A 136,014-nucleotide genomic window follows, 5' to 3' on the forward strand; every position below is an offset into this window, starting at 1 on the left:
AGAAATGTAAATAGGTAGACTTCTAAAATTCTGCTTTCCCAGATCCACCTGTGCAGCTTGGGATTGGGCAGCAGGGGAGGGGGAGTGCTCACGTGTGCAGGATGTGAGACACCACCTCAGTGCAGCTGTGGTCAGAATGCTGGGTTCAAACCCTCACCCCTCTCTTTACTACCCATGGGGCCTTGAACAAATCTTAACTTTACAAGTGCTGTTTCCTCATGGCTGAATTGTGGATAATTGCACTGGTCTCAGGCTGGTAGTGAAGACCGATAAGACATAGTGTGTGTTGCGCTCTTAGCACACTGCCTGGCCTACAGTGAGTGCCCACTAGTGTCTAGTAAACCAGCTCCTGAATTCTGGAGAAACTAAGTGGAACTTGGAGGCAAAAATCTTAGGAATCCCAAAAGCTGGTCAGAAGCTATAAGAGGATCTTTTAGAATGGGAGGGCGGGGAGAGGCTGGGGCAGGAAAGTCATCTTTGATTTGATGGGGGTGAGGTTTTAGCATCAGAAAACCAAGTTCTGGAAAGCTCACTAGATGGAATCGTTCTGTGCTTTCAGTAGTAAATTCCTTTTTACTTTCCTTTGGCTCTTGGTGAAACTCCTATGGGGAATGCTGCTCTGTCCCAGCTGTGCTAAGGCAAACAGAAGGAGGGGAGTCAGATGTGTGGCAGATGGCAACCAGGAGGGTGTGGGGAGAGGGGAGGCAGATGGCAGCAGGAATCCAGGTGAGGACACCCAGGCAGGGAAGATGGCATGGATGTACTGGGGCAGGAGCTCTCTGTCAGTCCCCCAGGGAGTTTCTCTCTAGTATCCTATTCTGCCACAATCTGGAGGGCTTGAGGTTTTGTCACCCAGTTCACTACCATCCTTCACATTTCCCACGAGGTCAACAATGCAGCCCATGAAAGAAACGATCCCCTGGATTACTTAGTATTGGATTTACTGTGGGGGTGCTGATGCCTTGACCACTTTTCACTGGCTGGAAATGAAAGGCACTCCCCACTGGCTTGTGGTTCCCTGTGGGAATTTCATTCTTCCTGGGGTCCTTCTCTCCTCCTCACACTCTCTCACACTCTGGAGCTTCTGAGGGAGGGAGGGAGCTTTTTGCCACCAAGAAGGAAAGTGGGGATGGAATGAGGGAGTCCAGGGTCTCAGAGCTAGAGGAGGGCATGCCAGGCCTTCCAGTTGAATCTTCTTTGCTGTTTCCCCCCTTAATCTTGCTTTGCCTTCCCTGAGCACACACCTGCTTCTGCACCTGCTCTGCTGAATCCACCTTTTCCCAGCTCAGGCTGCTTGGTTACCTAGCTGAGGACCCTGCAGAACCAGGGCCTCCATGTGAGTGGGCCCTGGGCACACCACTACAACTGCGCCTTGGAAGTTCAGTGGTGTACCTGCAGCTGAATGTCTGTTGCAGGGCTGACAGGGTGCTCAGGGCCAGAACCAGCTCTGCTGGAAGACGCTGGGCGATAGACTAGTTCATCAGTGTGTGACAATGTGGGGGTGGCTGTGCCTAGCCTGCATTGGCTGCTGGCCCAACACCACCCCACCCAGCCCCTCTACTGGGGCAAATACGTTTGGCTGCACACGAAGAGCTGTAGGATTGGCTATGTGCCGAACCAGGACGTGCTGCAGCTGTTGGCAGTGGCACTGGCCTCAGGCTACTGTGGCCTCAGTGGCCCTTCAGGTGACCTGAAAGTAGGTAAATGCATCAGCTGGGCATGGAGTTTGTGGATACCAGGGACCTCTGCAGCCAGGAGATCTTCCATCTCTTGCCTCCCAGCCAGGAACGGTAGGTATCCTACTATAATCTCTACTTCTGCTACCAGGCACTCAAGGTGAGCAGGCTAGCCTGGACAGGGCTCCACAGCCAGCACTGGACCCCTCCCCAGGTACCCTCTGAACAGACACTGTTTAAATTACAAACAACACACCACCAAGGTAACCTGCCCAAAGCCACCTAGCTATAACATGGAGGGCCTGGTTTCAAAATCAGATCTGACTCCGAAGTTCCTGCTCTTAACCAAAACTACCCCCTCTTCTTACCTCTCCAAGCAGCCCCCTCCCCTGCCTGCTTCTCTAGGCTCCACATCCCAACTCTTTCCCAAAAGGGGGGGTCATCTTTAAGTGACTTTCTGCTACCTGAATCCCCACTGTCACTCTGGTCTGCTGGTCTCCTTCCACTACACAAACCTGGGACTGGAACATGATGGAGTATCTGACCTACTGCCTCCGTGCCCTCGGACACTACTCCACCACCAGCCAGAGCTGGAGGCACCCTCTGCTGGGCCTCTTCCACCTCCCATTCCCTACCTGGCCAAGGCCATTCTCTGAACCACCTCTTCAAGAACAGACCAGCAGCTCACCCCCTAGACAAAATCACTTCCTCTTTAATCACTGTTGAAGAAGATTCACACCACCCACCTTGGAGGAGATGGGGGCACTCCCCCAGGCCCCTGCCCCTCTCCCCCACCAATTACCTGGTCCTTTGCAAAATATTTTAGCCAGGGAAAAAAAAAAGACCAGAAACCACTGACACAGACAGCCCAAGGACTGAGTGATTGAAGGAGGCAGGGCTGATCCAGGTAAGTCCACCCCACCACCCCTTTCTAGGGATGGAGTGGGGGCCTGGAAATCCCCCCAGCCATCTCACATCCTCTCAGCCCTGGCTGGGAGGGGTCATGGGGTTGAGGGATAGGTCTGGAGCTGCTCCAGTGGGAGGGAGGGGATGGACAGGAAGAATAGTTGGGGAGGGGTCCCATTGTAGGGGTGCCCCTACCCCAGATCACCAGGGGTGCTGCACAGTCACAGGTACGCAGTCACAGTCACAGACACAACCCGAGAGCACCCCCACCCCACCCCACCCTCTGCCCTCCCTTGGCTTTCCCTACCCTGAAATGCCCTCCCCAATCCCCTGCCCACCCTGCCCCCTTATTGGGGAACAAAGCAATAAATTACAAGGCTCCTCCCCAGTCCCTCTAAGTCTGCTCCTGCTCCATCCCTTTCCCTCCCAAGATAGTAGCGAGGAGGGACCCAGGCCTTTGGCTCCCCCAGCCCTTTAGCTTCCATCCATGGATGGGTGTTGGGGGACGTTCTGATTTCCACTCCTCATGGTCCCTTTCACGGAAAGGGTTGGGGACCCCCCTACCCCCATGGGCATCAGGGGTCCTGCCCCTCGCTGCCCTTCCCCCTTCACTGGGCAGTGAGATTAGCAATGGAAGGGGTGGGGTCCTCTGTATTGTCCCCGAGTCCCAGGTCTAGCCCTCCCACGTACTAGCCCCTCCCTCTGGCGTGGCGTTGCCCCAGGAGCCAGCCTGGGTGTGTGCTCCCGCCGCGGGATTGTCCAGCGCAGGCAGGACTGGGTCTTTCCCCTGCCCCAAGGAGGCGCAAGCCGGCACATCCCAGTGCCCAGGAGCAGGGGCTGGGGTGGCTGGTGCGTCCCAACCCGAGCCAATAGGCTCAGAGCACTCGAGTGTAAAAAGTGGGGAGCGGGAGTGTTGAGCTGGTCTCCAGGCCTCGCTGGGGAGAGCGAGGTGAGTTTGGGTCCTCTGGAAGGCGTGGGGCCTGTGCCCTCGTGGGGGGAAGGAGCGCTCCCGTGGGGCGGGGTGCGGACTGGGGAGGTGAGTAGGTGCATCTGTCCAGCGGTCCACCTGCGTGGTCGTGCCCCGCGCGCGTGGGACTCGGGTGTCTCTCCCGTTGGACAACTACACCAGCGCGACGGGGGCGTCGGCACGGCCCACGCTGGCGGCGCTGCTCCTGCGACGGGGGCTGGGCGTAGCGGTAACGCTAGGGGTGGTGGTCGCGCTGGGGGTGGTGGCGGTGCTGCCGCCCTCACCCGGGCAGCCATGCTGCAGAAGGATGTCGGCGCACAGCTGGCTTCCGGCCCGGCGGGCGTAGAACAGCGCGGTGTGGCCCTGCGCGTCGCGGGCGGACACGTCGGCTCCATACTAAAAGCACGGAAAAGGCCGCGTGACCGCCACGTCCCCCGCGGGCCACAGCCGCGCGTCGTCTCCCCAGATTTCCAGGCCCCCCTGTAGGCTCCCTCTGGGAACGTCAGCCCCCCTCACCCAGCGCCTGGCTGTGTCCGAGCTGGAGCCCTCATTGGTACCCCTCTGAGGTACCCCTTCCCCACCCCCGCTAACGTACCCACAGCAGCAGCTGTGTGATGACAACGTGAGCGAGCTCGGCCGCCAGGTGAAGTGCGGAGCGAAGCTGCGGGTCCTCTATGCTGACGTCCAGCGGGCCGTGTCGTGCATGGGCCAGAAGTAGGAGAACGGTGGCCACGTCCTGGGCCTGCACCGCGGCCCACAGCTGGCGGCCCAGCGGCTCCTCGGGAGTGTCCAGTGGCGCCAGGAAGAGCAACTGCTCGTACTTGGCTCGAATCCAGGACTCTCGCTCCTCCCTGAGGACCAGGAATCAAACGAGGGGCTCTAGGGACCCGCACAAAGACGTCTGCCCCTGCTCAGGGGACGCTCTCGGAGACCTCACGCCCCAAGCGCCCTCCTCTCCTAACACATACCGTGAAGAGTCCCGCGTGGGTTTGGCGCGGCCCCGCGTATCGTTCTCCCACACGCGGTTGGCCATGTCGTTGCCAATGGCAGTCAGCACCAGGGTCAGCTCCCGAGGCCAGTCGTCCAAATCCAGTGAGCGAACGCGGGACAGGTGGGTGCCCAGGTTCCGGTGGATGCCAGAACACTCGATGCAGATGAGTGCACCCAGGTTCAAGCTGGCCCACGTGGGGTCTGGGGACGAAGTGCAGGGGTCGTTTCCCCTCCAGGTAGCGTGGGTCCCCAGCATTGGCGAAATCCGGGGAACGAACTACACCCCGCCCGTAGCCCCTCCACTGCCCCCTTGCGCTCACTGGGGGCCCCGCAGTCCACGCAGATCGAATTCCCCTTGGCGTTTCGTATCGCCTGGATGGCCACGGCTTCGCTTTGGCTGTCTGTGCGGAGCTGCAAAAAGGGTTGGGGTTAGTATTGATTCCCCCTCCAAGCCCATCTCTGGACTCCTCCCGACCTCCCGACCTCCCGACCCATTACCTTGACCTTGCTGCTCTCACAGCACTGCAGACTAGCTAGGATCTGACTCTCGATGGCCTGGACCCAGGCGTCACGCTCCTCAAAGCTGGCTGCCTCAAAGTGCCACGTCTGACCAGTGCTGGACACGATCAGGAACTCGAAGTTTTCCTCTGGGTGGGGGGATGGGATGGGTCATGAAGAGGGCGTTCAAACAGGAGCCACCTTCCCCAAACCCTTCCTCCCTGATGTCCATCCCAAGCCCCTGGGACTGGGGCCGAGGGGTTGAGGAAGCAGAGGGTGGGGGAGAGCAGGAAGCCCAAGCACATGCAGGGGAAGGCAGGGGCACCCCCACCCTTCTGCACCCCAGCTGAGCGGCCCTCCCAGCTCCCCGCTTGTTACCTGCTTTATAAATATTTCTTAAACTACCAAAGGATTTTAGTTTCCACATTTTGCGCTTGGCTGGTTTCCCGAAGCGAAGGAGATAGAGATAGAATGGAGAGCAGAACAGAGAAAGAGACCAAGAGAGAAGGAGAAAAAGAGAGGCAGATGGAGAGATGGAGAGATATAGTGACAGAGAGTGCCAGAGACAAAGCAGGACAGACAGATGGGGAGAGAAAGCAGAAGTAAAGTCAGTGGCCCCGGAGCAGAGTAGAGCAGAAGCCAAGAGCCATGAGAGTAGGCAGATCTGGAACCTGGGTCTGAGCACCCGGCAGAGAGCAGGGGCGGTGGGAGCCAGTTATCATGATCAATGAGGACCCGGGTCTCTGGGAGGGGAAGGAATGATCAGGATCTGAGTGAATATGGGGAAAGGGGACAGCAGGTGTGTCACAGGCCATGGATGAGGGGGCCCAGGAGTTCAGGAGCAGTTCTGTGGTCAAGGGCTGTTGGGGAAGCTTGGCAATTGTGAAAAGAATTGGGAACGGGCTGGGTGGTCACCCAGTCCAGAAACTGAGGAGTCAATGCTGTCAGGTGTAAGTCACTGGGGTTATGGGGTTTCTGGTGCAGGAGTTGGGATGGTAATGGACTTGGGGCAGGAGCAGGAACTAGAGGGTCATTAGGAAAGGAAGCAGAAGCTACAGACTTATTGGGGTCACTGAGAATGAATGGGAGGCTGGGGAATACTGGAAGAAGAGGCATTGGCTGGGTAATGAAAGGATGGGGCCGGGGGGGTCTCTATCCATTTTTTCACTAAGTCATGTGCAAAGTGGCAATGAGAGTCAGGCACTCAGCTGAGGCATTTTCCTCCTTCTGCAGGAGACAGACCAGGGGTCTGGAGTTGGGGGTGAGGGACCAGAGTGGGAGTGGAACTGCCCACCAGGGTCTCACCTTCAGCCTGCCCAGCTGAGCCTTCAGTCTTGGATGGTGTTGTCAATTTTTTCCTCCTCTGCTTCTTCACCATGGGAGAAGGAGGGGGTTCCCGACTCAGGGGGCTCAGGTCTCCAGATGGGGTACAGTCTTAAGGAGGGAGACACAGCTGCCTCAGTTGCCCCTGCTACAGATTTCCTAATTTATCCATAGCCTGTCCCCTTCCCTGAATTAGCTGTGGTGTTTTAAGTCCCCCTCTTCAGCTGTCCCTCTCCAGGAGGCCCCCCTTGACCATTCCTGGGGAGGTGAGCAAATGAGTGGTTTAGAGTCAGACCTGCACTTAGATCCTGGCTCTGCCACTTACTGGCCTTGAGCCCTTGAGCAAGTCACTTAATCTTCTGAGCCTCAGTTGCTTCATCCCTAGAATGGGGATAGTAATCTTGACCTCAAAACGTTGTTGTGAGGATCAGTTGCCACAATGTTACTCACTATTTCAAAAAATACATACATTTCCAAACATTCCGAACACTGACAGCTATCTGCTAGGTGATGTTCTCAGTTTGTTTAAACCTCAAAGCAACCCTCTGAGGTAGAATCTATTGTTTCCATTTTATAGAGGAGAAAACTGAGTCATGGAGAGGTCAAGTAACTTGCCCAATGGCAAGCCAGCATTCAAGCACAGGTACTTTAGCTGTAGAAACCCCTTGTCTGGGCCATTATGATAAACACAATATGACTGAGCTTGGTGCCCGGCACCCAGTAGATGCTCAGTGTGTCCACTCGTGCACTGATTCCAGCCTCCAAGCTTCTACCCAAAGTCCATTTCCCACCCACATCCCATTAGGATCTGAAAGACAGTGGATGGAGGGTGGGTCTCCACTGACCAGTGCTGAGGGCTCGGGCCAAATTCCGGTCTGGCTTCAGCAGGTGCTTGGATGATTGGTCTGGTGGTGGCTGCAAGGAACTGGGGCTGGGGCTGGGGCTTGGGGTGGGGGTGGTGGCTTCTGCTGGAAAGGAAACAAAACCTTAGTGAGCTACTCTGTCTTTGGGCCCCACTCCTTATATGGCCGCTCTTTATCTCCCACCTTCCCACTTACTCAGCCTCAGACCTCACTTCTTATTTCCCCTCCTTTCCCCCCAGCCCTGGCCCCTCTCCTCCTTCCTTGTCATGAGCCCTACTCACCAGTACCTTCACCCATCTGGACAGTGCTCATGTCCTTGACCAGACCATTGATACTGGCTGAGGGACCAAAAGCAGAGATAGCCCTTGGGGGCCGCTTGCCCGGGACTTTGACCGTTGTCCGTAGTAAGTCCATTTCCTTGCCATGGGTACTGTGGATGTAATCCTGGAGGGGTACAGGAGTTGAGAATGTAGGGAAGGCTCAGGTCCTTCGTGATGCTGGGAAGCAGCCAATAGTATAGGCTAAAGATGGACTGCAGAGGGGCCCCTGACTGGGTTGGGATGAGCTTCTAGAAGATGGACCAATAGACTTGACGCAGCATCATTTTCTCCAGAAAGCAATCCCTGAATGGCAGGCCAGGAGGAAGTCCTTCTGACCCGCTAGATTGCAAGTTCCTGGGGAGATGAATTTGCTTTTCCATCCCCCACGGGACACGTGGTGGGTGCCTAACATGAGTTTGCTAAACTTAAGAGAACAGAAGTAGAGTTCCCCAGAAACTAGGTTCTGTTTGTCAGAGGCATAGACTGATAGAGCTAGAAGGGTGTCCAAGGCCAGCCAGTGTGGCCCAGCTAGTCTCTGCCACTCACGTTAATGCTGGGGTGGTAGAGTAGGAAGCCGTTACTGGACAGGGTCACATATTTCTTCTTCCATTCTTTGTTCAAGGAGTTGCCACTTCTCTTTAGTAGGAAGCTCTGGAGTATAGAAAGGGATACATGAGAGAGAAGCCTATTAAAACCAGCTGCCCCCAGCCTGCCCGCAGTCCCTGGACTACCCACCTGTTTGATGGGGATGGCTCGCCCACTCCCTGCTGCCTCTCCCCGGCTGTCCAAGCTCCGCTTCTCAGAGTCACTACCCCGCCGATTCTGGAATGGTTATTGGCCTCAGAGGATGGATAGAGGTATAGAGGAAGAACAGGGAAGACAGATGACAAAGAACCCAACAGAGGGATCTAGGGACCGGGGAGGATGGGCAAGTAACAGAGGACAGGAGGATAGGGGGTCAGCATGTCTAGTACCGCAAAAAGGCTGGTCCTGCGCTTGGCTGCCCGGTGCAGGGACCCTGGGGTGCTCAATCCAGCCACTGAAGCTGCCTCAGCTCGGAGCTCCCGGTGCCCAACATTGGGTGAGGACGGGAGGGAGGAAGAGTAGTCGCTAGTGTGGCCCCCATTACTAGCCTGGGCATGGATGGAGGAGTCAGCAGGACAGTTGAGATGCCCCCACCCCACCAAGCACAGTTACATCTAGTTATGAGAGAATTGGAGACATTTCTTGATCTTATTGCCATTTATTTGTATTATCATTAAAAATGAAACTTCTCACTAAGGTTGTCATGGTGCTCAGATTCTGCAAATGTTGACTTCACCAGTACTATGCCATACAGTTCTCATGAAACCTTGGGAGGTTTTGGAACTGCTCAAGGACATTGCAAATGATGTTTTCAAACCTGGTTGATTTCCAGTCCAATGCACTCTCTACAAATGGTGTCACTGCCATTCCCATTTGCCCTCCCCTCTCCCCCACCTCCTTGGGAACTCTGTGCCTGTCCTTGGGTCACCAGCTCCCCCTTTGCATCCTACCAGCCCTTCTGGGGACCCTGAGGCCCCAACTCACCTGCCCAGCCACTGGAGTGGAAGCAGCTGAGTGGCTTGGAGAGCTGGGCAGTGACTTGCAGGCAGCCAAAAGCTGTTGCTGTTTGCGCAAGGTCACTACTTTCTGGGCCACTGCGTGGAGGGGGAGGGAAAGGAAGCGTGAACAGGGTAGATACCCAAGACCACCATTCGGTGCCTAGCTTTGAGAAATACTCAAGAGATAATGTAGGCCCCAACTTCCTGCCACTGTCCTTTGTGCCACCTGTAGCCTCGTCAGCTCCTCCACCAGACCTTGTGGCTATTAAGCAAACCTTTGACCTCGCTGATCCCTCCTCCCTCCTATGCAGGCTAAATACCTGTCACTCACGGAGAGAGGCCTGGATGCCTGACCTCTAAGAATATCCTGGCCTCCAGGCCCCTGTTTTCCTCATATGCTGGGGATGACCACACTTACCCTCCTGGAACACCCGGTCCACATTGAGCCCATAGGTTGCACAAGTCTCGTAGTAGCTGCAGCGCTTCATATCTGCACACAGAGCCCTGGCTCGAGCATCCCCCACAACCCGGGGAGAGGAAGCACTGATCCTGTCTGAGGGGGTGGGAAAGGGCAGGATCAGCTGAGGGCCCCCTTCCCCCACCTTTCCTGGGTTCCTTTTCCTTGGGCTCCAGTCCCAGGCCCAGCACACTGGGGACAGGACACAAGAGAATGTCCCTCCTGAGAGATGGGAGTGCAGAAGCCAGCTCACATGCCCAGCTACAGTATGAGTAGGCTGAGGAAGCTGTGTGTGTGTGTGTGTGTGTGTGTGTGCGTGCATCTTCAAAAAATACTCTGGAGGTGAGGTTCCTGACAAGGTCTGAAATGGCTCAGACCTGCAGGGGACCATCACCTGTCCAATGAGTCCAATGAACAGTGAACTGAGTGGGAGAACACCCAGAGTGGGAACTGGGAAAAGGCTGACTGTCCATGTGTAACAAGTGGATTGTTTACTCTGCCACAAGAAACCAGGAAGCAAGTGACAGGTGGAAGCAGGAGCCGGCAGGATACGCATGCCAATGAGACCACCAGCTCTACACAGGTGGGCACTGGAAAAGCTTTCCTGGCTGTGGTGGAGTCTGAAAGCCTAGCAATCACTTATTGAGAACTAAAAGGTTTTCTGTCCTCTCTGTTTTCTCCATCATTTCAATTGTGTTTTCTCTCTGTTTTTAGAAAAGTCCCTTTGAAAGGTGTCAGCCTGACCCAGCTGTAGCAAGGAGTAGAAGAAAAAGGCTTTTTTATTTGCTCTCAGGCCTGTGGTTTTCTTTTTTCCCATAGTGGTGGCATTGGGAAATGGCAGTGTGAGAACACAAGGTAGGTGACCTCTCAAAGGGATGGACACTGCTACTATAGCTGTCACTTACTTCCTGGAGAGTCCGCTTTCCTCTGCTCAGACCTGGGGACATTGATTTTATGACTCCCTTTTTTGGAGACCAGGCTCCTTCCAGAGAGCTACTGGAATCCAGGTGGCCATTTCCATACCTGCCAAGCCCTCACCTATGTTGGGCAGTCCCGCAGGGCCACCCCAGAGACTCCCCTGAAGGCAATACTCCAGTCCCTCCTTACCTTGTGTCCCCACCAGTGCCAGCGCCAGGCTTCCTCGTCCCTCCCCCCGGAGGGAGCTCAGCTGCCCATGGAGACGGCTCACAGCCTGGAAACTATTCTCATCCTCCAGGCTGAAGACCAAGATCACAGCATCTGCCCAGCCTGAGAACTTGTGGGGGGTGGGCAGGGAGCAAAGAGAGGGTCAGACAAGACCACTCCTCTGGACGCTATCCTCAGGGGCACCTGGGAAACCAGAGCCCTCTCCCTTGGCCAGTGCCAACCCCAGCCAGCCTGCCTACCCTGTCGCCTCCACCCTCACCTTGGCATCAGGTGCCCCAGCTTCCTCACGGATCAGCACCAGATGAGTCTGTCCCTCCACCAACATCTCTTTCTTGTGCTGCTCACCTGTCCAGAAGGGTTGGATGTGGTAGTAAGTCAGAGGTCACAGGTCATCAAACCTCCCCCTGCTCCCTGAACTTTAGTTACTGTGGCCTCATCCTTCCCTCTGGTCTCCATACCTGCCTTGTCCTGGATCATACTGCCTAGTCATTGATCCTGGATCCCTGACCCCAATCCTTAGCTTACTATGGCTCCTGAGAACTCACTCTCTGTCTTCTCCAGCACCTGGTATGAACCCGTCAGGAATCGGTGGATAAGCGATGACTTCCCACTCCTGGCATCGCCCAGTACACCCTAAAGGCAAGGTTGTGGAGCAGAGATTGTGGGAATTAAGAGGAGGCAGGATGCTTGGGTCTGGACACTCCAGAGAATGCAAAGGGTGTGTCAGTGTTAAATCATCCAAGTAGGGTCCTACAGGGCCTGGATGATGGTTAGGAGAGAACATCCAGGAGGCTCTGGCCACGAGTGTGGTAAGAAATGATCCCAAGCTTGAAACAGACAGAAGGCTAAAGAAGGTCATTTTTGTGGTGTGCTGTGTTGTTCAGGAAACATACTGGATGCTGGGGGTGGGGTGAGAAATGGCACAGCTCTAGGCACTGATTGTAGAATTTTACCCAGTTCTAAGCAATAGAACATGAAGGGCTAAAGGGGAGATGCCAGAAATAAGGAGAATCCTGGAAGCAGATCATGGACAAACAGGAAAAAAGGAGACCAGAGAAGAAAAAGTTGTAAGGATGTATCAAGCTCTGGGAAGGTGCTATGAAGGTAGAACTTTGGGAGAACTGGAAAGCTGTGCCCCATTCTCACCCACACACAGAGAAGGGAAGAGGTGAAGAGGAGAGAGCTGAAAGTATGGTGGGTGCAAGGTCAGCTTTGTACAGGCAAGGAGACTAGATTACCTACCAGGCGCAGTTCAGGAATGGAGCGGCTCAAAGTCCATTCCTGGCTATTGACCACAGCCTCTGTAATGGGAAAGGAGTGTAAGACAGCATGCTCCCTGCCCAGGAGGATTCCCAGCTCTCAGCTACCCTTCCTCTTTTTGCAGTTTCCCTTAGCCCGCAGTACCCTGGCAGGACTGGGAGTTGTGCGGAAAAGCTAGGTCTGAGAGTGGTCCCCAGCCCTCCCATCCTAGTTGCTTTCCCCACAGCTGTTGCTGGCACTCCGTGGTTGCTTAGCAACAGAGCCAGCAAGACAAAAATATTTCAGTTGGCATCTTCCTTAAAGCACATCCCCAAACGTAGGTCCCTGCCCCAGACCCGGGGACCAGGGATCTGACAGTGGCAGGCTCTTCCCTCTGGAAGAACAGGAGGGTCTCCACCCCACCAGCTCTATTCCCAAGCAGATGATGGGAGGAGGGGCTGGGATATAGAAGGGAGTGGATCTTCCTCAGTCTCCATTTCAAGGGACAGAAACTGAGGTGAGGGATAGCCCTCCCCTTTTTCAAGGTCAAGGGCATGATGGCCCTGACCCCACCCACCCCCAGAGCCCAAGGAATGGAACTTGGATTTTCCTAGGCCTCCCTTTTCCATGCCCTCCCCACAAGCACCGTGCTAAAGAAACTGTGAGGAAGGGCTCCGTTCCCAGGACCACGGTAGCCACAGGTCCGGGGGTGGGCTCAGGGGGTGGGAAGAGAGGATGCTCCCTCCGCCCGACCGGCCCCCGCTCCTGACACTGGCCGGACGTTCCCGGGGCGCCGCAGCTGCAGGCGGGAACTCTGGGATCCGGAGCCATCTGCTCCCACCCGCTCCAGAGCCAAACCCGGGGGCCGCCCCCGCTCCCGGACCCGCCTCCCCTCCGGGGAGTGTGAACCGAACCAACAGTCCCTTGCCTCTCTCTTCCAAAAAAATAAGTAAAGACACCCCCACCTCCCAATCCCGGAAAAAACACTACCTTCTCCATAACCCTCCCAAGTCTCCGGAGTTAAGAATTGCCTTTGCAGCAGTTCCACCCCACTGAGTCACTCCTGGTCGGCCCCCTGAGGATTTCACTCGCTCTGGGAGCCGGGGTGGGCAATGGGGGAAATAAGGCTTCATATCCGCCCTCTCGCACTTCACATTCAAGTATCGAACACGTTCCAGCCCCCACGCACTCCCGAACTGCCTCCACTGCATGGAAAGACACACAGTCCCTCCCTGCTGCCTCACCAGCCTGCTCTGGCCTAGGGGAAGACCTGTTCCTGGCGAGGAGCTGCCTGCAAGTTCACTCTCATGCCACCTGCCCCAAGTGCTCAGGAGAAACTGAGGCTTCTTCGTTCCCCCCACCTTCAGTGTCCCTCTGGGCAAGGCACAGCCCTGTTTCCATGCTCCCAGAGTCCAGCTGAGACTGTAGGTGGGGGTCTAGAGCTTCCCTGGGGGCAATTTCCTACAGTCACTCTGACCAAGGGCATTATTTTCTCAGAAAGCTCTGAGGTTCTCTGAGTTCCTCTGAGATCAAGTCATCTCTCATCGCACAGCATAGCTACTCACCCCCTTCAGTACCTCTTATTCTTTGCCCTAGTCCACAGCAGAGGAGTGAGCCTGGTTCAACAGCCCACCCAAGAGAGAAGCTTCCCAAGTTTAGTCCTGCACATGCTCCCCTATCCCAAGCTGAGCATTCTAGGCCCCTGCCCCTCCCTGTTCTCAGGCCCTGGTCCTACTCACTAGGGGAGGCCCGGAGCTCTGCGCCCAGCAGCTCCCTGGACCCGCTGCCAGAAGACAGCCCATGAGGTCCAGGAGGAGGACCAGAGCCAGGAGGCCCCCCTGTGCTCTTGGTGAAGATGCCGCTGATAAACTTGAGCATCTTGCGATCTCGAGTGGATGCTCTGCCCCCCTCCCGGCCCCGTTTCAGCCCCGGAGCTGGAGGCTCCAGAGTGATTGGAGGTGCAGGCCCAGTGGGCTGCGCGGGGGCGGCAGTGACAGCAGCGGCTGAAGACGGGGTTACTGGAACCGTTAGCGGAGGAGGAGAGCCAGCAGGCTGTCCCGGGTGCAAGTCACTGTTGTCCAAGGTCTTACTCTTGCTTTTCCGAGGGGACAGCTTCCCTCGGGCTCCGGGCCCAGCTCCGGCCCCACCAGAGGTCATGGTTGTAGCTCCACCTGCCCCGGCAGCGGCTGCAGCGGCGGCAGAGGCTCCAGTACCGGCGCTGCTCTTTGACCCCTTGACCCTGGGCTTCCCCTCGCTTTCAGGCCATGACAGGCGGCTACCCGCGCCCTTGCCCCCGCCGGCTTTGGCGCCACTCGTGGTCACGGTCTTGCACGGCTTGGGAGCCGGCGGAGGAGGCGCCACCTTCAGCCTCCGGCTGCCGGTGCCAGGGTGCGGGGAGGACGAGCCGGGGACGCCGCCGCCCGCCCGGACTTCGGGTTCCGGGCCCCCCCAGCTCGGGCTACTGAGCAGGGGGCGCCGGGAGCAGGTGGGGGCACCTCCGGGCCTGGGGTCGGGGCTCAGCCCCCCGGAGAGCGTGGGCCCCGGAGGGGCGGCCCAGAGGGAGAGGCGGCGTCCGGGAGCGGGGGAGACCGGGCGGGCCGGACTGGCCGGAGCTGGGGACAGGGCGGGGGGCTCGGCGCCCCCGGCGCCCGCGCTGCTGGTGCTGATCCACAGCGCATCCTGCCGGTGGAAGAGACGCTCGTGCCGCTTCTTGCCCGGCTCCTCCGCGCCTCGCGGGCTGCCAGGATCCCCGGTCTCGGCGCCTCTGGTGCCGGGAGCGCCGGCTGCGGCCGCGGACGGAGACGGCGGCGGCGGCGGCACCGACTCGAGCTTCACCAGGGTCAGCGAGATGAGGTAGGTCGTTGTCCGGCGCTGAAGCGCGCCCGCGCCCCGGCTCATGGGGCCCCGAGACCCCCGAGCTGGGGAGGGGAGGGGGCTCCCCCGAACTGCCTCAGGGGGGCCCAGCCATGGGGCCGCCCTGCTCGCTGCCCCCAGCCCCCGGACCCCGCTGAGCCCCCAGCCCGGCTCCGCTGTCGCCGCCGCCTCCGCCGCCTCCGCTTGCGCCCCCCTCCCATCACACGGGGCGCCCCCTCCCCATGCTCCCCGCCCTGCGCCCCCACCCCGTTGGAGCCCCGGGACCTTGGTGCTGCTCCAGGGAGGCGCGCCGGACCGTGCACTCCGGCCTGGGTGGGGGCGCTGAGATGGGCGGGGGAGAGGTGGGAGAACAGTAGTGGGGGCAAATAGGGGAGAGGGAGGAAAAGGGACAGAAAAGAGGGACCCTAGGCTGGGGGAGAAGAGGAACCGGTGCGGGGGAGGCAGGGGCAGGAAATGGGGACTCAAGAGACAGGGGCGGCAGATGGGATCGGAGAGGGGGTCTTTAGGAGGGTGAGAAGCTAATGGGGCTGGTCGTGCGGGGGATTCGCAGGGGCGCGGGGAGGATGCTGGGGATGGAGATACAGGCACCGGTGGGGGAGGAAGGAGGGAAGCCGGAGTGGGTTGGAACCCACGGGTATGGGGTCTGAGAGGAAAGGGGCGTGAGATCCCGACGAAGGGTCCGGGGGCTCGCCAGGGCTCGGCTGGGTCCGGATGCGCGCTGTGTCCGGGCGCTCCCCTCACATTGAGGAGGAGGCGGCCCCTCGCCCCTCCATCCTATCTCCCCCCCACCTTCTCTTCACCAGCTCTGCTGTCTGCGAAGGCGGTGCAAAATCCTGGACTGGATTACCCTCCCAAATCCTGGTCTGGATTTCCTGGAACTTGGACTCACCTACTCCAGCAATTTAGCGCCCTCCCCTAGCACAGCACCGTTAGGGAGCACGACTGTTAGGAGAGACATTTAAGGACAAGGATAAAAATCATTCTATGGGTGGACAGTCGCAGAGAAAACGGAGCAAATTCGGGGTCATTGCCAATTCTGGGGAAGCTGAAGTGGAAAAGTGGGGAGCCCTGAAATCCATTTCCCAGGACCCCTTGCCTCCTCGAGGTACTTGCACATGTTCCTTTCCGCATGACCCAGCCCCCTCGCCCATCCGCCCCCACCACGCAGTACATTGATGGGGCCACGACTTGAGCCCGTGTCCCAAAGTGAACTTGAAAAGTGTTCCCTGGGCATGGGGACAAACATGGAACTTAGCAGGGTTGGGAGGAGGGGAGCAACTCAGGAGAGAGATCTCGGGGCTGGAGGAGCCCAGGTTGAAAAGTGAGTCAAAAGCTGCAGTTCAAGGTGGAAGCAGAAGGAAAAAGTCCACAGACTGACACCCCCCCATATCAAAATGCATCCAGTCTCCATAGCAACCGTAGCTCCAAGAGTGCCTTAAACACCAGCAGGGATAATCAGAGAGGAGGATCGCTGTGCACGGTGGGTGGGGGGACCCACTGGGGGATATGGGGTTAATGAAGGCCCCACCCTCACACCCGGATATCCACTTGTAGGGAATTTAGCACCCCTGAATAAAGATCCCCTCAGTTGAGGCAGAAGGGGTTGACCTCTTTTGGGTTCCCATTCAGTCTCCTGAGGTTTTTCAGGGCAGGCAGGGCTCTTTTGGAAGGTTAAAGAGGAGACAGAATGGAAAATGTCTGCTTTGTGTCCTCCACCCCTCTAGGGACCCTGGAGTTCAAGGAGTTCAAGGCTCACTATGGGGAGGGGTGGGGGTTGAAGGGCTAGGACAGTGGGGAACAGAGGCTGAGACCTAGCAGGGGGGCAGTGGAAGTGGGGGCAGGCCTCTCTGCAGCCTTGGAGACCTCTTCCTGGGATTCAGGGAGTCTCAACCTTCCCCTAATTTGGCGTCCCACCCTCCTGACGCATCCGAGACTATAATAAGTGCTGTCGTGGGCGGCTCTTAGAGGCAGGAGCCAGCAGCATGCTCGGCCTGGTAGGGGGTGAGGGTGGGGGGTGGAACCAGGATGCTGGATGCCCTTTGTTCTCCCTGAGACCTGTACCCAGTCCCTCAGAGGTCCTGTCCCTAGGTCAGCAGCTTCCGCACACACAGCTCGCCGCCTCCCTACAGCATCAGGATGACACCATCCCCAGGATAGGAGACCCTTCGCTCTTCAGGAGCCTTTTCTGAAAAGGGGCAAAAGGGCTTTGTTGATTCTGGCTTAATTTTCCTTCCTTCCTTTGATGGCCTCAGTTTTCCTTTATGTTAAGAGGGAACAGGATCCTGACTTTTAGGGAGGCAGAGGAAAAATCACTTATGCATGAAAATGAAGTCTTCTCAGAGATTTCGGCCTGCACCTCTCCTTACTCCCTCCTTCTCCAGAGCAAGCAGAACTTGCTACTCTACCTGGCCTAAATCTTTTCCCTCCCTTCTTTTTCTACAGAGGTGGGACTTGGAGTTCTTCCCTCATAGGCCCTAATGGGCCACTTCTCCTAGGTCTGCCTTTCCAACCACTAAGGTCATATATAGGAAAGGTGTCATTTGTCGTTTTTGACAAAGGGTAAGGGACAGGAGGTGAGAGGGGCACTAGCCTAAGAAAGGCAAAGGGTCAGTCAGACTGTTCCCTTAGGAACCCCTTCCCAAGTTATGCCTGGTGGCCTGTACCAGCAGAGAGGCCTGGCAGGAAGTATGCCTGGTGGAAGAACTGCATCTTGACAGCCTTCTGTACCACCCCACCACCTCCCCCAGATAGGCAGCTAAGAAGGGAAAGGCTGGAACAGACCAGGATATGGTGGTGGGCGGCTTCTCCCAGACACCTTTCATGGGCAAAGTAGCCAGCTTTTGTTAGCTCATTGTTGCCTCAGAGGTGAATGAGATGAGAGCGGGCGGGAGATGGCCTCTAGTTCCACCAGTTCCACCTGTACTTAGTGGCAGGGCCTTGTGGATAGAAAGAAGCTGTTTCTGGCAGGGCCCCACCACAGGATTGAAGGCTGGGGTGGGCAGGAGGATGTGGCGGATGATGTTGCCATGGCAGCACTTCCTCCCTGTGTTGTCATAGCTTGCTCTAATGGCACCAAGGAGGTAGAGCGGAAGGTGTGTGTGTAGGGGGGTGCACAGAAGAGACAGGAACAAGAACATGGGGAGGAGAGGGCACCAAGAAGAGTCCTGGAGACTTCTCTGCACTTCAGCTGTGCAGAGCATGCAGTATGAGTGTTAGTGTGTGCTAGGAGCCTGAGATTCTCTGTGTGGTATATTTCAGTGTGTGTGTGTGTGTGTTTCTCTACAGCTGGAGAACAAGAGGTCACTGATCCGTCATGGGGCCTGGGAACGAACACATTATCCAGTCCCAGAACCTCCTGCCCTAGACTGCTTCCCCACCCAGACTCCCCAGGCAGGATCCAAGTCCACCATGGGCCTGTCACAGCCTCTCCTAGCCATGCTCACCCTCTTCTCCATTGCCAAGGTCATTTCAGCACTGAGCTGTATTTTGATCCCCTGGGATAAGGACCAAAGTTGGAGGAAGAGGAAGAATAACACCTCTCATGTGTTTTTCCATCCTTTCCCAATGTTTTCTTCCCTCGAGTCCCAGCTCCATCTTGGGGACTAAGAAGTGGCTGGTTGGGAAGAGATGTATGACACGGCAAGCCCTTCCATGCCCTGCTGGTTCAGAGCTAACCCCGCTCTTACCTCGTACACTGTCCAGTGAGGCCTGGATACTGTCCCGAAGTTCAGGGTCGCCCACCCTCTCTGCCAGCTTCCTGAGGCGGCTTAGAGCCTGCTTGGCCACTTCATGTCGTCTGACTTCTGCTCTCACTGCAGCTATAGCCAACTGCCTCTGGGCATGCATTTTGCCCAGACTAGTCTCACCAGGCTAACAGCAACTTCTGGCCTCAAAGCCCATGGCTGCACGGTGCCCAAACACAAGAAGGCCCCTTCTGCTGTGCCCCAGGACTCCCCGTCCCTCCCCGCCCCTGCCCGCCCTTCCGTCTGTCGGCCTCACTTCCTGACTGGTGAGTTTCAAACCCACAGCCCGGGACAGCATTACCTTCTGCACCTTCCACCCCCTCTAGCGTTGGCCCATCAGCTCTGCCGGCCAGCCCCTGCTATGATTCCCCAGCCAGGTGGAGGGAGAGACCTTACCAAGCATCCTAGGGCCTCTTGTGGGAGGTGCCTAATTAAGATGGGTGTTGGTGCTGGGAGAATATGTTAAGCCAGTCCCAGGTGCAATCCCAAACTCTTGACCTACAGTTTGGTGTTCAGTCTCAGACTCTCACAGGACTCCACACATACTTTGTCTGTTACCCTTATAGCCCTGCATTATTTCAGTTTGCATTTGTACTCACCACTCACTCTACACATCCAAATGACTTACATACTTACTGTAAGAAAATAGTAATTTATCCTCCATTTGCCCCACGGTCCCAAGCACATAAGCCGGTGAGAATTACACCTGTGACTTGCCTGGGCTTACCCCGCCTTATCTCTAAACATCCCGACCCTCCCCCAAGGCAACAGGCTTCGCGGATCCGCCACAATAAAAGGCACCACGCAGCTGCCCTCTCTCTCTCTGCTGTCTCTCTCTGTCTCTCTCATTCTGCTGCTCTCTATCTGCTCTCTGTCCCGATGCTCCCTCTCCCTCTCCCTCTCCCTCTCTCTCTCTCCCCACCCCTGTCTGGGGCAGCCACTCTCTCCTTCAGATAATAAAATCTCTTGCGTGGGCCCGTGTCTCCTGAGTCATTCTGGGTAAGGAGGGTCGCGGCGAGATACCCTTTCATTGGTGCCGTGACTTCGGATGAGGCTCTCCCATTGACTTTGCTCTTCCTCCGGGAACCTGAGCTGCTCTGGGAACCCGCACTGCCCTATCCTCCTCCACAGGCTCACCGTCCACTTCCCCAGTCACTGGTCTTCTCGCCCAACACTGGCCTTCGATTTGGTGAGTCTCCCCTTCATGGTCGACTTAAATGTCCCTTTGGAACCTGGGAAGTGACCATTGAGTGTTCGGCACCCCCAAGGGCTCCTCTGGGACAGGGGCACCCCCAACCACGACTTTCAGAGTCACAGTTGATCCCCATAGTCGACCCTTCTCTGCCTCCCCATGGTGAGAATCCTCATCCACTGAGGCCCGGTCTCCCTTTACGTATCTAGTCTACTCGAAAACTCCTGGTACCAGGTACCAAGCCTCCCCGGTGTTTTTGCCTCGACCCCACAGTTAGAGGTGGTGACGACCCCCTTCTCCGCGACCTTCTCAATCGCTGAGGGACGCCTAAGCGACTTCTGAATGGTCTCGTTCTCACCATGGGATCTGGCTCCTCTGTTCCCGCAGATTCACCGCTAGGGTGCTTACTCAATAATGTAAAGCCCCTCCACCTCACTCCAGACCTCAAACCTGTTCACTACTGTAATGAGATCTGGCCACAATATCCCTTGGACAATCAGTCTAAATGGCCCCCCAATGGCTCTTTAAATCCTAAAATTCTCCGCAACTTATACAACTTCTGTGAGCGTACGGGCAAATGGAAAGAGATCCCATATATCCAGGCTTTCTCCTACCTCCGAACCAAGCTCTCTCTCTGTTTCCCCTGCAATCCTAAACACCTACTACTTGCCTTAAAGTCCACACCCCTAAGCTTTTTTCACGTTCCCAAATATCCTCAACTGCCTATAAAACTCCTAGACAATGCACCACCACGGGCTCTCTTGTCCCCTCCTGGCTCATGCCAGGAGCTCTGTCTGTCCTCTCACTGTATCATTACGTCTCAATCTGTATGTTTGTGTCTAAGTGTGTAAATGAAAAATATTTTTCCACCTCCGGATGGTATTAATAAAGATTGATTTAAAGACAAGTGCTTGTAAAAATTGGGCATTCTAAAATTTCCAGAAAATTCTAATAGAAGATATTAAGCATTAATGCTAATTTAAGTTGAACTGAATAGACATGTCCTTATGGTTATCAGCTGCCTAAGTTTTCCTAAAGTCATATAAGTTGATGGTATCTGTTAAATCTTTCAAAGAAAAAATGCTTAAAGTGAAGTGTAGCTTTGTCTAATGTGAGTAACTATTTAAGCAAGTGCCTTAAAACTTTTAACAGCTTCCCAAAATCAAATTTAAAAAGGTGCTTTTTACCTCTAGTTCACTCTGATGTGTTCCAGAGGGTCCCTGGAACATTTCAGAGGAATTTTTTCTCATTGAGGAAAATATTTGGCTAATTTGGCTTATTTACCTGCTTAATTACCTAGAAGGCACTGTCACAGGGAATGATGCTAAACTTTTTTGTGTTACAAAAATATCCAAATTTCCCTATGACAACTGTCTTACAGTAAGCTCTCATCAGATCTTTAACCATTGTCATTTGTAAGTCTTCTGTCATCTATACTCACTGTTTTATTACTCCTAAACTAGTAAAAAACTAGATTTCAGCAGAACAGGTATTTGTTACATAGGATTAAGTAAATTCGGAAGATGATTTGGTGGCTTTTTATTTCAAATGTTGTTGATAAAGTGTTTTAAGCTTTTTCTCTAAAACTGACAACAGTTTAGTAAATGACTGTCTTTGTAAGCAGAATTGAAACTTTATCTTTCTCTCTACCTGATCCCTCCAGAATTTAAAAACTCTCAGTGACTATTTTTATATTTCATGGCAGTATGTTTATTTGCATAAGTTCAATAAGAATCTGCTTTCCTTGTAAGAGGACTAATTAAAAACACTGGTTATAGTACCAAGGCTTTGACTGGAATGTCATACCTGAGAGACACATGTGTAAACTCAGATATGAACAGACAGCTTTAAGGAACTAAGATTGACTTTATAAAGCCAACAAAGCCCCTTAGAAGAACTGGCCTGGTACCTTGCTTACAGAGTTCCCAGCAGCCTTACCAGGTGAGTAAGGAAGGTCACTTCCTGGCAGGTGCAGGAACCTCAAGAAGAGAGGAATTCACCCAAATCTACAGGTACTGCAGGCACAAGCTGATGGCAAGTCTGGCTTGGCTTTCTGGCGTCAAGAAGCCCTTAAAAGTTCAATCTGAAATTCCTTGCAAAAAGTTCCAGCAAAGCACATTTAAAAGATCCCATGTAATCAATTACTCTTCTTGCTGCACTTATGCAAATAATCAAGCCAACTGTTAATTATTTTCTTAATCTGGATACTTCTAATAAAAATGAGAGTGATTTTAGAGAAAAATATTGTTTCAATAATGCTGTCTTATCTATACTAAATCCTAATACTAGTCATTGAGATGTAAACTCGATTCAACATTCTAGTTTCCCCATGATACCTGGCTATGATTCTCAATTAGACTCTTCATATTTCTAGTTCTTGTATTCAGCCATGCATTCTTAATCTTGTCAAGTTTGTCCTTCCAGAATGGAAAATCCAACTCCAGATGTTGCTACTTAACCTAATAACAATTTGTTCTATCTTGCCTAAAAGCCACAAAACTGCAAATAATAATAGAAATGAAACCCAAAATAGAAGTGCCAACCTTCCAAGGCCCTCTCAACTGGCCAGTGATGGAGACCCAGCTGCACCCTTTACTGCGCCCCCTCTCAGCATGAAGCAGCCAGAGTGGTCATCGCCCCTTTTCCCTAGCAGCAGCTAGAGTCTCTATCTGTAGAGGGGAGAATGAGACAGGGACCATAGGCTTAGACAGAATAAGGTGAGAGCTTCTGGAGAAAGCAAGGCAGGATATTTGCAGTCAGAGCAATGTAAAACTACATGCTAGGAACACCCCCCCTACTAAAACTATGTTGAACATTAAGCTCTAGAATCATTCTTCAGTGAGATCAGTTAATGTTCCCCAGACAAAGAGTAGCACATGTTTTATTATGCTAATCATTTGTAATCATGTATAAGATTTACTTTAGCATACTAAAAGGCCCAGGCCTATGTGCTGTCTTTCCTCCTTCAGATCTGAGGAGGTAATTTTGCAAACTGAGCAACTAACTTAGCATGCAGAACCAGCTGTAGATGGCATAGTAAAAGGCAGGATTCTTTAGCAAATAGACAATACCTCAGCCCACCTTGGGAGCTGGGCAGGCAGCCTTTTGATATGCTCCCAGACCAAGACGCCGGTATCCCAGAGAAAAATCAAGGCAGGAAATTCCTTATGTTAAGTTAATTTTTAATATTCAGAGACCACTTAACAAGTCCTTTCCCAAGGCTTTAGGGATAGTCCCCACCTTTCTAGACAGGCTCTAGCCCAAGACCTCAAATCCCTTACTCTCTCGAGCTCCACCCTTCTTCAATATGTAGATGATCTTCTCCTGTGCAGTCCCTCCCTACAAACCTCACAACAAGATACTATTCTCCTTTTAAACTTTCTCTCAGAACACAGCTAGCGAGTTTCACCCTCCAAAGTTCAGCTGTCTGCCGCTCAGGTCACATACCTGAGAGTTCAGCTCTCCCCTACAAGGCCATTACCATAGACAGGAAAAAACTTCTCCAAACCATGCCCGTTCCAAAGAACAAAGACACCATCCCTAACTCCCAAATGGCAAGGACCATACACAGTAATCCTTTCCACGCCAACTGCAGTTAAACTCCAGGGTCTTCCCCACTAGATACACAACTCCCACCTTAAGCCATTTGTCTCATCTTTTTCCCCTCCCACCAAATCTCCCACATGTTCCTACTCCACGCTGACGGGACCTCTTACTCTCCGCATTTCGCGCTGCTCATCTCCACTTCTACTCATCACTGAAGAAGTTTCTGCCAGCACAGAGTCCTAAGACCTCCCTTACAACCACCATGCGTCATGCTTCAGGATTATTAACCCTAGTCTCAACACTTACTCTCTCACCAGACCTATCTTCCCAGTGCCAGCCCTTTCCTCTCTTTCAGACTGTCCAAAAGATTGCACCATCAAGGATTCCCTTTGCCCTACAGGTTGCTTTGCTGCCTACACATATGTCCCCAAAAATGCGATTAATTCAGCCACCCTATGTAAACATAGCAATCAGCCCAAATGCAAAAAATTTCTAACCAAACCTTTAACCAGCTTATATTACAGGATTACCAACCCCTCTCCAAAGACGATCATCCTTATTGAACCTGGAACACACCATCGCCACTGCAGACCAAGGCTTATCTGAGGACCGCCCCCCATCAATACAAAAATGAACTTCATCGCCCCTAATCAGCAGGAAGCAGTTACTGAAAACTAACCTTCACCCCTTCCCAAATCCTCTACTACTTAGAAAACAGAAAAGGGAGGAATGTAAGAAAATAGTAATTTATCCTCCATTTGCCCCATGGTCCCAAGCACATAAGCCGGTGAGAATTACACCTGTGACTTGCCTGGGCTTACCCCGCCTTATCTCTAAACATCCCGACCCTCCCCCAAGGCAACAGGCTTCGCGGATCCGCCACAATAAAAGGCACCACGCAGCTGCCCTCTCTCACTCTGCTGTCTCTCTCTGTCTCTCTCTCCCTCTCTCTGTCTCTCTCACTCTGCTGCTCTCTCTCTCTCTGTCTCTCTGTCTCTCTGTCTCCCTCTCTCTCTCTGCTCTCTGCTCTCTCTGTCACGCTGCTCTCTCTGCTGCTCCCCCCCACCCCTCTCTCCCCACCCACCTCTGGGGCAGCCACTCTCTCCTTCAGATAATAAAGTCTCTTGCGTGGGCCCGTGTCTCCTGAGTCATTCTGGGTAAGGAGGGTCGCGGCGAGATACCCTTTCACTTACATCTTGCCATGTAACCCTTCCTCCATTGGCAACCCCACTGCAACCACCTCCTGCTAAAAGGGTGACTAGTCAGGGAGAACAGGTTATGGAAGAGGACAGTAACCTATAAGCAGACAAAACCACCGTCCTCCACTTTCAGTTACTTTCATAATAATTAACTTGTCTATAACACTTAATAGTTTACAGCACACTTTCATATATAGTATCACCACAGGCTTGAGGGGTAGGATTGTTATTCCTCTTCTGCAGAAAAGGAAACTGAAGCTCAGAGAGGCCAGTAAGAGGTGAAACAAAGATACAGATCTAGGTCTTCTGATGACAATTCTGACTATGCCACCCAACCAAGATGCTTGCCAACCAGTTCCCCTTATCCCTATTAGCATGGTCTTGATTTAGGACCTGAAAGAGAATAGGGTGTGGGAGGAGTTGAAGGACAGAAAGAAGATGCAGAGGATGAGGGGAAAGTGGTGGATAATTTAATCTCTTTGATTCAGGACTCAAATCTTTGTGGTCCCATCTAATGTCTCTCATCCTGCACATCTTGATATCAATTTGTGAAGGATAAAGGACTATAACTGTGGGAATATATGTCCATCTGAAGATAAGGGAGTTGGGGTTGGGATTACCCACTGAAACCTGTAAAACAGGCTGATAATAGTAGCACTTTCCTATGTGCCAGGTAGTGTCCCAAGCATTCTACATATAGTAACTCCTTCAATTCTCTTAACAGCCCAAGGAGTAGGTGTATTGTTATCTATCACCATTTTACAGATGAGGTAACAGGCATAGAAAGTTTATAAATAACTGGCCAAAGGTTACACAGTTGGTAAGTTGCAAAGTCGGAACCCATGCAGCCTGACTCTGGCAGTAAGACTGTACTGTTTACGCAACCATATAATTTAAGTACACACAAATTTAAATCATTCTGTGGGCTTGAAAGGAGGTTTTTAAATTTGTGTTCCTACTAAGACTGCTTTCTCTTGGAGGAAAGATGGATTATGCCTCCCCCCCCCCATGAAAAGGTGTGTGTCAAAGCGCCTATTCAATGTTTATTGATATTACATCGATCAACCACTATGCCCACTCCCAGAGTGAAAATGTGGAGACTCCTCCTTGCCCTCATATTTATTCATATTCCAGATCCCTCTGTCATGTTTTGCAAATCCTGGGTCAGGCATGTGCTCTGGAAAGGCTGAGAACAGCCACGTCTGCAACTTGTTGCTTTACCACATACAGTAACGCGCTGGTTGAATGCCGCTAGTTTTCACACTGAATTTCTGGTATATTCACACCCCATTAGGAGGGGATATGTACAGGAGTGTGCTAGTGGGCACACTTATAAACACGAGCGGATTCGCTGGGTGTCGCTGTGTCCTGGGCTCTCTGTGGCCGGGCTAAGCAGCTCAATACTTTGCTCCTCTGGGTGTTCCCCAAAATGACGCAATAACAAACAATGGCGTCATCGTGAGGTCACTGTGGGGCAAGGGGCGGAAAAGGGCGTTCCCTTGAGGAGAGACCTTCCCCCCGTCCTCAAAGCCGCGCCTTCTCTCTCTCTGCAGGAGTTTCTCCAGCGCCTCTTCCAGACTTCTTCCAGCTGTGACCTCGGAGAGCTCCGCTTTCAATCCGGGTTTCGAAGTTTAGGCTCTAGTTCCTATGAGAATCTCTGGAAACCCTGCCCCGATTTAAGTTTTATCCAATAAAGAACCTAGGGGCGGGGCTGGCAGGAGGGTAGGTGACGCAATGCAGGTTGATTGGCATTCAGATCATCGACGTACTGGATTAGCCCTGAGTTTCGCCAATCCTGAGGCAGGGGTGGGGCGGTGCAGGCGCAGAGGACTGAGTTTGGCTGGACTCGATTTAAAGAGACAGAAGCTGCCGGGGTCTAAGAAGACGGTCCCCAAGACCCTCCCCCCAAGTCCTTGGGACCACTTGGGTCCCCAAAGCTGGGGATATGGTTTGCGGCGGCTTTGCCTGCTCCAAGAATGCGCTGTGCGCGCTCAACGTAGTCTACATGGTGAGGTTTTGGAGGTGGGGAAAGCTTCAGGGAGGAAAAGCGAGTGGGGAGAATCTCTAGGGGACTTCCGGTGGGGAGAGGGGTGTACTGGGGGTTCCGGGAAGATTCCTGGGAACTTCCTGCGAAGAGGGAATTCCTGGGGACTTCCGTGGGAAGACAGGGGACTTCCGGCGATCGGAGGCTTTTTCGCCCCCCACCCTCCACCCCAAGGCGGGGGATGGGCAGAAAGGTGAACTTGTTTCTCCCAAAACATAAGTATGGATGAAGCTAAAGGTTTTATTTTCCTCTTCATAGACTCTACTGTCTATGCCATCCCCCACCGCCGTCCTAGCCATACTGACCTCCAGTGAGAGGAGCGCCCAAGGACGCTTCTGGTCTGGACAGCACCTTCTGCCTCTCATTCACACACGTCTTTGGCTGTTCTGCACGCTAGAATTATTTAAATGTATCCCGCTCTTTGTTTCCCGTAGCTGGTAGGCTTATTGCTCATTGGAGTGGCTGCTTGGGGTAAGGGCCTTGGTCTGGTGTCCAGCATCCACATCATCGGAGGAGTCATTGCTGTGGGAGTCTTCCTTCTTCTTATCGCAGTGGCTGGACTGGTGGGTGCTGTGAACCACCACCAAGTACTGTTATTCTTTGTATCCTGACTTGAAGTGATGGGGGCACTGGGGCTCTTGGGAGGACTGAGTTGGCTGGTTAGAAGTTTTAAGGGTAGACCTCAGGGATATTGGGGACCTGTCTCTTTGTCCTGCCTTCTTTGTGAAACAAGAGCTAATGGTTTGGTTTTCAAATGACACAGTTGTAGATGGTCTATAAATAGACGAGGTCAGACAATTACTCTAGGTGAAACATAAAAGAACCCAGGATTTTTTTCCTTAACTCTTCCTCAGTACATGATCATCCTTGGCTTGGTCTTCATCTTCCAGTTTGGAATATCTTGCTCATGTTTGGCTATTAACCGGAGCAAACAGGTAAGGTGATGCTCTCTTGAGTACTTTTTCATTGATCTCTCTGTAACTTCTCTCAGTCTGGTCCCAAAGATCATTCTTAGATCCACTACTTCCAGACTCTTGAACCATTTACCTCCTCTCGGATGTCTGGTTAATTTTCCATGAAGATGATCTAGGAGAACCTGAGGTGGATATTTATCATTCTATCTATGTAATTGTGCTACACCTTTGCTTCTAAAGAGATGTTGACTCCCTTTGCTCAAACAGGGAAATTAAGACACTTAAGCAGATCAGGATGTAGGGGGATTGTTAGCAGCACCAAGTAATTTCCCTCTGTGTTCTCCAGACAGATGTCATCAATGCTTCCTGGTGGGTCATGAGTAATAAGACCCGGGATGAACTGGAAAGAAGTTTTGATTGTTGTGGCTTGTTCAACCTCACAACCCTGTATCAACAAGATTATGCTTTCTGCACTGCAGTGAGTTGGCACAGGGGCTTGGTGGGTGCAGTAGGAAAACTGGGTAAGGACAATGCCCAAATTGGCAGATTTGAGTTTGAATGTGGTGGCTGTCTCTGGCAGCACTCTTGTACTGGGGCTGTGTGATAGTAGGGGAACAGAGGATGGATAGCAGCTAGATAATTAGCCAAATGAGATTTTAGTTGGTAAGCAAGTGATCAGAAGCTAGTAAATAATTTCTAGGTCCATTCACCATAGATATGGGGATAGGACAGCTTAGCAACTCTGCATCTTCCACTCAGATGCGTTTTATCCTTAGATATGCAAGAGCCGGAGCCCCACATGCCAGATGTGTGGAGAAAAGTTCCTTAAGCATTCAGATGAAGCCCTGAAAATCTTGGGGGGCGTCGGACTCTTCTTTAGTTTTACAGAGGTAACATTCTCCAGTTCCTTCCTAACACCCTTTCTCTTAAGTCTTAGCCCCAGTATTCAGAATTGGTACTTATCTCTTTCCTGTTGCTTTGACAGATCCTTGGTGTTTGGCTAGCTATGAGATTTCGCAATCAGAAGGATCCTCGAGCCAACCCCAGTGCCTTTCTGTAAGAGTTTGGCTCCTTCTGACTTCTCTCCTGCTCTAAGTTTTTTCTTCCTCCATTAGGGAAAACCTAGGGTCTGCAGCCTTTTTTGTTTGAGAAAAAGGAAAGGCCCTTTGCCACATCCCCTAAAGATGACTAAGCCAGTCATGGCTTGACATGTTCTGGTGGGAGCAAGGCTATAAGGAATAAAGAAGATCCTCCTCCCTCTCTCCCTAAGTGGATCTGCACAGCTCTTGGGAGTGCATGAAATGGGATGGGGTAAGAGTCATTCGTGGCTGTTTCCCTTCTTTTCCCCTCCATATGCTGGATCATTCCACATAACCTGGACTGGCTCTGTTAGAGCCAGGGAGAGAACCATCAAGAACTCTTTCTTCTAATAGGCAGTACCCAGTTTGGGGAAGTTCAGTGAATATAAAAAATAAAAGCCATTTAAACTCCATATTCAAAGAAGCAACTGAAGTGCCTTTTCTTCTCAGTGGAGGGGCCCCACTATGACCTAAGGGGAATCTAAGATACTGCAGGGAAGCTCCACTTTCCAAATAGTTTTTTCCAAATCCCCAAATAGGAAAGCTAATCAGAGTAAGAAACTTAAAAAAAAAAAAGACCGTATTTGTTTTGTTTTGTTTTTCCTGTATAAAAAAAGGATCCCAATATCAACGTAGGGAAGGAGAGAACAAGGGACATACCCCTTGATATAAGGAAATAGGGGTCAGGAAAAGGATAAGCCTCAAAGGAGGGATGGGAGGGGAATGTCATTAAGGCAGCAAAATATTCTCTGTAAAAAGTTGGAGGAGTCTCCACAGCCTCAGAGATGAAGGCAGAGCTCTCCTCAGTGTGAGGCTCATTGCTCAAGTGTTCAAAGAAAGGAAAATGACAGCTTCTCTTCTCTCAGTTCCGATGCAGCCATTCCAGCTCACTCTGGGTTACCTTCTGCCTTTTGTAGATAAGAGTGCTGCAGGGCTCGGAAGGCAGAGATTCGCTTGTGTGGGTTAAAAGTCAGCATCTCCTGAGAGGGGAGGCAAAGGTCAGAAAACTGTAAAGAAAAAAATGCAAAGACGACTTGTGCTCACCCCCAACAATCCTACAATGGGCTGTTTTCTACATCCCTCTTTGTGGATGGCTATTCACAGCACCAATAAAAGCTAGCCCATCCCCCAACCAAGTTTTAATAACTACGATGGTTTGGGGACTTTTTATGCTGCTCCGTCTTGCAACCCTATTTCACCCCATGCCCAAGACCAGTACCAGCAGCAGCTGTGCTCCAGACTCTTCCATCTCAGGAACTGCAGACTGCACTGGGCAGGGCCCTCTGGGGGAAAAGGCTCCTCGGGGTAGAGACACATCTCGGGGCCAGTCATCGTCTGGGGGCAGCCCGATCAGGCTGTGGGGAACAGCAGAACTCCGGTCAGGCTGGTCCTTCCTCAGGCCCTACCTCCAGGGACAGCCAGGTGCCATCTAGAGCTCAGCAGAAAGAGGACTCAGAATGCAAAATTCTTTTCCCCCTTGCTGGTCACTTACTCAAAGATTTTGCCTAACTGGTCAGCTTCAGAGTTTCCACAGAAGAGAGGCCTAAGGTGAGAAGAAATAAAAGGTAGCAGTCATTTAAAAAAATATGGCAGTGGAATGATTACTGTTGGTGGCTCAAAATAAAGGGAATGGAGCATAAAGGGATGTGAAGTTCCCAATTCCAGAACAACTTCTATGTACAGGTGATCAGAAGTACTCAAGTGAAAGCATGGGCAGGGTATGAATGTAGTTTATGAATGAGACAGATGGAAATGCAAGATAGTTCAGGATACTAGAGTCCCATACTTTCGACGAAACATCTCTGCAAAGATACAGCCAACACTCCACATGTCCACAGGTGTTGCATATGTAGACTGTAGAAGAACTTCTGGAGCACGGTACCATAGTGTAACAACCTAATAGGAATAAGAAGAGTGGGTAAGGGCTCTAGAGGTTACCATGAAACACGAATGCATGAATGAAATAATAAAACATGGCTTCTCAACTGCTATAGGCAACACTCCCTCACTGCCAGCAAGAACCCATTTTGGCTACCATCTTTCTACTGACCACAGGTGTAAGTGCCATCTGGTAGCTGTAGATTCTGGCCAGGCCAAAGTCAGCCAACTTGACTGTCCCACCACTTGTCACAAGAATGTTCTCTGGCTTCAAATCTCGGTGAACAATGCAGTTGGCATGAAGGAAATCCAGGCCTCTTAAAAACTGGCGCATCACATCCTGATTTGGAAGGGAGAGGTACAGAGGAACTGGAAATGAGGCATCATACCTGAAATCACAAGGTTCTACCACAAAGGTCTCAAGTGTCTGCCCATCCCACTCACCTTGATGGTCTCCACTGGCAAGCCTGGTGGGGGTGCCTTGTCCAGATACGTCCTTAGGTCTTGGTCCACATGCTCAAACACCAGGGTCACTTTGGTTTCCCGGTCAGTTCTGGCTGTGGCACAGACGTCCATCAATCTGGCCAGAACAAATAGTTACTGATCAATCTCCTTTTGTCCAACATTGCCTCCCCTTATTTCCTCAGGGTTCCACTAATCTCCAGCCCACCACTCCCCACCTATAGGTCATCTTTCCCCCTGTACTACCAACTTGCAACCCTCCACCTACTTCTTACCGAACAACATTGGGATGCTCAAAAGCCTCCAGCCGCCTCAGTAAGGCCACCTCACGAACTGTGCTGATTGGAAGGCCTCCTCCAGCACCTCCTCCATTGGGGACTCTCACGCTCTTGAGGGCCACGAAGTGGCCACTGTGGGGATCACGGGCCTTGTACACCGTCCCATAGGCACCAACACCAATTTCAGCCACTGGCTCATACCGAGGGGTAGCCATTCTCACAGCACAGGAGACCCTACAATCAGAGAGACTCCTACCACCGAAATTCCCTTCCAGAGTTGGTATGGTATGAGCCTGCAGCCACACACTGACTCCCACAAAAGACATCACAAAGGCACCACCACCAGCATCCTGTCCCCTCCCCGATCTTCCACGGCGCCGGCTCCTGAGTGACCTGATGACTCTGACCCCAACCCCTCCAATCATGTAAGGCCGTAGAATAAAAAAACGCATTTTCCTTTGGGAAAATCGCGCCCCTCATAAGAGAGGTGCCACGCGACACACCCCCTGCACCGAAGACCCTAAACCCAGTCCCTCAAATTACGTCTCCCTACGACCACAAAGAACATTACACCCTGCCCCACTTCCCGCCCTCGAGCGACCCCTCCATAACCAGCCCGCATAGGAAGCCGTGCAGGGAGAGAATGCTCCCCATTCCCAGGAAGAGGCTACACTTACTTCACCCCGTGCCGGGAGCCGCGGGGGCGGCCCGTTATCGGGGCCCCGGAGCCGGCTCCTGCAGCGCCGCCATACACTCGAGCTCAGTCCAGGCAGCTGGACGCTACGGGCCCGACCACAGACACAGGCCGCAGGCTAGAGCGGCCCCCTTACCCCCACCCTCACCATGTGACCAAGCTGCCAAAGAGGCGCGCGGAAACTGGGGGGGAGGAGCGAACGCCGGACGTTTGCTGCACGTGACCGGATGCTCATGCGCAGAGGAGCAGGCAGGAGCGACTTGCACGGGGAAGGGGGCGGAGAAGGGAGGGGAGGAGGCAACCACGTGATCTGTTGCTATCACACGTGACCGCTGAATTGCTCGGTGGAGCAGAGGTGTGGTTACGCGGCAGGGCACGTGACTATGTGTAGTACACTGGCGAGCCGGGCTACGGCGGTAAGGGGGGAGAGGGGGGAGTCCGATGCGGTGCCATGGCAACCTGGGCCACCCAGATGCCAACTCTGGGCTGCTGGCAGAACCTGAGCCCATCTCCAACTTCACCACACGTCTCTCACTCTATAGGCAGACGGGGGTGACGGGGGGCGGGAGGTAGTTCTGTTGCCTTTCTGTTCCACCGCCATCGGAAAACATTCTCATTTGTGTGTTTCATTCACTCATTCAAGAATTTTTATGAGAGCGTGTTTCCTGTGTGTATGTGGGGTTTTTTTGGTGTCTGTCACTAGCCCTTTAAAGTAGTGATGAGGATGAACAAGTGGGCCTTTATCAAGCTGAAAAGCCTCTGTATAGCAAAGGACACCATCAATAGAACAAAAGGCATCCTACAGTATGGAAGAATATATTCATAAATGACATATCCGATCAAGGATTGACATCCACAATACATAAAGAGCTCACACACCTCAACAAACAAAAAACAAATAATCCAATTAAAAAATGGGCGGAGGAGCTGAACAGACAGTTCTCTAAAGAAGAAATTCAGATGGCCAACAGGCACATGAAAAGATGCTCCACATCGCTAATTATCAGAGAAATGCAAATTAAAACCACAATGAGATATCACCTCACACCAGTTAGGATGGCCAACATCCAAAAGACAAACAACAACAAATGTTGGTGAGGATGTGGAGAAAGGGGAACCCTCCTACACTGCTGGTGGGAATGTAAATTAGTTCAACCTTTGTGGAAGGCAGTATGGAGGTTCCTCAAAAAACTCAAAATAGAAATACCATTTGACCCAGGAATTCCACTCCTAGGAATTTACCCTAAGAATGCAGGAGCCCAGTTTGAAAAAGACATATACACCCCTATGTTTATCGCAGTACTATTTACAATAGCCAAGAAATGGAAGCAACCTAAGTGTCCATCAGCAGATGAATGGATAAAGAAGATGTGGTACATATACACAATGGAATATTATTCAGTCACAGGAAGAAAACAAATCCTACCATTTGCCCCAACATGGATGGAGCTAGAGGGCATTATGCTCAGTGAAAAAGGCCAGGCCGAGAAAGATAAGTATCAAATTATTTCACTCATCTGTGGAGTATAAGAACAAAGAAAAAACTGAAAGAACAAAACAGCAGCAGACTCATAGAACCCAAGAATGGACTAATAGTTACTAAAGGGAAAGGGACTGGGGAGGATGGGTGGGAAAGGAGGGAGAAAGGGGCATCACGATTAGCACACAATGCAGGAGAGGCATGGGGAAGGCAGTACAACACAGAGAAGACAAGTAGTGATTCTATAGCATCTTACTACACTGATGGACAGTGACTGTAATGGGGTATGTGGTGGGGACTTGATAATGGGGGGAGTCTAGTAACCATAATGGTGCTCATATAATTGTACGTTAATGATACCCCCCCAAAAAGTAGTGATAAGGTTATCTGTAAAGATGTAGTCGACAGTGTGGTCGTATAAAATAAGGAGTAGACAATGCCCTTTGGAGGGCAAAACTATGATTAAAGGACTGAAAGGAGGCAGATTAATACAAGGTATTAACATAAGGTATTCCCAACTTCCACCCTTCCCCTGGAAATGTTAAGGCAGAGACTAGATGCCTTCTGGGAGAGAAGTTATTAATGAACTGGTGGGTGTCAGGAATACTTGACACCTAAGGTTCTTTCCAGCACTACGATGCTATGACATATGTATGTTTGTATATGTGTATATATAGGTGTATGACATTATATATATTGTAGATAGATAGATGTAGGAGTGTGCATGTGAAAGGAAATTACCACCACCACCACCCCAGACCACTGAATTGCATAAGAATGACTTGTGCCCTTCTGCAAACCGAGTGACTCCTTATTTGTGGTCATTGTGCATCCCTCTTTTCTCCCAGCACAAGCTTTCTCAACCCTTGGCCTTGCCCGGCCACAGACTTTTCCCAAATGGTTCCTGCTCATAGATGCCTAGGTAGACAACAGGCAGGTTTCTCTGGCTTCCCTTGTCTTACTGGCTCCAACTTCTTTATCTCCCAACCCTTTGGAGGGATGGGAGTAAGGCAGGGAATGGATCAGTGTCTCATTTGTGAGAAGTTGTCTAAAATCTGAAACCATTTTATTAATCTAGTTGCCACTCCTTCCATTCTCCTTAACTGGCCAAAGATGTAACAGTCCAGGCTTGAGATGAATATAAACCATGCTCCAGGGCAAAATGGAAAACATGTCAGTATAGATCCCCTCTCTTTGCATTCTAATAGTTTTAGCTCTTGGCCTGTGTTGGCAAGGGCATCTGGGACACTAGTAAGAAAAATCTCAAGGTCTGAACTGGCTAAGGGGCTTGTGAGGTGAATGTTTGTTTCATTGACTATTTTGCTAGGACCCACTGGTTTGTAAGCCTAGAAGCTTAAGTGTCTCTGAATGTGTCACACTTCCTTACTACACCAGCAGGGTCCACTTCAGCCTCATCTTCCACATAAGCCCACTACAGCTCACTGTTTTTAGAATAGAAGTTATCCTCTACGTTGGCTTGAGTTCCAGCTCCTTCTTCTGATTCATTCATTCTCCATCCAAAACATTTGAATAATTCCTAAGAGCCATCACTCCCTTAATCACTTTCTATTGAGGAGCCTTAGTTTGGCAGTCTGTCCCTGGTTCCATACCCTCTCTTCTCCTATTAATTACTCTTTTACTAATTAATTAAAATTTCCCAGTGTGTCTGACCCAATGGCTCCCTTGAAATCCCTTTTCCCAAAGCTTTGGAAAGGAAAGGTGAGAGAGGCTGTAAGTGTAAGGCAGAAATAATGTGATGAGGGGGTATAACTGGTTCTCAGGTCAAGGACTCCATAACAGCAAAGAGCTAACGTGTGTGTCTGTGTGGTTCACTTTAGTGTAGAGGTGGTGGGGCAGCAGAGTACCAGGAAAGGCACTCTTATCCTTTTAGCACTCCTGTCTCCTTTGCTCACTCACCTCCTTCACACATTACAATTGCACACTTCTGTTTCTCATGCAATCCGATTCGATCCCTTACACACTCATTTCTTTTCCACAGTTCCACCCGCGCACATTTTTCAGTCTTTTATATACGTGTTTATTGCTTGAGACCCTCTCTTGCTCATTCACCAACCTCGCACCTCCGAACCTTGCATAGGTCTTTCTTTGCACCCTTCAGTTTTTGCACAAGCCTCTCCCTCCCTGGTACACCTGCGTCTTTCACCACTTACCTTCTGTGCTCACCCGCTTACGCCTCCACCCGAACTCGCACACCTATTCTCCCAGTCGGTGCACCCTCCCCTTCCTTGGCCACTCCCCTCCTCGCCCCTCTCCCGAGCTTGCACACTCGCCCCCGCTTCGGGGGACACCTGCTTGTGCGAGGCGGGGATGCGCAGCCGCGGCCACTTCTCTCCCCCTCCCCGCCCCGCCCCTCCTTCCATCCTCACCGGCTCCCAGGCTCCCGCCCCGCCCGCCCGCCGCTCCGGGGGGGTCTCCGCCGCCGCCGCCGCCGCCGCCGCCGCCGCCGGAAGGAGCCGCCATTTGCCACCGCCGCGCGCAGGGGCCGAGCCGAGCCGAAGCCGGGAGCCGGGGCGCGACTGGGGCCGGGAGGACGGCGATGGGGGGTGGCCCCGCCGCCGGAGAACCGGGGCGCGTAAGGCCGGGGGCCCGGCCAGCTCCGGACCCGGACCCGCTGGGCGCGGCACCCTGAGACCCCCGCCCCCTTACCCGGCCATGGCTGCCCGCCCCGCCGCCCCTGGGCCGCCAGCCCTCTGGGCCCCGCAAGCCCCGGAGCCCCGGCGGCGGCGGCGGCAGTGAACGGCGCTCGCAGGCCTCGAAGACCCCGGCCGGCTCGGCTTGCCCACGCGCGCCCCCTTCCCGGCCTGTCCCCTCCCTTCCCCCCGCCGCCCGGGAGCCCCCTGGTACGCCGCCTCCCGCCCCTCCGGCGCCCGGACGATGCTCAAGTCTCGGCTCCGCATGTTCTTGAACGAGCTGAAGCTGCTGGTGCTGACTGGCGGGGGGCGGCCCCGGGCCGAGCCGCAGCCCCGGGGGGGCGGGGGAGGCGGCTGCGGCTGGGCCCCCTTCGCCGGCTGCTCGACCCGGGACGGCGACGGAGACGAGGAGGAATACTACGGGTCGGAGCCGCGGGCCCGGGGCCTGGCCGGCGACAAGGAGCCGCGGGCCGGACCCCCGCCTCCGCCCGCGCCGCCGCCGCCGCCGCCGCCCCCGGGCGCGCTGGACGCGCTGTCGCTCAGCAGCAGCCTGGACAGCGGGCTCCGAACCCCCCAGTGCCGAATCTGCTTCCAAGGCCCGGAGCAGGTCAGGCCTGAGCACCGGTTGGGGAGGGGAGCGGTGGGGGGCGCGCACCTGGGGCGCCCCGGGGCGGGGTCTGAGGAACCTGGGCGGGACTCGGACCCCGAGTGGGTGTAGGGCGAAGTGGGGGGCTAGCTGTAGACTCCCCGAATGCAGGTTGGGGTGGCCGGGGGTCAGGAGTCCCCAGAGAGGGGTGGGGCTTTCTCCTGGGAGGGCTTGAAATCCCTCTTGCACACTTCAATTTTTGTGCGACGGGGACAGCCTTTTTCTCCTGCTTCTCTCACCCCAGGGTTTCTGCAGGCTGAGGGGCCTATTCTCCCGAGAGGGACAGCGGGGAAAGTGCTTCTGTACCCACTTTGAGGGAGGGACCAGCTGATGCCCTTGCCTCATTCAGTATTTCTCTCCGTGGGGTACTTTTCTTCACTTCCCGTTCCACAACTTTCCACCTCATTCCAAAGAGTACTTTTTGCCTAAATGTTACAAAGATGTCCCTGGTTAGTGCCGGGGGGTGTCTTGTCATGAGAAATTATTCCCTGATTGAAGGGGGACGCCCTCCACTTCCACCCCTAGGATTTCTCCCCTTTTCTGGAAACTGAGGACGATAACCCATCCCTGTCGGCATCACATCTGGAAACTACTTTACAGTGATGGGGTAGGGGAGGACGGCATGGCTCAGACGGTCTGAGCCTCCTGTCCCTCCAGATCCTAAGGGGTAACCTTCCATTTGGGAAGCCTTAAACATCACTTTCCCCAAATTCTGGGAAAAGAGAAGACCCAATTTTCCCTACCCACCAATCCCTTTCCAATCCTCATCTCTTTTGGTCAGGGAAGTTTACCTTGATCTCTTTTTTATTTTCTGTTGAAGCCCTAGCCACTTGCCGTGTTTTGGGTGAAAGGCCAGGGCTTTTTTTAAAAACTGGAACAGTGACTGACCTGGAGAGGAGGTTTCTCTCTCCCTGAGTGGAGAGGAGTGGGGTCGGGTGGTATAGTTGACAGGGACCCTCCTCACTCTTCCTCCAGGGGGAGCTCCTGAGCCCCTGCCGCTGCGACGGTTCCGTGCGCTGTACGCACCAGCCCTGCCTCATCCGCTGGATCAGTGAGAGGGGCTCCTGGAGCTGTGAGCTCTGCTACTTCAAGTACCAGGTCCTGGCGATCAGCACCAAGAACCCACTGCAGGTGAGGTACAAGGAGAGAATTCTCCAACTGGGGCCCTCCAGGGAACCTACCTCATCCATTTACTGTTTCCTCAAAGTCACCCTCCTCACTAATTAATCTTCTGTCTGTCCATAAGTTCTCTCTCCCTTTATTTATTCACAAAGACACTTAACGGGTGCTACTTTTATTCCTGGCACTGTTCTAGGCACTAGGACACTAAAAAAGGAAACGCTGATAACGTTGATGATGGTAATAGCCAACATGTAGTGTTTTCTGTGTCAAGCTCTTGGCATGTATTAAATCTTTTAATCTACAGAATAATCCTGTTAGTTATGTATTATTCTCCTCATTTTAAAGATGAGGATATTAATTCACAAAGAGATTTAAAGACTTGCCCAAAGTTACTCAACTGATAAGTGATAGTGTTAGGATTTGGAATTCAAACCTTGGTGGTCTGGCTTCAGAATACTTGCCTGATCCTGCCTTTCTAACAGAAAAGACAAAGAGTCTCAAACAAGGTGAGAGGTGCCTCCTTCTAGGTTTGATAAGAGGACAGAGAAGACAGATTGTTAATCCTGCCTGAGGGGTTTCAGGAAGGTTCCTGGGGTATCCTTCTCAAAAGGGTACCCATTAACTGGCCCTCCATCTCTTTCTGTGACTTTTTGGGGTGCTTTCTCCCACACAGTGGCAGGCCATCTCTCTGACAGTCATCGAGAAGGTCCAGATTGCAGCCATAATTCTGGGCTCTCTCTTCCTCGTCGCCAGCATCTCCTGGCTCATCTGGTCCTCACTCAGTCCTTCAGCCAAGTGGCAACGGCAGGATCTGCTCTTTCAGATCTGCTACGGCATGTACGGCTTCATGGATGTCGTTTGTATAGGTGAGGACATCTATTTTCAGGGGTAGCAATTTTCTACCCCTGGGGGTCTTTAGGACTACGTTGGTATCTCTCCTTTCCCTGCTTCTTCCAGGCCCTTGGCAACCCTATGCCCCCACTCTGGAGAACTGCTTGCTTAAGTATCTCTGGCCTAAGTCTGGACAGCAGTTGACCCTGGAATTCTTATCCCTCTTGCTCAGGCCTCATCATCCACGAAGGCTCTTCTGTCTACCGTATCTTCAAGCGCTGGCAGGCAGTGAACCAGCAGTGGAAGGTCCTGAATTATGATAAGACCAAGGACATAGGAGGAGATGCAGGGGGAGGAATGGCAGGGAAGCCTGGCCCCAGGACCTCACGGACAGGCCCCCACTCTGGGGCAGCCAGCCGCCCCCCAGCTGCCCAGCGCATACGGACGCTCTTGCCTCAACGCTGTGGTTATACAATCCTCCACCTCCTAGGACAGCTGCGGCCACCAGATGCCCGTTCCAGTGCCCACTCTGGCCGTGAGGTTGTCATGAGAGTCACCACGGTGTGAATCCCACTCCAGGAGTGGGGATCTTGCATCAATGCATCGGCCACAGATAAGGTGTCATGCTGCTGGAGGTCCACCTGGACAAGGTGTTTGGGGCACAGTGCTCCCACCGCTGAGGCTCTCTGGGCAGCCTCAGGCTGGGGACATTGTCTGGCCTCTACTGCCCACTGGGTAGAGACACCTGGATGACATTCTAGCTCCTCACACTCATCCTGGGGCAGTCAGTGGGCAGGTGGGGAGAGCAGCTTTTCTTCCCTGGAGAACCGTCCTTACCTCAGCTCCTAGGGCCTCCAGCCCCAACCCCAGCTCCACCACAGTGACTTGGTGAAAGGGAACCAATGCCAGAAGAAAGGGGGGTTATAGACCCCCATTCCCCACCCCACGGCCACAGGGCAGCTGGCAATAAGACTAGTATACCTTGACCTCCCCGTTCCCTGCATGAGGGCGGGGAACCTCCCCCTGCTCCACCCCCCATTGCATGGGGGGAGGGGATAAAGAATCATTTATATGCACGTGGAGACTCCTTTCTCATCTGGGGTTTTTCTGGAAGGTGGGAGGTGTAGGGAGGTTTGTCTGCAGAAGTTGCAAATCCCAAATGCAGCAGTGGGTTCAGAGTTGGAGGTGTAACTCCCACTTGCTTGTGAATAATTCACATTGGCTGCTAGGTGGCAGTGCTCAGAGGTATCTAAGGGGTGTACCTGCCACCTTCGAGTTGTGTGATTTTAGAAAAAAAATCTCTGCTGTGGTTTTCCTGTCTACCTCATAGGGTTAGAATGAGGAGAAATGAGGGACAGGTTGAATGCCATTGCAGAGAAAATCAGTGATGGCATAAAAAGACTTCTAGGCTAGATGATGATCCATTTATTTTAAATAGTAGCTTAACAAATTCCAGAATGTGTTTTTCATCTGGAGTTGCACAGAACCTTGGAGATTTACATTGAGTGTCATAATAGCTATGGAAATATGAGGGAAATAGACATTGCAAATGTGAGGAATGGTAGTTATTTGCAGGAATGAGAGCTACTCCAGCCCCCTAAACATTAGGGGCTGGGGAAGGCTGAAGCTATCCTTCTTGCTCTGGGGATCTTGTAGATTCTATTAATCCTTCCCAGGGAATGTGCTCATTCAGAGACATGGCATGAAATGAATTGGACACATTTGGAGTGAAACAGATTCTCCCAATGTTGTGAGTCGCCAATGCCAGTTTAAACTACTCTTGGCATCTCAGGTTCACAGGTCTGATCCTGGTGTGTCCCAGCTTGGTGTTAACTGGAAGGTGTGCTTGGAGGCAGCAATGTAGAGGGCTTTATGGAGATCATTTTTGGGAAGGACTGGTTAAAATGTGGGTCATCCTGAAGCCTGGTCCCTTTCTCCTGAGGCTTTGGGACTGTATTATATGAATGATGGAACTATTCATCAGCAATTAAAATAATTACTTCATTCATTGCTAAAGTCAGATCCAGAGGCCTTTCCTATTATTGGTACTTCTCTCAGGGAAGGTTCTTCTCTCCCTCCTCCCTGGGGATGTTTTGAGGAAAATGCTTCTCTACTAAAGATCACATATCCTCATCTTGGAAATGGCTTTCCTCTATTCCTCTCCAAAAGAGGGTCTTGGCCGCTGTCCATGGTGCTGGCACCCGGCCATGCATGGGAATGTAGGAACCAAAGCTGATAATGAGTTTGAGTCTCCTGAGGTGTTGAAGTGTATCACTTCTAACCTCTGAGAGGATCAACGTGGCAAGGAGACTGGGGCTGAGCCCCTACCCTCCACATTCTCCACCTGGGAAGACAGAAGGGCCAGACTGTACAATTTGCTATGCACAGAATAGCTGGTAGGGACCAGGAGATAGCAAATCAGAGTGACTACTAGTACCATTCCTATAGATAGGGTTCAGGTAGGTATGACATGGGTGGGGTTTCCTGTGCCAAGTCTGGGGGTGCCCCATGATGTCCCCTTATGGAAGCTTAGACATACCCCAAGAACACAGGCACACACACACACAAACACCCTGTCTCCATTTCTACTTGTCATAAAATCAGGATGAGTGAGACAGTACAGTCCCTTCCCTTACAGCACCATTGGAGATCTTAGTATGGGGGTTGGGATTAGCAATCAGTATGATTTCTTCTCCTTCCCTTTTTCCAACTTGAGATTCTCATCCATAAAAGGGTCATGAGAACCACTGCCCTCAAGTGAGCAGTCCCATTGCCCAGTGAAAAGTATGGGTGTGCAGAATCCTCATCACTGATTGTAGAGGAAAGGGTTTTAGAGGAAGCTGGGCTTTATTCTCCCTCAAAGCTCAAATCTGCTAAAAATCAGGTCGTATAGGTTGAAGCTGAGCTTAGTGATGGGAAAGTGGAATTGGAGACTGAGAATACAATAGAGAAGTTGAGAGGAGGGTACCCAAACCTTGGGCTGCACAGGACCTTGGGTATACCCTGCCCCGCTGTAAGTCTTACACAGGTACGTCAGAGGGCCTGGTGGCTAACAGTGTCTTTGGTCAGGGTGCCATGTCTAGAGAAGGGAGTTGAGGTGGGAAGGAGGAGGAAGTGTGAAGTGAAATCTCTATCTATATTCAGCTAATTGGAATGGAGGAGAGCAGGAGGAAGGAGGGCAAGCCCTGACATGGGGAGGGTAATCTAGGTTACAGAGGAGCTGCGGGGAAGGTGCTGAGAGATTGATTTATATGGAAGATGAGTTAATCTGTATACACCACAGGGGGAGAACTGTGTCCAGTCTTTGGGGTGGAGGAGTGGGGCAGAGAGTGCTGACTCGGAAATAGGTTCCCTCTGCCCATCCCCTTCTCCTGCCTTTGTGCCCCAGGGCTTCTGGCCACCCCCACATTTGGCTTTCATCCCATCTGACTTCACTTCTCTACTTATATCCCTGTCTTTCTCTAAAGGGAATTACCCTGGAGCTACTTTTCAAGAAAGGGCAGAGTGGCCATCCTAGGATGTCCTTTGGTCCTGGCAGTCCAGGTTCCATAAGTATTTCTACCAGAGTCAGCCTCTCTGACCACCTCTGCAAATCCCTAGCTCTCCACCCCATTTTCACTGCCTAAACCTTGCTGTTGCTTTTCACCCCCACCCCCTTAATCTCTTACAGGGAGCCAGACTTGGCTGTTCCCAGTGCAGACAGAAACGTGTCTGGGTTTGTGACATAAACCGCTCTGCCAGTACCTAGACCTCCCATTGTTATGGGGGTTACTCCTAGGACCTGAGAAAGTGGAGGAGAAACCAAAGTGAGAGTCTTACCTCCAGGGCTTGTGGGAAGTAAGAATGGAAGAGAAGTCAAAAAGTCAAGGATGGAACATTTTATTCTTTTATTTTAAAACTGAATATTAAAAAATTTCAATATGTAAATAGAAGGCTTGTGGAAAGACAGGTCCAAAGATGTCTCTGCCTGGGAACCAAATGGTATGCAAGCCAATATAACAGCAACCAGAGAGCCAAGGAGAGTTTTAAAAAAATCATAAGCCAGGCAGGGGCAGACTCACCTTCCCAGGGGCAAGATAAGGAAGGAGAGAGTTAAAGAAAGTCTGGTAAGCTGCTTTACCCCTTTTGCCACAGGGTCCAGCCTCAATATGAGACTCTATAGCATGTCATCCAGTCAGGGGTAGGCCCTGACAGGATATAAAGGCCAAATAAAGCCTCATCCTTCCTTTCAGAGAGCTTACATCCAGGGGAACCAACCAGGTACAGCCCTGATGCACCACTGCTTGGCCAACAGCACCAGTGAGCACTGTGGAAGCCTCAAAGGGGCAGTGGTTGAATCCTGCCTTGACCACCGAGCATTATTAGTTAAAATCTGAGTTGGTCCTTAAAGGCTGCATATGATATGATCAGGAGAAGGGCCAAATAGGTGTTCTTGGTGTCAAGGGCATACTTCCACCTTAGGGCTGCCTCAAGCATTTTGCTATCGTCATTCTAACCACTTTGGTCAGATAGACGGCCCTCAGGGGGAATATTCATTTCTTGGTCCTGTGCCTAACAAGCTCGTATGATGAGAGAAAGGGTGATGATGACTGTCTCCTTCCATGGGACTATCTGTCCACAAACTGTAGATTGATGCTCTTCTCAGGTACCAGGACAGTCCGGGTCATGGGTCTGATTGGGGCAGAACCTGGCTCAGGTTGCACCTCAAAGTGGATCAAGATCTGGAAAAGGGGGGAAGAAGGCTACCATTACAGGGATCTACCATGGTGGGCTTGACTGATAAGGGCATTCTTAGTGTTAGGATGGTCAGTGTTGGAATGGCACCTGTGGTCAGTGGATGATTTCTTGGTTAATGAAGGTAAGGGATTATGGTAGGGAGAAAGTCCAAATACCCTCACCCACACTCTCCAGACCTATAACGGGATTGCCATATTTCAGAGGATTGGATTTACTAAGTCTTATGTTTTCCTATGCTTGTCAGAAGAGGTCATGATATTAGAGGGTTAGAGACTCTCCTGTCTGGGAAAGATATGTCTAGGTCACTCACCTGGGCCAAAGCCATTTGCAGCTCCAGCTCTGCCAAGCGTCTCCCCATGCAGCTGCGCTTGCCAAACCCGAAGGGAAGAGATGCAAATGGATGGGGGGCTGGGCCTTCCCTGAGCCAGCGTGCTGGATGAAAAGAATTTGGCTCTGGGAACTGGGCAGGGTCCCTTGAAGTAGCATAATGACAAAGTGTGACCAGCGTCTGGTGGGGGAGCAACACAAACTTGTCAATTTGGGCCCAGGAATGCAGGGAGGGACATGGAGAAGAGGATATGTGGACTGGGGCAATAGCAGACCCTGGTTGGTGATGGGGAAGTTTTCTAGGGCTACTTTTGGAATGCTTTCTTCACTGCCCCATTTTATCCTGTTAGAGGTATCAGGCCAATGGGAGAGTTTGAAGGGCTTTTGGGGTGTGTTTGAGAACAGAATTGGACCCAAGATAGTGATAGATGGCTTAGCAAAGGAGGCTTGTAGACTGTACTCACATTTTTGGGGATAATATAGTCTCCCACATGAATGTCTTTGTCTGGGACACGGGAATTTCCAGGTACCACAGGGTACAGTCTAGATTGTGAACACAAGAGGGTAACATCAAGGTGAGGCTGGGGGCTATAGCTCCCCTCTCCAGTCCCACCCACTTCCAAACCCTCTTGGCCAGGAGTAGAGTATTTCCTCTACTCTTTCTCCATGCTCCCATCCACTATCTGCTTCCTCAGGCCTGCCCCAGCTTTTCTCCAGTTCTCCTCTCCTGCCCCCTCACCTCAGCACTTCCCTGATCACAGCCTTCAGCAGGGGCAGCTGGGACAGAGCAGTGGCTGGGGGGTGGGCATCAGAGCCAGGGCCCAGGGCAGCTGTGATCTCAGAGTGGAGCGCTGTCTGGACTTCTGGGTGCCGAGAGAGTTCATATAGAGCCCAGGAGAGTGTGTTGGACACCTGAGGGGACAGGTTCAGAGGTGTTGAGAGTGGGGCAGAATATGAGGCAGAATGGTGCCCAGAAGGTGCTGAGCCAAGCTGGTCTAGAGGGCCGTTGTGGATTGCCTACAGCACCAAGGAGGCTTGACACTGAGGAGGCTAGGCTCTGACATGGGGCTTGACACCTGGAAGGGCAACCTTACTGTGTCCACTCCAGCCAGTAGCAGCTCTGTCACGTTCCCCAGGATGGATGGCGCAGGCAACTCTTCCCGCAACAAGAAGTAGGTCAGGTGAGCTCCAGATCCCATGTCCGCCTCAGGCTTTGCCTGACTGCTCAGGGCTACCTCAGTCTCTCGCTGCTCCACGTGCTGCTGGGCTGCGGGGAAGGAGGTACGGGATGCCTCACTAGCCCTGAACAGCTTTATGTTCCCCATTCCCACTTCACTTCCGGGCCTTACCAAATGCAAACATCTGGTCCCAGTCTCGGCAAAGGCGGTCCCAGGGTCCGGGCACGAGGCGGTGCAGCCAGTTGGGCATCGCCATGGTCAACAGCGTGGACACAAACACCGACCCCACCGCGCGGATAAAGGTCTCTGTGTCTGGGGGCACCTTGGACTCCAGGCAGCCCAGGCGCGAACCCAGCAGCACCGCCGCTATGCCTGCGCAAGAGAGGGCGCTGTCAGGGCTCCAGGAGCCCCGGCCGAGTGCCTCAGGCCAGCCCGTCTCGGGACTCACCTTCTAGACCAAACTTGTAAAACTCTCCCGCTACGTCCCGAACCAGAGTGGGAGGCCCAGAGCCCCGTCCCCGCTGACGTCGTAGTCGCCGAACAAGGTCACAGACCACGTTGTTCAGGGTCCCGGCATAGCGAGCGGCCGCTTGAGGGCGGAGGAGGAGCGGGGCCAGGAGGCTGCGGAGCCTCTGCCATTCTTCGCCTTCCCTACGGGGATGCGGGGATACAGGGATGCGGGGAGTGGCGTATTAGGGCAGATGAGGTGTGAGGAGGCGGCCGGACCTGGTTGGCTGCGGGGGAGAAGGGGCGCATCCGGCCGGCGTGGCCAGGAGTCGGATTGCGTTTGCTCTCTGGGGTACAGAAACCTGTCCCTGCCTGCGCCCGCCTTCCCTCCCCCTTCCTCGTTATTCATTTCCTGCGCTGGAGGGGTCTGGTTCCTGGGTAACCTGAGTCACAGAATTTTATATTTCGTCTAGATCCTGGTCCCTTAGCCCTTTCTGCCGGTTCCCAGCAGGTTTCTGCCTTCAAAAAATGAGGTGGGCAGGGGGCGAGGGCGGGGCGGGGCGCCATCTGAGTTTGAGCGAAACAGACTGGGTGGGGTGGAAACCCTGATCTGCCAGAAGGCTGGGGGAATCGGCCGACATCCCTCCACACCCCCATAGTGTCTCCGAACCCGCCACAAGAGAGGGATGCAGCGGGGCGTCCGGGCGTTGGGGCCAGAGGACTCACGCAGTGAGCAGCCCGCAAGCCAGGTGGCGTCGGCGACGGTGCTCGGCCCAGGGTGAGAAGCGGCAGCGCTCGGGCTGGGGACCTTCCTGTCTCAGCAACTGCTCGACGAGAGTAGGGGCCGCCACATACACAGTGCGCACCGTCCCGAAGCTGGCCAACCACACTGGTCCAAAGCGCGCGGCGCCCTGCACCTAGGAAAACGGGCTCAGCGGGCACTAGAGACTCGGGCCAGGGACTCCCAGCTTGGCCCATACCAACGCCAAGGGCGTTGGCTGGGCTTTTAAGGGGGAGCGTCTGTTCCTTCGCGAGTTCCCAGCTAGTGTGTGGCCCTGATGCTGCAAACCCCTTCTTCCCCTCACTTCCCATCCCTAGTAAGCTTGAGTGTGGGGACAAAAAGGAGTTTTGAGCAAAGCAGACATTCAGGATCTCTTTGGTCACCTGGGCCGAGCCCAAGTGGAGCAATTCCTAAAGGATCCTCACGTAGACTGTCCATCTCAAGCCTCGCTGAATGAACAGGAACGCCTGCAGCTCTAAACCCGACAAGGCCAGCGCACTGGGAGGCACCGCGCCTTCCCGCTACCCGCCGCCCTTGTCCGGGACCCACCCGGCTTTTTTGAGCGCACTCCTCCGCTGGGTGTTGGGATGGACTCCACGCCGGTGAAGCCACCGCCCCAATCCCAACTTGTCTTTTCCAGAATTCAGGAGCATCTGTTCTCACTGACCCTCCCTCCTACTTTCGGCACTAACTGTTCTTGCTGGTGTTGTCAAAGCCAGTTATCCCAGCATTTAGTCCCGGGAACAGCGTTCCCCTCTACCTGCAGCTCGTGTAGCCGCGACAGACCCCCCTTGCAGAAAAGTTCAGCGAGGAAGCCAGGCGTGGAGGGACCTGGGATGTCCGCCAAGCTCCGGGGCGCTGAACCGGACCCTCGGGAGCCCAATGAGGCCCCTAGCTCGGGAGCACAGCGGACGCGATGGAATACTCTTGAGGCTAGCCTGAGGGTCTGGGTCATGGTCTCCTTCAGAAAACCCGCGTAAGATGATAAACTGGAGTATCTTGCCGGCTTTTCTGAGTCTCTATATAATCCTTGGGCAAGACAGTGGTGACGCCCCCCTCCAAGCTCCTCAGCCAATCCCCTCTTCAGAGTGGTCCGAGGTGGGGATTAGCACTCAGGAATGGTAGGTGGGGCTGGAGCTGCCTCCGTGGCTCCCTTGGGTCTCAGGCTGCAATGACTCTCTCGGGAGGGGTGGCCTGCCTGTTTCTCTTCCTGGGCTGATACCCTAGTCCAGCAGCCTAAAGATCTCTTTCTGGGAAGGGCTAGTGAGACTTAGGAGACCAAGACAGAGTCAGCTGGTGTTCCCACCACTTCCCCAGGGAGTCAGCCCCTCTCAGGGCCAATCCTCAGGAATTCCCCATCCTTCAGCACCTTCGGAAAGGGAAGAGGCACAGCTGTAGCGGTCCCCATATTCTTGGCTCCATCTGGCTGCACCTTCTCTGTATGGGAGCAGAATTTTCCTACACTAGCACACTTCCCCCTCCCCCTGTACCTGACACTGGGCAGATGGTGGGTGGGTTGATAGGTTAAAATGGATGGCTTCAGGAGCCTTCATCTTTGTTCCTGGGAGTAAGGGGGTCCTATCCTTCCAGCCATGGGAATGTAGGGCTTAAGGAGCAGAAAGGAACTTTTTGAAAAATAGAAAAGTTCAGAGATTTCTCCTGGCTCCTAGATGAAGCAAGGTCTAATGAATGCTCTGAATCTCCAGCTGATTCAGTCCCCTTTGTGGCGCTTTCTAGTCAGCAGTCCTTTCTACTTTAAGCCTCAGAATCCTTCAGTCTGGCTCTCTGTTTCTGACTCCCCCACCCCACCCCCATTAGGCTCTGTGCCAGCCAGTCAGCTGCTATTCTTTAAGTTCTGGAATCGAAGGTCAACATGAAAAAGGAGAGGGTCTCCACCCTCAGTCCCTCCCAGGAATTCTCTAGAGACAGCAACAATAAAGGAAGCATAGATTCCCCAGGTCGTCATCCTCAAGGAGAAGGAGGGAGGATAGGAGGAAGCACGTGATTCATATTGTAGCCTTTCCTAAGAAATAGCAGCCACAAGCACGTGTGTATGCATACATGTTATCCCCACGGCAGTAAAGCAAACACAAGCACATAGGTGATTTGAGTCTAGCAGGCAGTTTAGACAGCCAGTGGAGGGAGAGCAAGACCCCACAGCCTTCCAAACATCCTTTCTGGTTCAAGGTCTTTTGACCTTCCCAGTCAGCTTCTTTTGCTATCAGTTGGTAGCAGAGGGCCAAGAAGTTGAGAGGAGTCAGGGGTAGCTGTGAACACCAGGGTTCTGCCCTGAACAGATCTCCAACTTCTTCAAGAGACTGTTGCCTCTCGACCCCAGGACTCTCAGCTGGGAAGGTCCAGGGGCCTGACCTTCTTTCCAGTCCCTGGAAGATCCAAGGGTCCACATAAGGCAAGGTAAGCAGTCAGTTGCCAGAAGGGATGGGATTGGGGGTCACTGCCTGGAGGGTGAGATCCTGTATTCTTCGGAAAATGGCTGGAAAATTCTTTCCTCCATTGCGTAGAACTTTCTTTCCCTCCTCAGTTGAGGTGCCCAGATGTCCCACAATGGGGTCGTCACTCTGGGAAAGAAAGGGTCCAGTAAGCCCTTGCCTACCTTTTGGACTGCCACTGGCCCCAAGATGTCCATCTCATCCTGCTGGCATGGAGCTGGGTTCAATGAATGCAGAACCACTCCGAAAAGGGCCTGTATCACCGCAATTTCCCTTAGGCCCCCACTTACCAGCTCCTCCAGAGGCACACGCTCAAACAGGGGGTGCCCTTCAAAATGGGTGCAAATCCAGTCATGTAGCTCCAGGACATCAGTTATGGTATATACCAGCCCCTGCATAGGCAAAATCACTCTGGACAGGGGCTGCATGCAATTGAGCAGCAGCATGATGGCAGTAGTGGTCTAAGTCCTAAATGCATCGCCATTGAATTCTTAGTGGAAGGTCCCTGAAAAGACCACTCACCCCACCCTCCTCCTTCCCACTCCTGACTCACTCCAATTCTCAGCACGTAGGCATATTCTGCTAGCAGTGTGGGACTGATGATTCGCCATTTGTGCTTCGTCCGCTTGAAATGTGGGTCAGGGAAGAGGAAGAACATCTTTGTCAGCTACGAGACAGACATGCACCGACAGGGCTATGAGAGCCTGGCCTCCATGCCCCACCCATCTACCAGATTAACCCACCAGCACCCCTCCCCACCTGGCCCTTGTAGAAGAAGTTAGGAAGGTGTTTCATGGCATTGCTACGGAGACAGGCGATGTTCTGGAAACCACCTCCAGGAGCTGCTCTTAGGGCCCGAATCCGGTCTTGTACATAGTCTGAGACTTTCACCCGGATCTCCAGACCCAGGATCAGCGTGTCTGGGAACAGTGGTGACAGTTCCACTGGACCAGAAATAGGAATAGAATCATCAACCTCATACTTGCAGGAAGTGCACAGGGTCAACAAAAGAATGGAAGCCTCAATCTCCAACTACCAAATTCAGGAATGGCAAACATGGACAGAGATACCTATATGAATGGTTCTATGATTGGGGAAATCGGAAAATTGTCACCAGGACTGGAAATGGGAGAGCCTGGGAAAACATGTCTATTTGCAAGTGTTTTGGAGTTTTCACAGTGTTTCCACACATTGTCTCATTTAGTCCGTATAACACTCTGTGGTAAATTGTGAAGATTAGGAAACTAAGGGTCAGAAATACCCAAGGTCACAGAACAAGAAGAGATAGAACTTGAACCAAGGTTGTCTGCCACCGAGTATTTTGGCCACACATTTCGTCTCTGTCACTGTTTCCTCTATGGGAAGATTTAAAAAATAGAGAAATGGCCTCGCATGCATGGCTGGGACAATGCAGAAAATATAGGAGAAACTGGAAAGCATGTAAGAGTGGGGCAGAAAGAATGTGTTCTGGTGAGTGGAGTAGCAGGGTTGGAATCCCTGAGAAAGCAGTTCAGGATCGCTGGCCACAGTGACTAATCTCTGACGCTTGTGCTGACCAGCTCACTGACCCGGCACCTGGCAGGTGATATGGCTCAAGTAGGGACTGGGCCCAGGAATGGGGCCAGACAACACAATCCAAATTCTAACAGGCATGTGAGGCAACCCCCTCCCTTCTCCAGGGCAAAGGCCAAGACCCAGAGTAGAGGGAAGGTGGAGGCTCTCCACACTGAAGCTACAGTATCAGCATCTGGTCCAAAGGGGAAAGGTCAACTATGGTCCCCACCAAACCTGCTAAGGTGGCAGAATCTAGGCATTGCCTCTCTTTGCCCCAGAAAAAGAGCCAGAGTGTTACCTAACAGGCCACCATAGCCACAGCCTATATCTGCAAACTCGACTTGGGCCTGAGCTCTCTTTTCTTTCTCATCCTTTGGGTCATCATGGCTCTGATTCTGAGTCAGTGGAGTGAAGAACTCTGGGTATAGCTCAGACCAATTCATCTCCTCTGGCTTCACAGGGCTATTGGAGAGAAGACATGAGAGAAACGAGTTGCTCATTGCAGAAGTGGTACTACGTGTGTGTGGGTGAATGGGTTAGAGTGGGAGGTAAATGGAAGGAGAGTTTCTTTAAAATTCTGTAACTGTGGACCCTGTGGCCTCTAGGAGACACAGTGGAAACCACCCTTAACCCCCAGTGTGAATCACAGGCCCATAATGAGGTCCATGATTGCTGACCTGCCCATTTTCATTGCTAAGATGCTGTGATTCTGGCCAGTAGCTCTGTTTTCTGGGGCAAAAGTTCCCCTTCTCCCAGAGACTGGCTGTCTAAGGCACTGGGAGCTTACTTTGTTTATGTACTCTGTGGGAAGAGGATGGAGTAAGGTGTGGCGGGATAGTGCATATTTTTTTATTATTAAATCCGACAAACGAAACCCAAAGATATTGTCTCCATCACTCTAGTCTCTGTAACTGTTTCTCTTCCCAGACTGGTACTGCTAGCCAGACCACGGCCAGAACGCCACGCCCCCTCCCAATCAGCCAACTCCGCCCTCGGCCAAATTGCCGTGACCCTCCCTCCCCCAAAACCCTAGTCATCGACCTGATCCTCTCCGGTTCTTCCTAAACGCTCCTAACCGTCCTAGCACCATGGCTTTTTCGGGTAGCTCCGAGCTGTTCTGGGAATTCCGCCTGCCTTTCCTCCCCCTACCCCCACGGCCCCGCCTTTCTCACTCACTAGCGCAGCGTATGGTCGGCCATCGGGTTGGAGTGGGCACGTTGCCGATAGTATCGCTTCTGGGGCTGCGCGGCCTGGGCTCCAGCCATGATCCCCAGTCCAGCAGGTTTTCTCCGCGGAGCCCACGTGGAGGCCGTGGCCCGAGGCGCACGGCAATGACGCAATCAAGCACGCTGTGAGCCCTGCCCCTTAAAGACACAAGAGTGCTTTGGGCTCTTGTGAGCGACGGCCCCTCCGCAGCGCTGATGTCCACCTGGGCTGGCAAGGCCAGACCTGGCACCGACCTTTTTCCTTAGCCCGGCCCGGGTTAACTGCCTGGTTGCAGGCATCTGTGCATCGGCAGAGGAGAGGGGTCCCGGGCCCCGCGTTCTACAGTGCAGTTAATGAATCCTCGCTCTCCTTCCCGCTCCCCAGGTCTTGCCCCAGTCGGCCCCGTCTGACCCGCGCAGTCCCGCGCGAGTCCGCTCGGGTGTGTGTATGGCGGGGGGGCGGGGGCAGCTCCTCAGTCCACCTTCAAGAATTGCACCTGGAGGTAGGAGGTCAAACCCGGGGAGGCGGGTCCCGGCGCGGCGGTGGAGCCCCGGCGATCTGCGGCCCAGGCCCTACCCCGCCTCCGCTCCGGGATCCGGGCGCGGGCCGCGGCTCCCGTGTTCTTTTGCCAGATGGCGGATTCCTGCCCCAGTCCTGAATTGGAGCCCGAGTCGGTGTTCCCGCGGGAGGTCAGGCTCTTCGCTGACTCCTACTCGGAGAAGAGCCGGTTCCGTTTCTGTGGGCACGTGCTGAGCATCACGCAGAACTTCGGGTGCCGCCTCGGGGTGGCGGCGCGCGTGTGGGAAGCGGTGAGGAGTGGGCGGCTCCGAGCGAGGGTCCCCGGGAAGGTCGGACCCCAACACTCTCCCATACAGAGCCACCCCGCGATAGTCTTTGTTCTCCTTTTTCTCCCATAGGGTCTGAGCCTGTGCAACTTTTTCGAAAGTCAACGTGTGGATTTCCGAGGCAAGAAAGTGATCGAACTGGGCGCGGGCACGGGCATCGTGGGGATCTTGGCAGCGCTGCAGGGTGCGTCAGCTTTGCGGCGGAGAGGGCAGGAGGGACAGGGACGTGGAGAAATTGTCCTTCCTGGGTCCTTAAGAGCAGGGAGTGGTTTGGGACCAGCCCAGTCCCTTCTTTTTAACAAAGTTTTTTTTTCTTTTTTGTTTTGACAGCGTCTGATTGGCTGTCAAAGCACCCAGGGTGGCTGATTTGGGGGCAGGAAATAAAAATCGGGCTGGCCTTAGTAGGTGTTTTTCCTATCTTTTGATCTTTGTGACTGCATGGTCAGTGCTGTCACTTACAATCTGCTTTGGACATGGTCTGTCAAAATGCATTTATGGGGGTACCCTGTAGGGGGAACAACCTGCAGGTATTAAACCAAATGAGTAAGCTTTATAACTATTATGAATGTATTTTATATTTTTGGGGTTTTGATTGCTTGGGAGAAATAAGCTTAGGCATTTCTGAGAATTAGGGTCGTTTTATGGGAAGTGGGGTAAGAATTAGGCACCATAGACTTGGGAAAAGAAATGGTAAGGAAAATTTGCTTCACTTTTGTTGAAAACCAAAAACTACAAAGGGAACAGTTTGTTAATTTATAATTTAATGGGGAGGACAAACCTCACACCAAAAACACTCATTTGGAAACAGGATGTCATCTCCCTGGGAATGCAAATTAACAAGTCTGCACTCATAGGGACCCAATGGGGTCACATTAAGGGACCCAGATGGAGGCATTCATTCTTCTATTCTGGTAACCAGTGTATATTTGGAGTTCCCCGTGGGGCAAAAATCATGCCAGGTATTGGGATACAACAATGAGTAAGACAGATTTCCTCTCTCCGTGGAGCTTGTAGTCTAGTGGGGAAGACGAGATGATCTGGCACCAGATCTATGTGAGGTAGGCACAGAGCCACGCTCTGGCCATAACTCCCTTGACTCCCTGGGAATCCATCAAGGAGAGAAGCTCTTTTAGATGAGGCAAACAGTGTGAACACAGCAGGTTCAGAGAGAAGGTAGGGAGCATCAACAGCAGTTGCCATGCAGGATGAATGGGTGAAAGGTGGGAAGTTATGCTAAAATGGGAGAAAAAGTATATAATATAGAAGGAAACACCTACATGCTTTTGCTCAAAGACTGCTTCTCCTCCTTTGTCCCAGTTCAACTGTCAAGTTAGAACTCTGGATGTCGTCTCATCCCTTAACCTCTCCCCTCACATCCCAACAATCAGCCAGTCCTGTGGTTCATATATCCTTAATATGTTCCCGATTCTCTACTCTTCTTTGCACCATCTCTAGTGCAGGCCACTGCCCTCCCTTCCCTGCTTTTTCGCGAGTGTCTTCAATCTTTCCTATGGGAAAGTTTGGCATGTCCAAACTAGATCTTATGATCTTCCTCCACCAAACCTTCCCCCCCACCAACCTCAGGCTTCTCCCATCTCAGTTAATCAAACCAACACCCACATGGTGGGAAACCTAGACATCACCTTTGACGCGTCCCTTTGTCTTACCCCCATATTCATTATTCAAGTACTGTTGATTTTATTCCCTAAAAAGTCTCTTGAATCCCCTCATGTTTTTCCACTAGTACTGATGGCTACCCAGCCCAGGCCACCACCATCACATGCCTGGACTACTACATTTAGTGAGACTTGTCTTCCTGCTCTGACTCCCTGTGGGCTCCTAGACCTCTGCCAACCACCCAGAAGTCCAAGTGGTCTTCCTTACGCAATTGTAACCCCCACCAACCCAAACTTCAAAGGCTTTTTGGTGCTCTTGGCATAGAACCTACACCCTTAGTATGGCCTCCAAGGCTCTGCCTCCCTCTCCCTGTCCTGTCCTCCTGTGCTGTTGACCTTCTGTCAGCAATTCAAGCCTCTCTTCACATTCCCTTCCTGAGAGCCTTCACACAGGCTGTACCCTGTGTCTGAAGTCCTGTAACACCTGGTGAATGTATATGCGTCTTTCAGTGCTCAGCTCAAACGTCACTTCCAAGGGAAGACCTTCTTGACCCTCCCACCCCCAGGCTAGCCTAGACCCTCCTAGTATGTGCGCAACTGCGTTGACTGGCTTCCCTTTAAATTTGCTGTCACTAACCTTCAGTGAGTTTTCATTACTGTTCCTTCATCCACTTATTCTTCTGTTTCTTACCTTCTTGCCCTTTAAACCTCCAAATGCCTCCTCCTCTATCTTCACCCTCAGCTGATGACTTTGTTTCCTATCTCAACTGATTGCCTTTATTTTCTCAGAAAATGTCCACACGTTCATATCTGCTCACCTAACTGTTTGTATGTGCTGCCTTCTCCTCTGTTACCATGGATAACACGCTGTGTGCCTAGCTAAGGTCAAACCCTCCACTTGTCATGAGACCCTAAATCTTCTCCTCTACTCAGACATTGTTCCAGCAACCTCCCTGCCCACTCCCAGTCTCTCCCACATTATCAGTTCTTTTCCTTTCTGGGTCATCCTGTGTGTGTGCGTGTGTGTGTGTACTCGTGCAATATGTGTATATATATATAAGTATGCATATAGACATGCTGTAATTTCTCCTATCTCAGGAAAAACTCTCGATCCTACATATTCTTACAGTTAACAGCCCATTTCTCTATTATGCTTTGCAACAAAACTCAAAAGTTCATCCTGTTTATAGTTCCTCTCTTCCTGTTCTTTCCTAAGTCCATTCCACACACACACCCCATGTGTCCTCCACTCCAGTTGCTCAAATCATGTGAGCATCATTTCCTAGCCTCCATCATTCACTGGCCTCCTTGAAACACTCCTTCCTCCTTGAAACACTTCCTTTGGTTTCCAGGGCACCATATTTCTGGTTTCTGCCCACTTCATTGCCACTCTTCTCCATCTTTTCATCTTCACAGCAGAAAATTTGAGTGCCTTAGGCCTCAGGAGCAGTCCTTTGAAGCCCCCTCCCTTTTTTGTCTGCACTCACTCCTGAACAATCCCATAGCCTTATAGCTTTAAATGCCCTTCCTATGCTGATGACTCTAGAACCCTGCCATTTCTATCTCCAGATTTGTTTGTGTCACTTCCTTCATATTCTGTATCTTCATGTGGTTGTCTGATGGACATCTCAAACTTAATATGTCCAGAAAGAAATTCATGGTCTTCCTGTGCAATCCTGTTCCACCTGCAGCCTTCCTCATCTAAATGAATGGCACTTCGGTCTTCTAGTTGGTCAGGCCAGACATCTTGGAGCCATCCTCAACTTCTCTCTCTAATACTTCATATCCAATCTGTCAGCAAACCGTGTCTACTCTACCTTCAAAATTCTTCAGGATCTGACTACTTATGGTTCAGACCATCGTCATCTCTCACCTCCGTCACTGCAGCCACCTCCTAACTAGTCTCCTTGCTTCTGACCTTGCCCCTCTGCAGCCTTTTCTCATCACAGCAGCCAGAGTGATCCTTTTAGAGCGTAAGTCAGTTTATGCCATTCTTCCATTTAAAATTCTCCAATAGCTTCCTATCTCACTCAGACTAAAAGCCATATTTCTCAGTCTCCTTAAAGGCTCTGGTGAGGATCCCCTTCTACATCTCCCTCATGCCCTCCGCTCTAGCCACTGGCCTCCCACCTGTTCACCAGACCTGCCAGGCACATTCCTGCCTCAAAGTCTTTGCTGTTGCTAGTCCCTCCTTTGGTACATTTTAGCCTGAGAGATCCCCATGGTTTGCTCCACCATTTCCTTCAGATCTTTGCCCAAACCACCTGCTCAGTGAGGCTTTCCTTAAGCACCCAATTTACATTACATTCCCTGTCCGGTCCCTCAAGCAGTTCTTATCCTCCCTCCCTGCTTCATTCTTCCTGTGGCACTTGTTGCCATCTGACACAGTGTATTTCATTTGTTTTGTTTGTGTTGTCTGGTTGTTGCCATTCGACTATAAGCCTACTGAGTAGAGAGAGTCTTGTCTAACTGGTTCATTGGTGTATTCTCAGCACCTGGCATATATGCACATAGTAAATATCAATGAATGAATAAATTCTTAGTACTTCGTGTTTCTGTAAGAGTCATGGTTATGATTCAGTAGTTCTGCAGTACCTGGTGTGTGTGTCTCTACCTCCATAATAAAAATTACAGAAGCTAAGGTTTTGTCTTGCTCACCACTCTACCTCAGAACTTAGTAGCTGCTGAATACATACATTTATTGCATGAATGAAGCTTTCTAAAGTGCTGATCTGATCATCTCCACCCTCTACTTCTACCCTTGAAACCTTGTGCCCTCAGGATCAAGCCTGGTTCTCCTGTCATGTCATAGTTATTCTCTCTTTACTGTCATGTCTTGACACCTTTCTCCTGTCTTCCACGTCCTCTAAGATCCAGCTTTCGTTGAATATGCCATGCTCTTTCACCACCAGCCCTTTGTACTTTCCGTTCTCAGCTTGGAAATCTCCATCTGACTAACTCCTTGTCCTTTAAGGCTCATCAGGGCCATGTCTTCTGGGAGGCTTCCCAGACCCAGGCTGGCTTGTGTCAGTACGTGGTGGATGTACAGCCCATCTCCCATTAGTCCTGCCCTGGCTTTTGCTGATAACTGATCATTGTATCTTGGGCAGAGAGGTTGAAGATTAGCTCAGAGAGAATGTTGATGCTGTAGAATGTAGAGTAATGAGAATGGCAGTGGATGAGATGGAGGTTAGGGCAACCAAAAGCCAAACTGTGGACTTTGGGTCATCAAGACATTGTCTTGTAGGTCCTGAGGTCTCTAGACCTTCTGGTCAGGAGCTGAGACCCCTTGGTTGGTCCCTCTGACTTGCATTTCTCCTCTTCCTCTCTCTCAGGAGGGGATGTTACCATCACTGACCTGCCCCTGGCCCTAGAGCAGATCCAGGGCAACGTCCAGGCCAATGTGCCAGCTGGAGGCCAGGCCCAGGTCCATGCCTTGTCCTGGGGGATTGACCAGCATGTTTTCCCTCGAGACTATGACCTGGTGCTGGGTGCTGATATCGTGTACCTGGAGCCCACCTTCCCACTGCTGCTGGGCACCCTCCAACACCTGTGTGGACCCAATGGCACCATATACCTGGCCTCCAAGATGAGAGAGGAGCACGGGACAGAGAGCTTCTTTCAGCACCTCCTGCCCCAGCATTTCCAACTGGAGCTGGCCCAGCGCGATGAAGATGAGAATGTCAACATCTATACGGCCAGGCACAGGGAACCAAGACCTGTTTGACATCACTCTTCTGTTCCTCTGAACCCCTTGTCCTAATGAAAGAACTGCCATCACTTCAAAGCCATAATGAGGATCAAAAAGTATGGATTCTCTTGCCTCTCTCTTTCTTCCTTCCCTCTTTGTTCCCTCAGGTACTCCTAGGAGGTGCCTGCTTGCTAGGAATCCTAGAGCTCTAACCACTAGGTTAGAGCACACAGGAAGTTCCTAGCTTCTGTGCTCAGAGGAGGAGGTTGGGAGGATACCTGGGATTTTTAGAGCGAGGGGAGGGTGTTAAATGGGATGTGAAGGCAGTGGCTGCAGAGAGGCTGTCACTGATCTCTTCCAGTCCTGTTGTCCTTTCATAGAGAAAGGATTTTTTTGTTTTGGTCAGATTCTGATAGAATTTTTTTAAAGGGAAAGAATGAGCATTAAGGATTTCTTTTGCATCTAAAGAAGTTGGGCTTTTGATGGGGCTGGGAAGGAGGAAGCCTCAGACCTCTCACTTATTGCTTCCAGAGACAGTCTGGTGGGACCGTGGCTCTAACTGGGTCAAGTCCTCCCAGCCCTGAAGCTGGGGAAAGGCAGCAGAGCTGTCCCTTGGACTGTAGCTTCTTAATTTTTTTCAGAGTTGGAGACCTGATCATTAAGTACTAGTTTCTTCTCATCTTTGCTTTTTTTTTTTAGGTTTCCAAGTCCTATCAACCCTTTCTTCCTCATTTGTTTTGCCTTCACCTCTTTTCTTTTCCCACTGTGGTACTGCTGGTTGGCACTGTCTGGGGCCACATATTACCTCTCAGCACTCCTGGCTTCCAGTCTCTCCTCTTCAAGACATTTTGCAAACTTGTCATTTTCCAGAATCAGCTCTGATTAGCTTCTGGTGCCTACAGAAGTAAGGATGAGTTCCCCTGTGTAGTATTTGGTCTACCCCATGGGATCCCCAAGTGCCCTTCCACTTCATTTTCTACTGATTTCCTACATGTATTGCAATGTCTGGCCAAATGACAAATGTCTATTCTTTGTTCCCCAAGTCCACATCAAGACTCCCTGACTTCTTCCTTCTTTTTGATGATTGCCTTACAGGAAGGGCTATTTCTACCTGTCAAAATCTTCATGACTCTTAGCCTCTTGAAAAAGCCTTTCCTGAGTCTCCTGTTTGGGTGTGGTTTTTTTTGTTTGCTCTAGACTCTTCAACTGTTTGTTCATCTTATGGCCCTTACCTTGTCTTGAGTGGTCATTTGTCTGCTCTCTATTTTCTCACCCTTAGGTTACCCTGGAGGCTAGGCCAGTGGTTTACTCCTCTCTAATCCCCGGAGGCCTAGCACAGTACCTGGCACACAGTAGGTGTTCAACAAATATTTTGCTCATTCAACAAATATTTACTAGGTTAGTTGGAGGGATCCACCCTACCTAGGTGACCTTGGCCAAATTTCTGAACCCACCCATCTGCCTCAGCAGTTTGTCATGAGTCATAATGGATAACGAATCTGAAAAGTGCAGTTGAAATAAAGAAACAAAGTGTTAATACGTGTCTTGTATTGTTAGTGATTGCAACTTTGTCTCATGGTTTACATTGCTTACCTGTGGGGGGTAACTGTCCTGTGCGATATAGGGGAGGTGAGTGTGCCCCTCCGGCCGGCAGATAGCGCCATCCTTGCTTGGCGCGTTCCGGTGGAGAGGTTTGGCCCTGTCACCGCGCCGTAGGCCGTGGCCTCCGCGGAGCGCCGGCCGGCGGCGTGTAGGACAGTCGGAGAGATGTCACTGCTTCGGTCGTTGCGCCTCTGCTTGGTCGCGCGGACCGGGAGCTGCCAGGTGAGAGGTCCCAGCCCGGCAGCGACTTGCCTTCCTCCCGTGCGCCTGGAACGCAACCTTCCCTTCTTCAAAGCCGCGTTCTACTTCTCCCCGGCCCCATCGCCGCCGCGATCCAGCCCCGTTGGCTGCCTCCCCCGCGCCCTGAGCGACACCTTCCCAAGAACGCCCTCTTAGCTCCCGAGCTCCTCATGCTTCCTGTTCTCATCCCTTTCTACTTACCCATGGCAGGCGGGGCCCCTTCGGCTCCAGGCGCCTCGGCGGTGGCACACATCTCACGCTGGGCTCGGCCTGACCTCGGCCTCTGGCAAGGAGCTCCTCATGAAGCTGCGGCGAAAAACGGGTTATTCCTTTGTAAACTGCAAGAAAGCTCTGGAGACTTGTGGCGGGGACCTCAAACAGGTGTGGGGGAGGAGGGAGTGGAAAGCAGGGCGGGGGGCTAGGGCCTCACCTCAGAATCGTAGGTAAGTGGCCCATAACAGCGGAGCCCTGGTTTAAATGACAGCCTCACTCTCTGAGTTGGAAGCAATTGACTCAGGACTTCAGGGTCTAACAATCCCTATTCCATGCAGGACTGCTGTGTTGTTTCCTGTTGCTTGGAGCGGAAAGGGCTTGTGTGAGCACTGGAGTCAGACCCACCAGGACTCAAACCGTGGTGCCCTCACACTAACCCTGTGATCTGGGACCTTACTTAAATTTAGAATGTTGTATTGTTCTTGTCTTTAAAATGAAAACACTACTATCTGCCCCATAGGGCTGTTATAAAGCCAGAACTTATCCAAAACACCAGGCACAATGCTTGGTATTCGGCATTTAGTGGTAGGCTGCCAGTATTTTCGTTTCTTTTATAGAATTGAGGGGAAGAATTAGGGAACCTGAACATATTTTAGAGCCCTGTTGAGTTCTCTAAGTTTTGTGGCTTTGTCATCTGCCCTTTTTCTTTTCAATTTATAGGCGGAGAGCTGGCTCCACAAGCAGGCCCAGGAGGAGGGCTGGAGCAAGGCTGCCAAGCTGAATGGGAGAAAGACTAAAGAAGGCCTGATTGGGCTGCTGAAGGAAAGAAACACAGCTGTGTTAGTAGAGGTTAGAATTCCAGACACCAGGAACAGCTGTCCCTTGGGTGTAAGGCTTTGTGATGGAGCCTTTGCATTCATAAAGAAGAGGTGTTTAAGAAGCATAAAAAGTAGTTGGAATTAAGCCCATGAGACCACAGTTATTAGTTATAGACTCATTGAAGTATAGAAATGCACAGGTGTGTTGATGAGAAAAGATCTAGCAGTCTAGAATATTATCCCCCACTTTGAAAGTTCTCGTTACATCACTGCACTTTTATGAAAGACCTACATTAGTATCTGTTTTCTCTAATCAAAAGAAATCTGAAGAGGATTTTTGCTTTAACAAAAAAACGATGAAAGGTGAAAAGAGCATTTAGCGTTTGTTTGCACTGAGCCATTACAGAGGCAGCTCAGCTCGCACTTGAGCAGGAAGAGGGGCCCTACCCAGCTCCTTCCCTGGAATCTGCATTCAGGATCAGAGCATCCAGCCACTAGAGCTTTGAACCATCTGCAAACATTTGTGCTTTATCTCAGTTTATTTTAGCAAGCTGTGTCCTAAAGTATCAGAAAAGCCAAGGAGAGGTTACTGTCTGTGTCTGAGAAAGCTCAAGAATTTTTCTGTTTAAATGAGTGGTAGTTGCTTTTCTTTACCCCATCGTAGCAAATGTAGTATTCATAGGAACGTTCTGCTTGCAGACAGCAGCAGATCTGTGTTCCTAAATGTGAGTCCAGTGTGGCTTACACCTTGTCACTGATTGTTTTCTGGAACAGATTTTAAAGCTAGGGATTATATTAATTAGTTGATGGATAATAAGTAACTGTTTTAGGGGAGGTTTAGGGGCCACAGTTGGTGAGGGATCAGATGTGGATTAGTTTAAAGTCAGAGCAGGAGATAAGCTAACAGCAAGAGTGGCTTGGAGAGAGGGGGCTGGAGAATGAGGTGACTGTGGCATGCAGCCATAGGCAGGTGGTAACTTTGTAGTAAGTCCTTGAGGATATTGTGGAACCACCTACTGAATATGTAGGTCATTGCTAACTCACTGGCACAGTAGGAATTACTTCTTTTAGCTTTGGGCCTCAAGCAAGGAGAGGAACAGTAGCTTTAAAATTCTAGGGCCATTTATTTCTGTTTTGTTAAATCTGCAGCTTATTTGATCAGTACCTTGGTTTACTGTCCAACCTTAAGGCACTTTTGGAAATTCTCAGTCAACAGCTTACACAGCAACATTAATTTGTGCCCACAGGTAAACTGTGAGACAGATTTTGTTTCCAGAAATCTAAAATTTCAGCAGTTGGTCCAGCAAGTTGCCCTTGGAACCATGTTACATTGTCAGCACCTAAAGGATCAACTCTCCACATACAGTAAAGTGAGTTTTGGAGTTTGTGTCATTTGTGAACCTCCCTACCCCCCACCAGGTCTTTGCTGTTCCTTCACACATTCTCATGCCCCACTCCATTACTCATGTGTCTGCCTAAATGTTATCTCTCTGCAGAGGATTACCCTTCCTCCTGAGCTCTATATTTTATTTTGTCTCATTAAGTCGTTTTTATCATAATGCTTATACATTTTCATTTATTTATATATGTCTGTTTTCTCCACTAGATAATATGCTCATGAGGCAGAAAATCTCTTTTCACTACTGTGTCTCTGGTGAAGAAGGAGTGGGCCCAGCACTTGGTTGGGGCTCATTAAGTCTGTGTTGAATGAATGAATAAATGCCAGTGGGGTAGAGTCCATCAGATCAGGTAGAGCTTTGAATTCAGAAATCTACAATGCCTGAGGAAGAGATTTCTAAACACAGGTATTGGAGAAGGCACAATTTTTTAGAATAAGCATATTCTTGTCCAAAGAAGGATTAAAGGAAGGAATTGTATTAGTTTGCTTTTGATTCATTCTATTTTCAAGGCACAAATGAACCAACTGCTCACAATTTTTTGTGTGTTTAGTGTCATCCTTTTTCTCCTCCTAGTTATCATTTCCTTGAGATCTCATGGTAAATGCTAATTATTACTGGCACTAAATAGTCATATTCTGTGGAAAAATATGTTGAAATTGTTTTGTAGAATTGTATTGAGTAGGTGAGCCACTTGCACTAGAAATTCTAATCTTGACTTTGCCAGTAACTATGTAACCCTGAGCTATTCACTTACTTTACTGTGCCTCTGTTTCATTATCTGTAAGAAACTTTGGTCCCTTTTAGCTTTATTTATTTTTTTCCACTTTGGTCTTTAATTTTTTGAAAGTTTTATTTTGAAAAAAATTCCAACTCATAGAAAAGTTTCTGATATTCTACAACAAATTATAGCGTACTTTTATCTAGATTCACCATTTGCTAACATTTTGCCTCATTTGCTTTATCACTTAAAAAATTTTTTTTTTAAATTTTGGTATCATTAATATAAAATCACATGGGCAACATTGTGGTTACTAGATTTCCCCCATTATCAAGTCCCCACCACATACCCCATTACAGTCACTGTCTATCAGCGTAGTAAGGTGCTATAGAGTCACTACCTGTCCTCTCTTCCTTGTGCCCACCCCCACGTTGTGTGCTGATTGTAATGCCCCTTATTCCCCTTCTCCCTCCCCAATCCCTTTCCCTTTGGTAACTGTTAGTCCATTCTTGGGTTCTGTGAGTCTGCTGCTGTTTTGTTCCTTCAGTTTTGCTTTGTTCTTATGCTTCACAGATGAGTGAAATCATTTGGTACTTGTCTTTCTCCATCTGGGTTATTTCACTGAGCATAATACCCTCTAGCTCCATCCATGTTGTTGCAAATGGTAGCATTTATTTTCTTCTTACGGCTGAATAATATTCCATTGTGTATATGTACCACCTCTTCTTTATCCTTTCATCTACTGATGGACACTTAGGTTGCTTCCATTTCTTGGCTATTGTACTTTATCACTTTTTATTACATGTTATTATCATCATTACTGTTTTTTTATCCTTTCGTGAGTACATTGCAGACATCAGGACTGTATCCCTTCAATATCTATACTACAGATGAGGACATTATCCTATATAACCACAGTACAGTAATCAAATAAAGGAAATTTAACATTAATATACAATATATATTTATGTTTTTCCAGCTAGCAATTTTTCTTTGGTCTAGGATACAGTCGAGAATTGTGTATTTTTACTTACTTGTTTTTCTTGAAGGATAGCTGATAGACAATATGATACTGGTTTCAAGTATACAACACAGTGATTCTTCAGGTACACTCACTATTAAATCCTACCCCCCAGAAATGTACTACAGTTAGTTGTCATGTCTGTTGAATCTCTTTCCTTTGTTCCTCATCCTTTCTTTGCCTTTAATTACATTGACATTTTTGAAGAGTACAGGATAATTTTATAGGATATCCTCCAATTTGAGTTTGTATGATGTTTCTTCCTAGAACATGGATTTTTGTAGGAATATTAAATAAAATACCCTGTATTTTTCTTAGAACATCACATCAGGAGCCACATGATAACTCTTGGTCCCATTATTGTGATACTAACTTTGATCTCTTAGTTAAGGTACTATCTACCAAGTTTCTGAACTGTAAAGTTACCATGTTCCTCTTGTAATTTAACAAGTAATCTGTATGGGAGATTCTTAGAGGTTGTGTGTAAACAACCAGTTCCTCAAAAAAGCTCTTGCCGAAAAGTTTTAGCCTCTCTTGATGACTCTTGTTGAGATCAGTTAATACCATGATAGTTACAATGATTATTTTTCTCTTATAATTTCTTGTACCTGTGTTAGTTTTATTATTAGGCATTCTACTTTCAGAAGGAGACTTCTCTCTTTATTTAGTGATTTAGCATTCACTCACTATAAGTCCCATATTCATTTGATGTTCAAGTTATCCCTGGACTTGGCTAGTGCAAGCCAAGCCTGTGCAGCGGGCTCCACTGTGCTCTTGCTATAGCCTCATTATTTTCTGAGCATTTCCTTCTTGGTATAACAAGATATTATGGGTTTATGTTATGCTTTCCTTGCGCCAACTGTGGAATCAGCCACTTTCCAAGGAGTCCTGATCCTTTTTAGTGGTGGAATGCTTTTTAGAGACCAAGATCTGGGAATTAGGTATGCTTATTGCAACTGAGATACCATTGCCGCTCTGCTTTTTCGACAGCTGCAAAGACAGGAAGAGGGAGGGTGACGGCAGGGGAGGGGAGAGAGGGAGTCTCTCAATAATTTGAATAGTACAGAACTGATTTTGTTCTTTTTCTATGTGCAATTAGGGCTTCTTGAATCCCTCCGAACTCTCTGAAATTCCAGCTGGGCCTGAGAGAGAAGGTTCTCTCAAAAATCAGTTGGTCTTAGCAATTGGTGAGTATTTGTAGGAATTCTGGAAACTGAAAATTAAGAACTGGCTCTCCTGATACCTTTGGTATTTCTCCAAATCTAGTTCAAGAATTATAAGCTCTTGTGCGTGCAAGGGTCAGATAATATGAATGTGACAAGTGGGTTGTGTATTAGATATTAGTGAGCAGTAGGCACCCTGAAAAGCTCCACTGCTGAAGGAAACCATTTTCCAGCTCTAGCCAGTTGTTAGTTTGGGGGAAATGGGGTCCCAGTGTCATCAACATTACTAAATTCCTTTAAAAGAATTGATATTTGTATGCAAAAAAACCTCAGTTTTTGTCTGTTTGCAACTAATTAAAATTAGTTTCAACATTCTTCAGGCATCTGGGCTGAGCAAACAAAACATGTCCTTAGGCAGAGATGACCTTTTGACTTACAGCTGACTACCTGTCTGTACACTGTGGGAGAAACAGTGTATCAGAGGGCATTTCACCATCTTTATAAAGGAACCCATGGATTTTTCAGAGCATGACATTTAGGAATTTGACTTTTAAACAAATCTGGTTCTGAATTTGTGAAGGTCCATTCTCTCAGAACCTTATCTGGATTATTGTGATGGGCCCAGTGGGGATTTTGCCTTTTTACGTGTGCTGGATGGGAGGGAAGTAGGGCTGGGGTTGGAGCTTGCTGGGAATTTACTGCTTATCTGACATTTCCAGTCAGGGCATCAATTCTGTTTTGTCAGGTTATCTTAAAGTATGTATGATGTTTCAGTGAGTCATGAATGAGAAACCAGGCAGACAGCTGTGTATGGGACTTATTAAGAAATTCTGGAAGAACTGGGAATTTTAGCCTTGTCAGTTTCTGGGAATTAACTCTGGAGTAGGGGCTTTGAGCTGCTTTTGAGATTCCTCTTGTTCTCGACACTCCCTTTCTGTGCCTTTTAGGAATAACCGTGGCTAATGCAGTATGTTTATCCATATTGCTTTGTTTATTCTCCTACACCTTGCTGTCTTTTGGCTTATTTGGACTTCTGTTAGAGTGGGGAACATCCTGAGAGAAAGGGGAAACCTGCAGTCCACTTCTCGTTCTTAAAAACAAGTCTGAAAATGTCATCTTTTTTTTTGGTGAGAGGAATTGAAACTGTTGGATGACAGGATTTTGGATTTTCTGGGGCTTTTAGTTGTGGACTTTTCCTGATACAATGGATACTCAGGAATTATCTGTGCCAGTTATGGTGGTGTTAGGGAGGAATGATGAAGTGGTGGGAAAAAGAAACCACTTGTTTTGGAGTCATAGCTGGGTTTTAATCCTGGCTCTGCTGTACACTAGCCATGTAACCTGGGGTGGACTGCTTCCCTCTCTAAGCCTGAGTTTGATATAGTAGTGATAGCCAGCATTTGAGCGCTCACTTTGTGCAATACTGTAATAAGGCTTTTACAGCTGAGGAAACCAAGACCTGATAAATTAGTAAGTGGGGTTATGCCATTAAATCAGTTGCCTAATGTCAGATAGCTGGTAAGAGGCAGAACTAAGAACGGAGTCCAGGGTCTGCGTGACACCGTAGTCTATGTTTTTTAATACCAGTGGGGCACATAATTGGTGCTCCATAAAAAGTCTCCCCATTCCCATCTTAGAGCATGTCCACAGTGTAAATGCAGAGGACTCTCTTCCAAGGTTGGCTGCCTGTGTGTATATTTTGGCACTACCATAGCCATCATATTCTGGAAGTATATTTTTGTTTTTGCTTTTTTGTAGGGAAACTGGGAGAAAACATGACTCTGAAACGAGCTGCATGGGTGAAGGTGCCAGATGGGTTCTACATTGGCTCTTATGTCCATGGAGCAGTGCACAGTCCCTTGCTCCACAACCTGGTGCTGGGGAAGTACGGGGCCCTTGTCATCTGCAAGACGTCTGAGCAGAAAGCAAACCTTGAAGACCTTGGCCGCCGCCTTGGGCAGCATGTGGTGGGCATGGCCCCCCGCTCTGTTGGCTCCTTGGACGATGAGCCTGGGGGAGAGGAGGAAACCAAGATGCTGTCCCAGCCATACTTGCTGGATCCTTCCATCACACTGGGGCAGTATGTGCAGCCCCGAGGGGTATCTGTAGTAGACTTTGTGCGGTTTGAATGTGGAGAAAGCGAAGAGGCAGCAGAGGCTGAATAAGTTCCAGAGACTTTTGGCCTAGGAGGAAATGTTTACTAACTCTGGACTTCATTACAAAAAGAAGTTATATTTCCTAAGCTTCTTTAAACCCAGACGTTTTTTTTTCTTTGTGTTTATAATGAAATTATATATTTCATGGGTAAAGTTATTCAATAAAATGGTTATCTAATGAACAGTGAATCTTCCCATGTCTGCCCCGTGCTGGGCTAGCCTTTTTGTGCTTCACTTTAGTGGCAGCAGGTGGGCCTTAGCAACGTGACCGACAGCTGTGCTGCTGCCCCTCAGCACTGGTTTATTAAAGTATCCCTGAATTTCTCACTCATTCTGTCTTATTTGTAGGACACAGAACTCTCTTCTCTGTTTTTACTTTGTGATGCTTTGAACAATGCTTCTATCCTGCAGCTTCCCCAGTTTCATCACTCCTGCCACATACATTCCTTTGGAATTGGTGACTCACACTTAGAGTGATCTGGAAAGTGTGGTTCATTTGTTGCTGTCTGCTCCATCCTTTGAAGGCTTTCTGCAGGGATGTACACACTGGCTCTGGCCTCACTACTGAAATCGGTAACACATGGCCCTGTTTCTCTGGATAATGGGGTGTGGATGGGTGGGGACTGAGGCTTCCTGGACAGCTGGAAGGCAGATTTTGGCATTCTTGTGCCAGAAACAGGAATCACAGTGGCCAGTTACCCATAGCTCACTCAGCAGTGCCCCTGTACTTGGTAGAACCGAGACTTTCCTCCCAGTGTAACAGAAAACATTTACCTTAACAGGCAGACCCAGAACACTGAAGAGAGCTCATTTGCTCACACAGGTATCTTTATTTGAAAAGTTAAAAATCTCTGGCACATACAGATCTGGCTACATATGCAAATAACTTAAGTGATTTGTGGGCTAAATAGGTTTTAGAAATACCGGTCTTAAAATTTAAAACAAACTTAGGTCCTTACCTCATTATTAATATACTTTAAACAGCTTTTTGGTTCTCTTTTGACTTCTCCAGATTCATGCAGTTTAGTGCTGTCTGCTGAGGCCACAAACATCAAAAAATGAGTAGTTAACATTTCAGGTATATAACAACGTAGGAATGCGGAAAATAGAGAACATGCCGTGATTTGCAGATCCTATTGTATCTGAATTAAATAGCTGGCTGTTAGGCAAAAACTTGCTGATAAATTTTTTCCTGATAATGGTACTTTCTGTACTCTTCTGTGTTCCTGCATAGGCATATGCCTTCTTGCCTTAGAAAAGCCCCTTTTCTTTCTTCATTTGGAGCTGTTTCCAGCCAGGCAGAGCAGCAAATTGCCCTCTTGTGATGCCAAACACAGAAACAAAGTCCTGTTCAGAGAGGTAATTCTAAGAGAGAAAACAGAGTTTCCAGTTAGAAGGAAGATGTGGCAACTATCAATGCCAGCAGAGGTGGGGGAATGGGGCCAGGAGAGGATCCTTGAGGGGGGAAATAGGATGACTTTCTCAGAAAGTCTGTAATGGACAAATTATTCCTCAGAGAGTTCTTCAGCTTGTGGAAGCCTGTGGAGGAAGCTGGATTTGTTGCTCTCATGGTCCCACCTGACACAAGGTTCTTGCCAGAAGAACAAGAAATGGGTTATATATTATGAATTGTAGACATTAAGTTTTGGCTGAATGGAGAACTAAATCAAGCTATGGTTTTCCTTGCTTTAAGTCCTTATCTACCATTTTTATCCAGACATTTCCAAAAGCAAGATCAGGTGGATCTTGTTGACAGCATGAAATTCTTGTAACATTTATTTATTGATGCTTAATAAATATTTTCTATCCAAGTACAATTACTAAGATAGGGCCTCTTTTCAAGAAAGTTGTAGTACAGATACTTAAAAGCTATCTAGATAAGATATTGTGGAAAATCCAGAGACCCTTCCCCAAATCAAATCCTTCAAGGGGAAAAGAAACCAATTCATTCAACATTAATATGTTAATTCATTCAACAAAAACTTAAGAAGGAGTGCCTGCTATTTGCCAGGGAGTGTTTTAGGTGCTGAAAATCTGGGAATATGATAGTGCACAAGACAGATGAAGTCTTTACTCTTAAGGATATTACTAGGGAGGTGAAAGATAAAGGGACTGGAGAGTGAGGGAAGTGTATTAGGGTGGTCAGGGAAGGCCTTCCTGGGCTGGTAACATTGTAGCTGAGACCTAACTAATGAGAAGGAACTAGCTGTGTGATGATCTGTGGAACTGTTTTCAGGCAGGAGCAATAGCAAGTGTGAAGGCTCATTGGCTGGAATGAGCATGTTCAAGACATAGAAAGGAGCCTCTGGCTGCAGGGTGTTAAGTATGTGAGGTAGAGGCACATGAGGTGAAATCAGAGAGGTGGGCAGGGGCCATATTATGCAGGCCTTTGGGGGCCATGGAAAGAACTCTAGATTCTGTTCTAAGTGCAGTGGGAAGCCATTCAAGGTGTTTTAAATAGAACAGCATCGTCTGTTTTAAAAGCCTATTGGCTGCTATGCGGGAAACAGATTGTAGGGACAGTTGGCAACCAGTTGGGAGACTGATGCAGGAGTTCACGTGGCTGGGCCAGACTGGCAGCAGCGAGGTGGAGAGCAGAGAGAGCTAGCTGCTGGACGAATGTGGGAAGCGTGAAGGAAGACTCAAGAAGGAGCCCTGAGGTTTAGATCTGGGCCACTGGGTAGTTCAAATGTCTGCTGAGTGCCCACGATGCTTCAGAATGTCCCAGGCCACATACTGAGGAAGAGCGGGTGCTTTATTTACGGACAGGGGGCTCCACTCATGTCAGATGTGGTTCCTTTAGCCACCCACCTCTTTTTTGGCAGGGTCCACATCCTCAGGCAGCTCCTGATTCTGATTTTTCAACAGAACTTCTATAGAGTAATATTTTGGCTCAGGATTTAGGGAGAAGGTTGCGTTCTTTATGTCCTAGGTAAGATAAGAATGTGAACACAAGATAAAAGACTGTTCAGGGTCTGTGCAGTCGAAGTTCTGCATGTATAATGTTGGACATTGTAACTTACACCACTTCACCTTTTGTGCTCATCTTTTAGAACAATGGTCCCCAAATCTGGCTGTATGTCAGAATCATCTGGGAATCTAAAATACTCAGATTTGGGGGTCCTTCTTGGAAAAACTGATTAAGTAAATCAGGTAAATCCTGGATAGGCAGTTTGGCATAAATGCCGTACCTAAATCTCATTTAAATATTGTGATCATATACCTTCTCTTGACATTTTTACTGAGGCTCTACATTTCCAGCCTTTAAATGATTTCCAATTGAGGTCATATTTTTCTTAAACATACTTTCAAGCTGCTGTATCACCATTAGCTTTGGAGATCTTGAGTTTGTAGAGCACAAGAGATAAAACTGCTAGGTGGTTTGGACACCTGGTACCAGGCACTTGTCCTGATGTTTAGTTGCTGTTGGATTCCTGGCTGGAGGTTCTACTTCTTTTAGCCATTAAAATAGGGGTGATGGCCTGAGTGTCTATGGACTGCACTGTCAGAAACTGATAAACATACCATTTGGTTAGAAGCTTATTTTTTCTGAAAAATAATATCAGCTTAATCTGTCTTGAATGAAAAGAGTTGAATAATTAGAAACTGGTATTTGTTTTTGTTTTTTAAACAGCAAGTCTACTCCAAATTCTGGAAGGCACTCGGCTCTGAAGCCTGCTTTTCTTCTGATTGAAACAATCTTTATATCAAGAGAGGCCGCCAGAGTGGTGCCCCGGGCATGCTAGGGTTTCACCGTGAGGCATCTGCAGCACTGGCTGGTCTCTGTGCCTCTGGCTGCCTGCGTGACTTGCTTCTCCCAGAGCAAACCAAACTCACAGCCATGATTCTTGTGACAGCAGCGGCATCTCCCAGCTCCTCTTTCAACTGTTCATATGATTTCCCTGCCTGAAAAGCAGAGAGAAAGCACAGGATGGGGCGCCACTTTCAGGGGAGGGCCATCTCAGCCCCAGCCTGGACCCTCAGGAAACATCAAAAAGAGCCAGGGAATCATAAGGCATTTCAGGGAAAAGCAAAAATGAAAACCCCTCCTCCAGGGTCCATGCAGGGTTGGAAGGTATATAACCACGATCTGCATTCGTTGCTGGTGCCTCCTCAATGCTCTATACAAGACTTAAAGCAGTTGACTAGGAATCCCCAAACCTGGCTTCTTCCTGCTGGTTAATTGTGGCTATAGACAGTTAACTCCTCCTCTAAGCTTCCTCATCTCTAACATGTAGAACAATGTTTGCCCCAGCTGGGACAGTTGCACAGCTCAAAAAGATGATGTGTGGGAATAAACGTTCACAGCGTGTATTAATTCTGCAAACTGCTATTCCCAAGTCAAGCTGTGAATTCTCTATTCAGACTTAGTGCTTGGACAGTGGAAAAGAGAAGAAAAGTAAAAAGCAGGGAGTGGAGAGGAAGTGGGGGAAATGTCCTGGATTTACTCAGCCCTTGAGTTAGTTCCCCACCTTCCCACCGGGTTATTAGTGCCTGGCAGTAGGAACTTCCACATTCTCTTTCTCATTCTTACGCTCCAGATATGAGGGTCCCAGGCCAAGAACCAGCCAGTGAAGATGGGAGGCTCGAACCCCTGTTTAACAATGACAATTGATGTGTCAACATCTCGGCCACTGGGGTGAGTTTGCAAGTACTCCTGGGCCATAGCGAGGGCATTCCCCTTCTCTGCGGCGTTGGCCTCAGCTCCAATCCACAGGAACACCTGTTACGGCAGAGATTAAATATTTGTTAATGTGCTCGTACCAAGGACTAAGTACTAGGTCATTTGCACTGTTCTGTTTTCCCCCCCTTAGCTAATCACAGCCTAAGAGAACTTCCCCAGCCTAATTTGTTTAGCAGAAAGATAGATTTTCCCAGAATCAGCTTGGTACTTGTGATTTTAATTACCATGTATATCTCCCAAATTTACACATCCACCTGAGTACTCTGAACTTCAGCTTTCTGAGTTCAGTTTCTTGCAGAACACCTCCTCTTGGCTATATTGAAGCCCCTCAAATATAACACCCCCCAAATGTAGGTCTTCTTTTCTGAACTTGTGTCAATGTCTCCATTCTTGGTGAACGGCACCCACCGAGTCACCTAAGGCAGTAACCTGGGAGTCATCCTAGATGCCCCCATAGCCAGGGAGTCACCTCGGCCAGTCAGTTTACATCCTAGGCATTTGTCAAATCTGTCACCACCGTCCATCCCTCCTCTGTGGGCCTGCAGCTCTTACTAGACCAGTACAGCAGTCTACTGACGGCCTCCAAGTGTAGTTTTCTTTCTCTTAACCATCATCCCTCCTCTCCTACACTTTGCAGAGTGACCTGTCTAAAGCACATCTGTCACTCACCTGCTTAAGTTGCAGTAGCTTGTCAGGATAGAGTTCAAACTTCTTGACGTGGTAGGTAAGGCCTATACCTACTTCTTCAGCTCCTTCTCTAGCTCCTTGATCTCATATTCTGATACTACTGTGTGCAGTTCCCTGTGTACTAGATGGCTTGCACGCCTTGCTTTTACCTGTGCTACTTCCTTGGCCCACAGTGCCCTGATTAATGCCCACTCATCCTTTGTGGTTTACCCTTGGAGCCATCTCCTCTGGGAGGGCTTCTCAGAGCCCCAGGACTGTGTTGAGCATCTGTAATTTGTGCTCCTTTGTACCTTGTACCTTCATCATAGTAAAATGGTATTTCTGTGTGCAGTGCCCCCATCAGCCTGTGACATCTGAGACTAGGGGCCCTTCACCCTGGTGATGCCACGGATCTAGTACAGTGGCTGGGATGGAGGAGGTGATGAGTATGTCTGCGGAGCTGAACTGAAGAAAATCAGATGTGGAGGAGGGGGTGCCTTGAAGATAACCCTTTCACACTCCTTTGTTCCCTAACAGGCTGGTAATCTCTTGGTGTGGAGCCTGTTGCTGCTGATCCTGAGAGAAAGAAGTGCATGATGATGGAAGGCCTAATTTTCCCAGAACAAGGTGGGAAAACTCCCAGGATGGTGAGTTGTAAACTACATCCTGTCCTCTTCATCGCTGGCAAAGAGTAGACTTACTCTGGTCACCACTGACAAATGTGCAGTTGACTTGGGGATGGCCCAGGGCTACTCTGGGTTTATCCTGGCAGGGGAGCCACACACAAAAAGTAGCCTACACTATGGGGATCTTTGTCAGTCATGTCTTACCTGGTCCCAGGTATCCAGGAGCATCATGTCACTTGGGTTCAGATCATCTTGGGTGAAGTCTGTGATCTCAGTGACAATGAACCGGCCAGTCTTATTAGAGCACTCAAAGAGGCGAGGCTGGACATCTAGGATTTCCTGCTGTAGTCTGCAATACAGTCCTTTTAGAGGAACCGAGCTAAGGAATCATTTTTAAACTGAAAGGGATCTTAGAGTTTGTGCAGTTCACAAGCCTGGGAGGTAGGGGGAGCCAGGGGGAGCCAAGAGGAGCGGACGTTGTGTTCCCTTACCTTTTGTCGTTGGCATAGGGAGTTTTCCCTCCCAGCAGGTCCCAGAACTCTGCTGGCTCCTGGCCCTCTGCCACAGTGTCCTCAGTGCCCTCACAGAGAAGTCTGGCCAGCTCCTTAGCCATTGCCCGCTCATCCCCACTACAGCCCTGAGAGGGGAGAGCAGAGCATAGACGTTAGCTGCGCATGGGCACGCTGATATGAGGGAAGAGCTACACTAATAGCTGGGTGGAGCCAGGTTCAGCTACCAAGCCACAGTACCTGAGGACAGGGAGATAGATAGGTAGGTTTGTTCTAGTGCTGGGCAAGTGGGGTGGGGTTGGGGGAAGAAAACACAGCAGGTGGCAAAGAACTGGACTAGACTCTGAAACCCACAATGGATGTTGACAAGAGTCACCCTTGTTTTGGCCTCAGAGGATTTTGGCACTTATTTTAAATTTTTTGTAAGAGAAAATATTTACATGTATTTTTTAAATTACATACAGGAACATTCACCCTTTTTGGCCTATGGTTCTGAGTATTGACAAACATACAGCGTCACGTTACCATTGTGACGACAAAGATACAGAACAGTTGCTTCACCCCTGCAAAAAGATCCCCATTACCCCTTTACCCACAAACCTTCCCAAATCCTTAGCCTCTGGCAGCCACTCAGTTGTTCTCCATCACTGTAGTTTTGCCTTTTCCAGAATGTCACAAATGTAATCTGACACTCTTGTAACCTTTGAGTCTAGCTCCTCCCACTTAGCATAAAGCATGTGAGGTTCATCCCTGTTGTGGGTATCAGTGGCTTGTTCTTGGTGTTGCTGAGTAGTATTCCACTGTGTGGGTGAACCACTGTTCATTTGCTCTCCAGTTGAGTTGCTTCCAGTTTTTGGTGTTTATGAATAAAGATATTATAAACATTCATGTACAGGTTTTTTTGTGAAGATAATTTTTTTATTTCACACGATTAAATACTCAGGAGTGGGATTGCTGCATCATATGGTAAGTGTATATATATATATATATTTTTAAATTTTTAAAATTATTTTGTTGTCATTAATCTGCAATTACATGAAGAATATTATGTTTACTAGGGTCCCCCCTTCACCAAATCCCCCCCACATACCCCATTACAGTACTGTCCATCAGTGTAGTAAGATGCTGTAGAATCACTACTTGTCTTCTCTGTGTTGCACAGCCCTCCCCATGCCCCCCACCACATTATACATGCTAATCGTAATGCCCCCTTTCTTTTTCCCCACCCTTATCCCTCCCTTCCCTCCCTTTCTCCCCAGTCCCTTTCCCTTTGGTAACTGTTAGTCCATTCTTAGGTTCTATGATTCTGCTGCTGTTTTGTTCCTTCAGTCTTTCTTTGTTCCTATAGTCTCTGGGTTTGAGGTGAGTCTCTTGTAAGCAGCATAGAGATGGGTCTTGCTTTTTTATCCATTCTATTATTCTGTGTCTTTTGATTGGTGCATTCAGTCCATTTACATTTAGGGTGATCATTGAAAGATATGTACTTATTGCCATTGCAGGCTTTAGATTCGTGGTTGCCCAAGGTTCAAGGTTAGCTTCTTTAGTATCTTACTGTCTAACTTAACTCGCTTATTGAGCTATTTTAAACACTGTCTGGTCATTCTTTATTTTTCTCCCTTCTTATTCCTCCTCCTCCATTCTTTATATGTTGGTTGTTTTATTCTGTGCTCTTTTGTGCTTCCTTTAACTGCTTTTCTGGGTAGTTGATTTTATTTTTTGCCTTTAGTTAGTATTTGGTTGGTCTGCTTTCTTTGCTGTGATTTTATTTTCTCTGGTGACATTTACTTAGTCTTAGGAGTGCTCCCGTCTAGAACAGTCCCTCTAAAATACCCTGTAGAGGTGGTTTGTGGGAGGCAAATTCCCTCAACTTTTGCTTGTTTGGGAATTGTTTAATCTCTCCTTCATATTTAAATGATACTCGTGCTGGATACAGTATTCTTGGTTCAAGGCCCTTCTGTTTCATTGCATTAAATATATCATGCCATTCTCTTCTGGCCTGTAATGTTTCTGTTGAGAAGTCTGACGATAGTCTGATGGGTTTTCCTTTGTAGGTGACCTTTTCCTCTCTGTAGCTGCCTTTAAAACTCTGTCCTTGTCCTTGACCTTTGCCATTTTAATTATTATGTGTCTTGGTGTTGCCCTTCTTGGGTCCTTTCTGTTGGGAGTTCTGTACACTTCCATGGTCTGATCGATTATTTCCTCCTCCAGTTTGGGGAAGTTTTCAGCAATTATTTCTTCAAATACACTTTCTATCCCTTTCTCTCTCTTTCTTCTTCTGGTACCCCTATAATGCAGGTATTGTTCCTTTTGGATTGGTCACACAGTTCTCTTAATATTGTTTCATTCCTGGAGATCCTTTTCTCTCTCTCTGCATCAGCTTCTATGCGTTCCTGTTCTCTGGTTTCTATTCCATCAATGGCCTCTTGCATCTTATCCATTCTGCTTATAAATACTTCCAGAGTTTGTTTCACTTCTGTAATCTCCCTCCAGACGTCTGTAATCTCCCTCCGAATTTCATCCCTTAGCTCTTGCATATTTCTCTGCAGCTCCATCTGCATGGTTATGAGCTTTATTTTTAATTCTTTTTCAGGAAGACTGGTTAGGTCTATCTCCTTCTCAGGGTTTGCCCCTGTGATCTTGGTCTGTATCAATTTCTTCTGCCTTTTCATGGCAATAGATATATTTGGGGGGAGCTGGCGCGTGTGTTGGGTAAGACAAAGTCCCTTCTTGCCAGTTTGTGGCCTTCCTCTCCTGGGAGAACAGCGGCCTCTAGCGGCTTGTGCTGGGCAGCTTCATGCAGATGGGGCTTCTGATCTTGCCCGGCTGCTATGGAGTTTATTTAGCTCTGCAGTTGCTGTGGGCGTGGCCTGCCTCAGGCTGCTTCTCCAACATGGCAGAGCCGCGTTGGAGGGGGAACAGGCGGGAGGCTGTTTATCGCGGTGAGGGGCCTCCGAGCTGCGCTGCGGGGGTTTGGGTGCCCAGAGTTCCCCAGGATTCCCTGCTGCTGCGCTAGGTGTCCTGGGGAATTTCCATCCAGCTGTGGGGTCCCTGTCCTTTTAAGACTTTCAAAAAGCACTCGCTTTTCTTTGTCCCGGGTGCGCCGGCTGTGGGGACCTGCTCACAGGTCTTACTGTCCTGTTTCCCTAGTTTCTAGCACCCCACGCATGCACTGTGTGTCTGCGCTCTGGTGCAGAAGGCTAGGGCTGGGTGTTTAGCAGTCCTGTGCTCCGTCTCCCTCCCGCTCCGACTCCTCTCCTCCCACCGGGAGCTGGGGGGAGGGGCACTCGGGTCCCGCCGGGCAGCAGCTTGTATCTTACCCTCTTCGCAAGGCGCTGGGTTCTCACAGGTGTGGATGTAGTCTGGCTGTTGTCCTGTGTCTTCTGGTCTCTCTTTTAGGGAGAGTTGTATTTGTTGTATTTTCAAAAATGTATGTGGTTTTGGGAGGAGATTTCTGCTGCTCTACTCACGCCACCATCTTGGTTCTCTCTATCATATGGTAAGTATATATTTTATATAAGAAACTGTCATATTGTTTTCCAGAGTCTGTATCTGCATTTCCACCAGCACCATGTGGCCAGTTCCTGTTGCTCTGCATGCTTGTGTGCACTTGATATTGCTGGTGTCTTTTTAGCCATTCTAATAAGCGTGATTTTCACTTGCATTTCCTTGATGTTGAGTATCTTTTCCTGCTCAATTCTCTTTTGTAAAACAACTTCCATGCTTTTTTCAGGCAAATGCAATCTGAACTGACAAAATCATATTTTTAGTGTTTCCATTCAGTGTTAACCAAACTGATATGGAAAGATCTCCTTTTCTAGCCTGCACCTGTGTAGAAGCTAATGGAGTGTTCCTGGGTGTGAGCAGTGCTGTCAGTGGGTTTTTAATTGTGGGGAATGTTGGCAGTCCCTTTGAAGATCCTTTAGGATAAAGGTTCATCTTCTTGAGGACTGCTCCAGCCTACTATTGAGTTCATTGCCCTGTGTCCACCAGGCCCAGCCAGCCTACCTTGCCAAACCACAAATAGTGCTCTGCCTGGGTCCGCAGCAGAAAGACATCATTGGAGTTTAGGGAGGAGGCAAAGGCTGGAACCTCCACTGCTTTGGTGTTAGATCTGTCATTTCCTTGAATCTGGAAGAGCCTTACAGGAGGGTCAGGCTCCGCATTTCCCTTTCTGGAAGTCCCACCCTAAAGAGAAGATGAAAAGCAGAGTCTGCTTCTAAGAAGCACAATGTGAGCAGAGTACTGGGCTAGCTGTTGTGGAGAACGTGGATGTATTTGACACCATCTTTGCCCTGGAGGAGCTTCTAAGCTAATGAAGTCAGGAGAGCTGGAATTGCATTAACAATAATTTTAACTTTCATTCTGAGACCTTTATTATATTCCAGGCTTTGGCTAGTGCCTTACTAAATCATTTCACTGATCTTCATCATAACTCTGTGAAGTAGGTATTATTATCCTACAGTACAGATGGAGAAACTGAGGCTTAGAAACTTGGCTAATAAATGACAAGACTAGGACTTGACGACCATAGGCTTGTGTAATACCAAGCATGTGACACTGCACATCCTGGCAGTGCTTCAACCAGGGCTTTGTGGAAAAAGTGGGACTTGAGTTTGACAGGCCACATCCGGGTGGTGGGGTGGTGGATGTGGCATGATCTGGCACACATAAGGTCTAAGGAGGAGACCCACCTGACTAGAGGAGAGTGTATGGGTTAGGGACCTGAGGGTATGCATGTGCTCAGGTAGGATGGGCCAGATCCTAGGTGACCTTGAACATTAACTAGGCAGGGGTTTGGACTTGAAGCCCTGACAGTTGGAATTTGCTTGAGTGCCTTAGAGTAACCCCCTTCTTGTCTGTGTATGCCTAAGCCCTGCTCCCTGTTTCCCACTGTTCTGTGGGAGTCCCCTCTGGCTTGTAGTTCTGAGTATCCCTGCTCATGGTACACTTTTACCTGTGATTCTTACCTCAAAGATCACCAGCTTTCCTTTGAAGATGGCCATGAAGTGACGTGGCTCTTTCCCCATGGAAACTCGAACCTGCACAGAGGCCCCGTCCAACTGCCGCTCCACCTCCACTGCCTGGTATGCTGAGGCCACCAGCTCATCCTGTGAGGCGTGGTGGCCCTGCAGTGGTGAGAGGCATAATGGGCCCCTGCTACCCCAGCCCCAGCTCAGTGACCAGAGGAAGCATCAGGGTCCAGAGCTGAAAGGCTGCCTCAGGCCTACCTGCCAGATGTACAGGACGTAACGTGGCTTCCCAACCGCCTCATATGTGTAGAGAACCAGATAGCAGTCTCCCCCATAAAAGAAGCCATACCACTGACGCTCCAGAGGGACCAGCTCCAGGTTTTCAATTCTCCAAACCTGGGCATACAAGGAGATACAATTCCACTGAGAGGGGGTCCCACCAAGAGAGAGACAGCTACCTGAAGGGATGCTTAGCAGAGCACCCAGGTGGGTAAGGAACTGGCATCCACTCAGCCTACCCTTGCCCCTCTGGTTCTTCCCCAGTGGTAAGGGCTTATCTTATTTGCATGATTTGAATCCTGAGGAGAATCGGCCCTGGTCAGGTGTATCCCCATCATGGCTCAGAGGTGGTTTGAATATATCTGCTAGGTGAGTTACTGTTAGCACCCTGGGGAGCAGCCTTTCACGTCCCTGAAGAATGTCGGAAAGCTGCGTACTTGGATGCCTCCTAGAGAACACTCCCAAGGTGCCAGAGGTGAAGAGCTAAGCAAAGGAGACACCTGCCGTCTCCTTTGCAGCAGGGCAGCCAGGAGGGCCAGTGCCGCCTGCTGTGAGCTGGGGGTCACTGGACTTACCTCCACCTTTCCATTGCCATCATCGACCATTCTTTCCTGCGCAGCTACTGCTGGCTTGGCATGAAGCAGCGTCACATCAAATTTATCCTGGAAAACTTTAGCTGCAGAGAAGGGGTTGGGAGAAGCCAAGTGAGTGAAAAGCACCTGTGCCTGTCTTTCTAGAGTCCCAGTAGTGGGAGGATGATATGGAGGCAGTCTCACCCGTTTCACCAATGGTGAATGTTCTCCCCAGGCCCACCGTCTGCTGCCTCATTGACCACTTCTGAAACAGCTGCGTGAACATGGCTGACTCGGCACCATCATTAACAGTCTCCACATTGGTGCTGCTGGGGTAGCCCTTCAACACGATGAAGTTCTGCAGACATCCCCAGCCCCAAAAGCCAGTCAACCACAGAGTGCATGGGCTTCTTGGCTTGGCTGATAACTCACCCCTTTGAGACCAGGTGGTAGGATTGCTCCCTTCCAGGGTTAGAGTCAAAATCTAACTCACTTCTGCCTAGGGACCAAGTTCCCTGTTGCAGGACCAGGACTGAGGGAACATTTCAGCATCTCTTCATTGGTCTGTCGTGTTCTGTTAATAATTTTTTCAAGACCCTCTGTACTGTTTTCTGTGAGCACTCACATACTCTGCTGACTCCATGTCACATTCATTTGCTCATTTATTGTTTTGTAAGTGCATTCTGCTAGGCTCATCTGTGTGGGTCTATACAATACCATAAGATCCTTGAGGACAGGGCCTTTAACCTTGATATGGGATACCCTCTTTGATAGTAACGGCCACCTTTTATTGAGCAACTGTGTGTGCCAGGTACTATCTATCCCAAGTGCTTTTCAGATGTTATCTAATCCTCACGACAACCCCAGGATATGGGTATTAAACCTGGATTTGAATCATAGTTTGTCCAAGTGAAGTCCACACTATATGCTCAAGTGCCTAGTATGGCTCTCTGAACACATCTGAAGGGTTCCTAACAGTGTTTTGGACAATATTGCACATTTGTAGTTCCTACCAGGGCTTTAGAGATGGCTGTCTGTTTCTCAACTTTTGTGGCTCCTCTTCCTTTCCACACATAGATCTTGGTTCCACTTTGGTCCAGGATATAGCAGTCCTGAAGCAGTCAGGGAAAAAGTGGTCAGTGCCACTCAGGACCACAGGAAGGCCTTACCCAGGTCTGCCTCTGAAGCCAGGTTTGGCCACCCCATGCCAAGCCCATCCAAGCTCTGCTTACATCATGGTTCAGTAAGTCCTGGACCAGTGGCCTTGTTGCTATCTCTGTGACTGCCAGCTGCCCAGCTGAGTCTGAGACACTGGAGAAGGAGAGCAGTTAGCCTGTGCCTTCTTTTCTAAAAAGCATTTTGTAGCCAGTCAATATTTTCCTGGCTTTCTTTTAGTGTAGAGAGTCTCTTGGTAGTGTGACTTCCTATCACAGGTGTGGCTTGAACGCAGATGTCCTGCCTTCTAGGGGAAACTTTTGTGCCTCTGCATCTGGAACATTGTCCCCCCACATCCCTGCTCATGCATAGGCCTGAGTAAAGGAAGGGTCTTCCCAGGAGACCGGGAAGAGTTGCTGACAAGACCAGACGGTAGCTGTCCCCTTGGGTGGGGCAACACCAAGCTTCTTCTAGAAGCTGCATTTGAAAAGGACAGAAAGAAAGTTGGATGTCTGCACCCTGCACAAGGAGCCAAGCAGAGGTGCCTGGTTTTCTAGGGGACATCTTCCTGCTACCCCAGCTCCCAACCAGCAACCATCTTTAGCTACTCACTGATACAACATGATACTTGATTTCTGCCATTGATCTCTGATCTCATCAGGGACTGGAGGCTTGATAATGGAGCGTTGTCCAAGGGTGTCCTGAAGCACCTTCATCAGCTCTGGGCTTGTGGCCTCCTCGTCTCCCTCGATCACTCCTAGTTCAGCACGGCCCCCTCGCTCCCTGTCCCGAATATCCTTTGCCAGAAGCATAGCCTGTCAGAGAAACACAAAGACACACTCAGTCCCTCTAGCCCCTTGGTGCCTGATGGTTTCAGGTGGAGCAGCCTGGACCCCAAAAACGGGTTATTCTGTTGCTGAGGAGCTGGAGGGGTCACAGATGCATGCATTTGGCCTGTCTACTCAAGAGTGCCAGTCCAGCTTGCATCTCGGGGAGAGCTGGTAAGGAAGGAGGAAAAGGCCCCTGAGAGAGTGTAAGCCCCAGCAGCAGGCCTGAGGGTGAGGGGTGCTGAGGCTGGGAAGAGCCTTACCTTCAGGCGCTCCCCACGGTTGCTGTCTGGGCCATTCCATTGGATGATGGCCTTTCCGAGGTCCAGCAAGAAGACATCACCTCGGTTAAAACTGTCCCAGCTCATTTCCACCTGCAGAAGAGAGGTAGACATCCCTCAGGAGGATTTCCTAGGTGCCGGGGGAGAGGCCCTGGGCCCGGGATGGGTAGTGGGCAGGACTTGCCTCGGTGGCCCTGATGTTTCTCTTCCCCTTCACGTGTAGCAGCCGCTTCACATTGTAGGTGTTGGTCTCCACGTGCTTCATCCCAGAGGCCACACCCCCTTTCTTGTAGCTGAGGAAACATCCATTCAGTTATTTATTGGGCACCTGCTGTGTGCTAGGTACCAGGGAGGCAGTTGTGAGTCACACAGATGCAATCTCTGCCTGTGTGCTCATGTGCCCATGTGGGTGAAGGGAAGTGTTCTAGGTGGTAACTGCTGCCACAGAAGTGAACTCAGTGACTGGTTTTTTTGGCAGAGCGATCAGGGAGTCATCTCTGCTGGAGTGACATTCAAGCTGAGATATTAGGAGGAATAGGAACCAGCAACCAGAGAGCTAGTGCCCCAGACTAGTGATGAAGACCCCACAGTGGAGTTCTCGAGTTCACCAGGATCCTTCTTTCTCTTTCTAAGCCCAAGTGCAAAGTTTTGAATCAATTAAACTCAGTTCCTGGAACATGGTCATCATTGGCCTTTACAGGCTCCCTTGCATGCTTTAGCATTTATGGATCCCCTTTACCTGCATACCCTGCTCCTCCCATTCCTCTCCCCACCGAAGCACCCATTCTAACAGTTAAACATCTTTTGTTCTGATAAAATGTATCCTGTTTTTGTGTGCATGTGTTTTTTCTCAAACAGAAATGGGCATTCTGTTACACATCTCAAGTCTGTTCCTTCCCTTGCTCACCAAGTATTGTGGTTTAAGCTCTGTCCGCATGTTAGGTGTGTATCTAATCCATCGCCCTGAGTGCCCTGGGTCATGGAGTATCATTCTGTCCAGTCTCCCTGTGATGGGCATGCTACGTTGCCTGCAGTTTCACACTACCACTAGAGATACAGCTGTGAATATTCTAGTTCATGTGCCCCCTGAACCTGGGTACCAGAGAATTCCTTGGAGTTATGCATCCAGAAATGGGATCTGCCTCAGAAGCAGCAGGCTGCAGAATGCTGGTCCAGCAGGTCCAGAATGCTGAGCCAGTCCTCACTTCCTCCAGTAGGGCACGAGAGCTCCTCTCTCTCCATAGCCTTGCCAACAGCTGGCACCATTCACCTCTCCAATTTGCTAACGGGCTGAAATGATAACTTTCTTTTGATTTGCATTTTCTGACTACTTTCTTCATATACTTATTGGCCCTTTGGTTTCCTCCTTGGTGAACTGCCACTCAGGTCTTTGCTCCATGCATAACTACTCACATGATGCCCTGCTTGAAATAGCCGTGGAAGGTGTCAGATTCGTGGTACTGGACCTCTCGGTGCTGCACAGGGCTGCCCCCCAGGTAGTCATCCAGTTGTGTGGTGTAGATGGCTGCGCAGCTCTGCTCATCCTGGGAGGAGTCCTTCCCGATCCAGAAGTGGATGTCCTGAGAGAGGAGGCTGCCCACTCTCCGGGTCTGGGAATGTAGCCAGAGAGTGGGTCGGCAGCCAGCTAACCTCCCCCTTGCTGCTGGCTCCTCTGGCATGGGAAGAACACAGCCGATGGGCTTGGGTCCTGCCCTGGCTCAGGGCCTCTCTCCCTCCCTACAGTGGCCCCAAGCAGACCTGCTATGAGGCTCTGGTTCTGGCAGCCTCAGTTCCTCCTCATATGTGGGGAGAGTGGCCAGCCTGTTGTTCTCAAAACAGATGGAGACCAGGGATGATCTCTGCCAAGTTGGACTGCGGACTTAGCTCGCTGCTGCCCTGTGGCCCTGCACTCACACAGCTGGCTCTGAGTGACCTGTCCCTCTGTGGGCACTGTCAGCACTGTTCACGGGGGCTCTTGTTTGCTCCTCTAGAATGAGCACTTGGGGGCCAGAGGCAGCCTGCATTCACAGGGCCACCCTCCACACCCTGCTAATCTGGGGTCTGGGTCCCAGGGGGAGAAGCACTGTTTGTGGGCTGCTTGCTGAGGTTCACACTGAGGATCACCCCCAACCTTTGCTGCAGAATTTAAAACCCCAGCCTAAGAAGGGCTTTTGATAGTCAAACTGCTCTGTCTGATGCTGAGGGGGAATCCAGAGAACACCAGGGGTGTGAGTAGCATCAGCAGCAGCTATCTGAATGGAGCCCAGAAACTGGCTCTCAGGGGAAGCTCATGGGTTCGGGGGTGGCGCTCACCGAGAGGACGACATAGCAGTCCCCCTCATAGAAGCTGCCGTGGGCACTCAAGGGCACCAGCACCAGCTCCATTTTCTGGAAGGAAAAGGAGTGTGTATATTCCCCTCCCCCCTCCCCATCTCCCCTTCCTCTCCATCAGGTGGCTCGGGGGGCAGGGGAGAGGTAGGGGAGATGTCCCCACAGATTTTGCAGGGTGTACCAGCCAGCCAGCCACAGGGTTGGTGTGGCCACCCCTCTCACTTCTGCTGAGCAATGCCTACATGGCCCTAGGTCCGAATCTGGGACCCTGTCCTCATTCCATCCTCCCCATTGTCTGCGTGGTGTCTTGCTACATTGTGAGGAGCCTGGTAAGCCACCTGCTGCCTTTGCAGGGAAGAGTTAGATATAAGTTATCAAGTAAAATCCCACCTCTGAGCAGCCACACCAGGGTTTCCAACACTGCTCCCCAGCTCTGACCACCCAGTGCTGGCCAGGGTCTGAGAGAACAGAACAGTGGGGTTCTGTGGGGCTGTGGTGGGAGAGGGCCAGCATGGTGTGTGGCTTCTGCCGAGGGTCCCATATGTGGAGTCTTGCCCTATTTTGTCACCTGCAGGTATGGCTTGTCCCAGGAGGGCCATTCATGTGGCCTCGGCACGGCTTCTCATCACTATCTCCAACTGACATAAGCCTGTAGTCATATGTGCATGTAGTCCATGTAAAATGTGTTAAATGTAAAAATGTTGAACATACCACAATTTTTGTGACTCCTAGTCACAAAAAAATTTAAAGAATTAAAAATAATTCATTTTGAAATAAACTGGGGGCCTAAAGGGCTCTGGGCTTAATGCAGTAGCCACTCTCTGGGCTCAGAGAAGTGGGGCTCAGGGAGGGGAGCAGAGGGCCCTTACATCTGGCAGGTGGGGCTGCGCAGTCCAAGGAGCTTTCCAGCTACAGATTGCTGGAGCCTGAGGTCAGCCAGAGGGGCTCAAGCCCGGGGCAGTGGCGAGGGGGTGAAGAGGGGATGAGCAGAGCCCAGTCTGTCCAGCAATCCCCAAACCTCCCTGCTGTTTCACAGAAGCCAGAGTGCCCTGTGGAACACAGGTCCCTGTTGTTCTGTCGGAAACAGCCAAGAGTCTTCATCACCTGACTGGGCTCAGGCCCCACCCATCTCTCCAGGGCATTTACTGGAAGTGCAGACTCACTAAGCAGATGGCTGAATAAAGAGCAAGCCCACTTTTTTCTGGAGCCCTGCTTTCCAGGGCCAAGAGCATTTCCTCCACCGGCCACCAGCTGCTTTGGATAACCCAGGAGGAGTCAAACCTAGGGAAAGGTGCACTGGAGGGCAGCGTCGGACTGTTTCTGAATCCCGGGAAGGAGGTGGAATGCGGAAAGGCTGTCAGCAAGCAGACACACGTGACCAGAGCCTGTCCCCAGAACGAGGGTGAGGAGAAGGGTGTGACTCCGGCCGAGCTCACCTCTATTCTCCAGGTGATGATCCCGGGGTCGTTGCCCACAGCCCTGAAGGCGCTGCTCAGAGACATGGTGCTGGGCTTCCCGGGACTGAAACATTGTAGAGAAGCAGCCAAGATGATGCCTCTAGCAGTGGGCATCCAACCAGCTTTTCTCCTCACTCACTTCCCAAACTTTTGTCCGCCATCCTGCCATGTCCTTGTGGTGAATCCCTGCTCCATTTTGGTGATGGGGGAAATGACTTGTCCAAGCTCACATGGTAAGCCTGGCCGGCCTGGGGACCCCACCCAGAATTGGCTTCCCACTAGCCACTTCCTTTGTTAAGAGCTCTGTTAATAGCCAAGATTATTTACTGAAGGGGTGACAAACATGTTAAGTCCTTCATATTGTCTCATCGAATTCTCACAAACTAAGTATGTTTTCCTCTTACACTGTAGGAAAGTTGAGGTTCAGAGACATTAAATAATTTGCCCATGTTCCACACTGACCCTAAAACCTGTGCCTTTAATCATTGATGTACTGAAATCCTTCCTAAACTTACCCAGACTCAGGGGCAAAGCTTTTCCCCATGTTGGAATAGGTATTTCCAAACTGGTTGTCTTCTCTGCCCCCATCCCCTCTAACTCTTCTCAGACCCCCTGCCTGCCAGCAACTCTTTCCGACCCTCTCTTTGGGTTTTTACTTTCCAACTGTAATTAAACGATCCTCAAACTCAAACAACACTCGTCATAGGACCACTGTATTCCCTGTGCCTCACTGAAGAAAAGGGAAAGTAACATGACAGGGTCGGGTCTGGACACTTCAGGTGCCAGCAGGGGAGCGCGGGCACTGCCTGGTATGCCTGTGGGCAGATGCCCTCCCGGGCTCTGGCACATAGACCCCACAGGGCCAGTGGTGCATGGCCTGCCTCCCAGGCCAGGGGCAGATGGGGAGGAGGCAGTGAGGAGGGAGGTTGCGTGCCTCCTGCACCATCTGTACTCAGTCATATTAGTGTTGTCAAGAACCTGCACTCACATGTCTGGGGACACAGAGTGGCTTTATGTGACTGAGGACTGCCTGGTTCTTGCTCTCAGGGAGTTTGTGATTGATAATTTGTGTAACTGATTAATGCTTCCAAGAGGCAAAGGAAGGATGGGCTTGACAGGCTTACATACGGTAAAAAAGCCACACAGGACTGTATGGAGTTTTGCTATTTGGAGGCATATTGTGCTTAAGAGGAGCATGTCTGGCTATTCTGTCTTGGAGCCTTAGTGGATGATGCTGGGTTTGGAGAATCTGTGCCCTCATCTAGTGTGGACTTAGGCAGAAACACAAAGCACAAACTCCCTTGGTCTATTATAGCAGGACTAAAGCAGAGCCAGGGAGCACAGCAGCCGATGTTTGAGGGTTTGATTTGCTACTGCCCCACCCTGTGCTGCCTGGAACTACCAGGGAGCATTGTCAGGGGTGTTCAGGCTTCCTTCAGACCCTATATTTCAGTCTTTCAAGGCAAATGCCATGACCCAACTAGGGGAAGGGGATAAGGACCAATGCATTCACTCCTTGGAGATACATGTCAGCCTGATAAAAGCTGGCATTAATTAGGACTGAGTCTCAGAGGCCAAAGGCAGTCCTGTCCCCAGCAGGGACAGTTGGCAGAAGCTCACTGGGCCAGGGTCCCCCAAGGCAGGAGAGAACATGCTCAGAGAAGGGCCCTCCTGCCACACCAAACTCCCAGAAAATGTGATTCCATCTGTGACTCAAAGCTGTCTTTCCCTCCCTCCTCCCCGAGTCCTCATTTATTAATTCAATACCCTTTGAGACCATCGCAGAAACCCCTGGGGTGGGGTGCTGTTTTGAAATCCCAGGTTAAAAGCCAGTGGCCATTAATTCTTAGAGATACTCCATGAATGGCTCACAGGCACAGGAAACTGGTTTTAGCTTCTGCCTTGCCTGTACCATCTTTCTGATACCATACTTTTAAAAATGTGCCCTATCTTTTCAGTGGTCTCTAAAAAGGGCTTCAATTTATCAGCAGGAAGTTTGCAACAACTCTTGGTTCAACGCTTTAAAAGCCTCATCCAAGAAGAAAAAGCCAGGAATTTCCATCTCTCCCTTTCATTTCTTCCCTGTTCAGTAGGACCACTATACTGACGGCACCCACAAGCCAAACAGGCCTTACCTTTGCTGTCTCTCCCACCAATCTTCCCAGCCTTCTGACCAGCAAGCAGCGGCACTGAAAAACCTGAGCCCAGCGTGGGCGGTTCCAGGTCCTGCTGCCTTAGCTTAGTAATGGCTGCACAGACACTGGGTTTTATTTGCTTATGTATGCATCTTAACGGCATTTTCCTAGGACTGGCCAATCACAGCCAACCTAGCTCTGGGCTTGACTTAGTCAAACCAGAGGGAAAGTCTTATCTGTTCCTATGCAAAACAATAAAAACAAGAGCAGACTTTTAAAGGCTTTTCTAACTCCAGCTCCACGCCCTGATCAAATTGATTTTTAAAAAGTGCATAGCCCATCAATAATGCAGGAAAGAGGGTGGAAGGATATGAAATTTGCCATATTGTAGATATGGATGCATTATACTGATGACAGAAGGCAGGGGCTGGGGCTGCTACTGAGAGCCTGGGATGTCTGCGCAGGCAAGAGCCTCCCTGAGAAGCTTTTGGCATTTCTGAGGTCTAAGAGCAGCCAGAAAGATGTTATTAGGCATCCTGTTTTGCTCCTTGGGGTCATACAACAGTCTAATCAATGTTTGAGTGTCTACTATGTGCCTAGAACCCTACTGGGCTCTGAGTTTCAAGTATCCTGATTTGGAAGAATCAGTAAGGGGCACAGAGGAATGGACACTCTAAGGCCCTTTCGTGGGCCTTCAGGTTCAACCCCAGAAGTCAGTAGGACACCAAGCATATTGCTCAAGCACCTGAACGGCAATGGAGTTGGTTCTAAATGGGCCAGATTAGAACTAATACGGCCTGATTTATGTATCCCTGAGAAGAAGCCCAGTGCTGAGTTCACAGCTGGCCTCCCAGTCAGAGGCAATGGCTTGCCCAGCCTGGGTACCCCAGCCTCATCATGACAGGTGTTGCAAGGGAAGAAGGGTATGCCTGGTGAGTGCCCGAATGAACAGCAGGGCCAGGAGGCAGCTCCCATTCCTGGATAGGTTTTTTAAACCCTCTTTTATTAATTGTAAGTATTACAAATATTCCAAAAATATAAACAGACACTTAATGGCGTCCTACATTTCAAGTTTTCGAATACAACAAATTTATCAAACCATAAATCTGAGAGCAATGTAGTCAGAGTCCCATACCCCAGTCACAGTGGGAAACATCCCCACCCTCCAAATGGCACCTTGAAGGGGGAAAAGTGGCACAACGTGAAACGGCAAACCTGGAATTACTACAAGAAAGAAGCTCACAGGGCCCAAATTCAGCGGCAGGCCTTACAGCACTAAAGGAACAGGACAGGGCCAGATCTCTGCCTTCCCTCCCCCATTTGAATGCAAATATTTACCAGTATTACAAAATAAAAAACAAAAAGTAAAACCCCATTTTACAAAAGGTGACTGAGGGACAATAATGGTTAAGTAACCAACTGCAGACCTGAAGGGAAAACACGCTTACCTTCCAGATGCTGGACCTGCCAGGGAACACGGGATTTAGGACAGCCTTACAAGGGGGCTGCCCTGCTGAACGAGGCCTCAGGAACAGGGTGGGGGCAGAACTGAACAGGAACCACTTCCCTGGGAATGAGTGCCTTTAGACTTCCATGCTTTTAGCACAAAGAAGCTTCTGGGCTATAGTTAATAGAGGTGAGTTTGTACACTTACAAAATGGTCAAAATCTTTGGGAGGCAGGAGGCAACTAAATAGAAGGCCCCAGGTAACTGAAGGCAAATTTACTCAACCTCTCTCTAAGCAAGGGACCCATAGGCCTCCAGTGTCCCCTCTACAATGTGCAGAGTGGTGACTCTTACTGACCCTTTCCAGACTGGTCCTGTGTCCAAAGCTCCCCCTATGAGAGGGACACGAACATCAGGCTTTTGATTTAGAAGCCCAATCAGAGAGACACACTGTGTCCCTCAAGAGGCACCTGACAGAACTGAACCTGACAGGTGGGCAGATTCCCGGCATGGCTTGAATTGGGGCTGTCCGGCACGGTAGCCTATTGCCTCCCGAAGACCAGCCTCAGAAGGGAAGGGCAGTGGGAAGCCCCAGAACAGACCCTGGGATGAACTAGTTCTCTTAGTCTTGCCCTCCTCCAAAATTGAGTCAGGCCTGATTCCTCTAAGGAGCAAGTTTTGCAACCATCACTGGCCCCTACCACGCCTTGGGACTGGAAACGAGGCAGCAAACCATGACTTCAGGCAGGCTCTGGTCCACACAGATGGACCGTTTAGATTTATTTGGCTGAGTTGTTTCTCTGGGGAAGGGAGAGGGACAAATGGAAATACGGTGTTTCTGCTGAGGAAATGCAGGTGGGCAGGGCAGGGTTCTGCCGAGAGCCAGGCCTGCAGAGCAGGGTCTTCTGCGGACACGGCAGGGACACCTCCACCGAGCTACTTGGGCTCTACTCCTGAGTCATACTGGGACAAGCCTCATAGGAAAGGGGGAATCTGGGCTCTTCTTCCACCTGGAAAAACATGGAGACCCCAAGGACGGCAGAAGGGCCCTAAAAACTGGATCAGCAGAGCCTTTTATTGCTTATTTAATCAGAAAAGCTTGGTTGGACCCAGATGGCAGATTTGGCCCAGGGTCTAACCCCTAGGGTGGGGCCTGGGAAAGTACCCCCCAAGCCCATATTAGGATAGAGGCCTGGGCCAGAGCCTCAGAGTCAGAAGCCCCCATTTTCCTTCAGGAGAAGGATCATTCCTGGGTAGCACCTCTTCCCCTGCCAGCAGAACGCTGCAGACACCAGGGAATGATGCTGAGGGCGGGCTCTGTTCCACTTCTGTGATACCAAAGGGAGAGACAAGGTCTTACAACCCTGAGGGGAAGGAGGGAGGTGGCACCACAGTGTTAGAGAAGGTGTGACAGCCAGCTACCACTCAGAACACGGAGCTGCCACTTCACCTGCTGTGCAGGAAGCTGGGCAGCTCCTCAGGCTGGGACCTGCATGTGGGAGCGGAAAGGGTAAGGGGAGGGGAGGTGTCCTCTTGCCTGAAAAAGTTCACCATGTCTGACACCTGCCTCCAGGGAAAAAACAGCTGGGGAGGGAGGGAAGACAGGAGAACCCCACCCAGCCCCTAGGGAGGCTTTGATTAAGGCAGTGATGCTGAGGTGGGGCTCCCTTTTGGGGGGCCCCTTGTGCTCCCAATTACAGCAGCCCTTCCCCTTTTGCTTTCCATCCCGGGAAAACTTCCATTTTGTGACAATTTTTAAAGCATTCACTATTAAGAAACACTGAAAGCGAAAGACTGGCAAAGGTGTGCAGAGGGCTCACTCACACCTGGTACCCAGGTACCCAGGGCAGGGGCAGGTGTGCAAGCCTGGCAAGCTGGACGACGGAACCCCCATCACCTCAGCCTGGGCAGAGCAGGTCTGCCTCTGAGGCCCCGGAGAGAAAAAGCAACAGCCAGGTGGGATGAGCACTGGGGCAGAACGCCCACTTGGCACAAGCCAGGTGCCAGGGGAAGACAGGAAAGAGCCCTGCCCACGGAGCGCCAGGGAGGGAGCAGAGCACCCTTCCTGCACGTTGGACACCAGCCCTTCGCCAGCACAAGCAGAGTCCCTGCAGAGCAGGCTGAGGGACACAGCCCCAAGCTCAGCGGACCTACCAGATGAAGGATACACACCATGCTCCCACATCTTCCTCTTTCCTGCACCCCAGGGCCTCCCACCTCCATCTCAGGCTCAGGACCACAGCTGTCAGAAACAAAACAGGTCCCACACTCCATGTTCAGAAAGAGAATTTTAAAACAGAGTCAGAAGAACAGAAATCAATTATCTGTCCTCTTCCATAGCAGGGAGGAGACATCCTTCCCCATGGTTCAAGACTATGGCTAGGTGGTGAGGAAGGCAGGCCCGGTACCCAAGCCTTGGGGAGACACAGAAAGGGCTCACGTTGGCACTTGGCTGGAGGCAGGTGCTGCCCTTGGCCCACAGGACTTGATGGCCACTGGGAACAGTTCTGGACACAAGCTTTCATCTTTCCAGAAATGCCATCTGTCTACAGCAGCTGGCTGGAAAATGGTTTAGAAAGGTGTGTGCCTGGGGTCAACGAAGGCATTCTTCCCATGGCATTACAACACTGCGGAAAGGCCATGGGTTTGGCAACAGAACCTTCAAAAGTCTTCATCCCAACAGGGCTCAGTGGCTCTCAGGGGGACCGGAGGGGAGATGAACTTGGAGAGAATCTTGGTCTTTCAGCTTCTCCCTGAACCTGAAACAATTTACATACATCGCTCAAGGCAAGACACGCATGTACTCTCTCCCTCTCTCCTCTCTCTCTCTCTCTCACACACACACACACACACACACACACACACATACACACAATCTTGGGAGCCCAACTCAGGGAGCAGGCAGCTCTTGGTATTGTCAGCTGGTATTTGCCCACTTAGCATCTAACCTGTCCTAAAGCCCTTTGCAATCACTTCCATTTCCAGGCCCCACTTGGTGAGATGCTCTATTGCTGCTCCATCTGTCAGGCTGATCATAAAGGCACAGTGTAGGGAAGTCCCCTACTGGGATGGCTGTTGCTTGGAAGAAGGGAATGCTAAGGGGCCCGCAGCTGTCCAAGGCTGGTGTAGACATCCTCTGCTCCGCTCAATTCCTCAAAGATTGGGATCAGGTTCAGCAACTCAGTGTCTGCCATGTCATCAAACCAAGACTGCACGGGCACCTGGGGCAGGGAGAAGGTGGCGTAAGTCTCCTGACTGCCAATTCTGCCCTCCCTTGCCCCAAAGCCACCAGGGCTGGCTGGGCCCGCCCGTGGTGGTGCACTCCTCTGCTAAAACCCAGGCTCCACTGCCGCTGCCCTCCCCCGCCCTGCAGCGTGGGGGCGCGGAACACTCACGGCATTCTCTGGGTGGAAGATGTAAGAGGCGGGCGAGTTGTCCAGAATGAGGGTTTTCCTCAGGTCCCTTCCCAGGCGGCTGAGGTCCTTGACATAGCAGCCCTGATGGAACACGCAGGACTCACGGAAGAGGCGGGCCCGGAACACCCCACACCTGTCCAGCAGATCAGTCACAGGGTCGGCATACTGGAGAGGAGAAGATGGCTTTGTTTGGATGCAGTCCTGGCTCCCCTGGGGTGTCCAGTGGGCCAGCAAGGAGCTGCTGGACCACCCCTGTAGCCACCACACCTGCTCCCAGTTCCTGACTTCCTTCTGTCCCCAAGTACCTTGGCCAGGCTGGCAGTGAAGAGAACACACTCAAAGAGTTCCCCCATTCGTCTCAGGAACTCATCCACGTAAGGCCTCTTGAGCACATAGACCTGAGGAGAAGATGCTGGGTTGCTGGCGGCGTCCCCGCGAGGGAAGCATCACAGCGCTGTTACTGACCCCTCCACAGAGGGCAGCAAGTAGGTTCTGACTGACTCTGTCCAGACTCCCCCCCAGCTTCTGCCCTGCAGACCAGGACCCTAGCATCACCCCTCACCAGGCTTCTGCTGGTTTGGGGGTCCAACCTTGACCCAGACTGGGAAGAAGCGCACACACCTATGTCCCAGGAGCCATCTGTTTCCCATGGTGAACCATCAGCTGCCTCCAGAAACAAGTAATCAAGAATAGGCCTCACAGATGGAAATAGCCTATCCTGGATTACTTGAATCCAGCCACAGCCTCTGTGGAGCTTCCTGTCCTTGGCTCTGGCAGGGCAGTTTGTCCAGGTCACAGTCAGGCAAGGCCGAAGACTCCCCCAAACCTCACGCCCTGACAGAGCTTCTCTGAAATGCAGCAGGGAGAAGTGACTTTTTCCCTCAATGACTGCAGGTCAGACACTCAGCATCTCACTCTAACGCCCTCCACCCATTTTGGGCCAGCCACTCTAACACTCACATGTACCTTTTGTGAGCTTGTATGTTTTGGCCTACAAGGTTCACGGGCCACAGGTCTGACAGGTCTGTGCTCCACGCTTCCCCCTCCTGCCTCTTCCCAGCCCATCCAGCCTACCCAGGTGCTACCAGAACTACTCGCCCAAAGCGTCGTTTCATCATGTCACTCCCGCTCAAAGCGCACACGGCCTGCTGTGCCTCTCCACCCCGGAAGGGGCCTCAACCAGCTCCGCAGACCCCTCCTGGCTCTGCAGCAGAAACCTCTGGCCGACGGCCACAGCTTGACTCCTTTCCACTTGCTGTCTTTTCAACCTTTGATGAGTCCCTCCCTCTGCCTGGCTACTCAGCAAGCTTGGCATCTCCTCACCACTCTTTGCCAAAAACCCACCTTCTGCTGGTGGCCCCCCTCATTTTCATTTCACTCCTTTTTCATTATTTAGTCTTCTTCTCATTAACTAGGGAGGGGTTCACAGTATATATCTTGCCTGTTCAAAAATATGCCTTCATCTTTCCCTGTGGGTTTTGTACATCTCTATACCGTCAATTAGTGGCTGTGGGGGTGAGGCTGGGCAGTCCCAGGGCCAAGCCTGTTCTGAGCAAGGGCCGGTGCTGGGCTGGCAGAGCACCTCAGCTGGGAGGGGCAGTGGTGGTGAAGGAAAGCTTCTAATAGGCACAGGACAGTGACGAACACACACGGAAGCATTTCCCTACAGTAACAGCTCTTCTGTTTGAGCAGGTCATGCAAACAAATGTCAGGGCTACGAGGGCAGTTTCCAATGGTCCTACTCGCAGGCTGGCTGGGAGGAACTTTCGCACAAGTGTTTTGAGTAAATGGTTTTTTACTATCAACACCGTATGATCCCTAACCCTGGACTGAACAGGTTATGCAAGGGCAGAGCCTGAGCTTATTTAGACTCAAGTGCTCTTTGATAGATGTGTGTAAGCATTTACTGGGGCAGAAGCCAGTGTAGAGACCCAAGGGAGGAGAGTCGGAGAAGGCTTCGCAAGGACATGCCCGACAGGGAGAGAAGAACTTCGCGAGCTGGATGGACTGGGTGGTATGGGGAAGAGGGACAAGGGCTAGCAGTGGCTTCCTTGACTGCAACAAGCCCAAGACCCCAGCTATTCAGGATTGGAGAAAACGTAGTAAATCGTATAATGGGCTGGCCACACTGAGGGAGGGTGGGGGAGGAGCCAGGTAACCAGAAAATGATAGCTAGTACTATTATTAAATAATAATACTTAGTTTGGAACTACTTGGCTGCAAAGAGGAAAAAAAGGAAAAAGATAAACAGCTAGAGAGGGATGAGGGGCTAAATTTTTGTTTTTAAGATGAGAAAAGTGGTGAGTATGAAAGGTAGCAATAAAAAAGGAGAGGCCGGAGTTGCAGAAAAGGTATTAACTGATGGAACCAAGCCGTGAGGGGGGCAGGGCCCCTGAGCCCTCTGGGCTGGGTGTGGCCTGGCAGGCAGCTCACCTGGTGAGTGGTCCCCTCAATCTCTACAGGCACTATGAAGTCAGCATTGTTGATTGGCTGAAAGGCAGAAAAATTCCTCAGGTCAGCAGTGGGAAGGAGGCCAGAAGCCTGGGCCACACCCCAAAATGTGCTGCAGCCACTGCCCCTCCCCCTGGGAGGGATGGGGAGGAACAGAGCTTAGAGACTCCAGGAAGCTCCTCTCCCCAGGAGAGAATGCCAAAGTGCCTCTGGGCCTCCCTACCAGCCCCTACCCCAAATTCTACCTGAGCTGAGGGTCTCAGGGCCTTGAGTTATCAAACATCTTGAGAAAACAAAGAGGAGCAAGGTGCAAGGCTGACTCATCTCCTCTCTCAGGCTTGCTCTGGACACAGCCCTGGCAGTTCTCTGGGCTGGGTATGGGTCGGGGGGTTGCAGCCTGTTGGCAGTGGTTGGCGGGGGAGGGTTTCCCCCAGAAAATTTGTGAGGCTAGTGTGGCCAAAATGCCAGAGAATAAGCCCTCCCTCTTCTAATCATGCTCTAGAATCACCTCAGCTGTCTCACAGCACCTGCTGTCAAGCTCACAGGACAGCCCAAGACAGGTGGAGGAGAGTGCCAAATGCTGAGTTACCTTAAAGGAGCTGTGCACAAGGGTTTCATCCAAGTCAATCACCACGCAGATCCTTCCTTGATCTTCTTCTGTCACCTCTGGGAGCAGACAGGTCCCTGGGATCTAAAACCAGAGCTAGGCTGCTGAGCTCTGCCAGCAAGGAAGCTCAGTTGTTCCCCTCAGCAGAACCCTGGAAGAGCTAGCAACATCCAGGACATGGAGAACCCCTAACTTTAAGCTGGGAGAGGTGCCACTTGAAGGCTAAGAGGTAGAGAAAAAAGAGACAGAGTTGGCTTCTTGCCTTCAGCCTCCCACTGGGACTATGAGGTGACCTGGACAATGGAGACAGAGTCCAGGGCTGGTGTGGGATGGACACCAGCTGTCCCCTCGAAACCTAATGCCCTATCTGCAGTGGGCCCTCAGCAAATATCTGGAACAAATGCTTTCCCAGGGTGGGGAGGTGGCCAGCAGGCACCTTCTGGCTGACTGCATTACTCCACAACAGTAGCAGAGGTCACTGGGCCTTGGGCTTCTGAACACATACCCTGTATGATCCACATACCTGATAAAACTGGTATTGGAGACACTGCAGCAGATCCGACTGTGAGAGAAAAGGAGCTGGTTGGTCAATCTGCCACTACTGTCCCCACCCATCTAAAGCCCCCTGCATCAGTCCCGGGCCTGGAGGGTAATTTCTTCCCCAAGACCCTAGCCCTCTAGAAGGTCCTACAGGACAAAAGTGACTTTTCTTACGAGCTGGGCAGAGAAATGGAAAGGACAGAGCATCCTCTGCACCCAGACCTGATGAAGGAGGGAGAAGGCAGTGTCCCTGTTCTCAGCTTCTGCTGCCCATCAGTGGGATAAACTGAGGACAGGGAACCCCAGCAGTGGGGGCAGAGGCAGAACCAAAATCAGAACTCCGCTGCAGCGACTTAGCCACCTTCAGTCCTGGAGCCCAGCCTTCTCTTTGAGAACGTGTTTTCTATACCCACCTTGCAGGGATACACTGGGGGAGGAGGGGTGCTGAGCCCCTATAAAACGTTATAGAAGCCCAAGTGAACAAGCGTGGGTCCTAAAATGGGAAAGAGGTGGAGTGCAGAGAGATCAGAAAGGCTTCCCCCGCCTTTTGCTAGTAGCAAAAATGTTGTTAGTGGTTGTAAAATAAAGTGTTTTTAATGGAAACCCTTTAGAAATGGAAACCCTGGCACTTAGAAAAACTTACTGCTGGCATTTAGTGTATTTCCTTTAAGTTTGTTTTACCAGTCTTTTAAAATATCATACACAATTCTGCATTCTGCTTTTTGACTTAAAGTTGCAACTCAATATTCTTCCATGTTACTGTGAACTCTTTGTAAAACTAATTGCTCAGCACTGCTGTCACATCATGCTTTATTTTTTTATTTCCCCCAATGGAGCAATGAAGTATTTTTCATGTGATGCACGTACTCAGCCTGGCTTTGAGAGACAGGAAGGATCAGCTAGACCCTGGTGTTTCGGCACAGAGTTCCAGTGGCAAAGGGGGGTTTGGCTCTGGGCTGTCCCCACCCTTGAAATGCCAGACATTATCTTCCTATCATTGTGAGAGTTGAGCACACCTGCACATTTCCAAATATCTCTCACAGGAACAGGTGAGAGGGCTGGAAGAGGTTATCAGAGTGTGGCTGAAATTCAGTTTCCCGGTTCCTGAGCGTCAAGTACCTCGGAAGGTAGCTTTGCACAGTGAAAACACAACAACACACACAGAATTTACAGCCAGAGAGTCATGAGACTGAACCATGAAACTCCCAAAGAACCATTATTAACCATTAATTCTTCAGGACTATATAAACCCACTGGGCCTCAGTTTTCACATCTGTTTATGTGCGAACCCTGTGACTCCCCCTGCAGGGCTGGTATATGGCTCCCACGAGTACCTTGCATAGCTCCTGGGACCTCAAAGGGTCTGGACCATAGGGCCCTCTAAAACGACAGGGACATTGGATGGCCCACATCACAACAGGAGGCAAGCAAGGAGCTGGACCACCACAGGAAGGAAGATGAAAGGGTCTCCCCCAAGCCAGAGATCTTTGCATCTCCCGGCAAGGCTACCTTGCCCACTTGCTGTGATGCAGAGGCCCCTGCCGGCAGCCCCTCCTTGCTGCCATCACACCATCCTGATCAGCTACCTTAGCAATGGTGTTGGCTTCCTCCTTGTACGCGGAGAGCTCAGTGCAAGAGCTTGACTGGCCAACATGCTGGGCACGGAAACAGCAGAAAAGTGCCTTGAAGATGTTACGTCCACGAGGCTTCTTGGGAGAGGACTTGGAGACCAGGCCTGGAGTGGAGGGAATGATGAGGCATTAGGCACAGGGTGTCTGGGCCCCCAGGCACCCACCAGGCCGTATCCCTTCTAGTCTGTAGGCTCCACCAGGGCACACATGTGTTTGGCCAACCACCAAACACAGTCAACAGTGAGGCGTACATGCTTACTCCAACATCTCTTTAAAGCAGGAACAGCAGGAACCACAACTGTCCTGTTGGGAAATGAGCTGCAGAGAATCTGCTTCATTCCATGGTAGGGGAGGGACATTCCAAAGTTGGGGCCGGGTATAGAATCCAGGGGGTCTTGCTGCTCTGGCAGCAGCACAAAACTAATTCACTGAACTCAATTAGCAAAGATGAAAATCCTTCCTAACACCAGCTCCCAGAAGAACCACCCATTCTAGACAAGGGAGTAACCTGGGCCCCTTCTAGTGGAGCTGCTGCTCTGGTCAAGGTCAGCTTCCCCAGATGCTGGGTCAGTGGCAGCAGACGTGAACCCAGACTACAAGCAGCAGCCTAGACAACATGACAGCTGCAGCCCCACAGAACAGTGAGCCCCTCCTCCTGCCTCTGTAAACCACTGTCCTTCCTACTCCATCCCCTCAGAGACACAAGGATGGTAAGCCCACGTTAGCCCCTGGGGCAGTGTTGCCGTCTAGGCTATGGCCCTGCTTCCAGACTGCAGCTGCTTAGTCCTGGCTTGACGCTTCAGGCTTTGGAAATACATACAAAGCTATCTTAAGACAATACGAATGTATTTCTGGGGAGAGGCAGCCCCAGGAAAGCCAATCTGATACAAAAAGCTATGGGCACTGCAGCATTAGCCAGAAAATGGACTTCAGAATATCTCTTTCAAGTTCTTTTGCTCTTAGATGAACTTTCTGGCAACTATTGAACCAGAGGACACGATGGGTGCTGCGGCCAGGAGGTGGCGCTGCACAATTGCTGCCGGAATGGTCCTCAGCCACAGGTCTCCCCAGGCCTGAGCAGGAGAGGCCTAAGGATTAAACTCACTCCTCTGCGCAGTAAAACAGACTCCGGAGACATGTCTTGGGGTTGGGGGGAAGGCAAACAGAACGTGCACTGAGGTCAACCTTTCCTTTGAGGAGGGGAAGGCGGTGTGGTGGGGGCTTAGTCCTTGGCATGCCACACACTGAGGGGGCTCTTGCAGAAGAGGCCATGGGAGAGCTACTTAACACCCAGTTGCTGGACTGCCTCTGCCCCTGGAGAGGAGAGAAAACCAAACTCTGCTCCCCTTGATGCGGCTGGACCAGCGCTCAGTCAGGTGGCAGTAGGCGCGGCCCCAGCACAGGGCACTCAGGGCACTCAACAGAAAGGCGGAAGGCACCCTGCTCAGTGCAGAGCTTGCTCCCTCTGCCCCCTCCCTGGGTTAGGCCAGAGCCCCTGACACTAGTATGACCATTAGAAACCTTGTAGAAAATGAGCAGGCCACCCCAGCCGTTAGCCTAAAAACCTGGACAGCACTCCTGAGCTCTCGGCCCAGACTTCCCAGGACTGGGGAATTCGACCTGAAGGAAGATGCGGCACTGGGTCCTCCCCCGCACCTGCCCACCCAAGGCCCCTTGACTAAGAAGACAAGCATTAGAGCTCAGCCCAGTATTAAGATGGCACGATGAGAAGTTCTTTGGACTCTTTCCTAATAAATAACCTGAACTGAAATCAGGAGAGCTCTCGATTGCTTTCTCCGCCTGCCTGCACAGCCCACACTCAATTCCAAGCCCAGGGACTCAAGCATACAAAGCTCCAGGTCCAAAGCTGAGCCATCACTTTTCCCTTGGTTTATAGTTTCTTCACACAGAACCACAATCAGGGGCTTACCACAGGCATGGGGCCTTTCTGAAAAGGCCACGCAGCCCAAACCTGTCCTGAAGGGCTGTCAAGAACGCTCCCAGCACCTTAGTGACAGACACCGTGATGGCTGAGTGACCCTGGGAGGCAGGAGGGTCAAACAGGCAGCTGGCTGCGCCCCAGAGAGGCCTTGCTGGTGCCACTGAGGAAAGCCCACCGCCAGAAGTGCCCCAGCCTTTGGGAGCTTGCCAGGGTGGGGCCAGGAGGGGCTCCTCAGCTTGGTTCCAACTCTGCAGGGGACAAGGACCCTCTCAAAAACACAGTGTTAACAGGCCCTCTGTTGTGGGGGCCCCACTTCCCTCAACCCTCTCCAGGCTGTTTTGTCCTCCTCACATGCACAAACACTGCCTCTGGGAATTCATAGGGGCAAGGTACCCAGCCTGGTTGGTACATTCACCAGCCTTGGGCCCTCTGCATAGCAGATGCTCAACAACTTTGACTGCAGTCAATGACTTGGGGCCTCCAGGGCGTCTGCCACTCAACACTCAGGACCTCTGGAAGCCTTCCCTGGTTTGCAACAGCTGAGAATTAGAAAAAGTTTCCCTTAAGTGAAGAGAAAAGGGTAGGCTCTGAAGGATGTGAGCACCAAGCCCCTTATTCTATCTGGGCCTTGGTCATGTTTACTGAGCACCAGGGATGTGCCAGGTCTGTGTCAGGACACTGACGTCACTACCTCATTTATTCCTCACTACAAACACATGTGTAGGCAATAATTCCCCATTTTAGGAAAGGGAAACTGAAGCACAGAGAGGTTGAGTAACATGCTCGAGGTTACACAGGTAGTATGATGGCAGAGGCAGGATTTGAACACAGACCTGCCTGAACCCAGAGCCAGGGCTCTTAGCCTCTTCCCCACAGGGGTCCTGAAGGCTCAGCAAATGTTTCCTCCTCCAACACCTGGGAGGTGGTGGGCACTCTCAAGGTCTCTTACCATGTCTGTTCTACTCCTTTCCAGGCTGGGCTGGTAAGGGATCAATTTGGGGTCCAGCCCCTCTTCTTTGCCATCCTCTTGAGCAGTCTATGAAAGGTACAAGGCTCTGGGATTACCCTCCAGGGCTCGCTTCACCCCAGCCCCAGCCCTGCACCTGCTCTGACCAGCGGATACCTCTGGGAGATCAAGGGGGACATGGGGGAGGAAGCTTGGTCCAAGACTGCTTTGTTCAGTGGGTTTAAGGGTGGGGAGGGAACACACACCAGAGTGGGGTCTGAAACTTGCGTCAAAGAGCCTTTGAAAGGACTCCTTTGAGGCAGCCCTCAGCATTGTGTCCTTGTTAGCCATGTGCAGGCCACTGCCCCCCATCTCCAGGAGAGGAACACTGAGCACAAGAGGACTGAGAGGTCAAGGGGACTGCTTTGCACACGGTTTCCCCATGATGGAGGGCAGGATTCCAGAGTGTGCCATGTTGCCCCCTAATCAGCTGCTCTCCCTTTATCTTCCTGATCTGCTACTGATGTTCATTTGCTTTCTCTGCTGCAAACATCTGGATTGGGGCTGGATTAGGAGAAGACCAGCAGAGACCTAATGGGGGGAGCTCTGGTTTAAGCAGAAAGGGAGCAGGTGGCTGAAGACAAGCAAACCAGGCCACTCCCCAGCTCCCTGCTACAAGGCTTCCTACTGAGGCAGGGTGTGAAGAGCAGGGCAGATATGGCAGATCTTCCCTCTGAGGATCACCTGGGCCAGGGTCCAGGCTCCGCCAGCAACTGACTCAGCCACACCACCTCTCTGTGCCTTAGCTTCCTCATCCAATAACTGGGACAACAGCAGGGCCTCACTCCTGACTCAAAGGATAAACAAAGCTTACTGTTTGCACTGTGCAAACTCTAAAGCTAAATGCAGTGCTAGTTTTTACTGGTTGTCTCAGGGAGATGACCACTACTTGGCAACACTGTGGACCTCATTCCAAGGAGGCCAGCAACAGAAGGCAGGAGCTCTCCCACCCCCTCACGCGGCTGAAGCTTGAGAACAGAAGGGGAAAGAAAGGTGCCAGAGAAACTCAGATCATGAGCAACCCCTCCACCTTCTATCACACTACAAAAGTAGTTTTCCAGCTTGCACATGCCCTGACTGGTATTCCGAACATACCAGAGGGCAGGTACAGCCGTTCCCCTTGAGGTAGGTCCTCTCATGTGTTCACCACTACTGTTCCCAAGAAGCACCAGATGGGGACAGTATTTGCTTCTGCTTCTTCAGCTGGCGAGCATGCGGACACACACACACATGCACACACACACGGGCACATGCATGCAGATGAAGACTGGCTTTGCCAGGACAACACTATTTTTAACCTTCTTCTGAAGGTCAGGTTCAGATATCACCGTTGCCAACAACACAGCTTCGTGTCCCAGCAAAGGAACTCCTCACACATCCGCCTGGGATTCAGCAGAAGGCAAGCTCTCAGGCTATCAGATTTTAACAAGCCCATTCATGTGGAAGGATGCTTTCTTGGTTCATCCCTCAAAAGTACTTCCTTCCCCGCCATCTCCCATCCCCCCCAACAGCAAAGAGTTTAGTCTGGCTCTCACTATAAAATGGCCTCTCTGAGGGGCCGCCCTCCCCTTAGCTATTGGAGGAAGGAGAGTATTTGGAGCATTTCCGGCCCTTCTTGGCCAGCTGCCTGGGCCCTACAGCCAAGACACGTCTGATTGGAGCTTCCCATGGAGAGGTGTCCTCCCAGGTCTGCAGCAAGGGGCATCTGTGCCTTGGCTAAGGACTGGCCCTGAAGTGCCAGGTGGACGGAAGGGCTCCCTGGACCAGCAGGTGAGTAGGCAGGGGAACAAGAGGGTGAGAGATGCCTAGACATTCCACACACGGAAAAGACCAAAACAACAGAGAAGGTATACCAGTTTCCACAATACCCGCCTGCTGATACTGCTCTCATCTGTGACAAGGCAGGCAGGGCCTCACTCAGCTCTGCACCAGTTCCCAAAGTTCTAAAAAGTAAGTGTGAATCTGACAGCATGGACTTTTTAAAAGCAGTTTCAACCATGCTGTTTGGCTCACACCAGTGTGTTCTACCCTGGTGCCCTCCCTGTGGCCAGCATCCGGGCCATTCTACCTATGCAGATATCTCTCAGTTCCTCTTCTCTGGGTTCAACAGGGCTCCCTGCATCCCCCTCTCTTCTTCCTGTGAAAGGAGGACTTCCTTCAGTCCTGGGTCCTGGATGTCCCCTGTACGGTGGGGGTGACAGGTCACTCACTACCTTGCCTCCTGCCTTTTTCCTTACCCTCTTCAACAATCTGGTCACTCATCTCAACACAGGACCTCAACTTCAGGAACCCTCCCTCAAGAAGGACTCAGATTAGGGAGCAGGGAATTCCTGGCAACTTATAAAACATGATGAAGATACACTATCAATTTTAGAATCTGCCTTTAAACTAGTTATTGCCAAAACACTCTCCTGGCCAGCTCTAATATACTTTAAAAACCTGCCAAGGGAGGCGGGTTCCCAGAAGAAGCAACATGTCCTGGGCCAGAGAGAGAGAGGAGCTGTTTCCACAGATGTGGCAGCAGCACGCGCAGTTCTGCCCCAGAGGGCTCCTGGATGTCAGGGCGTGACCTGATGGCCCTCAGCAGCAGCACAGACAGACCTGAGACCATCCAGAAAACCGCTCAGGGCTGGGTCCCGCTCCTGCCTCAGCAGACGACCTCACCCCATGCAGTGCCAGCTAGGGCAGAGACGTCATCATGGGGTACTGGAAACCACTCTTGCCCACCTTGAGCCTCCCTCTCTGCCTAAGGTGGTGCTGAGCAGGCCCCTGGGGAGGCTGGGAGGTTAAGACAAACCTGCTAAGCAGGACACGAACACTCTCTTGGTGACTGTTTCAGCCCCTCCCTTGGCTCTCTGCTCCTGGCTGGAATGCTTAGATTTGGTAGAAAAGCAAAAAGAATCATGTCTTTCCCTTCTCCACCTATGTAAGCCTGCTTTCTGTGACATATGCATGAGAGTGAGATGGATAAAGAAAAACAAAAGCACAGAACGAAACAAGGAGCCCTCAACTGTGTCTCCTCTGAGCAGCGAGCAACATAGGTGACATGAGGCATAACTGCTATACAAGGGATTTGGGTTTAAGTCCTGGCTCTGCCATATAGAAGGTGTGGCCTTGGGCCTTGTTTCTTCATCTGTAAAATGGGAGACTAACATTATGTATTTCACAGAGCTGTGCGAACTACCAGGAGCTTAGGAAGTGTCCTGGCCCTGGTTACGTGCCAGAGTCAGGGGCTAGTCATTAAGTACACAGCACTTTCATACCCTTATCTCTGTCTCAATCTCAAAATGTTCACACTGAAAGAGGCCACAGAGATTTCTAATTCCAGAGGTCACACAAAGGTGGCGGGGCCAAGCTGGGAAATGGTGTTTTCCGGGACTCCACAAAAACCAATCCCAGTCTTTCTTTAGCACACACACAGACTCATTGAGGATGGCCAACCAGTTCCTTCCTTCCTTTTGTGGCTGGCCTCTGAGGAGTCTGCCAGGGAAGGAGTGCCAAGGAGTCTGTCCCACCTCCAGGAAACTCACCTGCCCATACCACACCTGGCTGTTTCACCTGGACCAGGCAACGAGTCTGGGTGCGTCCACCTGAGACAGCATTGAGCTACAAATCAGGAAACCTGTCTCTTGCCTCACTTCAGCTTTGCAAACAGTGTGGGTCTTGCCTAAGGCACAACCTCTCCACAGCTCAGTGTCCTCAAAGGGGTGGAAAGGCCTACACTGCACAGTCTCTTTCAAGTTGGCTTCAGATCACGTAAATTTGAACTCAGACACCCTTAAAGTGGAATGCACAGTGCAAATGAGAGTGCGGTCACGTTCAGGTACGACTCTGGAGTGCGATGCAGGCTGACACTAACTAGTTGCTAACCTTGCATGAGGTGCTTCTGCTCCCTCAGCAGAGGTTTTCCTTATATGTCAAGTGGGGGGAAATTCCTATCTCACAAGGTCACCACAAGGATTAAGTGAGATACTAGATATAAAATGCTAAGAGCAGTGCTCTGAAATATTGTCTGTGACTCATACTGGGTAAGTGAGGATTGTTCCCTGTCCGTTTATACTCAGATAACTTGAGGACTCCCCTTTAGGCGCCACAGGATCATTAACAAACAACAAAACTGGATCCCTCTAGGGGCCTCTTCCTGCTCAGGGATAAACAGGCAGCTGGGGCCACTGCCGCGCTTACCGGCTCTTTTCCAGCGACACTTGTCAGAATCACAGGGCGCATTTGGAACACAGGCATGCCTGGCCCACTTGCTTGTGCTCTGATTCGGTAGGACCCAGGCGGGGGTCTGTATTTTTAGCAAGTGTCACAGGAGATCCTGATGTGTGCTCCTGGCTGACAGCCAACTCCTAAAGGTTGCCAGTGGTCCTTGACTACCCCACCTCTTTCAGGTACTAGAGGGTGATTCAGCTGGTTCCCTTGGCCTGCTCGCCACCATGCCTCAGCATCTTGGCAGGTCTCAAAGGTTCCCCAGGTTCTGTTTTCCTTCCTAGGGCCCTTGCCCTATTTCATCATGGAGCCAAAAGACCCAAGCCTGCTGTTGCTTCCTGCAGGCCCCAGTTTCTGTGAAGGAGGGGTCCTAGCCCCCTTCTACTTTGTAAACAGAAAAGCTGGGATCCACCATCCTGGGAAAGCGCTTCCACAGGCCTGTGTTATGCAATTTGAACTTTCCCATGAATCTGCTTAGCTCTCCTTGGGACTGGGGCCACATTTGGTCCCTGAGAACAGTACAGGTGGGAAAAGAGCAAATCCTATAGGATATGAAAGCTGATCATATGTCATGAGATAAAAGAAGGCATAGAATAAAATCACAGTAAGAGCAAAGTCTGATTTGGGAGCATCTGGGAAGGGAAAGGAAATGTCAGGAGGTCCACTCTGAGATCAAGGTTCAAGGGTAACCTAGCCAGCTGACAATTATGACAAACAAAACAGGACATACACACTCCTGCCCAGAGGGAGGCTGCCTGCTGGCCGGAGGGCGCATTCTGTAATACAGACCTGGAGCAGGCACACTCAGACCTGAAGGGCTGGGCACTCTGCCATCAAAGAAACTCAGTTCTAGTTGGCCTCTGGTCCATAGAGGCTTCCCGTTCTAAGTCAACTTCTCCACTTTGATTTCTACTCATTCCTTCGTAAGATTTGCTTGTTAACGAGTCAATCTGCATCCCAGTTGGATACTGTGCCTCTGTTTCAGAAGAGGGAGGCAATCATGTCCGGGCCACACCCAATCCCAAATTCCCAAGACAAGTGAGCTAATTTTGTGCTCCCAGGGCTGGCTGGCCTGATTCAGGATTAAGACAAACGTAACGCTGCGTTTGTGCTCAGTGTTGTACCCCAAAACTACAGCAGGAAAGACATAGCTTAAGAGCACCTATTTCTCTTCAATACCTGTTTTTATTTCTCTCCTTCCTACTAGAACTTCCTGAAAGAAACCTGAATCTCACTGGGCTCATTAACTCTCAAAACAAAGCTGACTTTAAGACAACGCAGCACACAGTGGTCTCCGGTATTCACGCATGTCCATTTCGGAGAGGCCAAGCAACTGTTCAGAGGTTTAGACTTTCAGGGACTCTTCACAGGAGGTGCAGAGCTAGCTCCCTGGCCTCCTCCCACCACCAGAAGCCCAGGCTCCAGGGAGAATGGCAACAGCCTCAAGGCACATGCTGTGAGCACTGGTGCACATAATATCCCACCCAAGTCACACTGGCACAAAGCAGGGGTCTGTGCAGCAAGGATGTTTCCAAGCCTCAAAGGCTGATCCTTCCAGGAGGCCCACACCCCACATTAGTGTCCTCTGTGACCCCTGGCCACCTGTCTTTAACAATAAAACCCACGTGACTGTGCAGTTTGCACACAGCTAAGGAAGGGAGTAGCGGTATAGCTGTGTAAAAAGTAAGGATATTAACACTGATCACCCTAAATAAGTACCAAGCACTACAGAGGTATAAATACCAATATTCCTACTTTACAGATAATTCACTCAGAACAGGGAAGAGTCTTGTCAAGTCTCATTGTGAAGAGGAAAAAGAGGATTTGCACCCAGGCCCACAGCAACTGATTTTCTCCTGAGATAATTCTTGAGATAACAACGAACACTTTAACTGCTACCCCTGCCTCCCTCCCCCATTTCACCCAATACAAGGACCAGAACTCTCAAGATGGTAATAAAAGACAATACCCCAAATTACCCAAAAGCTAGTGGGAAGAAAGTTGAGCAGCAAGAGGAAGGAAAACGTATTTGCACGTATTTGCATAGTATCTTCCTTTCCCATACTTAATTGCCAACGTTTCTATTAATTAATTCTCCATGTAAGGCTGAAAGCATCAATTCATCTTGGCTAGAACTGTGACTTCTATAGTATCTACCATTTTAAGTAAGGGACTTGGAAGGTCCCACAGAGAGGAGGTCACAGGACCTCCAAGGCCCAGTTTCATACAAGCCCTGTGGTTGAGAGAGGAGCAGACAGCAGACAGGCCATCACCAACCTCTGCCACCCCCAGAGGAGTTTTTTGCAGCAATTCCCAAGTCCTGCTCCCTTGAAAGCCCTGCAAGTCAAACTCAGCAGCAGAACTGCAAACTCCCAGCCCCAGGATGACAGGCATTTTACAAATTCCTGTTGATGAGTTAAGAGCACTTGCCAGGTTCCTTGGTTGGGGGGTAGAGGGGGGCAAACACCATACAGGCCCCTACTCCACTCCAACATGGAGGAGAAATTCCAAAAGAGACATAGGAGGGAGCCTCCGCAGCCACGAAGAGGCCAAGAGGGAGACTGGGCAGGGACAAGGGAGGAACCAGTGGGGCAGGAGGAGCCAGCTGTGCACGCACAATCTGGACCCACACAGAGCAAGCTGAGGCAGAAGGCCCCACAGAGGCTCACTGTAAGCTTTTTAAGTTAAGGAACTATCCATAACTACAGTGAAAGGTGTTTGAGCTTTTTCAAGAGAGATTAAGGCAGACTTTCTCTCTATAAGGAGAAAGCAGAAACTCAAAAAAACTTGCCACCATCCTAATTCTTAGGGCTGGTCAGCTACCAAACCTGTTCAGCTCCACACGTGAGAAGACAACACAAGGCTCCATCTTTCTGTGTTTGAGAGGAAGGGGCCTCAGGTCTCACAGAAAACAAAAAAGGTCCCAACTGCCCCACAAGGACCTGTGGGTCACTCTGAGCTTGTAAGAGGCTGCCACCACCCTCTCATTTCACTCTGAGAAGCTACCGGGTGGGTCCCGTTTCCTTGGCTCTTCCCCGCCTAACCCCCTCCGTGTACCACCCTCATTAAGGGCTACAAAAAATGGCCATTCTCTGGCCAAACTGGTAATAACTTTTCTTTTTTCATTTTTGATGTTACACACAACCCTGTTCTTGCTGTACCAGGAAGCCATTTCACCCATCTGTCTGGGAAGATGATCCAATTTCAGTCCTTTTATCATCAATGCTTTTAGCAACTTTGCTCTACTTCCCCAACTGTAATTACTTTTGAATCATCAGCACACCCAGCCAGCCTTAAAGCTCCAAGAACAGAATGCTTAAGAAAAAACAAAACACAAAACCCATGCAATGGCAAAGAACTTCACCAAAAACACCAGCTAAGCTAAGAGCAATTTGGTTTTCTCCTACAAATTACTGATTAACTGCCTCACACTTTTGCCTCTTTCCAAAGGGCAGCAGGGCATGGAAATGGGATGCAATGGAGAGGGAAGGGACAAAGAATTTCTAAAGATGATAATTAGAACATCTGCTCCCCACCTCACTTAAAAAAAGAAAAGACGCAGGATTTATAAATAGTGAGGGCCTCAGAAAGTTGGCTTGCTGGTTGCTGGGTGCCCAAGCAACCCTGGGAAGAAAGTACTGCCTTTTCTAGAATGCAATCAAATTACTTCAGGGTAGAGAGTGAGAATTCAGATTCCTCTAGGGGTAAGTTTGAAGGACAAGCCACACACAAAAAAGAAAATTAAAAACTTAACTCCAAGAAAATCCATCCCACAGCAGCAACAGAACACTATCAGGAGGCCAGCTCTTTGCTTTCTGCTGTCATCTCTATTCTGTTCCCCACTATTTATTTGCCCAGTGGATGAAACTTCCAGCTCTGATTTGTAAGATGTCCCTTCAGCAATCCAGCTATCCCTTATTCCTGGTGTGGTCCCCCCACCCCCTGCGGGGAAGGCACCCTTCCCAGCCCCTGCATGAGGGGTGGACCTGAGAGGGAACGCACAGGGTTGCTAACCCCCACCCCCGTTCATCAACACTGCCCCCTCTGGAATCCTTCCACACCAAATTTCTTCACCTTTGGCTAGCCCTTGGGAGTCCTTTCCTGGGATGGGGTGGGGAGAGTTGGGAACCGGCGCAGTGAAGTTGTAACACAGAAAGCCTCCTCTATACAGCCCTCAGCACCACTGAGCAGCCAGCAAAGGTGAGGCTGCCGCCTGGGTCACACAGCCTGGCTAGTGATGTAGCCAGGGGCGCGGGGAGGCAGGGGCTTTGCGGGGCTTGGGATCTGATGAGACACGGCTCTACCTCTCCTCAGGGTAGGCATATTTAAGGAGGGGCAAGCGATGCAGGAATCACACACTGCCCCCTCCCCTTCCATTGCAGAAGTTAGGGAAATGCTCACACCAATAGCCCAGCTTACCCTTAGGCAAGTTAGGGGAGCTCCCTGGGCCCAAAAACCTCAGGAGTTAAGTGATCTGCTGACTAATGTTGCCAAATAGGACGATGTGGGGAGACACCGAGGCCCCGCAGCCGGCTCCCGACCAGGCTCCAGGCCTCGAGGTGTTCAGTTGCAGTACTGGCCCCTGGCGCCCGGTTCTGGGGATTCCAAGCAAGGGCAGGAACGTTCCGGACTTGGTCCCAAGAGCGCACGCTTCCCAGCCTTAGGGCCAGGGCCCCAGTCCGGTAAGTTCTCCAGAAAAAAACGACGCTAGTCCCTTCTCCCCGTGGAAATCCAGCCTGCTGTTTTAGACACATTCTTCAAGGCCAGAAGAGGAACGGGGAGTAAGGAGCAAGGAGTTTCGGGGCTTTCACCGCGACCACACTAAGAGATCCCAGCCTCGGGCCTCAACCCTTCCCTGCTTCCGGGAGAGACGGGGGTCTCACACTGTCGCGTTGCCAAGCCCACCCCCGAGGGCTCCCAACGCTCCTCGCGTCTCCACCTGAACCCCAGGAAGGCGGGGGCCGCGAGCCGTCGCTCACGGAGAACTCCCACTTTCTCGCTGCGCGACTCAGAACCACGCCGGGTCTGATACCATCCGATGAATTATGTAACCAGGGACACCGCTCCCGGGCCAAACAAACGCGGCTCTGTGTGCACCAGCAGCCCCGGGGGCGCGCGCGGCAGCAGGGAGGGGCGCCGACAGGGCCTCGGGGTCGGACGCGTGTGCTCCGCGAGAGCCGCGGGGGCACCCTGGCCTCAGCCCCGCGACCAGGTCCCGACCCAGCGCAGGGCCCAGCCCCTCCCCCACCGCGGCCGCCCCCGCCTCAGGCGCCGAACTTGGTCCCAAGTCCCGCCGGACGCGTCACCGCCCGCCGCCTGAGCGACCTCGGGTTTGGGGGGCCCTGGGAAGTTCTGGGCTCCAGTCCCGGCACTGTTCCAGCTCCGGACCTCTCCTCAGCCCTCTCCCCGCGGTGCCTGGGCAGCCGTGCGCTAGGGTGCCGGAAAGTGACGACCCCACCCCCCAACTCCGGAGGGGACGGGCGCAGTGACTCGCGCTTGAAGCGTACCCCTCTCACTGCACCGGGGGTTGGCGCAGGACGGGTGACAGCTGCGCGGATGATGCCCCTCCCCCTCGGGCGTCGCGGCCCCGCGCAGCCCCCAAGGGGGTCTGGGTACACCCCGCACGCAGGGCCTGAGGGACTAAAGGGGTCTGGTCGGAATCGGCCGCTGAGCCCGGAGAGGTCAGGGTCCGGGATTCGGGTACGGGGCTGTGCCAGCCCCCTCCCCGCCCGGGGGCGACGCAAAGTTTTGGGAAGTTGTTGCCCCTACCTTGCTTGGTGAGCACCAGGGCGTCTTCCCTCCGCGCCTGGGTGATGATGGAGCCGTGTTCCATCTAACAATCCCGCGGGCCCGGGCTGGCTGGGCGGGAGGACGGGCGGGCGCGCAGGCTGGGCTGGGCTGGGGGGCCTGGGTGGGGACCCGCGCGGGCTCTGGTTCCGGCTCTCGAGACTCGGACTCCCGCAGCTGTTCACATCCCTGCTCGCGTTCCCTCCCTGGGCCAGGAAGGGAGGCGGCCTGTACGGAGGGCGGGCGGCCCGGGCAGCGGCTTCCCCGGGTGCCCGGCCCCGATCCTCCGGCGGCAGCTCCGGGTTCCTCAGTTTGGGTCCAACATGGAGAATCCGGAGCGAAAACAAGAGGAGGAAATGGGACACGGGGCGGTTTCCAGGCTCCCCCCTCCCCTCCGTACTCCGGATAAACAACCCGCGGCTGCAGCGCCCACCCCCGCGTGCCTCTCTGCTCGATCCCCAGCCTCTCCACAGCCCATCGGCGCCTCCAGCTCCAGGGCACCGTCCTAGGCCCCGGGCCTCTCCACCCGCAAGCAGCCGGGGCTACGGAACATCCGGAGCTTTGCTATTTTGTTACAGAAAAAGCTAATCCCCGAGGGGGGTGGGGTGGCGGGCGGGCAGGCTGGCAGGGGAGACTTGAAACCGCTCCGGGGCTCCGATTGGGCCTCTCGGAGAAAGGGGCGTGGCCCCTTCTTACTATGCGGAGCGGGGACCCAACAACATTGCAGTCGCTACGGCCCCGCCCCCAGGCCCCGCCCCCCGCCCTGCGGAGGCCTTCCAGTCTCCTCGGCCACACCCCCTTTCCAACTACTTAAAAGGACACTCCGAGGCGTAAGGTTTCCCTTCTCGGGGCTGGGGTGTTGTTCGTACGTGTCTACGCCTTACTGTGGAAAGGTTCCGCCTTTCGGATAACCAGCGCAACCCGGGAAGCCTAAGGTCGGGCCAGGATGGGAGGGTTTGGGGAAGTTTTCTTACTTTCTGCTTGACCCACGAATCGTAGGCCCTGTGTTGCACATAAAATAGGACAACCATCGAATCCCCTAAGGGATGTGTGTGGGTGGGTGCGGACTCGGGACCTCAAAGAGTGTAAAAGCTGGAACTAACCTCGGGATGGTCTGCCCTCCACACTTAAAGGTGCAGGCTCAGCTCAAAAGCACTCACTTATTCATTTCCACGCAGGATTTTCCCCACCCCCGAGGCCAGCCCAACCCCCTTCGCTTTCCACCCCACCCGCCTCACAGTCCCAGCCTCAGTGTAGATGAATAGAGGTCACTCAGGTGAGAGCTTCTACTCAGCTCTGTTGACTTAGGCTGCCCATCCTCTTTGCTCTGGGGCCAGGCACCCTCTGCTGACTATGGTTCCTGAACTCTTAGGAGTCTCCAGCTCAAGGTTGTAGGTGAGGGATATGTATATACTTGTTCCCAAGAAGTTAGAGCTCCAGAAAGGCAAATTTCAGCTCAATATCAGGCCTTTTCCAGCGAGCTACGTCTGTCCACAGGTGACATGGGCTGACTTGGGAGGAAGAGAACAATTCCAGTCAAGGTCGGCAAGAGTGATGGGTGAGATTGCACTGGGTGACTTCTGAGTTATTCCCATCCCTAATAGTCTATGATTCAATGGTAGTCACCCTGCCAAAGCAGGGGCTTCTAGGAAGGTCAGAACTGCTCTGGTCTGGAGTGTTGGGAGTAACTGATGGCCTTCTTGCCTAAGTTACCATTGCCCAACATGTACCAGGTCTCACTGGGTTGGGAGGACAAGCAGGTCACACCTTAACTTGCCAGGTACTATCAAACACCTGTACCCCTCTGTTCCTCCATGAGGTTGTGATGTGTATGTCCTGTGTGCCCTAACAGTGCTCAATGCATGCCTGCTCCATCCCTTCCTACACACACACACACACACAACCTTTTTATATAACACCATTTTAATGGAAATGCTGTTTTTCTGAAATGAAAGTAGTTGCTACAGAAGATCTGAATGATGCTTATGTAACTTTAAACACTGAGTTTGGGTGGAATCTAATTCATTAACTAAAGAGGAAAGGGAAGAAGTTCTTACATATTTATCTCTCATCATAAAATGATAATTAAAACAATAGAATTCTTAAGTTAAATCTTCAATATTTAGGTGGGTAAGGTCCCATTTTGGGCTCTGCCTCCGTGCTCCTGCAAGGTGGTGGATTGCAATGGCAGGAGCAGGAATGGAGATAGGAGTTGACTGAGGATTGGGAGAGACCTGCTACCTACTCCAGTCCTGCAGTGCTGGGCAGGACACTTCACCTCTGTGCTTCCTTTTCCTTATCCACAGAGACAATACTTCCTCCATTTATGTTTTAAAAAGTCCTTTCACATACTTTATCTGTCTCTTGATCTCTTACTTTGAGTTTTTTTTTTTGACACATTAATTATATTAGCTCCAAATAGGGATGATGAATTATGCCTATATTGGAGAATGACAGTGCTATTAAACAGTAGCCAATCTTAAAAACAGTGGTTATGAAGATTATATAGCAATATGGAAAGTGATTGTGTAACATTAATTGAAAAAGGATTATCATTTTTTGTGTAGGTTTAGTATTACAAAAACCATATGCAGAAATTGTATATTCCAGGAGCAATTCGTTTTATGCCCATTTTGTATATTATGAAACAGTTTGGAAAGGCTAGTTGACTTACCTGAATTCTCACAAGCTTATGAAAAGGAGAAAGAGGATTAGAATTTCTCTTTAGACTTTCAAACTAGAACCTTAACACTGTACCGTAGTTCCCTTCCTATCTATAGGATGGAAGGGAAGTAGAACCTAGTCACTGTCGTTCCTTGCTAAGGAATCTAACTGCATCACCTCCTCTGGGAAGTCCTCCCAGATATCCACTCTCACATCAAGGCTTTATAACTTCTTACTTATTCTTAGACCGCTTAGCATCATGTCTTGCAACAGTTAAGTTTGCTTATGGGCTTCCCAACAAGAAGGTGTGTTGGGACTCAGGACTATAGTATTCATTATTGGGTCTCTAGTGCCTAACCTAGTGCCTAGTACAGAGCAGGCAACCTTTATGTCTTAACCAGTGTTCTTTTGACTGGGGGCACAGTGACCCACAGCAGGAAATGCATTTTATACTGTGAGACAAAAAGTTCATGGGAAAGTACATGTCCATGCTATGTACATATACTCTGATATTTTCTATTGCATTTATTGTATTCTATTTCATTTTTTTGAGATGCCAACCATGACTCTCTAAATTGATTTCATGACCTACCATCAGACTGTGACCTATAGTTGGAGCAACACTGCCTTCATCTCCTGAATATTGTGGACACCTTCTCTGTTTAGGGTCTAGCTGTACCCGAACAATGCAAAAGAGATAGCACTCAAGTACCTCTTGCTCTGAGGTCAAAGAAAGGTTTACGTTTAAAAAAACAGACAGAAACCCTCCCAAGATCAGAGGCACAAGGGTGCAAATAGAATCCAGGGTCGGGGCGTTAAATGAGGTGAAGTCCCAAGACACTTGTTGAGCACCTATGTGCCTCCAGAAACCTCAAGGGCAGTGGCAGCTTTACTGGAGCCCAGAATTCCAAAACACAAACAGGCAGGGCCTGGACTCTTGAATGCCATGAGCTGCTCGCCGCTCCACCCCCCGATTATAGGGTCCTTACCCCAGAAAGCTCTCTGGGGTCATGATGGTCCTCTTTCCTACAGTTGAGAAGGTAGGGGAGAAGGGAAGCAAGTGGATATTCCAACTTCTGCCTGTAACAGCCTCATAAATAACCTGCTGGCTCCAGGAGGCACTGAGCCATTCAGTGACTGTGACTTTTGGTAGGCTGCTTAGGTTCAAGGGTGAGAGTGGCAACCAGGGTTCTCTAGGCCTGACAACTCTCCCAAGAGAGAGCTCACCCAACTCTCCATCCCTTCATTCAACTGGAGGGTTGCCAAACAGTGGGGTAGTGAGGGTGGGGCTCAAAGAAGTGACTTGTCCTTGTCTGTCTCCTGTGGCTACTTGAGTTGGCCTAGGTGTTTCTAAGCCAAGGTTTGCAAAAGAGAAACACTGTTGCAGGAGCTTCCTCTCTGGGAGATGCATGCTGCTCAGAGCCCTGCCCCTTTCCCCACAGAAAGTCAACACAGGGTTGGGCCAACGAGACCTTTCATGACCCTCTGATGTCACTGAAATGACCCATTAAAAAAAAATGTTTATTTTTATTACAAATGGAACACACCCATTTTCTTGGTTTCTCTGTTCCTGTGGAGTCTAAGTTTCATTTTACATTGTAACTGGGAGGGTGGGGTCTCAGCACCAGGGTTCCAGAGCCCTGTGCCCTCCTGTCACAAGGCTTGTGTGGTCCTATCCTGGCTGCTTAGAGCCAGATCCTAGGGTGGGTTGGGGGAGGGAGACTGAGTGACAGTGACTGAACAGCAGTGTGGGTGCTGCATGCTGAGGGCTGGGGAGGAGCTAGTGGTATGGGGGTAGCTTCTCTGTAGAGCAGCCTGGGAAACCTCCCTGAGGCCTCCGACTTCGGATGATGCGTTCTGCAAGGTGCAGGCATGCTCATCATCCCAGACCCGCCACTTGGTTTCTTCACCTCTTCCTTTCCTCATATTAACGTGGGAATAACAATGTCCCTATTTCATAGGTACCTGTGAGGATTAAATGAGATAATATGTGAAGTACATAGTGCCTGAAATGCTGGAAGTGCTCAGTACTCTTATCACCATCAACCCTTCTTCCAAACCTGTTCCTTTTGCGCCCATCATATGCCCAGTTCCCCAGGCCAGAAACCTGAGGTCACCCGAGACTCTCTTACCACTCATCCTATTCCACCCCCACTCAGTCCTGAAGACCAGTGGTTCTCCCCCTCAGTGCGTTTTTCAGGCCTTTTCTCTCTCTCCATTCCCACTGCTTTCTCAGGGGAGGCTGGCAACAGGCTTCCCATCAACCTTTTCTCCTCTAGGTCCAAATCCAGATCCATCCCCAGCTCTCCTAGATGCAAATCTGATTTTGTTTGTGTGGAATGATTCAGCGAGACTTTCAGAACCAAGCTCAGACGCCCAGCCAGGCACACATGGAACCCAAGATCTGGCTGCTGTTGGCTTACCTACCCCATCTCCTGTACCTTCCCACATCCCACCATGCTGTGCAGAGGATCCATGTTCCTGGAAGTCTTTGACAACCTGTGACTCCACACCTTTGAACAGGCAGGTCTTTCTCCCAGGATGCCTTTCCCCTTCTATGATTACTCCTCACCTTTCCAAATACAATTCCAGAGCCGCCTCTTTTCCAGTGCTGCCAGCTCTGAGATGCTTCTCTGTGCTCGTGTGTTTTCATTCTGGTTTACTTGACTACCCGTCCCCCCGACCCCAGTCCAGTGCGACCACCTTGAGGGTACTGTCCTTTTTTCTTCACAGACTAATGCATTTCACAGAGCCTGGCACACAGTAGGCTCTGCTAGAAGCCAGTCCCAGCGGGCACCTTCCCCCTGGGCACTGCTGATCTCCTGAGGCATTGAGCCACAGACTGGGAGGCAGGGTGCCAGCCTCCTAGGCACGCTTTCACGGGGGTACCAGACCCAGAGAGGAGCCTGGGAGCTGACCCCCCCTCCCCCCACGGGGACAACAGCCTGGGATTCCAAAGCCACATCTACCTCGGGCTTTGGAAACAAGCGGGAAGCCCACTGAAGCTTGGTGAAACCGACAGGCATCTTGCCCAGGCATCAGAACGGGCGCGTGGCGTGGTCGAACCCGCAGCAGTGCAGACCCTCAACCTTCCCACCCCACGGTCAATGTGCAGGACTGTATAAAGACAACTGCAACTCTGTGGGGTGGAAGCCTGGCCCTAGTTCCCGCCTCGCTGGATCTCTGCTCCTCGGGTGCACAGCCTCCTCCTCCTCCCCCAACCCAGTCCTGGACGGCCACGTGACCTGCGCCCCCAGCAACCACTAATAGCCAGGCTCCGGCCCTTCTCCTTCTCCTAAATAGGGAAGGGACAGAGGGCAGATCGAGTTTCTCGGCCCGTATTTACAGGTTCCCCGGACGAAGCCAAACCTCCTCCCCTCGCTCCCCCAGCTCACGCGCTGGAAGGGCCCCTCCAGCGCCCCGCCCCCACCCCTCCTGTCTGCCGACCCTGCGCGGCCCCTCGCTCCCGGCCCCTCCGCCCCACCAGCCCCTCTGGGGCGCTGCTAAGGTGGCCGCATTCCAAGCCTAGGCTGCCTTTTGAGGTCACGTGGCTCGGTGGGGGTGGGGCGGCGGAGTCCCCTGACCCAGGCTGGCGACCCGGGGTCTGGGTGCGTCTCCCCAGACTTCGCGAAGCCAGGTTTGCTTTGGCCTGTAGAGCCCGCGAGTGACGCGCGGCGAGTTTTTACCCTCCAACGCCCACCCTGTGCGTGGCCCCTGCTGAGCGGTCGGCTTCCCACCTCCAGTCCTCCCTGCACCCAGGTGGAGGCCGTGCGTGCCTTACCTTGGCGGACACCGGCAGGGAGTCGGCGACGTAGGCCAAGCCTGAAGGACTAGAATCTCAGCTCTTGGCCCTCGAAATAGGCAGGGAGGCGAGAAGACCGGGTAGAGCTGATGGCCTAATTTAGATCTATCCTTGTTCGGCAGTCCAGGTCAAGAACTGTGTCCCCACTGTTGAGCCTGGGTCCCAGACCTCCGTGAGTTGTACTTGGGCCTGGGGACAGGGAAAGTCAGGGGATTGATTTCTTTTTGGGCTGAGCAGAGAGCCCTTCAACTGTTCACTCCATTCTAGTGTGGCTGCAGTAGTTAGAAAGCCTTGTCCTGGAGCTGACCCCTGTCACGTGAGGAGGGCCTTAGGGGCTTTAAAGGGTGAGGCAGGAGTGGTGGGATTGGAAGCAAGCGGTTCTGTGCTTGACAGGTGTGACCTTGTAAGAAGGCAGGAGTAGATGGTAGAATGGAGATGGCAGAGGGAGGCATGTTTTGGGTGGAGGGGGAGGTCTGCATTTTTCGTGAATCATTAATTCAGTCATTCAATTATTTATTGAGCTCTTAGTTTGTGTGAGTGTTGTATCCAGCCATTTGCATGATCACTGACTGCTTTACAGGGCTGGAGTGAGTAAGGCAGCATTCCTGCCCTCCTTCAGCGTTCAGTCTGGTGGGAAAACCAAGCAAGCCAGGGGCATTACTGTGCAGTGTGCTAAGACGACTGGGAAAGCCTAGCTGCATGAAAGCACAGAGGAGGAACAGTTAGCCTAGGTTAGGTGGCCGGGAGGATGGCTAAGGAGAAAGTGGTATCTAAACTGAGGCCTGAAGTATAAAGCATCCTTAACTGGTTGGGTTGAGAGTGAAATAGGAAAGAATAGCCTTCCACACAGAGAGCGCAGTGAATGCAAAATCCTAAAGGCCTGTTCTGGGAACAGTGCAGTAGGGCTGGACTAGCCACTGGGTAGGTGGCTGATGAAAACAGGAGATGGAGAGATAACATTTGGGAGAACAGAGCTGAGCTGATTCATAAAAATGCCCACCCTGGAGGTGATGAGGGTGGGGAAACCTTGTTCCTTTGGGTCCACACGGGGCTCTAATGGAGGATGTAACGCCTCTCTTTATAGTTGCTTTGTAAAATTAATATTTACTTTTATCAGGATAATACATACACATAGCTTAAAAATCAAATAGTTTTAAAGGGCTTGTAACAAAAACAAGTCCCTCTGGCCTTTCTCCCAATCTTTATTCTGCTCCCCAGGGGCAATCACTTTCAACTCTTTTACCAGTTTCTTCTAGTATTTCCTTCCTTATTTCTAAATAATATATGTACTGCCATTCTAGATTTATCCACCTTATTTGTTGACTTCTTGTTTTAGTAGATGAGGATTTTGAGTCTCGTCTTTGCCTCTTCTCCCCGCTACCCCCTTATGTTTATATCATAATTTATGGTTAAGCCCATGTTTGGTGATTTCATTACTGACTTTGAAAATGTTGTTTATTTTTGAGGCAAGCATTTCCTCTTCGCAAGTAACTTTTTGTTGTATGCTCTGTTTACATCTCCTTTCCTGTACAACTTTTTTGTTTTTCCTGGAGTTAATTGCCTTATTTTTTATTTGCTTGGTTTTCTTTGAATCTCAGGCTGCATCTTCCCACACCCTTCAACAGCTCTGCAAAACGCCTTCTCAGTACAGTTTTGCATAGGGCCAAACCTGTCATATAATCTTACTGGTTCTGTTTTGATTTTCCTTGGAGACATTTGTCCTGGGCTGCTCCCTCCTTCCGTTTCTCTGCGGATGTGTGCTCTGTAGCCCACCTGTCACCTTGGACTTCCTGTTGCTGCTAGTTAAGAATTCCCTTTGCCCTTTTCCTCTTTTAGGGACCCAGTGTCTTCCTCTTTCTGTGTTTACTTCCTTGTTTGGATGAAGCATAGCCTCCAGTAGTTTCCTGGGAAAGACTGCCAGGGAGGTAAAATTTTAGGACTTTTGCATACTGAAAATGACTTTATTCTGTACTCTTAATATTGTTTCATCTAGGTATAGAATTTTACATTGAAAGTCATTTTCCATCAGTTCGGAAGACATTGCTTTTTTGTCTCACAGCTTCTAATTTTGCAGTTAAGTCTCATGTTATTGTATTATTGAGACTTTGAATTCACCTCCCTGTATCCCCACTTTTAGGATTTTTCTTTTTTATCCCTGGTGTATTAAAACATCACAGTATATTGGCATGGTTCTTGATAGGTCTTTTTAGTTTAACAGTGGTTCTCAAAGTGTGGTTCCTGGACCAGCACCATTAGCATCACGGTTTGAACATGCAAATTCTGGGGAGCATGTTCGATATGCAAATTCTGAGTTAGAACATGTTAGGAATGCAAAATCAGAATCTTGTAATAGGTTCCAGTAACCTGTGTTTTTGTTGCTATTTATTGAGGTATGATTGACATGTAACATTACATTTGTTTTAGGTGTATGACATAATGATTTGATATTTGTATACATTGTCAAATGATCACCACAGTATGTCTAATTAACATCCATCACCACATATAGGTATAATTTTTTTTTTCTTGTGATGAGAACTTTTAAGATTGACTCTCTTAGCAACTTTCAAAAATGCAATATAGTATTATTAACTATGGGCACCTTGCTGTTCATCCCTGTGACTTATTTTATAACTGAACTTTGCATTTTTTGACCATCTCCACCCATTTTGCTGACCCCCCACCTACACCCCACCCTCAACTCTGGCAATCATCATTCAGTTCTCTGTATCTATGTGCTTACTTTTGTCTTTTTGTTTTTTGGGTTCTTTTTAAAGATTCCACATATAAGTGAGATCATATGGTATTTCTTTTTCTGTCTGACTTATTCCACTTTGCAAAATGCCACAAGGTCCAACTCTGTTGTCAAAAATGGCAAGATCTTCTTTTCTATGGTTGAATAATATTTCATATATATGTATAACTATTGAATATGGTTGAATAATATTTCATTATATGTGTATATATATATATATATATATATATATATATGAAAGCAATCTGTGTTTTAACAAGCCCTCCAGGTATATTCTAATATTCTAATGCATGCTAAAGCTGGAGAACTCTGTTCGTTTTTTTTTTTTTGGTATCATTAATATACAATTATATGAGCAACATTGTGGTTACTAGATTCCCCCCATTATCAAGTCCCACCACATACCCCATTATGGTCACTGTCCATCAGCATAGTGAGATGCTATAGAATCACTACTTGTCTTCTCTGTGCTATACTGCCTTCCCTGTGCCCCCACCACCACATTATGTGGTGCCCCTTTTTCCCCCTATCTCTCCCTTCCTACCCATCCTCCCCAGTCCCTTTCCCTTTGGTAACTGTTAGTCCATTCTTGGGTTCTGTGAGTGTGCTGCTGTTTTGTTCCTTCAGTTTTTGCTTTGTCCTTACACTCCACAGATGAGTGAAATCATTTGATACTTGTCTTTCTCTGCCTGGCTTATTTCACTGAGCATAATACCCTCTAGCCCCATCCATGTTGTTGCAAATGGTAGGATTTGTTTTTTTCTTATGGCTGAATAATATTCCATTGTGTATATGTACCACCTCTTCTTTATCGATTCATCTACTGATGGACACATAGATTGCTTCCATTTCTTGGCTATTGTAAATAGGGGTGCATATGACTTTTTGAAACTGGGCTCCTGCATTCTTAGGGTAAATTCCTAGGGGTGGAATTCCTGGGTCAAATGGTATTTCTATTTTTAGTTTTTTGAGGAACATCTGTATTGCTTTCCACAATAGTTGAACTAATTTATATTCCCACCAGCAGTGTAGGAGGGTTCCCCTTTCTCCACATCATCGCCAACATTTGTTGTTGTTTGTCTTTTGGATGGTGCCATCCTAACTGGTGTGAGGTGATATCTCAATGTGGTTTTAATTTGCATTTCTCTGATGATTAGCGATGTAGAACATCTTTTCATGTGCCTGTTGGCCATCTGAATTTCTTCTTTGGAGAAGAACCTCTGTTCTAACAATTTATGTCCTTTAGTTCTGAGAATTTCCTTATTATTTCTTTGAAATTTCTGCAACACCTAATATTTGGATATTGAACCTCTTGGATTGATCCTCTAATTTTCTTATTATTTCTCTCTTAGCATCTCTTTCCTCTATTTTCTGGGAGATTTTGTCAATGTTATATCCCAACCCATTTACCTTGTATGTTTTTCTTTTTCTTAAAAGATTTTTAAGAGTGCTTTCATGTTCCCTGTTTTTTCTTTCCTATTTTGAATGGTTTCCTGTTCTTATTCCCTGGATGCACACAGTATTATCTCTTTAAAGATAATTCATTTGAAATGTTCTCCCTATATTGCCCCTTTCTTCTGATTTCATGTTTTCTGTTCTTTTAATCTATGTCATGTTGGAGACCTTCCTCAGATGTCTGGTTTTCCTTGGATGTCCATTCATATTTGAGAAGGAGGCACTGCAGAGCCAGCAGAAGCTCTCGATGTGAGTTTATGGTAGGGGATTAGGTAGCTGGCACTGGGGGGTCCCAATAGTCTGTATCAATGGCACAGCTTGTTTTTTTTCCAGAATAGAACTCTCTGGTATAGTCTCTGGCTTGAAGGCTACAAGCCCACCTGCCCAGAGTCAGAGAGCGGGGTAGTGTGGGAGGTGGGGAGAGGTGTGTGGCAAGCTGACTGAGTAACACAATTCAGAATGCTGACTTTCACTCAGTTTTTGATCCCACTCCTTCACCACCCCTGTTCCCTGCAAAGTCCAGAATGTCTGTTTCAATATTTCCTGTCTCCTGCATGAATGTGGAGGGTACACCAGTCCCTTGATTGTGCTGGGTACAGCTGAGCTTCCTGACTATCAAACTGCTCTTAAATAGAGCTTTGAGCAAACACGCAGCTTTTCGGCCCCTGCCTTCTAGTTTCCTTGCTGCTTCCAATTCCTGGGCTCCTCTGAGGTTGTGCGGGAAGAGGCAGCTCCCTTCGTGAGGTGTGTGCCTCTGGATGTGTTGGGCCGGCCTGTCCTAGCCATTTGGCACTCTCCCCTCTTCTTTCTGTTCAGGAGTCTAAGTGTCTCCTAGTCCAGATGAAGATGAAGTTCGGGTTTCTGTTTCTTATTCTTGTTGTTTTGAGGGTAATTTTTGAGAGAAAAAGGGACAGGAAGGGCTTTACTCCATCATCTTGTGACCAGAAGTCTGAGATGCCTTCTTGAGGTGGACGGTGGTGGTGTCTGGCTTTACACTGTTGCTCCCGCTGTCAAAGAGGGAGTGGGCTGCCTGTAGGAGGAAGGTGAGCAAGGGCAGGAGAAGAGCTTCAGGAGCTTAGAAGAGCTGCTATGGCACCTTGCTTGGGAGTCGCCCCCCAGGGATGACATGGATAACCTGGCTAGTTGATGTGAGACAGAATCAGTGGTGAGTATAGCAAGGAACAGGGGTGAGGGCGGTGGGCAGTGGGGGGAGGAACCCCTGGCTTGGACAGAGAGAGCAAAAGGGGTGGGGGACATTCTAGAACCAGAGCAGGGGCAGTAAAGTGGCTGGCTTTGGGCAAGCCATTTGCCACGTGGTGGAAGAGGATGAGACCATGTTGACAACCACCATGTGGATGTTGATTGTGTGCCAGGGACCGGACCATGCTCTTTAGAGCAGACTCAGGGGAATGGGAGCCCAAGAGGGGGGAGGAGATGAGGAAGGAAAGGAGTTTAAGGTCAGAGAAGGAAGGTCTGAGTCTCAGATGTGAGGGTGGAGCAGGTCTGAATGATGATGGTGTCTTGGGTCCCAAGGTGGGAGAGCTGCTCCAGTTCACAACCACGAGGCAGCATGTCTCTGAGGAGGGTGAGAGAGGAGGTGGGGAATGGCTGTACAATTGCTCAAGTCTACTGAAGGAAAGACAGTGGGTGGAACAGGCCTCTTGGACACCAGGGAAGGAAGGGTGTCACTTCAGTCCCCTTCAGTATTTACTGAATCCCTGTGGGGCACCCTCCTGAGGTTACATAGCCTGGGAGTATAATTACAGTACAGTCACCTGAAATGCAGAGCCTCTGGCTCTAAGCCTAACAGTTCAGCTCTCAAAACCCACCAGATGTTTCTGGGGTCTTAGGGCTATTTCACATCTGCTGCTGTGTGACCCTTCTATTCTGTCTCCTGGGTGTGTGCTGACATCAGCCCACCTGGCCCGGAATCCTGCTGCTGTCCCTCCTCACTGCACAGCCCTGAGCTGCATAGCCAGAATGCTGTGGTTACAGGCCACATAAACCAACTTTGGCTAACTTAAGCAGAAAAACAATTTATTGGGAGGTTATTGGGCAGCCCATAGTTTCAACAGCCATTCCCATGCTATTTTCTGTGCTGGTAAGCCTTTATTTTGTTCTTGAATTTACCTGCCCTGTACCCAGGGAAGAGACACCCCCGCCATAGGCGATGAATGTTGGTGAGCCTAAGGGGCCAATCAGGGTGCTTCTGCCTCCCTGCCTGACTGGTTTAGGAGTAGGTGGATGATGCAACCCTGGCCAATAAGACCAAAGGGAAAGCCTATCAAGGCCGGGGGTCTTGGCAGAATCACAGAGAAGCTGATGGAAGCTTTGACTTTATTGAAGGTGAAATTACTCTCTGCTCTAAAAAATGATATCCATGCTCATTGTGTAAGCCACTTTTGTCAGTTTTCTGTCTCTTCCAACCAAAAGGTTGTGACACATAAATGTCAGGCATCTAATTGAAAGGGTGAAGGAGTGGGAAGTAAGCTGATGGCTAAAGGGTAGGAAAATAAAAGAGGTTCATGCATCTTTTGGAGACACAAGAATTACCTAATAAGAACTGACTGAAAATGCTAGCAAGAAAGAGAATAACTCAGGGAGGAGGCCACTGCCCATTAAGCAGACATTTACTGCATTTACTGTGGGCCAGGCACTGTGAAAGGAGCCGGGATAGTGATGAGCCAAAGATGAGGTCCCTGCTCTTACGGATCTTTCAGTGTGGTGGGGTGGGGTGACAGTGAACATGTAAATAACAAAATAAATAGGGTAAGATAATGGAAGGTATTTTTAATGGGGTGGTTAATTTTGATAGAGGGTGGTCAAGAAAGTCCCCTCTGAAGAGGAGACCCAAAGGGTGGAAATGAGCCAGCCATGTGAAGAATCATATGGAGATTCCAGAAAACATCTCAGAGCAACAGTTGGCTCTGTCCTGGCTGGGAGTCTAATGCCTGTTCCAGAAAGGGAATGAGATGGCAGCAAAGCTTGCCTTGAACTCATGTAGGCCAGGAGTGACAAGAGTAGGTTCAGACATGTATTTTCCCAGGTCTGGTATGGACATCACCTTCCCCGTGACAGGATAGGGTGGGAACCTAAGTATCACTGGCTTTCTAGAGGCTGGAAAAATTTGAATGGAGTATTTGGAGGGAGAGCCTGTGGGTTGAAGGAAAGATACTTGGGGCCAGCAGATGACCCTCTGGTCCCTGAGTACCCAGCTGCCTCCTTGCCCACCAGTCCTGAGCATCAACCTGAACTCCTGTTTTAACACATCTTAGTTTGGGCTGCTGCAACAGAATATCATAGACTAGGTGGCTTATAAGCAACAGAAATTTATTTCTCATGGTTCTGGAGGCTGGGAAGTCCAAGTTCGGGGTGCTGGCAGATCTGGTGTCTGGTGAGGGCCTGCTTCCAGATTTGTAGATGGCCATCTTTTAGCTGTGTCCTCACATTGAAGAAGGAGCCAGAGAGCAAAATGGAGATTTCTTTCATAAGGGCACTAATTCTATTCATGGGGGTCATGATCTAATTACCTCCCAAAAGCCCTACCTCCTAATACCATCACAGGGTGGTGGGGCAGAGGGTTTAGGAGCGCTCAACATGAATTTGGGGGGACACAAACATTCAGCCCTTAAGAAACAGGTCAACCAAATCAGTAAGACTTCCAGAGTGTTTACTTTTTGTGTGGCTTCTGCTGAGAATTTGTTTGTTGGGAACACCCCAAGAGAAAGACAAGACCTGGCCTCAAGGAGCTTTCTGGTCAAGGATTCAAGGATACTGCATCTGAAACAATTAGAAAGCAATTTATCAGCAGAAGATCAAGGATGCCCAATGGGTTATATATACCATTGGTGGCCATCAAGCCCCTTACTGTCTGCTGCATTGGCCACAACCTCCCAACCTAGCGCCAGTGGTCCTCTCCTTGCCACTCTTCTTCCCCAGGGTCAAGGGTGGCCTCTTCCTTACTGAGCCCCCAGATCCTTTCACGGATGATCCATCAAGTTATGATTTCTTTCACCCTGTGCTGCCTTCCTCCATTTTCCTGGGGATGTGAAAGAGGAGGATGGAAGGACCAGTCAGCTGGACTGAGACTCCTATGCCCAAAGTTGGCAGTGCCACAGTGGGGCTCTTCAAGAGCACATCCAGCAAGAGGTCCTAGTTCTGGGGATTCTGTAGCTGAACCAATAAGAGAAATATTGAATGCTTGCTTTGTTGGTCTGTCAAAGAGGCAGACTACTAGCATTTTTCTTGTATTAACTCATTAAATGTACCCAACACAAGGTGGGGACTTCAAGTATTCTGTTTTACAGTTGAAGAAACTAAGGCACAGAGAGGCCATGTCACTTGTCCTGGTCAAACAACTAGTAAGAGATGCAGCCATGATTTGAACCCGAGCAGTCTGACTGCAACATGCCTGGTTGACACCATTGTGCATTCTGCCAAATTGGCTCATTCTAGGAATTTCCCTTCTCCTTGCCACACCACTAAGAACTGAGCTAGAGGCCATTCTGAGCCAGGACTGGTTCCCCTCCTCCCTGTGTGAGGAAAGGGAGTTGGGATCCAAGAGAAGAGGAATTCCAGAAGAAACACTGCCATTTTGGCTCTTTTTGCAATGTTTCCCAGGCTGGGAGCTCTGGCTTTTGATTTGCCAGGTGTCTCTCTGTTCTTCTAATTAACGCCAGAGTCAGCCCTTAGCTAGAGACCTGACTATAGCTGGAATCCATAAGCCAGTAGCTCAGGGGCCAGTCCTCTGGCAGCCAAGGAGGACAAAGCAAATTCTAACTCCAGGTGGATCTTCCTGTAATGACGTTCCCTTCGCCTCATCTACAAAAAGCCTCAATATGATCTCCCCGTTTATGGGTGGAGGCCATGGTGGCAGAGTGCAGGAGGAGGAAGACTTGGTCTCAAACGGCTCCCCTTTGCCTTCCTGGCTTCTCTTCCAAAATGCTGTCAGCCCTGCCAGTTGGAAAATATTTTTCTCCCTCCCTTTGTCTTCTTTCTTATTTAAAAAAAAAAAAAAAAGCCATCTGGTGTCAAATTCACTCCTGGCACATCATAAAGGGTAGCACTAAAAATGTCCCTGAAAACTAAAAGCAAAACCACAGCAGTGCACATGGAGTTTAATCTTTGCAGCCTCGAATTTCAGACTGCCCCGGGGCCTCAGGGAGCAAACCGCTCCGCTCCGTTGGTTGGTTGGTTGTACAGACGGGGGAAACTGAGGCCGGGATTGGCTCGCTCTTTGAGAAATGTTTACTGAGCGCCTACCATGTTCGAGGCACTCCTCAGGCGCGGGAGATAACCAGGAACATGAAAGAAACAAACCTCTGCGGTCCTGAGTTGCCGCCACCGCGCCCCAACGACCTGGCCTCGGTTTGGCTCTGCCAGCCGCACGTCGGGGCGCCGCTCCCCTCGTGGGGACCGCTGGGTGCCCGGGGTGGGGGCTGGGGGAGCAGTCTCCACCCGCCTCCTGGGCCCGCATTCCGCCGGCGTGAGCAAAGCTTTCCCGCCGCAGGCGCTGGGCCGGGCCAGGCGGGCGCGGGCGCGGGTTCCTCGGCGGCAGCCGGCCCCGATGCGAGCGCGACGCTGCCGGCGGGGCGCCCGGGAGGCCCAGGCGGAAGCGGGCGGGGCGCAGGCGGCGGGCCTGCCCGAGGACGCGGTGGGGGTGGGGCCCGGGGCGCTGCCCGGCCTTGACCACCCAGGGGGCCCGCCGGCCACCCGGTCTGGGGCCCTGCGCAGGGTGAGCGCAAAGTTCGCTGCGATTTTCACTCCCTTTCTGAGGAGTTCTGACCACGCCGAGAGAAGGGTTTTTAGTAACTACAGAAAACAGGCCCTAAATCGGTTCTTGGTATGAGTCTAGATATTTACAAGCACTTTTCTCCTTTATTTAAAAGAGAAAACACTCTCTTGCCTGCTGAACTTCAGCGTATCTCTGGGGCCAAATCGGTTTCTTACTACTTGGCTCATTTTACAAGCGAGATAGCCTAGGCACATAGTTCTGTGATCACTCGGAAGCCGAGAAGGAGTTAGCCCACCTCAGCACCCTGTCTACAGCCACCTCAGGTCACCTGACTCTCAGGTCAAGCAAAGTCCTTCCTGGACCCTGATGTAACAGGGAGAGGAACTGGCCCGACTTTTCAGATCTGGTAGCTGAGTGCTGGTGCCTGTATGTGGAGTGGGGTTAGATAAAAACAGATTAAGCCATAGACCTGCTAAAATATAAGCACTGGGAGGGCAGAGATTTGACTGTTTGTTCATGGCTGTATCCCAGGCTCTGAAAACAATGCTTGGCACATAGTAGATGCTTAGTAGATATTTGTTGAATGGATGAATATAGCAAAGGTCCTCAGATTCCTAAGAATAACATGCATCCTCTCTTCTTGCTGTTTTACCTTCTGTTTAAACGTATGCGTTCTCTCCCTTCTTCCCTCTTAAATCTTGAGCTTCTGTTTAAAAAATTTTGGGGTGGAGGGTGTTTATTTTAATATATCTGGAATAATTTTAGACTTAAAGAAAACTTGCTATGATTGCATAGGGAGTTGCCATATACTCTTCACCCAGTTCTTCCCAAAGTTAACATTTTACCTAACTATGGTGTATTTGTACCAGAAATAAGAAAGTAACATTGGTAAAATACTGTTAACCAAACTACACACTTTGTTGGATTTCTTATTTTTCCACTCATGTGCTTTTTCTGTTTCAAGATCCAATCCCGGATCTCTCATTGCATTTAGGGCTGGAAGTCTTTTAATATGTAATCCAGATCTCATTGTGTAGGGTCTCTTTTCTTGATAATGAGGCAGGAGGCAGTCCCTGGTTTTGGACTGAGCTCCCTGCCCTGGGGCTACACCTTGTCCTAGGAAGCACCTTGAGCCCTGGATTTCATCAGATTTTATATTCAGGGATTCCTCCTGGGTCTGCGGCTGGCTCTGATAGCATCTGATGTAAATCCAGGCCCCAACACCTACACGGGGTCTCCCCTTCCTGCCTCCCTGCCCCCACCGGTGCGCAGACCTGAAGGGGGCTGGACATACTGCTCCACGTGATCTGACCCAAGTCTGCCCTTCCTTTAGGACCTGACTCTTCTCCTGGCCCCCATTCCTTGGTCTTCATGAGGGGCAAATCCCCATTCAGCTTTCTCTAGTCTCACTTCTCCTTTTCTCCATCCTGGAATCATCTTCCAGCCTGAAACCCTCAGGGAAGCAGCTTCTCTTTTGGGCTCTCCAGGATCTTATTGTCTGGAGGAAGAGACAAGTAATCAAATGATTACATGTGTTGGGGGACGAACCCTGATGGGAAACATATGGCAGCACAGGGCAGAGCCCAGCCACTCGGATTGTGGAGGAGCATAGGGACAGCTTCTCAGATGAGGTTGTGCTTGAGTTGGGTCCTGAAAAATGGGTAGGAAGGGGTAGTGCCAGGAAGGGGGCAGGGAGAGGAGAGAAGGGCGTTCCCAGCAGATTTGATAGCAGGTGCAAAAGTGCGGGGGCTTTTGAGAGGACCTGCAGAGTGGCCCAGTGTGGCTGGAGCATGATGGCGTTTAAGAGAGGGCAGGAGAGAGAGGAGCTCGGTGTAGTCATGTCTTCCGCGCCATGGTGTGAGCCAACTGACTTCCTAGAAGAGTCACTTGGGCAGCTCTCTGAAACCTGGACTGGAGGTTGGGGGCACCTGGTGGGTGGCTGCTATGAACACCTCGGTGAGAAGTAGTAGGGTCTGGACCAGGGCCATGGGACTGGGACAGAGGGGACAGCTGGAGTTTCCCCCCCACACAGATGGGCATCTGGACTGGGGGGAGGGTATTGCCTGAATGGCTGGCTGGGCCCTAGTTCCCTGCCCACAGAGGGCTGGCTTGGGGCAGGGAGGCAGTTGCAGAACAGGCTGACTGAAGGCTGTAGCTCCAGGAGGAGCTGACCTGGGAGATGTTGGTGGAAGGGTGGCAGGTAGGGTGAGGGAGTGGGCAGTGGGGGATCTGGAGGACATGGGGTGGGGTGTGGGGAAGGAAGTTCAGGGAACTGCAGAAAGGATCACCAGATACTTCCTCTAATCTGGGAGCCAACTAGGTGGGGACAAGGAGGTCTGTGGGCCTGGAGAGAACACTCAGAGCTGAGGAAGGAGCAGGTGGGTCGGCTCCTCTGTCTTTGGCATTTTAGGACGTGTTGGAATTCTGGAAGTGGTTGGCATTTCACCCGAAGGCCACTCCCTCTGTGGCAGTGGGAGGGTGGAGGCACCTGAAAACACCAATGTGGACATGTCAGGCAGCTAGGAAGGGATCAGCCCTGCAGAAACCCGGATTCTTAGCAGGACACGGTCAAGAACTGTGGAGGTCTGAGGTTTTATCCTGTTCACAAGCTAACAACTTAGCCTGCATCATAGCTGCTGGCAGAGGCTGAGACTCCTGGGTCAGAGAGGGGCAGTCTATTACTCATGGCGATAGCAACAGAAGAGTGTGAGCCCCAGTCCCACAGGGCTTCACAGAGAGGGTAGGGCTGCCTGCACACACAGCAGACTGAAGTTCAGGAGAGGAACCTGAGCTTGGGGAGCCTGAAGCTTTTGTAGTGGGAACATATCTGCCTTTTGCCCTGGAGGAAGGCACTATATACCTTCCATGGATGTACACCATATCCTGAAATGATAATCTAGAACTAAAGACAGTCAGTGCTTCACTTGCAAGATGTGCATAAATGGAAATAGAACCATGGAGAACTGTCTGCCAACAAACACATGGCCATATAAAACAAAACACATTTCCCAGCCTCTCTTGCAGCTAGGTATAACCATTTAACTAAGTTGTGATCTGTTAAATGTAAGCTTTTGCGTGGCATCTTCTAGGAAATTGCAAAAAACTAGGAAATTGCTCTTCTTTTTTCCTGATGGCTGGAATGTGGATGCAATGTAGGAGGGTGAGCAGCCATATTGGCCAGGAGTGGCAAGTAAGGACTAAGGTGGGCAGAGCCACAAGATACAAAAGGCCCAGTTCTCTGATGACGGCAGCACTGACAAACTAGGTCTGTACTGATTATGTTCAGACTCATTTACATGAGAGAAAAATAAACTTCCATCTTGTTTAAAATTTTTTTTTTGGTTTATGCAGCTGAACTTGATTCTAACTAATAGAGAGCCAGCACAGAGGACCACCAATGGAGGGTTAAACCTGCCAGCAGAGAGAAAGCCAGTGGCACTGCTCACCCCTCTGCCTTAGCAGTGATGGGGGAGGGGACAGAGAACAGGGAGTTACCTCGGACTTGTTCGCCACCCACTGGTGATGCCCCATTCACAAGGGGGCCAGGCTGGCCACGCGACCCAGCAGCATCCATTGGAAGGCAGCAAGCAACAAGCTGGCTCCATTCACAAACCCTGTCCTCCTTTGAAAACCAATCACTGTGCAAAGCGTGACTGGGTGGTGGCCAGTGCTGGCCCATCTGTCACGCCCTTTCAGAGAGCCAGGCGACAGCAGCCGGCCTGGGCCGAGCCAGCCCCTCTTCCTTTGTACCCCAGGGACACGCACTGTAACGAGATCGCACTGACTACTGAATTATTCAGAGCCACCCTCAGTGTCGGTTTTATTATAAACGTGCAGATTACTCAGGGCTCCAAACTTCCAAATCTCTAGCAGCCATCTCCCTCCAGGGTTTTTCAGTGGCTGCTTTGGGCCTGTGATTTCAGACCTAATTTGCCTTTGACTGGTTCCTACCTGCTGCCAGGCTGGATGGCCTCTGTGCCCTTTATCCACCACCTCTTCGGGCTCCATTCTTTGCTCAACAACTGTCCTCACTGCCACCCTGGCAGTCCTGCCTCTTCCCTGTCTCCTCCTGGCTTCATTGTGCAGGTTAGTGACATCAGACTCTTCTCAGTGCCTGCCTTTTGGGGCCCTATTAATAACAGGATCCCCGACTCCCATGGGCCTCTGTCTCATCTGTGACCTTGTGAGCTGTTAAGCCCGCTAACATCCCATGTTCTAGCCCAATTCAATCCTTCCCCCTTGCCCACAGTCCCAGATTCCCAGTTCTCTCCAGAGTTGGTCTGTAGAATGCCCCCCAGCTGGTAATGAGACGAGATGGTAATGCACATTTAAGAGTAATGAAATGCAGTGATATTTCAGGCCTGACAGACCTATTTCTGGCAGCCTTAGAATCAAAGTGTGAGGCTTTGTACTGCAGCTGCTACTAGGAGCCTTCAGAGTTTTTCTAAAGATGTGAATAAGGCTTCCCGGATTTTAGCTCAGATCACTGTGCCTATTTATCCTGCTGCTGCTTTCAGTGTACCTTTTTATTTGAAATTTTGGAGCTTTCAGATGAAGGAAACACAGTAGCAAGTGCAAAGCATACAAAATATCCTGGTGGGGGAGAATGTCCCTGTTTCTCTTGGATTGTCCATGACAGCACTGGGGAAGAAGAGCTGTTCACAGGGCTTCCTAGCATGGGGAGCGTTGCCTCCGTCTCCCCTTTGAGCAAGCTCTTGCCGGATTCTTGTCCTGCTGCAGTGGGGAGTGGGGTCTCCTAAGAAAGCTCTTGGAGGGAGTGTGTGCCACCAAGATTGATGGGGCTGGGCGTGGGCTGCCCCCACCCCGCCTCACTGCTGTGAACTGGGTATATGTCGTCCTTGGTGGGGGGGTATGGCAGAAAGGAGATCCACTCCAGGACAACAGTGGGCGCTCAATCTCCAGACTGCAGCTGGAAAAGCTGGCCTGCTGATTCCCATCTCTGCACCTAACTCCATCTCACCATGGTCATCAGGAAGGCTGGAGCCGTCCACTAGGAGAAGCCACACAGGGCAGTGGCACAAAACATGGGTTGTTGTCAGACAAACTTAGGGATGAATCCTGACCCTGCTCACCAAATGCAATGTCCAGGGAAGCCACTTACCCTTCCTGGACCTCAGTTTCCCCATCTGTAAAATGGAGATAATGATGCATCATCTACTGTGTAGGTTTTTGGGATGGATGTAATTATGAAATTACAGTGTCTGTTATTAACACTGAAGTTGTCTCAGGAGTCAGGATAGTTAGGCTTCCTTCCTGGCACCACCAGTCATGTGCCAAACCCCTTCCCCACCTGGGGCAGTGGGAAGAGAAGCAGCTTTGGAGTCAGACAGAACCAGATTTCAGCCCTGACTCCTTCACTTTCTGACTTTGTGAGCTGCCTGACCCTAGTTTTCTCCTCTGTCAAAACAGTGATAAAAACGACCCCCTCTGCTCCCTGTTCTCTTCTCTCCACTTCTGCTCAAAGGAGAGATGTTTCAAATCCAGCCACCTGTTCACAAGAAATGCCAGAGGAATTTGATAGCAGATGACAGCAGGGGAATTCCATTGGCAAAATCCAGAATTTGGGAAATTCTACAGACAAGTGACCCTGCATCCTCAACTAGCAAATGATGAGAGAGAAAGAGAACCAGTTGGAATGGGTGGACCTTGTTTGGATTCTGATTCACACAAAGCCCCTGGGAAAAAAAAGAAACCATCGGGGAGATTTTGCTATTGGCTGGGTATTTGATAATGTTAAGTAATTATTATTCATTCCTTAGGTGTGATGATCATATTGTAGTTTATGGTTAAAAAGAGCCTTCACTTTAGGAACAAAATAGCAGCGGACTCATAGACTCCAAGAAGGGACTAGTGGTTACCAGAGGGGAGGGGTTGGGAGAGTGGGAGGGGAGGGAGGGAGAAGGGGATTGAGGGCTATTATGATTAGTTCACATGGTGTTGGGGGGATCATGGGGAAGACAGTGAAGCACAGAGAAGACAAGTAGTGACTCTGGTATCTTACTACACTGATGGACAGTGACTGCAATGGGGCATGGGGGGGTACTCAATAATATGGGTGAATGTAGTAACCACATTGTTTTTCTTGTGAAGCCTTCATAAGAGTGTATATCAATGATACCTTAATTAAAAAAAAGAGCCTTCATCTTTTAGGATGTGTAGTGATGAAATTACAGATCAAATGATGTGATACTTGGGATTTGCTTTAAAATAATGTAGTGGAGTGAAAGGGAAGAACTTATGGAGCAGATTTGGCCATGTGTGGACATTTAGAGCTGGGTGATGGTATATGGGGATTTGTTAAGCTATTTTCTCTACTATTGTGTGTTTGAATATTAAAAGAAAAAAAAAGACAGTGATCCTTTCTAGAGGCAAGTGACTCTCCCATCTGTCTCTTCCTCGGCGTCTTTCCGCCTCGCCTCATCTCAGCTCCTCCTTATCCCCTGCGTGGACTATTACAACAGCCTCCCACATGCCCCCAGCCTTTGGTGTCTCTCCCTTACAATCTTCCCGTTCTGTCATCAAAGTTATCTTCCTAAAACACAAATCAGATCATGTTTATTTAACCTGCTTAAAAACCATTTCATAGCCCCCTATTGCCAGTAGTCTATTAGAGCATAAAATCTTTGTTATGATATTCATAGTCCTTCACAGTCAAACCTCAGCCTTCCTGTCCAGTTCCAGGCCTCACCCCCTCATGAAACCTGGCCCCGCCGCCGTCGTGGCTGCTTCCTGGCCTCTGGGACTTCTCTCTGTGGGTCTCTATTTGGCAGGGCCTCCTCCCTTGCCCCTAACTTCATTTATTGAAGACTAAAATATTTTTCAAAACTCACTTCAAATGCCATTCTTCCTTCATGCTTTCTGGAAGGCTGTTCACCAAATATCTCTGCCTCTCTGCCTTCTGGCATATGGTAGAATCTTACTTCTTGGCTCTCTGAGGTTGGATGGGGCCATGTGACCAGTTTTAACCAATGGGTTATAAATGGAAGTCATACATTTCACTTTTGGGCCAAGAATTCAACTGCTAATTCACAGCCTCCAAGCTCATTCCCTCTGGCTCAGCAATATTCAGATAGTCACTGTTCCATCCAGCTGGGTTCTGAGGTGAACATGGAGTAGAGCCTCCTGTCCACTGTGAGGACTATAGTGTGGGATAAGTAAATCCAAGGGGTTGTTTCTTTCTTCAGCATAACCTAGTTAATCCTGTCTGATAATCTTCCCTCTTTGATTTAGCACCCACTGTGCTGTTCTCTGTACTTTGCATAGTCCTGTGTATGTAATGTATCTAGATGACACAGACCTTCAGGCCAGGAATTCTATGATATGGTATTTACATTACAGTTTGCATAGTTCCGGCAGAGCAGAGGTATGAACTGAATGCCCAGTAGTCCATGGCTGCCATTGGTGCAGGTGGAGTATGTGCAGGGGTCAAGCTGTGCCAGACTTGTGAGGGGGGCCCCGGCACTCCTCAGTCCCCGGAATCATGATGGTTTGGAGATGGAACCAGGATCTGGCTTGATGTTCTCAATGATGGTGTGTCTAGCCCCAGGGAATGGGTCATGACTAGTCTAAGTGGGTCAGTATAGTCCCCTTTCCTTGTGGTTATGGGTTACTTTACACATGGGCACATGGACCAGTTCTGGACAATGTAAGGGAAGGTTTCATTCCCTCCTTGGAAAGCAGAAACATGAGAAATGCAACTACTCTGTTCTAGTTTGAATTTCCCTGAAAACAGAGCCTAATAGAGGTATTGAATACTGATAGTTCATGTGGGAGGGGATCCCAGGGAGCAGGAGAGAGGGAACAGAGAGAATGGAACAGGAAAGGAAGGCAAGCCAACTGAGCTGGCTCCATTTATCCTGCTGGGGACCCTGTGAGGGACATCAGAACTGTCCCTCCAAATGGTAGGAGGCTGGGGCATTTATCCAGTGACTTTCTTTGGTTGCCAGCTACCCCTCATTTTACTGGAACTGGATATCCCCCGGTGACTTCCTAGTGACCAGAATCCAATGGGCATGTTACTGTCCAATTCCTTCTTTGCTGTGTTTGTCTGCCACTTCCTGCCCTTGAACTCTCTCTTTTCTCCTGGTTTCTAGGACAGGTCTCCCTTCCCTCCACTGCTTCTCTGCAGCCTCTCTTCTTGGTTTGCTTCCCAGGCCCTCTTCCCTTTACCCACTCTAGCTGAAATCCTGCATTCTATTCTGGTCTTCCTCACTGCTCCTACCCACTTCCACTGGGCAAACCAATTCTTGAAATGGTTTGTAATGCCAGCTCCCTAATATACAGCCCCAGCTCACTCTCCTGAGTTCTGCAGGCATATATCATACTCATCTGTCTAGCAAATATTTATCGACCAATTTGAATATGCCAGGAGTTGGAATAAAGCAGTAAAACAGGAACTCACTTGTTGGAAGTACAAGACGATGTGGAGCTAGAGGAAGAAATCCAAGTAAACAAACAAGAAAGCCAGATGAAGTGAAAGAGTGATAAGTGTTAAGCAGACAATAAAACAGGTCAGTGTGATAGAGCTTGTGTGTGTGTGTGTGTGTGTGTGTGCACTTTTACTGTTTTAGGGGGTAGCATTTGAGCCACGATCGTGTTGTGGCCTCTGTCATTTGTGGCTGTGCAAGTGCGAAGGTCAGAGAATACTTCCTAGTGTGTTTGAGGATGAGAAGGAATGCCAGTGTGGCAGGAGCAATGTCAGCACAAGGCAGTGTGGCAGGAGATGAGGCCGGGAAGGTGGCAGGGGCCACGTCAAGTAGAGCAGGGTGAGCAAACTTTTGACGAGATCCCCAGGCAATGCTCATGTGTGTTTTTTAGAACAACTGGGGTAGCTGGAGAGGAGAAGCAATGAGAAGAGGAACCCCATTTAAAAGTTCTTAAAAAGTGTTTTGGCGAGTGTAGAACACACACAAGGATAAAATAGTGCCACAACTGCCTATGTGCCCACCATCCACCACCAACTCAATTTTTCAAAGGAAGCAGAAAGTAGTCACCAGGAGCGTGGGAGGCAGTCCAGTGAAGTGTTGTGTCCATGAAGCATGTCAAAGAAAGAGAGGTCAACAGTGACAAATGAAGGTGAAACGGTTTTGTAGGATTAGCTGAGGTCATGTCCCTGTGGTCCCATGGGCAACTTGCAGTAAGCGTGGCGGTTAAGGTGCTGGGATCCCCCACCAGCTTTCCTTCAACCTGTTTCTCCTCCTGTTTCCTCTGTCAAAACATCTTCAGTGGCTCCTGTATGGTTGAAAGCAGGGGCTGAGACTAGGACGTGGGTTCAGGGAGTGTATCTGGG

General features: G+C 50.5%; 10 protein-coding genes and 1 long non-coding RNA gene across 26 annotated transcripts; 5 read left to right on the top strand and 6 right to left on the bottom strand.

The window, feature by feature from the left end:
• Positions 1-2,902: 2,902 nt before the first annotated feature.
• On the bottom strand, positions 2,903-18,795 carry AGAP2 (ArfGAP with GTPase domain, ankyrin repeat and PH domain 2). 9 transcript variants are annotated; one of them, XM_036894799.2, is made up of 19 exons: positions 13,708-15,637; positions 11,972-12,030; positions 11,275-11,362; positions 10,989-11,074; positions 10,691-10,838; positions 9,545-9,679; positions 9,113-9,222; positions 8,518-8,676; positions 8,279-8,365; positions 8,090-8,194; positions 7,505-7,667; positions 7,206-7,328; positions 6,343-6,471; positions 5,416-5,475; positions 5,038-5,186; positions 4,860-4,950; positions 4,518-4,740; positions 4,145-4,400; positions 2,903-3,945 (listed from the first exon to the last, which is right to left on the bottom strand). In XM_036894799.2, exons 1-19 carry the CDS (start codon positions 14,864-14,866, stop codon positions 3,703-3,705), a joined length of 3,573 nt encoding a protein of 1,190 aa, XP_036750694.2. In that variant the 5' UTR covers positions 14,867-15,637; the 3' UTR covers positions 2,903-3,702. The 9 variants fall into 9 exon arrangements, with proteins under 9 accessions (XP_036750694.2, XP_036750701.2, XP_036750697.2 ...); XM_036894806.2 differs by having other exon boundaries at positions 14,059-15,611; XM_036894802.2 differs by having other exon boundaries at positions 7,206-7,325; positions 7,511-7,667; positions 13,708-15,611.
• Positions 18,796-26,325: 7,530 nt separating this feature from the next.
• TSPAN31 (tetraspanin 31) lies at positions 26,326-28,972 on the top strand. Its single transcript, XM_036894967.2, has 6 exons — positions 26,326-26,530; positions 27,001-27,168; positions 27,421-27,501; positions 27,827-27,958; positions 28,257-28,370; positions 28,466-28,972. Exons 1-6 carry the CDS (start codon positions 26,468-26,470, stop codon positions 28,538-28,540), a joined length of 633 nt encoding a protein of 210 aa, XP_036750862.1. The 5' UTR covers positions 26,326-26,467; the 3' UTR covers positions 28,541-28,972.
• A 170-nt stretch (positions 28,973-29,142) lies between these two features.
• Positions 29,143-32,057, bottom strand: CDK4 (cyclin dependent kinase 4). The gene is made up of 8 exons (XM_036894966.2): positions 31,855-32,057; positions 31,175-31,411; positions 30,882-31,017; positions 30,610-30,777; positions 30,346-30,455; positions 30,052-30,102; positions 29,779-29,914; positions 29,143-29,539 (listed from the first exon to the last, which is right to left on the bottom strand). Exons 2-8 carry the CDS (start codon positions 31,390-31,392, stop codon positions 29,447-29,449), a joined length of 912 nt encoding a protein of 303 aa, XP_036750861.1. The 5' UTR covers positions 31,393-31,411; positions 31,855-32,057; the 3' UTR covers positions 29,143-29,446.
• A 4,176-nt stretch (positions 32,058-36,233) lies between these two features.
• Positions 36,234-40,743, top strand: MARCHF9 (membrane associated ring-CH-type finger 9). Its single transcript, XM_036894975.2, has 4 exons — positions 36,234-36,609; positions 37,624-37,779; positions 38,444-38,636; positions 38,834-40,743. The coding sequence occupies exons 1-4, from the start codon at positions 36,247-36,249 to the stop codon at positions 39,166-39,168; spliced, it is 1,047 nt and encodes a 348-aa protein (XP_036750870.2). The 5' UTR covers positions 36,234-36,246; the 3' UTR covers positions 39,169-40,743.
• A 1,731-nt stretch (positions 40,744-42,474) lies between these two features.
• LOC118917309 (25-hydroxyvitamin D-1 alpha hydroxylase, mitochondrial) lies at positions 42,475-47,979 on the bottom strand. 2 transcript variants are annotated; one of them, XM_036894974.2, is made up of 9 exons: positions 46,832-47,979; positions 46,017-46,207; positions 45,292-45,494; positions 45,015-45,215; positions 44,760-44,932; positions 44,405-44,577; positions 44,130-44,208; positions 43,649-43,770; positions 42,475-43,322 (listed from the first exon to the last, which is right to left on the bottom strand). In XM_036894974.2, the coding sequence occupies exons 1-9, from the start codon at positions 47,024-47,026 to the stop codon at positions 43,316-43,318; spliced, it is 1,344 nt and encodes a 447-aa protein (XP_036750869.1). In that variant the 5' UTR covers positions 47,027-47,979; the 3' UTR covers positions 42,475-43,315. The 2 variants fall into 2 exon arrangements, with proteins under 2 accessions (XP_036750869.1, XP_036750868.2); XM_036894973.2 differs by having other exon boundaries at positions 43,649-43,846.
• A 136-nt stretch (positions 47,980-48,115) lies between these two features.
• METTL1 (methyltransferase 1, tRNA methylguanosine) lies at positions 48,116-51,390 on the bottom strand. Of its 5 annotated transcripts, none has more exons than XM_036894979.2 (6): positions 51,252-51,390; positions 50,374-50,537; positions 49,281-49,441; positions 49,075-49,188; positions 48,812-48,913; positions 48,116-48,650 (listed from the first exon to the last, which is right to left on the bottom strand). In XM_036894979.2, the coding sequence occupies exons 1-6, from the start codon at positions 51,338-51,340 to the stop codon at positions 48,495-48,497; spliced, it is 786 nt and encodes a 261-aa protein (XP_036750874.1). In that variant the 5' UTR covers positions 51,341-51,390; the 3' UTR covers positions 48,116-48,494. The 5 variants fall into 5 exon arrangements, 4 of the variants coding, with proteins under 4 accessions (XP_036750874.1, XP_036750873.2, XP_036750875.2 ...); XM_036894978.2 differs by having other exon boundaries at positions 49,281-49,465; XM_036894980.2 differs by having other exon boundaries at positions 49,281-49,465; positions 51,117-51,257.
• Positions 51,391-51,648: 258 nt separating this feature from the next.
• EEF1AKMT3 (EEF1A lysine methyltransferase 3) lies at positions 51,649-58,970 on the top strand. The gene is made up of 4 exons (XM_036894981.2): positions 51,649-51,783; positions 51,914-52,090; positions 52,199-52,310; positions 57,078-58,970. The coding sequence occupies exons 2-4, from the start codon at positions 51,914-51,916 to the stop codon at positions 57,467-57,469; spliced, it is 681 nt and encodes a 226-aa protein (XP_036750876.2). The 5' UTR covers positions 51,649-51,783; the 3' UTR covers positions 57,470-58,970.
• Positions 58,971-59,097: 127 nt separating this feature from the next.
• On the top strand, positions 59,098-67,089 carry TSFM (Ts translation elongation factor, mitochondrial). Of its 2 annotated transcripts, XM_036894976.2 has the most exons (6): positions 59,112-59,257; positions 59,486-59,656; positions 60,209-60,337; positions 61,554-61,676; positions 64,545-64,632; positions 66,367-67,089. In XM_036894976.2, exons 1-6 carry the CDS (start codon positions 59,201-59,203, stop codon positions 66,771-66,773), a joined length of 975 nt encoding a protein of 324 aa, XP_036750871.2. In that variant the 5' UTR covers positions 59,112-59,200; the 3' UTR covers positions 66,774-67,089. The 2 variants fall into 2 exon arrangements, with proteins under 2 accessions (XP_057342824.1, XP_036750871.2); XM_057486841.1 differs by lacking the exon at positions 60,209-60,337 and having other exon boundaries at positions 59,098-59,257.
• Positions 67,090-67,571: 482 nt separating this feature from the next.
• On the bottom strand, positions 67,572-88,084 carry AVIL (advillin). The gene is made up of 19 exons (XM_036894983.2): positions 85,101-88,084; positions 83,647-83,721; positions 82,747-82,943; positions 81,518-81,626; positions 81,316-81,426; positions 80,838-81,040; positions 80,303-80,381; positions 80,084-80,182; positions 79,275-79,428; positions 79,074-79,174; positions 78,478-78,615; positions 78,217-78,375; positions 77,255-77,434; positions 73,232-73,377; positions 72,945-73,089; positions 71,299-71,487; positions 70,602-70,670; positions 69,576-69,692; positions 67,572-68,129 (listed from the first exon to the last, which is right to left on the bottom strand). The coding sequence occupies exons 1-19, from the start codon at positions 85,233-85,235 to the stop codon at positions 68,016-68,018; spliced, it is 2,520 nt and encodes an 839-aa protein (XP_036750878.2). The 5' UTR covers positions 85,236-88,084; the 3' UTR covers positions 67,572-68,015.
• LOC130679090 (uncharacterized) lies at positions 70,603-79,478 on the top strand. 2 transcript variants are annotated; one of them, XR_008992055.1, is made up of 6 exons: positions 70,603-70,839; positions 71,306-71,403; positions 72,086-72,761; positions 76,646-76,745; positions 78,224-79,202; positions 79,306-79,478. It is a non-coding gene; the product is annotated as an uncharacterized LOC130679090 (long non-coding RNA). The 2 variants fall into 2 exon arrangements; XR_008992056.1 differs by having other exon boundaries at positions 71,306-71,380; positions 72,088-72,761.
• A 141-nt stretch (positions 88,085-88,225) lies between the features above and the next one.
• Positions 88,226-110,768, bottom strand: CTDSP2 (CTD small phosphatase 2). Its single transcript, XM_036894862.2, has 8 exons — positions 110,277-110,768; positions 97,303-97,451; positions 95,700-95,738; positions 95,159-95,260; positions 94,552-94,608; positions 92,424-92,516; positions 92,098-92,283; positions 88,226-91,923 (listed from the first exon to the last, which is right to left on the bottom strand). Exons 1-8 carry the CDS (start codon positions 110,338-110,340, stop codon positions 91,798-91,800), a joined length of 816 nt encoding a protein of 271 aa, XP_036750757.1. The 5' UTR covers positions 110,341-110,768; the 3' UTR covers positions 88,226-91,797.
• Positions 110,769-136,014: the final 25,246 nt, after the last annotated feature.

Source organism: Manis pentadactyla, chromosome 10 (assembly GCF_030020395.1).
Source record: "Manis pentadactyla isolate mManPen7 chromosome 10, mManPen7.hap1, whole genome shotgun sequence".
NCBI classification, from domain to species: Eukaryota; Metazoa; Chordata; class Mammalia; order Pholidota; family Manidae; genus Manis; species Manis pentadactyla.

Bases quoted from the DNA above. Each gene is read 5' to 3' on its own strand.
- AGAP2 (XM_036894799.2), bottom strand. From the start codon at position 14,866: ATGAGCCGGGGCGCGGGCGCGCTTCAGCGCCGGACAACGACCTACCTC. The intron at 7,668-8,089 runs GTGAGTGGCAGA...GTACCCCTCCAG, and splicing joins TCTACCACCCCAGCATTAAC to GATTACATCCACAGTACCCA. The intron at 4,741-4,859 runs GTGAGCGCAAGG...CTTCGTCCCCAG, and splicing joins CGTGGACTGCGGGGCCCCCA to ACCCCACGTGGGCCAGCTTG.
- TSPAN31 (XM_036894967.2), top strand. From the start codon at position 26,468: ATGGTTTGCGGCGGCTTTGCCTGCTCCAAGAATGCGCTGTGCGCGCTC. The intron at 26,531-27,000 runs GTGAGGTTTTGG...TGTTTCCCGTAG, and splicing joins CGCTCAACGTAGTCTACATG to CTGGTAGGCTTATTGCTCAT. The intron at 27,169-27,420 runs GTATCCTGACTT...ACTCTTCCTCAG, and splicing joins ACCAAGTACTGTTATTCTTT to TACATGATCATCCTTGGCTT.
- CDK4 (XM_036894966.2), bottom strand. From the start codon at position 31,392: ATGGCTACCCCTCGGTATGAGCCAGTGGCTGAAATTGGTGTTGGTGCC. The intron at 30,103-30,345 runs GTATGGGACTCT...TTCTCACCTTAG, and splicing joins GCAGAGATGTTTCGTCGAAA to GCCTCTCTTCTGTGGAAACT. The intron at 29,540-29,778 runs GTACTGGTCTTG...CTCCCCTCTCAG, and splicing joins CTGGAGCACAGCTGCTGCTG to GAGATGCTGACTTTTAACCC.
- MARCHF9 (XM_036894975.2), top strand. From the start codon at position 36,247: ATGCTCAAGTCTCGGCTCCGCATGTTCTTGAACGAGCTGAAGCTGCTG. The intron at 36,610-37,623 runs GTCAGGCCTGAG...CTCTTCCTCCAG, and splicing joins GCTTCCAAGGCCCGGAGCAG to GGGGAGCTCCTGAGCCCCTG. The intron at 37,780-38,443 runs GTGAGGTACAAG...TCTCCCACACAG, and splicing joins GCACCAAGAACCCACTGCAG to TGGCAGGCCATCTCTCTGAC.
- LOC118917309 (XM_036894973.2), bottom strand. From the start codon at position 47,026: ATGACCCAGACCCTCAGGCTAGCCTCAAGAGTATTCCATCGCGTCCGC. The intron at 45,495-46,016 runs GTGAGTCCTCTG...GCATCCCCGTAG, and splicing joins GCTTGCGGGCTGCTCACTGC to GGAAGGCGAAGAATGGCAGA. The intron at 44,578-44,759 runs GTAAGGTTGCCC...CTGTCCCCTCAG, and splicing joins TACTGGCTGGAGTGGACACA to GTGTCCAACACACTCTCCTG.
- METTL1 (XM_036894978.2), bottom strand. From the start codon at position 51,340: ATGGCTGGAGCCCAGGCCGCGCAGCCCCAGAAGCGATACTATCGGCAA. The intron at 48,914-49,074 runs GTGAGTCAGGAG...TTGCCTATGCAG, and splicing joins CCTACGTGCTGAGAATTGGA to GGGCTGGTATATACCATAAC. The intron at 48,651-48,811 runs GTAAGTGGGGGC...TTTCTTTCCCAG, and splicing joins GTGTGCCTCTGGAGGAGCTG to AGTGACGACCCCATTGTGGG.
- EEF1AKMT3 (XM_036894981.2), top strand. From the start codon at position 51,914: ATGGCGGATTCCTGCCCCAGTCCTGAATTGGAGCCCGAGTCGGTGTTC. The intron at 52,091-52,198 runs GTGAGGAGTGGG...TTTCTCCCATAG, and splicing joins CGGCGCGCGTGTGGGAAGCG to GGTCTGAGCCTGTGCAACTT. The intron at 52,311-57,077 runs GTGCGTCAGCTT...CCTCTCTCTCAG, and splicing joins GATCTTGGCAGCGCTGCAGG to GAGGGGATGTTACCATCACT.
- TSFM (XM_036894976.2), top strand. From the start codon at position 59,201: ATGTCACTGCTTCGGTCGTTGCGCCTCTGCTTGGTCGCGCGGACCGGG. The intron at 59,657-60,208 runs GTGTGGGGGAGG...TTCAATTTATAG, and splicing joins GTGGCGGGGACCTCAAACAG to GCGGAGAGCTGGCTCCACAA. The intron at 61,677-64,544 runs GTGAGTTTTGGA...ATGTGCAATTAG, and splicing joins AACTCTCCACATACAGTAAA to GGCTTCTTGAATCCCTCCGA.
- AVIL (XM_036894983.2), bottom strand. From the start codon at position 85,235: ATGCCCACTGCTAGAGGCATCATCTTGGCTGCTTCTCTACAATGTTTC. The intron at 81,627-82,746 runs GTGAGTAGTTAT...ATGTTTCCTCAG, and splicing joins TATTTCAAGCAGGGCATCAT to CTACAAGAAAGGGGGTGTGG. The intron at 77,435-78,216 runs GTAAGAATCACA...TCTTCTCTTTAG, and splicing joins GAAAGCTGGTGATCTTTGAG to GGTGGGACTTCCAGAAAGGG.
- CTDSP2 (XM_036894862.2), bottom strand. From the start codon at position 110,340: ATGGAACACGGCTCCATCATCACCCAGGCGCGGAGGGAAGACGCCCTG. The intron at 92,517-94,551 runs GTGAGCTGCCTG...TCTTCTCCTCAG, and splicing joins TTGAGGGGACCACTCACCAG to GTCTATGTGCTCAAGAGGCC. The intron at 92,284-92,423 runs GTACTTGGGGAC...TCTCCTCTCCAG, and splicing joins TCACTGCCAGCCTGGCCAAG to TATGCCGACCCTGTGACTGA.